Source organism: Hylobates moloch, unplaced genomic scaffold (genome assembly GCF_009828535.3).
Source record: "Hylobates moloch isolate HMO894 unplaced genomic scaffold, HMol_V3 SCAFFOLD_7, whole genome shotgun sequence".
Lineage (NCBI taxonomy): Eukaryota > Metazoa > Chordata > Mammalia > Primates > Hylobatidae > Hylobates > Hylobates moloch.
Window position 1 is genome coordinate 133516773 of NW_026652282.1, and position 121476 is coordinate 133638248.

General features: G+C 43.0%; 2 protein-coding genes and 1 pseudogene across 3 annotated transcripts; 1 reads left to right on the forward strand and 2 right to left on the reverse strand.

Moving 5' to 3' along the window:
- Nucleotides 1–5674: 5674 nt before the first annotated feature.
- Nucleotides 5675–75422, forward strand: GAB3 (GRB2 associated binding protein 3). 2 transcript variants are annotated; one of them, XM_032757845.2, is made up of 10 exons: nt 5675–5746; nt 39692–39995; nt 42572–42791; nt 43297–43769; nt 51557–51612; nt 52090–52309; nt 54368–54449; nt 55531–55633; nt 72372–72485; nt 74357–75422. In XM_032757845.2, exons 1-10 carry the CDS (start codon nt 5675–5677, stop codon nt 74471–74473), a joined length of 1761 nt encoding a protein of 586 aa, XP_032613736.1. In that variant the 3' UTR covers nt 74474–75422. The 2 variants fall into 2 exon arrangements, with proteins under 2 accessions (XP_032613736.1, XP_032613737.1); XM_032757846.2 differs by having other exon boundaries at nt 42575–42791.
- Nucleotides 75423–107095: 31673 nt separating this feature from the next.
- On the reverse strand, nt 107096–110673 carry CTAG2 (cancer/testis antigen 2). The gene is made up of 3 exons (XM_032756480.2): nt 108368–110673; nt 107612–107746; nt 107096–107382 (listed from the first exon to the last, which is right to left on the reverse strand). Exons 1-3 carry the CDS (start codon nt 108634–108636, stop codon nt 107244–107246), a joined length of 543 nt encoding a protein of 180 aa, XP_032612371.1. The 5' UTR covers nt 108637–110673; the 3' UTR covers nt 107096–107243.
- Nucleotides 110674–110860: 187 nt separating this feature from the next.
- LOC116811445 (cyclic AMP-dependent transcription factor ATF-4-like) lies at nt 110861–112883 on the reverse strand (annotated as a pseudogene).
- Nucleotides 112884–121476: the final 8593 nt, after the last annotated feature.

Sequence of the window (121476 nt, forward strand, 5' to 3'; positions counted from 1 at the left end):
TTTTTTTTTTTTTTTTTTTTTTTTTTTTTTTTGCCATTTAGATGAGTAGGTAGTGGTGGTTTTAATATGCATTTCTCTAATAGCTAATGATGCTGAACCTCTTTCTATGGGCTTATTTGATACCTGTATATCCTCTTCAGTGAAATATCTCTTCCTATCTTTTGTTTATTTTCTATTTGGATTTTTTTTTACTGTTTTATTTTCTATTTGGATTTTTTTTTACTGTTTATTTTTGGTAATTCTTTATATATTCTTGATATGAGTCCTTTGTTAGATACATGATTTGTAAATATTTTCTCCCAGTCTGTAGCTTGTCTTTTTATACTTTTTTTTTTTTTTTTTTTTTTGAGACAGAGTTCCAGTTTTGTTGCCCAGGCTTGAGTGCAGTGGCATGATCTGGGCTCACTGCAACCTCTGTCTCCCAGGTTCAAGCAATTCTCTTGCCTCAGCCTCCCAAGTAGCTGGGATTACAAGGGCCCACCACCACGCCCAGCTAATTTTTGTAATTTTAGTAGAGGCGAGTTTTCACCGTGTTGGCCAAGCTGGTCTCGAACTCCTGACCTAAGGTGATTCACCCGCCTCGGTCTCCCAAAGTGCTGGGATTACAGGTGTGAGCCACCACGCCTGGCTGTCTTTTTATACTTCTTAACAAGGTATTTTGTAGAGCACAAGTTTTAATTTTGATGAAGTTCAATTTATCACTTTTTTCTTTTTCTTTTTCTTTTTTTTTTTTTTTTTTTGAGGTGAGGTCTTGCTCTGTCACTCATGGCTGCCTCAATCTCCTGGGCTGAAGCCATCTTCCCGCATCAATCTCCTGAGTAGCTGGGACTACAGGTGTGCACCACCACATCTGGCTAATTTTTTAAAAAAATATTGGTGTAGAGACACCGTTTACCTTTGTTGCTCAGGCTGGTCTCAGACTGTTGGGCTCAAGTGATCTTCCTGTTTCGGCCTCCCAAAGTGCTGGGATTACAGGCATAAGCCACTGCACTTGGCATCAAGTTTTTCTTTTATGGATTGTATTTTTGGTGCCATGTCTAAGAACTTATCACCAGGTCGTAGGTCCCAAAGATTTTCTCCTATTTTATCTTCTAAAAGTTTTGTAGTTTTACATTTTATATTTAAATCTAGGATCCATTTGGAGTTCATTTTTGTATAAGGTGTGAGGATTGGGTTGAGGTTTTTTGTTTGGTTTCGGCCTATGGACGTCCAGTTGCTACAGTTTGTTGAAAAGACTATCCTTCCTCCATCGAATTGCTTTTGCACCTTTGTCAAAAACCAGTTGGATGAATTTATGTGAGCCTATCTCCAAGCTCTCTATTCCATACCACTTATCTATATGTCTATCCTTTCACCAATACAAAAAGTTTTGATTACTGTAGCTTTATAATAAGCCTTGAAATCGTATAAAGAGATTTATGTGTTGACCTTGTATCCTGCAACCTTGCAAAACTCACTTATTAGTTTTGGGAGTTGTTTCTGCATATTCCTTGAGATTTTCTATGGAGACAATTATGTTCTGCAAATCGAGACATTTTCTTCCCAATTTTTATGCCATTTGTTTCTTTTTCTTATCTTATTGTACTGAACTAGGACTTTTAGTACTATGCTGAATACAAGTGGTGAGAGTGGATATCCTTGCCTTGTTCCCAGTCTTAGGGGGAAAGTGTCCAGGTTTTCACCAGTAAGTATGATGTTACCTGTAGGTCTTCTGCAGATGTTCTTTAATATATCGAGGAAATTCCCCCATTTTCTGAGAGTTTTCTGAGAGTTTTTGTCATGAATTCTGTCAAATGCTCATTCTGCATCAACTGATAAATCATGTGATTTTTCTTCTTTTGTCTGTTAATGTACTGTATTGCATTAATTGGTTTTCAAATATTGAACAAGACTTGCATCTCTGAGACGCATGGTATATAATTATTTTTATGTATTTGTGGATTCTATTTGCCAGTATTTTTCTAAGGGTTTTTGTGTCTATATTCATGAGGCATATTGGCATGTAGCCTTCTTTTTTTAACTTTTTCTGGTTTTGGAAGTATCAGAGTAATACTGGCTTTATAACATGAATTGAGAAGTGTTTGATTTGGACTTATGACAACAATTTTGTGCAATCCCTTATTTATTTATTTATTTATTTATTTATTTATTTATTTATTTATTTAGAGATGAGGTCTTCCTATGTTGCTCAGGCTGGTCTCAAACTCCTGAGCTCAAGGGATCCTCCTGCCTCATCCTCCCACAGGGCTGGGATTACAGGTGTGAATCACCATACCTGACCAATTTTGGGCAGTTTTAAATACAACAATAATGGATACGATGAAAGACTATCACTGATAATAATAAAGTCAAATTTCATATTCTAGATGAAAATTTGATGATTTTAACTTGTAGAGAAGTCGTTTATGGATGCCTATACAGGAAAAAGAGTGTTCTCCTATCTGAACTTGTGCCATGGCACTCCAGGCCTTTAATTCACATACTTCTTAGATTTATTAAATCAGGAGGTGGGTGGGAGGTGGGAGATATAGGAAGGTGCAGTCCTTTCCCTCATTATTGGCTTTCACGCACATGTGAAGCTGTTTCCCATGCCTGCCTATGATCCAGAGTTTTCTTTTCAAATTTTCTTTTCATAGCAAATAAGTTAGATGCATAGTCACTTTGACTCATCATGATGAAATTGAGATAGAAACTCTTCTGTCATAGTAGGCATTTATTTTCACAAGTTTGTAGTTATAAGATTTACAGAAGTTAATGAACTGTGAAACAAAGTCTATTTTAAATAAAAAATAAATGGGGAAGCCACAAAGGGAATCCAGGTGCCAAGAATCACTTGCTATTCAACTTCTCTCCTCTCCCCAGGCTAGAGTGCAGAGAAGCTAAGATGAGTTTCCATGAAAGGAACAATTTCGATTTCTCTGGCAGGGAGAACAGTGTACCCTAAAAGATACAGGAATAATTAACTCATATCACATCTTTATTTAGCCCATCTGGCTAGTTTGGAGATTAATAGTGGGTAATTGTAGAATTAATCAGGTTGTGATGTGAACTGAAGCTGCTATTCCAGATGATGCTGTTTTCCTACAGCAAATCAATAAAGCCCCCTGGCACCTGGGATACAGATATTCATCTGCCAAATGTTATTTTTTCCCATTCAGCAGAGAACACTAGAAGCAGCTTACTTTCATCTGGTGGGAACAGAAATACAACCTTAGGACTATATCTATTCTCTGGCTCACTGTCATAATCCACGTTGAATGGAGCTTGATTGCTGTGAATGTTGTGCTGGTTTATTACACTGATGACATATGTACTGGACCTGATGATCAAGAGGTAGCGAATACTCTAGATGCTTTATTAAGATACAAGTACACCACAGGGCGGGAGATAAGCCCCGTGAAAACTCAAGAGCCTGAACCTCAGCAAAGTTTTTAGATGGTCTGGACCATGCTGGGTATTCAACATGTTGTTGTACCTCTTACCACCTACCACTCAGAAAGAGGCACAGCATTTGGTGTGGATGTTTGAATTTTGTAGGCAACATATGCTACATTTAACTGTGCCGCACCAATGCACTCAGCAAGTAATCTGTAGGGTTGCACGTTTTCAGGGAGAGATCCAGGGCAAGAAAAGGCTCTGTGACAGGTCCAGGCCGCTTGACCCTTATGACCATGGAGATTCAACAGGTACAGAACTTTTGACACATTGGGAGGCTACATGGAGCCTCTGGCAAGTCCCAGTAGGAGAAACACACAGCAAACCCCTAGAGTTTTGAAGTAAACCATGCCCTCTACCACAAAAGAAGTATTTTCCATTTGACCAACAGCTTCCAGCTTGCCCCTGGGCTGTGGCAAAGTCTGAATGCTTGACCATGGGGCCCCAAAGAACCATGTAACTTCAGCTGCCCCTGATAAGTTTGGTGCTATTTCGTCCTCTATTGGAAGTGGAATATTTGAGACCAGACTCAAGCAGGTCTGAAAGGTACAGGAAAGTTGCTTGAGCAGGTGGCTCACATCTCTGTGGCCCCTGCTGCTGCATGATCACCATTCCCTGGACTCACACCCAGAATGTCGTAGGGAGTTCCTCATGACCAGGTCTATTGGTCAAGGTTTCAAAAGGAAGCAAATAGTAGACTCAAGGGGTTGAAATGAGGAAAGTATAATTAAGGGTTTTTTTTTTTTTTTTAACAGAGATGTAAGCAAGACTTAGAGAATTAGCAATGCATAGTGGGGCTCTTAGGGACTGGCAACAGTTGATATGGCCACAGCCACTGCTAAGTGCTCAAACTGCCCACAGGCAGAGACAAACAATGAACCCCTAATAGCATTGCATTCCCTGGGGGAACCAGACAGCCACCTGGACTGCCATCTGGAAGGGGCAGCAATTTTTTCTCACTCGAGCAGGTATTAATTTTGTACATGGATTCGCTTTTTTAAAATTCACATTTCTGCTGGCACTCCCGCCCATTGACTTACTGAGCCCATTATTCACACTGACATTATCTCACACAAGAAAATCATTATAAGCCAGTGTGCCCGTGCTGATGGACTCCACTAGTGTTACCATGTTAGCTCATCACCCTGAAGCACCTGGCCTGATAGGATGGTAGGTTGGTCATTCTGTTGAAGATGCTAGTAAACGTCACACAGATGATACCCACAAAAAGCAGAGAGTGGTGCTTAAGTGGATGGGCTCTTGACACAGCTCTGGCTGCCTATGGATGATTTTCTAGTTGTGTGGCTCTCGACAAGTGACACTGTCATCCTGTTTTTCGTTTTAGTAACCTGCAAAATTGAGATAATAGTAAGAGCCCTTTGACAGGGTGTTTGTGTGGATTCAATGAGATAACGCCTGTAAAGTGCTTAGCACAATCGCTGGCATGGTGTTAGCTTGGCAGTAAGGAAGGTCACAAGTGTTAGGTGCTCATGATTGTTATTTTTATTTAGCGTGGTCAGCACACTAGTTGGCACAGTCAACTTTAGATCCATCTTTTAAAACCTTCCAGTCAAAGAGATTGCAAACAGCACTACCTTTTGAGTTTGGGTCATTTGGGTTCATTAAGGCATTTAGACCGTTTAGCCGGCAAAGCTTATCACTGAATACAACGATCTTTGGGGGAGGGACGTAGAAAACACAGTACTCTGCAAACAATCAAGTGGAATAGGGAAGTCCAAGAGGAGTCTTGGCTTTTGTTTCTCCGTGCACTATGCACATGGCAGATGCGGGTGGTACTTGGGTTTCGGCTCCAGGGTCCCTGAGGCCCAGGGACCAGCCCGTTTGGCGTGGCTGATTGGGGATGGGGCATGAGGGCAACAGATTCCAGGCTGTACTCCCATTAGGTCGAAGGGCTCCTTCCGAGCGCTTTCTCGTGACCCTGGGTGAGAGTGGCAGGCGCCCTGCTGCGTAGGCTCCCCCGGGCACAGCCGCTGGCGGCGCTGCAGTTGCTCGAAGGGGCTTCCCAGGCTTCGCTGCTTGCTTTTCCCGCCGTCTTAGGTTGCGGGCGGCGTCGGTTCCCTCCCCGGGGGGCGCAGCGGCCGGAGGCGGGGGTCGCAGCGGCCGCTCGGGGCGGCGCTGGGCGGGCGGGCGCTGGGCCCGCCCCGCCGGCATCCTTGGCCCGACTTCCTTCTGCCGCGGGCGGCTGGCCCAGCTGGAGGAAGCGGCGGTGGCGGCCACGATGAGTGCGGGCGACGCAGTGTGCACCGGCTGGCTCGTTAAGTCGCCCCCCGAGAGGAAGCTACAGCGCTACGTGAGTAGGGGCGCCGCCACCCGCCCGGCCTTCGCGTCCCGGGGCACCCGCCCGCCGGGCGGCCGCGCGGTGGCCGCGGGGAGCCGCTGGGCTCTGGGCGCGCCAGGCGCAGCGGCTCCCAGCGCCCGGGACTGCGGGCGAGGCCGATGGACGGAAAGCGAAATCGCACGTCGAGCCAGCTTCGCCGCTGTGCTAGGCAGCGGGCCGGAGACCAGGTGGCGCCTGCCCGCGGGGCTCAGGGACTCCACACCGCCGCTGACTCTAGCCGAGGGAGGCGGGTTGGGGCTGAAACCTCAGGCGCCAGTCTCCGTGCAGGAGCGGCCAGGGAGACATCTCGAAAGCGTGCCCCCTTCTTTGGCTGGGGGTGGCTCTGAGACCCATTGCCCCGCGAAGGAGACGCGGCAGGGGATAGTGAGACTGACAGCAGGAGGGGAATTGCCTGCATTCCCCCTGGACCGTAAGGAGTAAGGAGTGCTGCTCTTGTAGCTGTCATCGGACACTGCTGTCTGGAACCCTACACAGTGTAACTCGTTTCTCATCGTGTAACTCGTTTCAGCTTCTTCTTAATGCTGACACCGCGCTTTTATAGTGCCAGCTGGACAATTGACTTTTACTAGTATGAAATTAGGAATACTTGGAAGAGCGTGTATCTTCCTACATATTCCATTACCGTTTTAAGATGTACTATCGACACCTCAAACGTTCATTATCTCTATCAGCGTCCTCACGATAAGATCTTTAAAAACATTCTGCTTAAAGACCTGATTGCTACTCAGTGTTTTTCAGCCATTAGGAAGAACCACTTCAGTCCCCAGGGAGTTGCATATAAATAGATATTAGGACTTCTTGCTTTTTTTAGGCTGGGAGTAGCTGGATGGGTTCATCTTGTTCTTAATTCCTAATTTATCTGCAATTTCACTGCACGGTGGTAGGAACAAACTCGCACGTGTCTGCGCTCATCCAAAGCAGCCCACCCCAAATGTGGTTCAGCCTTGTGCTCTTGTCTATACGATGCTCTCAAACTGCTGTCCTCTTTTGGCCAAATTTCACAACTGTTTTTGTTCCCACATAGATGAGGCACATATTGTGTGGAAGTTCAAGAGGTGGGATTATATAAAGACTTTAATAATGTATGAATACTTCCAGAATGTGTGGCAGGAGATTTTCCTGAACACAGAGTTGCTCAAGCCCCCTTTCCCCATTCACCCCGGGCTAGACAGCGTTTGTTTCTCTCTTAGGGGTCTTTGAAAAGATTTTTGTTGTTTGTTCTGCAGAACAGAACTTTAGAGGAACGTTGTTCTATTTAGCATGTGAATATCAGGAGTGCATAAATACTGAGATTTCTGTAAGTGCCAGTGTGTCCCTACATCATTTGCTTTTGAGTCCAGGAGTCCATAAGCACAGGGTCCAATATCTCTTGGCCTCTGCATTATCCAGCTGCTTCCTTAACTGTGAAGCTACTCAGAGGAGGCAAGAGAAGAAAACCTGCTCCCATCACCTGTGGTGCTTGCAGTGTTGACTCAGGATGGGTTTCCTTGTTGTCCTTTGGAATGACAGACATTTTAAAGGTTCACTATACAGTTTCAGTAGATGATACAGAAAGATGCCCCTGGAGGGCAAAGATTATAGAATATTTCATTTCCCAGTCTTTTTTTGTATCTTAAGCAGACTGGCTTAGGGAAGTTTATTAGTATTTCATCAACTTTGGGAAGGCATGAGTGTGTGTGCCTATTATCACATGTGGTTCATTCCTTTAGGGAATGTGGCAAGAGTGGACACTGCGCAGCTTAGAGTTATGTGGGGCGTGTGATGATGGGGCAGTGACTAGACTTAAGACACAAGAGTACCTAGGTGTCATCTTACCAACACTCCAAGACATAAACCTTGATGTTTGAGAACTCTCTCTAAGAAAGATCATAGATAGTCAATGCTTTTTTTGCTGGCAGGCATCTGTCCCTGGAACACAGCACAGAAAGAATTCTTTTTCCTCTCATAGCTAAATTCTGCAGGAATCCTTTTGACCACTAGATGGTGATCATGTGTCACTTCGACGGGGCCTGGACAGGGCTGTTACAGCTGCTTAAATTCAATTCCTGTCACTCCCTCCCGTTAACGGAGCGCTAACTCCGAACTAGGCCCTGTGTTACAGGCTGGGAAGACAGAAAAAAAAAGACTTGATTCCAATTTATAGTTTAACATTTATAATAATAACATAGCAAAACTAGTTATTGGCACAACCAGGACAGTAACTCAGTTATTCGTGCCGCCAGGCCAGCAAGCAGCACTCCATCAATGTTTGCTGTTACAAATGGAAGCTCAGGCAGTTTTTAGGCAAACCTTTCAGTCCAAAGTAGGCTTGTACTTCATCCACTTGAATCCATCAGTGAAGACAATCAGAAAGTTATTTTTTATCATTGGTCTTTTAAAAGATAGTTATTTTCATTTGTATTTTTTGTTTCACAAGAAATATATTGTTATGTTAATAAATAGAATGAAAAGTGAAGACCCCCTTTAAATTTCCCCTACCCCCCTACCTTCCCTTTGCTCCCCTCCTTATTCCACTCCCCAACCCAGGCGTAACAACTGTGAGCAGTTTAGTGAGTACCATTCTACAAAATTTTTCAGAAAATATATAATTTTCTTTTTGCACAACTGGGATTGTCCTGCAATTTGCTTTGTTCACAAAAATTCTGGACATCTTTCCAGGTTAGTACATATAGATTTACTTCATTCTTTAAAGCATTGTCAAATATTCATTGTGATACATATAATATAACAATTTCTCTATTGGTGAACATTTGGCTTGCATCTATTTTTATCAATTTTAAAGAATCCTATAAGAACAGTGATAATAAAGCTATAATAGTTCACTTTTATTGAATGTTTATATGTGCCAGGCACTACACTAAGAACTTGTATTAACTCATTTAGTTTTCAAAACAATGCCAAGAGCCAGGCACTGTTTTTGTCCCTGGATATAGGTTCTCTGGATATAGGTTCTTTGTTGCATATTTAATTTGCAAATATTTTCTAGCAGCCCATAGTTTTTGTCTTTTCATTCTCTTTTGAAGAACTAAAATTTAAAAATTTTAATGAAATTCCCAATACAATTTTTCTTTTATGAATCATGGATTTAATGTCAAATCTAACAACTCTTCATCTAGCCTAAGATCCTGAAGATTTTCTTCTGTTTTTTCTGTAAGTTTTTTTTTTTCTTTTTGAGACAAGGTCTCACTTTGTCACCCAGGCTGGAGTGCAGTGGCATGGTCATGGCTCACTGCAGCCTTGACCTCTTGGGCTCAAGTGATCCTCCCACCTCAGTCTGCTGAGTAGCTGGCACTATAGCTGCTCCCCACCGTGCACTGCTAATTGTTGTATTTTTTGTAGAGAGGACAGGATTTCTCCATGTTGCCCACAGGCTGGTCTCCAACTCTTGGCCTCAAGTGATCCTTCCACCTTGGCCTTCTAAAGTGCTGGGATTACAGGCGTGAGCCAATGCACCTGGCCTCTGAAAGTTTTATATTTTTACGTTTTATATTTAGATCTATGATCCATTTTGAGTAAATTTTATAAAAGCTGTGAGGTTTGTATCATGGTTTCTTTTCTTGCATACCGATTTCATTTGTTCCAGTACTATTTATTGAGTAGACTGCCTTTATTCCCTTGATTTACTTTTGAAACATCATCAAAAATCAATTTACCTGAAGGGCACAGTGGCTCACGCCTATAATCCCAGCACTTTGGGAGGCTGAGGCTGGAGGATCACCTGAGGTCAGGAGTTCAAGACCAGCCTGGCCAACATGGTGAAACTCTGTCTTTACTAAAAATTTAAAAAAAAATTAGCCAGGCGTGGTGGTGGGCGCCTGTAATCCCAGCTACTTCGGAGGCTGAGGCAGGAGAATTGCTTGAAACCCGGAGGTGGAGGTTGCAGTGAGCTGAGATCACACCATTGCACTCCAGCCTGGACGACAAGAGCAAAACTATCTCAAAAAAAAAAATCCATTTACCATATCCATGTAGATCTATTTCTGGATTCTCTAGTCTGTTCCATTGATCTATTTGTTCTATGCCAATAACATGCTGTTTAATGACGAATGACTGTAGCTTTACAATAATTCTTGAAATCAGGTTATTTTAGCCCTCAAACTTTTTCTTTCTCAGAGTTGTTTTGGCTATTTTAGGTCCTTTGTTTTTCTATAACAATTTTAGAATTGGTTTGTCAATTGATTTCACCGACCTCATATCCCATAGCCTTGCTAAACTCACTTATTAGTTCTAATAGCCTTGTCTGTAGTTGCAACCCGCAATACCATAAATGTTGCATAGAAATGACGAGAGCAGACATCCTTGACTTTTTCTTGATTTTAGAGGGAAAGCATTCCATTTTTCACCTTTTAAGTATGTTAGCTGTAGGCTTTTTGTAGGCACCTTTTACCAAATTGAGGAAGTTCCCCCATATTGCTAGTTTGCTGAGGCTTCTTCTCATGAGTTGGATTTTGTTGCGTTTCCTGCATCTATAAAAATGATGATATGTTTTTTACTTTTTAGTCTGTTACTATGGTGAATTACGCTGCTTGATTTTGAATGTTGAACCAACCTCGAACTTCTGGGATAAACTTCAGTTCGTTGTAACATATTATTCTTTTCATGTATTTCTGGATTTGCTTTGCTGATAGTTTGGCTGAAGATATTTCTGTCTCTGTCCATGAGGGATATTGGTCTGCAGTTTTCCTTTTTTATACTATCTTTGGTTTTGATATTAGCATAATGCTGGCATCATAAAATGAAATCAGAAGTTCTCCCTCCTCTTGTATTTTCTGAAAGATGTTATGTAGAATTGGTATTCCTTCTTCCTTAAATGTTTGGTAGAACTCACCATTGAAAACATCTGGGCCTATACTTTTCTTTTTGGGAAGGCTATCAACTACAAATTTTCTTTCTTTCTTTTCTTTTCTTTTTTTTTTTTTTTTTTGAGATGGAGTTTCATTCTTGTCACCCAGGCTGAAGTGCAGTGGCACGATCTTGGCTCACTGCAGCCTCCACCTCCTGGGTTCAAGAGATTCTCCAGCTTCAGCCTCCTGGGTAGCTGGGATTACAGGTGCCCGCCACCATGCCTGGCTAATTTTTTTATTTTTAGTAGAGACAGGGTTTTGCCATGTTGGCCAGGCTGGTCTCGAACTCCTGACCTCAGGTGATCCACCTGCCTCAGCCTCCCAAAGTGCTGGGATTACAGGTGTGAGCCACTGGGCCCGGCCAAATTTTATTTCTTTAATAGATATAGGGCTATTTGGGTTATCCATATCTTCTTGAATGAGTGTAGTTAGTGTCTTTCAAGGCTTTTCTCTATTTTGTCTAAGTTCTTGAATTTGTTGGCAGAAAGTTGCTCATTATGTTCCCTTATTATCCTTTAAATGCCTGTATGATTTGTAGTGATGCCTCAGTTTTCATTTATTACATTAGTTTTTAGGAACCATCCTTTGGTTTCATTTATTTTCTCTACTTTCTCCCTGCTTTCAATTTCATTAATTTATGCTCTTATCTTTATTATTTTCCTCCTTTTGATTGCATTGGGTTTAATTTAATCACTTCTTTATCTAGTTCCTTAGGGAGGAAACTTAAATTACTGATTTGAGACCTTTCTTATTTTCTAATATAAGCACTTAATGCTACAATCTTCCTTTTTTTTTTTTTTTTTTTGAGACAGAGTATCACTCTGTCGCCAGGCTGGAGTGGAGTGGCATGATCTCGGCTCACCGCAAGCTCCGCCTCCTGGGTCCACGCCATTCTCCTGCCTCAGCCTCCCGAGTAGCTGGGGCTACAGGCATGCACCACCACACCCGGCTAATTTTTGTATTTTTAGTAGAGATGGGGTTTCATCATGTTGTCCAGGATGATCTCGATCTCTTGACCTCGTGATCCGCCTGTCTCGGCCTCCCAAAGTGCTGGGATTACAGGCATGAGCCACCGCACCCAGCCTCTTACCTTGTTTTAATTGGCATATTTAGTTCATTCATATAAAGTATGATCATTGAAACGTTTATATTAAAATACGCCATCTTGCTAGCTGTTTTTCGTTTGTTCTACTTGTTCTTTGTTTCTTTTCTCCTCTGTTTCTGCCTTCTCTTGGGCTAATTGAGCCTTTTTTATTATTCCATTTTATCTCCATTATTAACTTACATTTCATAACTTCATATTTTTGCAGTTGCCCTAGAGTGTAAATTATACATCTTTAATTAGTTGCAGACTTCCTTTAAATAATATCATTATAATATTAGTAGTATAAGGACATTGGAATAGTATATTCCCAATTCCATTCGTATATTCTTTGTGCTGTTGTCATGCATTTTACTTTTACATGTGCTATAAACATATGATACACTACTACTAATTTTGCTTTAGACAACCAGTTATCTTTTCAGTCAATTAAAACAAAGAGAAAAAACTAAACTTTTATTTTTCTTTTATTTATTCCATTTCCATCACTCTTCATTTCTTTATGTAGGTTCAAGTTTCTGTCTGCTGTCATATTCCTTCTGCCTGAAGAACTTCCTTCAGCATTTCATGTAGTTTAGGTCTGCTGGCAATGAATTCTCTGTTTTGTTTGTCTGAGAAGGCCTATTTCTCCCTCATTTTAAAACATATTTTCACTGGGCATAGAATTATGGGTTGACAGTTTAAAAATTTTGTTTCGTTTTGTTTTTCTTTTCAGCACCTTAAAGATGTCACTTTATCAATCAGGAAAACTGTTAGAACACTTAGTTCTTGAGCTAACACATTAAATCTAGAATCTCTGGTAAGCACACACAGATATTAATACGTTTAGCTCGATCCAATATTATATTCTGGCTTAACATCCTGGGAACCCATTTACACAGATTTCAGTGGTTTTTAAAGACAGCTTTATTGAGGTATGTGTGTGTGTGTGTATACATATATATGTACATACACTATAGAATTCACCCATCATAAGTGTACAGTTGGTTGACTTTGAGTAAATTTATACAGTTATGCAACCATCACTGTGGTCTAGTTTTAGACCATTTCTATGCCCATGAAAAATTCCCTCAGCCTATTTGCAGTCACTCCTCACTCCTATCTCTAGCCCCAGGCAGCAACTGACCTGCTTTCTGTCTCTATAGATTTGCCTTTTCTGGAAATTTCATATAAGTGGAATAATAGACTATGTGGTCCTTTTATTTCTGGCTTCTTTCCCTTAGCATTGACCCCACAGCAGCCAGTTTACTTTCTGAAATTCATTTAAAGTAGAAGCTGCAGCCATTGATATGAGATCTTTCTTATTTTCTAACACAGATGGTTCCTGACTTATGATGGTTTGACTTATGACTTTTTTTGCTTTACGATGGTATGAAAGCAACACTGATTAGTAGAAACTATACTTCAAATTTTGAATTTTGATTCAAAATTCTTTATAACTATTATAAAATAGGCTTTGTGTGAGATGATTTTGCCCAACTGTAGGCTAATGTAAGTATTCTGAGCACATGTAAGGTAGGCTAGGCTAAGCTATGAAGTTCGGTAGGTTAGGTGTATTAAACGCATTTTTGACTTAGGGTATATTCAACTTATGATGGGTTTCTTGGGATGTAACTCCACTGTAAGTTGAGGATCAACTGTGTAGACATTTAGTGCTACAAATTTCCCCCTTGGCACTGCTTTAATAGCATTCCACAAATTCTGGTGATATGTTGTATTTTTGGTTCTATTCACTTCAAGATATCTTCTAATTTCCCTTGTAGTTTTTTTCTGTGACCTACAGGTTATTTAGAAATGTATTGTGTAATTTCCAAATATTTGGGAATTACCTGGATGTCTGTTTTTTACTTCTAATTTCAATTTGTGCTTGGTTGAACCTATGGTTTATGGAACCCACGAGATGTGGTTTGGCTCTGTGTCTCCACCCAAATCTCACCTTGAATTGTAATCCCCATAATCCCCACATGTCAAGGGCAGCACCAAGTAGAGGTAATTGATAATCAGATTATGGGGGCGGTTTCCCCCATGCTTCTCATGCTATTGGGTGAATCTCACAAGATCTGATGGTTTTATAAGGGTCTGGCATTTCCCCTGCTTGCACTCACTTCATCCTGCTGCCCTGTGAAGAGGGTACCTGTTTCTCCTTTGCCTTCTGCCATGATTGTACATTTCCTGAGGCCTCCCCAGCAACGTGGAACTGTGAGTCAGTTAAACCTTTTCCTTTTTTCTTTTTCTTTTTCTTTTCTTTTTTTTTTTTTTTTTTTTTGAGACGGAGTCTCACTCTGTCACCCAGGCTAGAGTGCAGTGACGTGACCTCGGCTCACAGCAACCTCCACCTCCCGGGTTCAAACAATTCTCCTGCCTCAGCCTCCTGAGTAGCTGGGATTACAGGCGCCCACCACCACGCCCGGCTGATTTTTGTATTTTTAGCAGAGATGGGGTTTCACCATGTTGGCTAGGCTGGTCTTGAACTCCTGACCTAGTGATCCACCCACCTGGGCCTCCCAAAATGCTGGGATTACAGGTGTGAGCCACCACGCCCAGCCCAACCTTTTTCCTTTATAAATTACCCAGTCTTGGGTATGTCTTCATGGCAGTGTGAGAATGGACTAATACACCACATATATTAGTCTGTTTTCACACTGCTAATACTGACATACCAGAGACTGGGCAATTTACAAAAGAAAGAGGTTTAATGGGCTCAAAGTTCCACGTGGCAGTGGAGGCTTCACAATCATGGTGGAAGGTGAAAGGCACGTCTCACATGGCAGCAGACAAGAGAAAGAACTTGTGCAGGGGAACTCCCCTTTATAAAACCATCAGATCTTGTGAGACTTATTTGCTATCATGAAAATAGCATGGGAAAGACCCACCTCCATGATTCAATTATCTCCCACTGGTCCCTCCCACAACATGTGGGAATTATAGGAGCTACAATTCAAGATGAGGTTTGCATGGAGACACAGCCAAACCATATCTCCGTGGATGCATTCTCTAGTACGTAGAGGCCAGGGATGCTGCTAAATATTCTGCAATGCACAGGACAGTCCTCCACCACCATGAATTTGGCCCAAATGGGTCCAAGTGGTGCCAAGAGGGAGAAATTCTGTTCCAGATTGAACAGTGAATTCCTTCAGCTTAAATGAGAATTCTGTTGATAGATATCCACTTTAATTCTTTCCTGTTATGGTGAAGAGGAAGGCCAGGGACCTGGGTTGGCTATACAGGTGGCTTGTTTTCTGGGTCGTGGGCTACCTCAGCAACTGGAAGTCTCTGTACTTAGGATCACCACTAAGGGAGGGATCTCCTCCATGAGTCCTGTATACCATGGGAAGGGATTGTCATCCCTCTTTGGAAGTCAGATCACTTGGGTGCCTTGTGACCTCCACTCTCTGATGGGCTCAAGAAAATGAAGATTTTGTGTTTTGTCCAGCTTTTCTCATCATAGTGGGAAGGATGTTCTTTGGATCTTTTTACATTCCTAGAAGTGGAGACCCCTTATATTTCTTTTCTGAGACAAGTTTCTTGATTTTCTTTTCAGATATATTCCATGCATATACAAGCACATATACTTCCCCATTTTTTGCACAAATGGTAGCACACTATACTCACTATTTTGTAATCTCCTTTCTTAGTAATGTATTTTGGAGATTGGTCCATATCAGTCCATAACAGCTTCATAATATTTCACTATGTGGAGATACTATGATAGAACTTCTCTTGTTTCCAGTCTCATGCTGCTGTAAACAATACTGTGGTGAATAGCTTTGTACATTGGTCTTTGTGGTTATGTGCAATTATGCTTGTAAAAAAAACTCTTAGAAGTTGAATTGCTGAGTCGAAGCGCATGTAAACGTATAATGCCAATTTTTACTCTCAGCAACAGAGTATGAAAGTGCTTGTCCTCCTGCACCCACTCAAATATAGTGTACTGTTAAATGTTTTTATCTTTGAAAAATCAATAGATGATAAATGGCATCTTGTTTTAATTAAATTTCTTTGTGAGTGAGTTTGAACATCTCTTCAAGTATAAAAGCCATTTATATTTCTGTTTCTAGAAAATTATCTTAAATGTAACCTAAATCTTAAATTCTTCGTTGGGTCTGTTTTGGGGCAGTTTTGTTGATCTTCCTGTCAATTCTTCTACTTTTGCCTTAGTTTTAAAAATTGCTATCAAATAGGTAATGCAGTCTTGTTTCAAAAATTAAAAAATATATTTTAAATGTTTGATGAAAACTTCTTCCACCTCTGTCTTCATCCACCCTATTTACCCTTACCCCCAAATAACCATTTTTTAATTTTTTTCTTTAATATTTTCAGTATTTCTTTATATGAACACAAGGAAATACATATACAGCTTCTTATTCCTCCTTTTCTTACACAAAAGATACACAATGTTCTGTACATTAGTCTGTTCATTTAAAAATTTATCCTAGAATTGTCTCCATGTCAGTGGCCAGAGTTCATCTTTTTTCTTTTATTGATACCATATATATATATATATATACACTTTTTTTTTTAAGACAGAATTTCACTTTTGTTGCCCAGGTTGGAGTGCAATGGCACGATCTCGGCTCACCACAACCTCCACCTCCCAGGTTCAAGCAATTCTCCTGCCTCAGCCTCCCGAGTAGCTGGGATTACAGGCATGCGCCACCATGCCTGGCTAATTTTGTATTTTTGGTAGAGACAGGGTTTCTCCATGTTGGTCAGGCTGGTTTCAAACTCCTGACCTCAGGTGATCCGTCTGCCTCAGCCTCCCAAAGTGCTGGAATTACAGGTGTGAGTCACTGTGCCTGGCCATATTTTATATATTTATGGTTTACATATGTTTGCTACATGCATAGAGTGTATAATGATCAAGTCATGCTGTTTGGAGTATTCATCACCTTAAGTATTTTTCATTTCTATGTGTTGGTATCCATTCAAGTCCTCTTTTGTAGTTACTTTGAAATATGCAGTACCTTGTTGCTAAGTATAGTCACCCTACTCTGCTATTAAGTATTAAAACTTCTTCCTTCTATGTAACTTTACATTTGTACCCATTAACCAACCTCTTCATTCACCCCCCACCCTTCCCAGTCTGTGGTATCTATTGTTCTATTCTCTGTTTCCATAGCATCAAGTTTTGTAGTCCCCATATATGATTGAGACCATGTGAAATTTGTCTTTCTGTGCCTGGCTCATTTCACTTAATATAATAACCTCCAGTTCCATCCGTGTTGCTGTGAATGACAGGATTTCATTCTTTTTTATGGCTGAATTGTATTCCATTGTGTGTATATACCACATTTTCTTTTTCCATTCATCCATTAATGGACACTTAGGTTGATTCTGAAGCTTGGCTATTGTGAATAGTGCTGCAATACACATGGATGACATGAGTATACTTTAAGTGTGGTGTAAATATGTAAAAACAGCTTCTGTTAATGAGTTTCAGGGCATGGTACTGAGAAGCTTTGTTTTTTTAAAATCATGTATCTTTAATAAAAACTTTAATTTTTGACACTGGGCTCCCACTCCCCCCTCCCCCAAAACCTTATCTTTCAGGTAACTAGATGATGATTTAATTAGGCAGATAAAAAATACTGTTGTGGGATCTGCAGAAGCAATCTTGAGGTTAAACTGTCAGGAAAGACGATCAGAATCTGTACCTTCATTGTAAGGGAGACCGGAAAAGAAAGGATCCGTCATTTCTTGCTTCTATAACTGGAGTTGGTCTCTTCTCTCCCAGTAACTTATAAGGTTGGGAATTCCCCAAATATAGAAAAAGGTGCAGATGCTGGGTGGCCAAAACAACTGACAATGTTACTCCAGATTGCCACTTAGATTCTGGAAGTCAGGTTGATTGGGATGGTATTTGAAGATGTCCTTTGAAAAAAAATCTTTCCTAGGCAAGGCGACTTATTCCAGGGTATTAATGTGAATGCAGCAGAAGGGAAAATATGAGAATATTTTAGATAAATAATCAATGGGAAATGTTGATTGCTTAATTATAAGGTATGTGAGAGAGGGCGTAATTAAAGATTTTGAACTTGACAGGAGTAGGGATGAGAGGAAGGGTGATTAGCCAAGATGAATTACAGCAACTCCAATGCTGGCCACATTTTTGCCAGCCATTTGTTATCTGGACACTTCCAATGATAGGGAACCGGTTACATAATATGCTGCCCACATAATCGTGTGATAGTTCTGATTGCAAGAAATTGGTCTTGGTGTTACCTCCTTAGAATATACGGAACACCTCTAATTCTTTTTCAATTTGAGAGCCCTGCAAATATCCAATCTAAATGTTGCCAGTTTACTCAGTCATTCCTTAGGATAGAACAGAGTTCTGAGTTCCCTCACTGTCCTGTATATTTCCTCTGAACTGGCACCAGAACTAAATAAACTCCTCCAGGACCATCATTGCTCATCTGGACATCGTGCTTCTGAGAAAGCAGCTGAAGATTCCATTAGCTTTGTTCTGGCAGCCACGCCACACCGTTGACTCACACTGAGCTTCCTGTCAAACGGACTTAGTTTTCCTCTGTGTTTCAGCTAAGCTGTCTTTTCTCCAGTCTGGTCTTGTGCTATTGGTGTTTTGCTTAAGCCCAGGAACAGGACCTACATTATTACTGTTGAATTTCATTTTTTATTTATTTATTTTTGTAATTGATTCTTTTTTATTTTTTTGAAACAAGATCTCATTCTGTTGCCCAGGCTGGAGTGCAGTGGTGAAATCTCAGCTCACTGCAACCTCCACCTCCCAGGTTCAAGCAGTTCTCCTGCCTCAGCCTCCTGAAAAGCTGGGATTACAGGCGCCTGCCACCATGCCCGGCTAATTTTTGTATTTTTAGCAGAGACAGGGCTTCACCATGTTGCCCAGGCTCGAACTCCTGACCTCAGGTCATCCTCCTGCCTCGGCCTCCCAAAGTGCTGGGATTACACTGCGCCTGGCCTGTAATTGATTTTTTACGCCACATCTTTTTGGACACTGACTGTGTCATACAAACACTGTGAGCAGGAGCATAGGAGAAAAGACCCAGTTTGGGGGCAAGTCAGTGAGACTGGTACATTCAGGCTGGCACATACCGAGTTTGAAGTAACCATGGGTAAATTTGTCTAGAGCCGAGGGGAGGTACCCGGGCTCCAGATGGAGTTTTGGTGGTTACTGGGGTATAGGAAGTCGTTAAAGTTATGGGGGTGGATGAGATTATCCAAGGAGGGTGTGATGAGTAAGAAGGAAAAGGACCTAGGGCAGAATTTTGGGAGATGCCGCAGTTAGAGAGTAGGAGGAAAAGTGTCAGCCAAACTGAGAAGAGATCAGAGGAGAGACCATTAGAGGCGATGGATAACCCTCAATACCTTGCAGTGGTAATGCCAGTCACCCGTCTTTCCTCCCAGGGCTCTGACTGATAGGGCACAGAGAAGGAATGGACAAGGGGCACAAGATAAGGAAGATGGATGCAAAACAGCTGTTTTATCACTGAAAAAGCTGAATTGGAGAAAGCTACTTGGGCCTGAAGTCTAAGTGGGGCTTCCGAGTCTTTCTGGTGAAGCGGATTCCCAATATTAATGGTTTAGGAAGAAATGGGTAGCAAGGACAGCAAGAAGTGTGGCAGTGGAAGAGAAAGGAGATGAGATGGTAGTTAAAAGTGAAAGAAACAAATGGGAGGAAAGTATTTATTCATTTGCAGTGTCAACCAGAAAACCAGTGACCCAGGCTACCAGACCCAGGCCTAATAAAGAAAGAAATACAACCAAGTGATGAGATGCACTCAAAGTCAACAATTTTCCGAAGGGCTAACTACATCTTAGGGCCTGAGGTGTGTGTTTTAGATGAGTTCTGCCAATAGGTATTTGTGAGACTGAAGATAAAGTGCACAGGTTAGAAGTCTTAATAGGAAAAACCCCTGGACGGGTTCCTCCACAGGCCAAATGCTTTGGGACAAGCTCTCTAAATGGCAGAGAGGTCACTCAGGTCCAACCCTGGCTTATTCTCCCTGCCCTTGCATTTGATGAGTACCTGAAACCTTTATCATGAATCGGATACAAGACTTTCAGGAGAATAACCACTCTTAGCACCAAAATACGTACACACCACAGAAAAGCAGAAAGAAAACTTCAAGTCTAGCATTTTACTCTTTGTAAATTGGAAGATGGCAGTATGTGGATCCACTTGGCTCTAGATGATAACAGTCAGCACTCAAATATGTTGTTATTTTCTGAGAGAATAATATAATGAGCCCTTCCTAGGTGGTATTATTGTACTTCCATTAGGAGGAAAATCGTATCTGGTTGTCTCCCTTTTTGTGATTGTAGCAGCCACTGATGCTTAATGCTTAAATTGATTAATTCATTAAGGATTACAAATGGTGAGATTCTATTTCTCATTCGCTCCCAATCAAGTGTTTACTCCACCACTCCATCAAAACTGCTCTTGTCAAGGTTGACCAATGTCCTGCGTCATGGGGTTGTTGTGAGGATGAAGTGAGTTATATGTAATGCACTTCATAAGTAGCCAATAAAGGTGACCAATTCATATTGTATTACTAGTACTGCTAGTACTAGTACCACAGAAAAATACTGGAGGATGTGCTCCTCTCCCCCCACTTTGGGGGGCTTTCACTTCCAACAGCGGCAGCTCCTGTTTGAGAGATTGCTATCGGCCTACTAGAGACCATTTTGCTTGCATGTTACAGAGCTGAAGGTGTCTGGGAATGGCATACCCCACTCCTTAATCAGGGGAGGGGATGGACAATGTACAGCCTCTGAAGCAGGAACACGCCTGCAGCCCAGGGAGTAAGGAATGGAGCAGATGAGGTCAGAGTGGTGATGCTTTAGCCTTTGGCTTTTCATCTGGGTAAGGGAGGAAGACACCAGAGGGTTCTGAGAACAGAACTGACGTGGTTTGATGTGAATTGTAACAGGATCACTCTGGCAGCTGCCTGCAAGCTGTAGGGGCCAGGGCAGAAGCAGGGAGACCAGGTTGGGGGCTAGTGCAGTGATACAGGTGAGATGTGTGGAGAGGGGTATCTTCTAAAGGTAGAACCGGCAAGATTTTCTGATGGGTTGGTTATTCTATGCAAGAGAAAGAAAGGGGTCAGGAATTCCAGTGTCTTGGCCTGAGCACCTGGAAGGATCGAGTTGCCATGTACTGAGATGTGAAAGCGTGTGGAAGGAACAGGTTTAGTTAGGGAGACCTCAGCTACCCCCATGGGCTCCATTCTGGAAAGATGTCTTGTGAACAGTCTGCATTTAATTGTTTTGAAAATTTGCTTTTGGAATTATAGACTTTACTCTTCATTTCACTCCGACTTGTAAATGGGATGAAAGGAATGGAACTCAAATAATCATAGCACATGAGAGTGCCGAGATTGCCGAAATATAAGCGTAGACTGGGGTGGACGGGCTTATGTGTGTGGTTTGCTTATTCATACCATAATTTATTCAACCTTTTGATAGATGTTTAGTTTCTTTCTGATTTTTAGTCATTATGAAAAATGACATTAAGATACATTGCACATGTTTGAACATTTTTGCCAGGCTTATATACAAAGATGTGTCATTTAAAATTAGATATGGATATACAGTTTGGGGCCATTTCTGTTTCTTTTCCTGTGAAATATTGATTCATATATTTTGCCCATGTTTTTCTATTGGGTTGTTCATATTTATCTTAAGGTCTCATAGAAGCTCTTTTTGTGCTTTGTTTATTAGATACACATTTATGTGTAATTCAACATAAAAGATTAAAAGAAAACATAGGAAAATATTTTGATAATCTTGGAGTGGAGAAGGGCTTCCAGATCGCATAATAGGAGGTGAGCCCCCACTTCAGTCAGGCTGGATGTGCTCAAAGCATGCTGGGAAGCCTTGGCTGGGGTGGCTCCAGATCTGCTGTCTCTGTAGCTAAGGGCAAGCGTTAGAGTGGAAACAGCGATCAAAGTCAGTTTCCTTCCCTTGCAAAGCAGCCCCTCTGTTTACTTGTCTGTCTCCCTCCCTGAGCGCCTCGCTCAGCGCTGTCTCCCCAGGGCCTGCATCAAAGTCGGGGTTCCTTCCCTCGTGGGTTGTGCCCAGTGCCTGAAAACACAGTGTCTTCCTGCCAAGTAGAGCCTTGTAAGAACGTCCCACTGACCTGCAAAGTGTGTGGGCGAAAACCTTCCCATCCTCCCTCTTAGGCCCTGGACTTCCCTCTGTTACAACATTAGCATTCTGCACAGTGATTATTTGTTTGACTTACTCATATTTGTAGCCTTTCACTGGAGACTTTCTATCCAAGTAATTCAGCCTATTTTGCCTTCTTTGCACATAAGAACGTCACCATGCTCTAGACCAAGCTAAAAGGCAACAGCAGCAAAGTGACAGCTAGGCCCCCAAAGCTGCTTTTCTGTCCCCTCCTTTTCTTTAGTTATTTCACCACTAAGTCATGACTTCCTGTCGGAGGCTTCCAGTTCTGGCAGTATTTGGTTCCTATTTCACAAGAAGCCACTCTGTTACATTGTGGCTTTTAGTGCTAACAAGAAATCAGTGGTTTAGGGTCTTTGGCCAGGAGAACAGTGTAATTAGAAGTTAAACTGAGGTTTAAACAGTAATTTAACCCCACCCAAATTTTCACACCAAATGAGAATTCTAACATTGCCTTGCCAAAAAAAGGGCACACTCTTCGAAGTGTTAGCCCCTAAAATGTTAGACCGATCAACATTGTAAGTAAATATAAGAGATGAAAATTATTGTCAGATAATTACCTCCAGGACAGATAACTGACTCGGAAAGTCTTTAGATTTCAGATCGCCTGAGCTTTAAAGAACATATAACTCTCACGCTCTTGAAACTAGGCACAGAAAAAGATGCAAACGTCTTTGGTTCATTGTATGAGGTTAGTATGACCCTGATACCAAATTAGGTAAGGAGCTTACGGTACAAAAAAGAAAATTATAGATCAATCTCACTTAACACAGATATGAGAGACGAATTCCAGATGTGTTGTATTTAAATGTAAAGAAAACGAAATAATATAATTTCTAGAAGGGAAAATGTTATTGAATCTCAATCTGATCTTGAGGTTGGGAAAACCTTTCTAAACATGACAGCAGAGGAAAAACTATAAAGGAGGAGACAAGGATTTTTGCTACATGAAAACAAAACATATCTCTTTGCTCATTTATTTATTCAGTCAGTTCTCCAACAAATAATCTAGTGAGTGTCTCCTATATGCTGAACACTATTTTAGGTACCTCAAAAACAGTACCAACTTATAAGGCAAATGACAAAGTGTGAAAGTTTTTCACATCATACGAGGCAAGCAAAGAGTTCATATTCTTCACCTTTATGAGTAATCCTGATCAATGATTAGAAAAAGATCAGCATCACAGTTGGAAAATGGGCAACATACATGAACAGCAGTTCACAGACAGTTCACAGCAGTTCACAAAGGGACATGACACACAAAAAATAACATACATTGAATTGCAAATGAGACTGGTTGGTGTTGTTGTATCCAAGTGTGCCTATTGACATATTCTGGACCAATGCTCACTGATTCATTCAGCAAACATTTTCTGAACCCTAACTTGCACATGTGTTGTTGGGAGGAAAGAAAAGGCATTTGGGTCAACAGTGAAGAGGCCAAGAGTTTGTCTGGAGCTGTAAACAATAGAGGGTTCTTCCTTCTAGCAGATGTGCTTTGAGCCAAGCAAGTAATGAAACCAAGTTGAAATTGAGAGTGTTCTTTTCCTCTCCAAGTACCTGGGGATAAGTCAGCAGGCAGATGCCCTCTGGGGTCTTAACTTCTCCCACGCTGACACAGGAGCTTAAGTAAACACTGGTGCCCTGTGGTCTCTGATGGAGCAGCTTCTATTGGCTCAAGGTTATGTGCCGGCCAGGGGCTCGGACGTGGTTTTGGCAACTTCCTCCAGCCAGAGGAGTACGTAGAACTGATGAACCACCCTGAAAAAGTTCATTTGGGGCTGTAGCTGACTGCTGGATTTCCCACTGGCCCTGGGGTGCTGGGACCCCTTCTAGAACGGCTCACTCCTTCCCCTGTCATCTCTTTTCTTCCCTCTCACCCTTAGACTCACACACAACACTTAGGTGTTTCAAGCATTTCTACTTTTTAGGAATTCATATATGGTCAGAAAGCCTTCCCAGCTGCCAGTATTACGTAAGTGTCCACCTCTATTTTTTCAGTACTGTCAGTTTCTTTATTTCAATGTAAATGTTTAATCCAGGAAGAATTTATTTTTATTATATATAGAATGAGATAGCGATTCATTAATTAATTCAACAAGATTTACTGAGTCCCTGTTAGGCGCCAGGCACTGTTGGGACATTTGAGAAAGACTTTCTTCAGTATTAAACGTCAGATTATATTATGTCCAATAACACAAGATACAAGGTTTTCTGAATGCTTTCCAAATTCATGTATTTTAGGAAAAAAAAAATAGGAGGACCTCTTGCTAGACTATGAGCTCATTTTTACAAAATGATGTTGTATTTTTCTCCTCTCCTAGAGTTTTTAACCTGAATACACACTCTTCCACAATCCCAGTCATTCAGCTCATGCTTTTCTTCATGTAGAATGAGGTTCCTCTTTGACTCCTCACCCACTGCCCACTCTGCTGATGTGCTAAGCTCTTTGACCTACATAGCTCTAGTCAGCGGATAACAGCTTCTCGACATCACACGTAGTCTGTGATTAGGAACCAGACCGAAGCAGACAGTCTGATTTCATGGCCACCTCTGCTACATATTCGCTCTTGCCCGACTGCAACTTGCTCGACCTCTCTGTGCCTCAGAATGCCCTCAAAAGAGTGTTAATTCACATGGGGTCTATGTGAGTGTCAAATGATTTAATTTAATTTAAAGCATTTAGAATAATTCCTGGGATATACATGTTAGCTATTAATATTGCTACTGCATATTTTGAGGGATCTGCATTACTTCATGTTTGTCTGTGACTCTGGTACTGATATCTTCTCATTGTTAATGGACTCCTTAGAGAAAATCCCTGTGCACTCAGCTTGGGCCATGGGGAATGTCCCTAGGGAATGCCCGTGGGTGTGAGGGTAACATTTTTCATTACTTTTCTTGTGGGAAAAGATACATAACATAATATTGACCATTTTAACCATGTGTAAGGGGACAGTTCAGTGGCATTAACTACTGTACCTTCATAATGTTGTGTAACCATCACCACTAATTATACCTAACACTTTGGAGTTATTCTTAAGATTTTGCAAGTACCTCTGCTTAGAAGAGCCTCCCCTCAACCACAATGGTCTCACACAACTGGTGAGTTCAGCTGCGCCGTCACTTCCTCTATGTTGCACCTTCCTTGATTCTCCATCCAGACTTGATTTCCTCCACTGCACTTACTGTATCACAGAACTTACCAGAGTTTAAAATAACTTTATTCCTGAGTTGGTTTTGGCCCATTGTTTCAACCCGCAATTTTGCATCCTGACCCTGACCTAACATATTAGTGACCCTCCCAGGTTTGTAAACACTTGCAAATTTGATTAGCTGGTCTTAATGACCTCAAAGATTCTGCCGCACAAGAAATAATGAGAAACTAGCCAGGATATTCAGTGGCACTTTGGTTGACAATACATGAGGAAGGTCAAGTCCATGTCATGTAGTGTGGCTGTACTTGAACACAGCCCTCTTGGCATGCTTATCTTTGCTGAACATTTCTCCTCAGGATTCTTCCTTCCAAGGCCCGCCATACTGTAGAGATGCAGGACTTTTCTGCTTCTGTTGACAAGCTATGGAAGCAGATCCTGTGGGCCAGGCCATCTTCAGGACAATCACAGGAAGTTATTCCACGCCTTGGACAAGTCCCAACTCTATCTGGCAGGGAGCAGAAGGTTACAGGCCATCAGGCTGAAAGGTCACCAGCAATCCCAGGGCTAGTGGCATTGAGCCAGGATAGAGAGGAGAAGTGTGTAACCTGCTCCTGGAAACTCCCAACCTTTGTGGCCCCTCTTGAGTCAAGCTCAGCAGAAAATAGAAAATTAACCAGATTTCTGTTTCTTTAATGATGCTTACCTTTTGCAACACATAAACACCCCCAGCCTCGTGAGTGCGTTCAAGGTGTAGCTACTGGGCAGAGAACGGGAGATCAGCTTAGAGGAGCAGGTCTTGGGAAGTTACCAGAAATCTCTAAGTTGTTACCAAATGCTTTATTTCATTTCATGTTCTGGGACCACATCCAAGATTCCTGGGGGCCTTGCAAGTGGCAGTCAGTAATTGAGTTGTTAAATTTTCTAAACAGTAACTAGAATCTACTAAGTATATGTCAATAGCAACACAAGAACAAGAAAAACACGGCAGGGGAAAGTTGTCCTTAGTCAGAGGAACAGGGGTGAGGAAGGGTGTCAAAGGAAATGAAAAGTCAGTAAATCAGACAAGAGCAAGTCTTATTCCTCTTTCCTTCTTTTCCTCTGTGTCTTCTGGACTCCAAAGAATGTTTGCACATGAAGGGACAGAAATATCCAACTTTGCAATACAGAGCTAAATCAGAGGAAATAACTTTGACAGTTCCATGTGATAGAACAGTGCCCAAAGTGCTCTAGCACATGACTGTTTTCCTCCAGATACCCCCACAGCAAACTGCAGAGTGTGGCAGGAGCAACCAGCTTGAAAACTTGCCTGGTAAAGTTCTAAGCTATCTTGAAGGGTCATCAACCAACTTGAATGGGCACATACCCTCTCCTTACTGTGGCTCTGTTTTCTCTCTTCTTTAATTTCAAATAATTCGAAACAATGTTGTTGAACACTGAATAGGGGAGCCATGGGTTCAGATTCACTGTTACTCAGTGAGCAAGCCACTTCATCTGTCTGAGTACCAGTTTCTTTTTCTGGAAAATTAGGGTAGTAGCTGCCTTGACCACTGCACGAGATTAGGAATGTCAATTGATAAAAACTTGTAGGAGAAAGAAATGTCATCAGTGAAAGCTCATTTGCCCTTGTTCCATGAGGCCTTGATAGCATGTTACACAATTCTATTATCTGCTAATTGCAAACCAGAACCCTGTGATTCAGTCTGAATCCTTCCCTCTCCCTGGTGGCCCACATGCATTTGGTGACCCAGTCCTGTTAATTCTCCTTGCAACTTGTCTGCTACAGCCACATCTCTAGCTTCATCTTTCGTCACTCCAAACCTCTGGCAGTTACGAACTCATCCAGGTGGCACTCATTAACAGCATTTGGCCCAGTTCTTGGTTCATTGCACCAAGCATCATAGGAGCAGGGCCTGGGTCGTACTCTTCGCTGTTTCCCTTGCACACATCACCGGGCTTGGTTCACAGTAGGCATGGGATAAATGTCTTTTCACAAGAGCATTGAGTCCATTTACATTTAAAGTAATTATGGGTGCCTTTGGATTGAAGTCAAGCATCTTATTGTGCTTTTTATTTGCCCTATCTTTTCTAGGTTTCTTTTTCTGCACTTTTAAAATTTCCTTTGGATTGAGTGTCTTTTTGTAAACTTACTATTTTGAAATCACTAGATTCACAGGAAGTTGTCAAGAAATGTCCAGGAAACCAGTGCACCTTTTCCCCCAGTTCCCTCAGTGTCGCCATCTAGCATAATTCTAGTTCGGTCTCACAACCAGCAAATGACATTGATACCCTCTAAGAGCAGCTGTAGATGTCACCCCTTACACGTGCATGTGTGTGCATGTGTAGCTCTGTGTGATTTCATCACCTGTGTGGAGTCATGTACCCACCACTGAAACCAATACTGAACTGTTCCATCACAAAGATCCCTTGTGTTGCCCCTTTATAGCCATACTTTAGTCAGTCATGCTGTCCACAACAACACATTGAGTATGTATTGTATGCCAAGACTCTTAAAGATGTTGGAGGTACTTTAGGGACCAAGATGGGCAACATCCTTGCCTTCACAGAGCATACAGTTTAGGCCAGCACAGGCTAAGATCCCAGGGAAAGTTGGAGCCAGTTGCTGTTTACTGGGTGTGGCTTGGTTTCCAGGATTTCTGTGTTCTATCTGTAACTCCAACTGCTCCCCAAGTTAGTTCCATTTCCAACGTCTCATCAATTTACATTCAACTTGAAAGCCTTTCACAGTTGGTTCAGGTAGGTTCTTAGCAACATTTTTTTTCTCCTTGTTGCCTTTTAATCTGAGGCATCTCCTATACCTGGTGAATAAGGCCACTGAAAAAGCAGCGCAGAAGGAGACCAACACCTGTAAGCAATCAGAGCAATCAGAATCTGAGCACCAAAATCCTGGCGCTCCAGACGCTCTTGGCCAGGACAGTATGAAGCACGTCCATGGGTCAGGAGGGGAAGAGGCCCACACAATTCCTTTTGGCAGGTTCAGTCAAAAAGTGTCATTGCTGAAATGACAGCAGTATTGAAGGATCAAAACATAGAGCTCCAAATGCAGATAGATATAGCTTCTCCTCCCTCAGCCTGAGTTGGAAAGCCTGGCTCTGAAGGCAGGTTGCTGACCCCTCCTGTGCACATGTGAAGGAAATGATTTCATAGCTTTGGGATTTCACCACTGCAGAGGGGGCAGAGGGCCAATTCTGCTGAAACAAAGGGACAATAATCACTCTCACCAGAAAAGTAGTTTAAATCAGAGGTGTCTCTTTACAGCCTCAGAGACTTTCAGGATGTTTCTCAGTTCATTTCTGTGTCTTTTGACAATGGATACAATCCAGGCGGGCCACTTCAATTTTATTGGAGTAAATTCTGGAGCCAAAGAAGTGAAACTTGCGATAACCCAGCCAGGTTTATTTTACTGTGCAAGTAGAATTGAGTGCAGGAGGAATGTGTCCAAACTTCTAAGCCTTGTTCGTTGTTCAGTTTAATCCTGAGCAACATGCTGCAATATCTGGATAGAGTATTTGCTGGTTTTGAGTTAAAACTCTGGTATGATGCCTTGCCTGACAGCCTAAGTTCCAGCTTGGAGACTGTGTCTATCTGGTTCACTGTTAACATCTCCAGCTTCTAGCATATAAATATGTGATGAGTAAATTCTGGTGATTAGGTTTGCTATAAACTACAGTACTAGTCTTGTTGCTCAAGAGTAGTGTTTTAAACCTAGGTCCATGATATCATGAAATCACATGTGCAATTCATTCGTTCAACAAGTATATACTGAGCAACTATCCTGTGCCAGGCACTACTAGGCCCAGAGGATAAAACAGTGATCAAGACTGACAAAGCCTCTACTGTCCGGGAGCTCACATTCTAGTGGTGGAGGCAGAGAATGACTGTGGTTGGCCACTTCAATATGGATGATCAGAGAGGGTCTCTCTGAGAGATGACAATTAAGTTCAGGTCTCAATGACAGGAAGCAGAGATCTGCATGACAGCCATGCAAAGATCTGTGTGACAGAATATTCCATGAAGAAGGAACAAGTAAGGCAAAGCCCCAAGATGGAGAGGAGATTCTACATGTTCAGGAACAGCAAAAAGACCAGTGTGGAAGAGCAAGAGAGTGGCTGAGATGTGAAGTGGGAGAGACAGGCAGAGCCAGTTCATGTGGGACGTTCCAGGCTATGTGAAAGAGTTTGGGTTTTGGTATTAATATATTGGGAATCCTTTGGAGGGTGCTAACCAAGGGAACAACATGATCTGATTTATGATTTTAAAATGTTATTGACTTCTTTGTTAAGAATGAATTTATGGGGGGACTTGAGAGTGGATGTGGGAAGACAAGAGGCTATTTCAATTACCCAGGTGAGAGACAATGATGACTTGGACTAGAGTGGTTGTGGGGCAGGGGTGGTGCATGGAGAGAAGTGGATTGATTTGGAATGTTTTGAAAGTAGAGTCAACAGAACTCACTAGTGGTTTGGATGTGGAGAGTGGAAGCAAAGATCACTCCAAAGTTTTTGTATTTAGAAAATGGAAGGATGGTGGTACCATTGGGAGGTATTGAGAGGCTGGGAGAGGAGAGGGTTAAGTGGCCATGAAATAAAAGCTGCCATGTTAAGTTTGACAGACCTCTTAGATATGTAAGTGGAGATGTCAGTTAGATGGTTGACTGTTGGGTCTGAAGTTCATGGGAAAGATCCAGATTGGAAACATAATTTTGTAAACCATCATCAAATAGATGGTAGTTAAGGGAAATGAGACTGGATGAAGCCTCTTTTATTTTCATTTGTGGCCGCTTACTTTTATGCATCGTGATCTGCACCTCTGCACCAAGTCAGGCCTGGTGACTTAGGATCTCTGGAGGTGAGGTCCAGGAATGTGCGTTTTTAACAGCTCTCTGGGGGATTCTGGTTATTCCTCTCTTCCCAGGCTCTTCTATCTGTGCTTCAGGTTTGATGATCACTTCTTCAGAGTCTAAGATATTATTATGCCCATCTAGTGTATTTTTTTGTTTCAGATATTGTATTTTTTACCTACACATGTTCCATTTTTTTCTTGTCTGTAACTTCCATTTCTCTCATTATGTTCGTATTTTCCTTTAAATCTCAAATGTTATAATAGCTGTTTTAAAGTTGTCTGCTTATTCTATAATCTCTGTTATTTCTAGGTTTCTTTCTATTGACTGATTTTTCCTTTGGTTGTGAGTCATATTTTTATGCTTCTTTGCATATTTAGTAATTTCTTGGATGTTTTCATTGTAAATATTATATTGTTGAGTGTCTGCTTTTGTCTTTCCTTAGAGTGTTGAATTTTGTTTTGGCCAGCAATTCATTAACTTGCTGATGAACTTGATCATTCCAAGCCTTCTTTTTAAGCTTTCTTAGGGCAAGTCTAGAGCAGCCTGTACTCTAGGGCTAGTTTGGCCTTACTCCTGCTTCTAAGGTGTGGCCTTTCTTTGAGTCTCTACTGAATGTTCCAGGTCTCTCCATTATGGCTGATCAGCACTCAAACATGTCCCAGCCCTGTGTGAGCTCTGGCAGTTGTTTAGATTGGGAGTCTTCAGTAGTTGTGTTAGGATGCACCTCATGGGGTTTCACTCCACACACATGAATGTTAGTATTCAGCCAAAGTCTCATGGGGAAACACCTATGTAGATTTGTAGAGCTCTTTCTCTACATAGCTGTGTTCTCTGTGGTCCTTTGTCCTGCAAATTCTAGCCACCTCAACCACCCAGAATTCCGATCTCTGCTTTCTCAACTCTGTGAGATAGCCATGGTTGAGAAAGTGCTTACAGGATGAAAGCCAGGGTGATCAGGGACTCACCTCTTTTGCTTTCCTTTTTATAGAGGCCATAGCTCTGCACTGACTGCCATCTAATGTCTATTTCATGTATTTATTTGGTCTAGTTTTCTAATTGGTTTTATGGGTAGGGGGCAAGTTCAGTGTCCAGTACACTAATGTGGCTGGAAGTGGAAGTCCTTCCAGGTGATTCAGATGCATAATAAAGGTTGCAGAGTGTATTAGTTTCCCAGGGCTGCTGTAACAAAGTACCACAGACTGGGTGGCTTAGACAAGAGAGGAGCATTATAGTCTCACGGTTCTGGAGGCTGGACATCTGAAATTAAGCTGTCAGTAGATTTGGTTCCTTCTCAAGGCTGTGAGGGAAGGATGTGTTCCAGGCTTCTCTCCTTGAGTTGTAGATGGCCATCTTCTCTCCGTGTCTTTTCACAGTCTTCCTTCTATGCATCTCTGTGTTCCAATTTCCCCTTTTTATGAAGACACCAGTCATATTTGATTATGACCCCACTTTAACTTGCTAAAGACTATTTCCATATAAGTTTATATTCCGGGATACTGGGGGCTTAGGAGTTTAACATATGAATTTGGGGGGGGGGGGGGGCGGTGGCACCTGCCATTGCATAGGACCCACTTCAGCCTTGCAGGTACTCACACCTTTGTTCACTCCATTAAGAAACAAACTTGGAGATGTTTGTTAACTATGTAATCAGCAAGTTGAATTGTTTTAAGATGAGAACAATGTGTAGCTTTTATTCTCAGAAGAATGGGATTAAACTGTTCTCTAACAATTTTATGAAAACTAACAAGCCTGTGACCTAAACACACCTTCCTGGAGGAGACTAGAAATGAGCACAAACACCTTTCCACAAGGTTACAGGATATTGCAGGGTTTTGTTGTTAGAGATGATACTGGTCGGTGGTAATGAGTCAGCTTGGTTGCTGTGGCAGGAAAGGCTGATGGGAAGTGGATCTTTTGATGGTCAGAGCTGGAAAAGCCCTCAGAGCTCATCATTGTATAGTATGGAGACATGGGCTCCAGAAGGGGAGAAGCAGTTTCCCCAAGGCAAGTGATGCCATGAGCCCTGGGGGCCAACAGTAACACTGTCACTTTATTTTTATTTTTATTTTTATTTATTTATTTATTTAAGATGAAGTCTCACTCTGTTGCCCAGGCTAGAGTGCAGTGGCCCAATCTCGGCTGACTGCAACCTCCACATACTGGGTTCAAGCAATTCTGCCTCAGCCTCCTGAGTAGTTGGGATTACAGGTGCGTGCCATCACACCTGGCTAATTTGTGTATTTTTAGTAGAGACAAGGTTTCACCATGTTGGTCAGGCTGGTCTCGAATTCCAGACTTCAAGTGATCCACCCGTCTTGGTCTCCCAAACTGCTGGGATAACAGGCGTGAGCCAGCACACCCAGCCCATATTGTCATTTTATAAGTTACTTTTACATTGATAATGTTTTGCCATTGTTTCTCATTGGTTCACTACAATCATACCATAAGGATGACAGGGCAGGGTTTACTATTTCCATTTACAGATGACAGGACTGAGGTTTGCAGAAGTTGAGTTACTCAAGTATCGTGTGCTCAAAGTCACACAGAAAGTAGAATCAGAATTCAAATTCAGATCTCCTGACTTTCAATTCAGTGCCTCCCCCCTGCCCATTTTTGTACTCCGTTTCTCTAAGTTACTGTTGTGGATACTTGTTTGCATAGTGATTCTGCTTTCTATATCCTCTTGACCCGGGCTCATCTTCACAGTCTATCCTGAACTCTTGACCTCACCCTTTTCCATCTTGGCTTCCCAAGCTGCTCGTGACCTACCCAGCAGAGAAGGCCTGAGGGGAGAAGGTGAAGTCCAGTGCAGCTACTTGAAGCCAGCAAGCCTGCAATTTTATGTTTCCATAAAATGCAAACATCTCAGTAAGAAGAGAGGGCAGCCCTCAGGTCCTAACATCCTCACACCCTCTATTCTGAAGTGTTCACCATCATCTTTTGTACTCTTTACCTCCTGACCCATCTCTGAACTTCTTAGGTTCAGACCCCTCCACTTATCTCTTATTTATACTCTGACTCCCCCTCCTCACATCTGGTAGTTGATGCTGGACATTGAGCATAAACCTCTGCTTTCCTTCCTCATCCTGTGAGCTTACGAACTGCCTGATAAACATAGCTCCCTTTTTCTTTACATGCACAGTGTCTGACACAGAGTGGACACTCGGTAAATATTGATTGAATGAATCCACAAATGTGCCCTGTACAGAGGAATTGTTTTAAGATTTTTTTGTCGTAAAAGAAAACACAAGGCTGGGCACGGTGGTTCACGCGTGTAATCCCAGCACTTTGGGAGGCTGAGGCAGGCAGGTCACCTGAGGTCAGGAGTTTGAGACCAGCCTGATCAACATGGCGAAACCCCATCTCTACTAAAGATACAAAAAATTAGCTGGGCATGGTGGTGCATGCCTGTAATCCCAGCTACTTGGGAGGCTGAGGCAGGAGAATCGCTTGAAGCTGGGAGGTGGAGGTTGCAGTGAGCCGAGATCACGCCACTGCACTCCAGCCTGGGCGACAAGAGCAAAAAACTCTGTCAAAAAGAAAAAAAAGAAAAGAAAACACAAATATTGCAAACCACATAAAACAAATGTATTGAAAAATAGAACTTTGCCACCCACAACAGAAGTCCCTCCATGTGTCCTTCTCAGTCATAACCTCCTTCTTCTCCCCATAAATAACTACCATCCTGACATGTATAGAAATATCTTCTTTGCATTTTTAATGTTTTTATCACTCAAATGAGTATCTGCTAGGCACATTTAAACATTTTGATGTGTCTTTTAAGTATTATTTAATCCATAGATCTCTCCTCTGTCCCTTTATTTTTCTTTTCTTTTTAAAAATAAATTTTACTGTATATAATTTGGAGTTTACAACATGACCTTATAGGATACCAATGGATAGTAAATGGTTACTATAGTGAAGTAAATTAACATATAATCTCACAATTGCATTAGCTGCCGGTTGGATCTCTAGACTTGCTCCTCTTACATATTTGCTACTTTGTATCCTTTGACCTACTTCTTCCCATTTCCTCCCATCTATCCCTGGTAACCAGTTTTATTTTTTTATATTTATAAATATACAACAGTACATTTGCCCTTTTCCCCCCACATGCAAGAGAGATCATTCAGTATTTGTCTTTCTGTGTCTGGCCTGTTTCACTTACCATAATGTCCTCTAGATCCATCTATCTCTTTGCAAATGGCAGGATCTCCTTCCTTTTTAAGGATGAATAATATTTCATAGTGTGACGCAATGCACATGCCACAATATCTTTATCCACTTATCTGTCAACAGATACCTAGAATGTTTCCATATCTTGGCCATTGTAAATTAATGCTGCACTGATCATGGGAGTGCAGATATCTTTATGAGATAGTGATTTCACTTCCTTTGGGTCTATACTCAGAAGAGGGTCTGCTGGGTCAGGGTCTGCTGGGTCATGTGGTAGGTCTAATTTCAACTTCCTTAGGAACCTCCATAGTGTTTTCCATAAGGGTTGTATGAATCTACATTCCCACCAACAGTATACTAGGGTTTCCTTTTCTCCACACCCTCACCAACACTTGTTATCACTTGTCTTTTTGATAATAGCCATTCTGATGAATATGAAGTGATATCTCATTGTGGTTTTCATTTGCATTTCCTTGGTGATTAGCGATGTCGAGCACCTTTTCATATACCTGTTGCTATACTTGAATGTGTCCTCCAAAGTTCGTGTGTTGGAAACTTAATCCCTAATGTAACAGTGTTGGGAGGTGGGAACTTTAAGAGGTGATTAGGTCATGAGGTCAGCCCTCATGAATGGGTTTATGTCAGTGTCAAGGGAGTGGGTTTGTTTTCGAGAGAGTGGGTTTGTTCTAAAAGTGAGTTCAGCTCTCTCTTGCTCTTGCGTGCACTCGCTTGCCCTTCTGCCTTCTGCTGTGGGGTGACACAGCAAGCAGATCCTCACCAGATGCTGAGCAGATGCTGGTGCTATGCCTTTGGACTTCCCAGTCTCCAGAACCATGAGCAAAATAAACTAATATTGTTATAAATTATCCAATCTCCTCAGATATTCTGTTATGGCAAAAGAAAATGGACTAAGATACCTGCTAGACATTTTTATACCTTCATTGGAGAAATGTCTGTTCAGATCCTTCACCCATTTTTTAATTGTTTCTTTTTCCACAATTGAGTTGTAAGAGTTCTTTGTAAATTTTGAATATTAACCCCTTAATGTAGTTTGCAAACATTTTTTCCCAGTATATAGGTTGCCTTTTCATTTTATTGATTGCTTCCTTTCCTGTGCTTTTCTTTTTCTTATAACTTATCCATCGAAGAACCTGGGCTTTTGACCTGTAGGGTTTTCCACAGGCTGGCTTCTGCTGATTGCACCCTCGTATCAGGCTATCAAAGGCACAGAATGTCTGATTGTTTCTTTTCCCAAGTTAGCAGCTGTTGATGCTTAATGGCTATACCTGTTAATTCACTGGGGCTAGCAAAATGGGGATATTCTAATTTTGTCATTTGCTTTTCCATTACTGATCAGAATACATTCATAAAGAGACATTCCCTTCATCTACCCAAGTGGGACAGCTCACACAGAGGAAAGGTTGGATAATGCTTGATTCTTCCCTTTTACTTAAGTAGTTTTCAAGGAAATGAAGTAGTTCCCTTACATCCTCTGAAGATGACAAATTCTTTTTCTAATATCACAATGAACTCATGGATTTAAGTGTATTTGATGGATTTCAAGCTACTATAATTATTATACAATCATGCATCATTCAATGATGGGGATATGTTCTGAGAAATATGTCATTAGGTGATTTAGTCACTTTGCAAACATCACAGGGTGTACTTACACAAACCTAGCTTACTACACACCTAAGCTATATGGTATAGCCTGTTGCTTCTGGGCTGCAAACCTGTACAGTATGGTACTATATTGAATACTGTAGGCAATTATAACACAATGGTAGGTATTTGTGTATCTAAACATAGAAAAGGTACAATAAAAATATGGTATTAAATCTTTTGGGACTCAGATGTCTCGGAGGATTGAAAAAAAAATCTTACAGGACCACCATTGTATATGTGGTTCATTGTTACTATAATGTCATGCAGCATATGACTGTATTTATGAAAGCAAAAATTCTTTCATATATGGCCAGTGGTAGCCTCTTCAGGTTAGCCCCTAAGTCCTTTTGACCTGGCCCTCGTCATTCCTTGTGGCATTGTTTCACTGTAAAAAGCTTCACTTTAGTGCTGGCAGACTGACTGCTTTCAGGGGCTTTGTCACATGTCTTCCATTTTCCAGAAGCCTGTAATCCTGGTGGAACAGAACTATATGTGGCCTCTGGTTTTACCTACTTAGCAAAGAGCTCCAAGAACACCTCATTTCTGTTTTTGCATAATCACAACTCTTACGTAGAGATTTAAAAACCTAAGGGATGACACACTGACGATTTTGCATGATTCAGCATCAAGACTATGCTACATCCTATTTAAGTTACTGTGTGACTGTTCTTTTTCCTTTCCACCCTCATGCCTGCCTTCCAGCCCTGCTGAACTACTTACGCAAAGTTTTGAGCCTTTCCACCTCAATGCCTTTGTGCATGCTGCTTCCTCCTGCCCCACTTTAGCCTTAGCTTAGTCACCACTTCTTCCCGGAAGCCTCCCCAGGCAACTGATCTGAGAGAGATGTCTCTTTTGTTTGTTCCGGTAGCATCTTGGTTTTGCCTTATCGTAGCACTTATCTCACTGATTGCAATTGTCTGTTTATCCATCTGCCTACTCCCTTGTTACCCATGAGACTGTGAATGGCAGGGCATGTGGCTTGCTCACTTCATCTTTCCCAGTATCTGCACAGTGTCCAGCATATTAGTGGGCTATCAACAGGTAATTGTTGAACGAATGGATAAAGCCCAAACTTCCTCATGTCACTCTTCCCATTGCACTCCCACCACTCCTGGTTCATTCTCCTGCTAGACCGCTCACTACGCTGAGTTGAAATCTACCCATATCATAATTCTACCCTTCTCCCTATCCCAGCTAGAGAGTGAGGTCTTTTAGGGACCAGCTCTAATCCCCTTTTCTAGCTTCATTGTCTAGCAGGATGCACAGTGCAGAGTAGGCACTCAAATAAACTCTTGGTGTTACTTCTCTTCCAATATTGTTATTAAAAGATAAGAAATCTATTGTCTCCATAACACTAAGAGCAGTTAATGTGAAACTTGTTCCTGTGCTTAGTTTGACTTCCTCTTTTAGAATCATTTTTGGGAAGTGCAACAAAGTTCCTCTTTACATTTCCCCCACCAAAGTGGCTTTTGGAAAGTTTGGAGCACCCCATGCTCCCTCCCCATGAAAGCTTTCCTCAGCAGGCACACATAGCATTCTCTCATCCCCTGAGCCCCTTCCCTGGACTAGGCCTTATGTTCCTGTTTGCCTCAGTTGATGCCAGAAGCCCAGGTTTCCCATTTTCAAACCCCACAGCAAGACTTGAACTCCCTGTCTTATGTTTAGTGGCTCTACTCCCATCCAGTGCCACGTTTTTGCAACAGGAATTTATTGAATCAATTTTTCTCTCCCTCTTGGGTCACCCCCACGAGCATACAAACATGCTGTTATTTTTCCTGTCTTAAAAACATGGACTTAATCACACCACGTTCTTTGTCTCCTGAGTTTGTCTCCTTGTTTGACTCATGGCCAGACCTCTTCTCAAAGCTTTATACTGTCTGTAAAGGCAGGAGCAAACCAGGGTTCACCTGCCCCAACCTGACGTGGAGTGACTGCCTTCCTTCTGCTTGCTGCCCCTTGCCACAGTCCTGGAAGGGCTTTTTATTCTAAGGCATAATTGGAGGTCAGTGCTTCTCTGGATTCTCTGCCATCTCAGATTCATGTTCTCTGAGCAGGGAGGGAGCTGAGAATACTCCAAGTAGTGTCTTTTCCTTTTTCCCTGGCCTCTTGGTCAAAGCTGGTGGGCTTAAAAAGTATCACACATAAATGAAGCTAGAGATACAAAAGACTTCCTGTTCCAGGGGTCGCTGTACCTCCTGGCAGAACCCCACACTTCCTGCTGTCACACATGCTACCGCATGGGAGAGAAAACCACAGAGCTATAAATCTCCCTGCGGTCAGCCTGTCATCCTTCCCTGTGCTCAATTCCCAACTGGGGCTAATGCCATAGTTCCCTACCGCAGAAAGTAAGGATACGCTATCCACGCAGGCTGGCCTGTCTGGCCCTTCGATGACCAAAGGGCACCTAAATGTAAGAAGACAAGGAACTCAAACATTTCCTTCCCCCTGGCTCCATGAGAGGGCAGGGAGGTTTACAGATCCAGGAGACTCCTTAGGGCTTTGGTCAATTGTAAATACCTCTTTCCCCAGGCCAGAGATCTGCACCCTTTCTTTGTACTGAGCCAAGATGGTACTGTCTACATCAAACATTCTAAGTCAATGGTGAGTGGGAAGCCAAGGAGCCCTAGGTCATTCTCAGTAGTTCTCAGGGCACAAAAAGAGACCTGTCATATCTTGGCACTGGTTTCTGTGGAATATCATTCTCTTTTCTTTTCTGAGCATGGACTGAGCTTTACCTGTTCATCTGACCTCCAGGCTTGGCTCTTTCCAAGATTCCTATCCATTAAGGAAAATTCCTTTTTGTTTTTAGAGTGTTTCAAAACAGGGGCACTGATAGCTTTAGGCCAATCCTGTCATGCCCCACCCCCCACCCCCTCTCCAGCCTTTATAACAAGCAAAACCCACATATTTTCAGATGCTCCCAAGAGGAATTATACCATCTCTGGTTGAGAAACACTGTGACTTAGGGGGTGAATGTCTAAGAGTCTCCATCTTTAAAAAACCCCTTGACCTCAGAGCTTTCCCCCTTTACAGTCAGATGTTTCTGAAGAGCTGGCTACACTTCCTCTCTCTCTCTTTTTTTTTTAACTTCACATCCATTACCGATCCTTCCATCCCAACCTGAGTTCAAATTCATTCCTACAGTTGTTTAGCTATGTGACCTTGGTCACATCACTTAATCTCTCTGAACCTCAATTTTATCAGACATAAGATGGAGATAGTAATAGTTACCCCTCCCATAGTATAGTTTTAGGGATTAAATGGATTACAGTAAAGCACTTAGACAAGGGTCTCTTACGTAGGAAGTATAACTAGCCAAGCTAGTTAATTGTCTGAGAATTCTATTAGTGTTTTAATCATCATTGGGGGTTTTATGGAAGACAATTTGTCACCTTCAGACACTGGCAATCCTCTCTCCTCCTCTCCAATGTGTATGATTTTCCTTCTTGGCCAGTTGTGTAGAACTTAAATAACAATGTTAGAAGATACTGGGGCAGTGGTGAGCATTTGTGATTTTCATCTGATGTATGATATTGGCTCTTGAACTGAGATAGATAGATAATAGTAAGAAAGCTTCCTTCTAGTTCTTTATTGCTAAGATTCTTTTAAAGCTTGAGCATATGTTAAATTTGTACTACATTCCTTTGCTGCATCAATTTCAATGATTGTATAATTCTGGCCTTTCAAACTGTGGGTGTGAATCCCATTACTAGACTCTCCAATCCTGACTCATCCTTAAAATCATCCAATAAAGCGGACTTGAAGATGGGCACTAGTCCTGTAATACAAAGCGTTTCATCATTAGAGTGGCTGATTTGCTTCCTTCCTGCTGTCCTTGTCATGTCATGGGTTCTTGGCATAGCCTGAGAAACAAGAGAAATTGGTCCAGTAACTCCTTATTGAATTGCCTTTCTGCAGGCCTGGCGCAAGCGCTGGTTTGTCCTCCGGCGAGGCCGCATGAGCGGCAACCCCGATGTCTTGGAGTACTACAGGAACAAGCACTCCAGCAAGCCCATCCGGGTGATAGACCTCAGCGAGTGTGCAGTGTGGAAGCATGTGGGCCCCAGCTTTGTTCGGAAGGAATTTCAGAATAATTTCGTGTTCATTGTCAAGACTACTTCCCGTACATTCTACCTGGTGGCCAAAACTGAGCAAGAAATGCAGGTGTGGGTGCACAGCATCAGTCAGGTCTGCAATCTTGGCCACCTGGAGGATGGTGCAGGTAAGAGCGGAGTTGGGGCTCCCATGTGCTAAGGGATATCCCAGGACTGGGGGGTTACTGCAGAAAAACAGTTCAAGATGCCAAGCCTGCCTCCTTGAGGGTGTTTTGGCAGGCTAATTTATATCAGAACTCTTCCTACCAAATACAATACTGGAGATTGCCCTCTTTTACCCAGTCCAAATGTGGGAAGGCAGAGTCCATGCACACACTGAGCATTGCAGGTTACTTTAATGGCTTTAAAACCGCTTCATGTCTTTGCTCTCATTCCGCCACAGTGAAAGTCAAATGTGGATGAAGGTATCTTCCCATGATGCTGACACTCATGACCTTCTAGAAATATCAAATATTGCCATACTTCAAAATATTGTGGAACTCCAGCATTTCTGGTGCCTATTGGGTTGTTCATCACTAAATGGTAGAAAGAGAGAACTTGGCTACTTATCGTAGGCAAGAAAGATTTCCTGATACCTCCAAATGTCTCAAGTTCTCTGCAGAGGAAATTAGTTGTCAGTTTGCTCTGGGCCATTTCTGGGCAGTGGGAGCAATTGACCCATGAAGAGTACCCCAGAGTCCCTCTCTCTCTCTGTCTCTGCCACACGCACACACGCACACACACACAACTCATCCTATGTAATTTTCCAGGTATATTGTAACCTAGGGTTACAATTCACTTCCCTTCATGGATTTTGTTGTTGAGCCCCTGACATTATTGCAACATGTCCTGTTCCTCAAAATATGAGGTTTTGAATCTGGCTTCTTTTAGCCTCTTAGTCTAGTCGACAAAAGTTTGCCCCTAAATCCTGTAATCTATAGTTGCTTCAACATTTTAAGGGTTACTGCATGGTTTCCACCATCTGCCACTGAAATATCCACACTCTAACGCTAGGTGGCAATGGAGAGTCAGAGTTGAATCTCCCTCCAGGACAGGCACAAGAGAGTGCTTCCTGAGAACACATTCCTTTCCGTTTCATGAACCAGGGAAGCATATTAAGTGAGGCTATTCAATAATATTGCTGAGCATTGGCAGCACTCAAATAAAAGGAAATGAAGTGATGGCAAGTTCTTTATCCTTGGTACAATGGACAAAACTTAATTGGAAAAGTAGCATTAAGTAGGTTCTGGCTAGAATCTGACATTATGCAAACCAAGCAGAGCCTCCCTGACCAACTTCTCCAGCCTTGCTGCTGGCTCCTTACCACCCTGTTCTGCACCTTTAGCCCTAACTAGGTAGATCGTCATATACTGTGTTATATGTCTCCTCTGTTTCTTTCCTTATCCGGGAGTTATCCTAAAACATACATACATAATATGCTTCCCAGTAACCCAAGAGCACCAGGAATGAGTAAGGCACCAGGCCAAAACTGGAGAGCTTGCCCCGTCATGAAGTTGGAGGAAGCCAGAAAACTCACCTATGACCCTTTCCATTCTCTGTAGCGCCTCCCCGCCCCCCCCCCCCCCCCCCCCCACCCCCGCTGAGTTTTCAGCACCACGTAAGAGCAGGGTCCTCTTCATCTGAGAATTACACCCAAAGGGCTTTCTTGTGGCTTTTCACAGAGTGTTTGGTTCTGTCTCCAGCAACCATATAGTAGTCAACACATTGTGTGTGTACTCTGGCCAGGAGCTCTGTTGAAATGCTTTTGTATATTAACCCGTCTCATCCCCACAGCAGTTCTATGGCCTATGTGTGATTATTATCTCCACTTTATAGAAAAGGAAACTTGGAGAAGGCAGGCCATGTAGTAATGGCTATGTAGTAGAGCCTGGACTTGAACCCAGGCAGTTCTGGGTCATCCTGACTCAGGAATCTTGGACTATTAACTTGGTTCAAAAGGGAAATAAAAGCAGGCTTTTCATTGGCTGTTTCTGATCTGGAGTTCTCATTGTATTCCTGATTCACATTCATCTTAAGGGCCATGTTCTCAGGTGATGGGGAGAATGTTATGCTCCTTGAGAAAAAGAAATGGGCTTTTCCAGCCACCACAGCACCGTGTTTCTTTCCTTCCTTTTACTTATAACAGTGATGAACAGGATTCTTTATCTATGTGTTATTTGTCTGTCTTCTCTGCTAGAATCTAAACTTCAGTAAGGGCAGGATCTTTGTCTTGGCTGTATTGTGAGGGTTAGTGGCATTCTGGGCGCATGGTAGATGTAATAGTTATTCTATATAGACATATACCTATATAATAAACATGTATGGATATACATATATGCACAAGTACATATATAACTATATGCATGTACTTGTTATGCATATATATATGTTTGTTTGTTGAGTGAAAAAACAATGAGGCAGGGCTGCTGCTGAGGGCCATAAAGAAGCTGTGTGTAGATTAACTGCAGATTTTTAGGCCAAGAATGCTGGGTTTTTTACTCTTAATTGATTCAACACTTTGCTCTTGAAACACTGGCCTTCTTTCCCAGACATTGTTTATAGCTTGGGGAAATGGTCTCCTCCATCAGTACAAACACCAGCTGTGATTTGCATCTTCTGTTTGGCTTCTTCGATGCTGTTGGAGAAATTTTGAGTGTGTGTTATAGCCATTCTTAAACATTAACCTGGGAAATGATTTCTCCAGCAGATTCCATGGAGAGCCTCTCTTACACGCCCTCCTCCCTGCAGCCATCCTCTGCCAGCTCCCTTCTTACCGCCCATGCTGCCAGCTCCTCTTTGCCAACAGATGACCCAAACACTAATGCCGTAGCCACTGAGGAAACCAGAAGTGAGTCAGAGCTTCTCTTCCTTCCAGATTATCTGGTTTTGTCCAACTGCGAGACTGGAAGACTGCACCATACCAGGTATGCTTATGCCCAGGACTGTGACTGAGCTGGGCCTGCTAGCATGCTCTCTAGAGTCACACTGCCTCCTCTTGCAGTCTGTAGCTGAGATGTGTTCAGTGTGCTTCACCAAATTAGTCCATTTAGTGGTAGCATTTTCTAGTGGGTGTGTCTGCTCTCACCTCTCTTCCTGCCAGTGTCAAGGCAGGAACAGATTGCTATGAACCACTGTGAAAGATGAAGCATGTAGTATACTAAACAGAATGAGTCATGCTTTTCAGCATTGTGGTTTTCACTTTTAGCCTTGCATTTTCATGTGTATCTGATGCTTAGAGGATGAAAAAATCAACAAATCATTTTTCTTTTGCCACACCAAGGGGTTGGTGTAACTGAGTGTTGTAGAGGGAATGTGGCTATGCAAGTAGCAAGCAAGGTGGTACTGGGGAGATGGGAATGAGGGCAGCGTTGGTTTTGTGGTGGGTGGATGGCTGCGTTTTAGTCCAACTTACATGCTTTTCTTCCCCAGTCTACCCACCAGATGTGATAGCTGGTCAAACTCAGACCGTTCATTGGAACAGGCTTCATTTGATGATGTTTTTGTTGACTGCCTGCAGTCGCTCCCCTCCAGTCATTTGGTCCACCCGTCATGCCATGGCAGTGGAGCTCAGGAGGTGCCATCCTCGAGGCCTCAGGCTGCCCTGATCTGGAGTAGAGAAATCAATGGGCCACCCAGGGACCACTTGTCTTCTTCACCATTGCTGGAAAGTTCCTTAAGTTCCACCATTCAGGTAGATAAAAATCAAGGTTCCTTACCCTGTGGAGCAAAAGAACTAGACATTATGTCCAATACTCCACCTCCCCGCCCCCCTAAGCCAAGCCATCTGTCTGAACGGCACCAAGAGGAGTGGAGTACACACAGCGGCAGCAAGAAGCCAGAATGCACTCTGGTTCCAAGAAGAATCTCCCTCTCTGGTTTAGACAACATGAGAACCTGGAAAGGTAAGTGTTGGGTCCTAAGATTCAGGTGCCAAGAAAACCCTGGCTCCTCTTCACTCTTTGTGTTCATGTGAGGTCATGCCAATGGACCAAACCGATGGGGCTGGGTTAGAATTACCTTGATGTGTGCAGCTTGGTGAAAAGCCACATCAGTAGTGTGTACTTGTGTACGTATGTGCTTGTCCCTTGCTCAGGCTGGCCTGATCTTCTAATGGGGCTGGATCCTTGGCGGAAGCATATACCCTGAAAGCAGCACTCTTCTGTTCCTGGATCCCCCCGCCCCTCCTTTGAGCCTGACCACCAGGAGAGACATTTAGGTCCCCATAGATGCTGCAATAGGTTGGAACCCTGGTCCCTTGTGATGGGCTTGCCCATGCAAGTCCTTGCCCAAGTGGTAAGCTTCCCACCTGAGTCTGAGCTCCTAGTGGTTTTGGAGTCACTCAGGGACCCACTCGGTACAAAAGTTGATGTCTTTTGTCTCAACTCAGTCCCATTCCCTTCTTTGCCTCTCTCTCACATACATAGAGAGTCCTGAGACCACAGACCATCACTGCCTTCTATTTTTTAGCAATCCCATCAGCCTCATTCATCATCCCACTAGACTTGTTCTTTCCAAATTCTAAGTGGCTGTACAAAGGGCCCTCCCACAGCCCTCTTTTGCCCTTTTCTATAAGGCCATTTATCCTCACGAGGTTATCTTGCAATTCTGCTTGCAATTCCATCTTCCTCCACCTGTTTCTTTCCACCTGGGCCTCTCTGGCCTTCAGAAGCTGTTTGGTGAAAGCCAATTCAAGCCCATTCATTGTGGTTTTTCAGTAACCTCTTCTTTACTGCTTTGCTGGGCCACCTCATCTTTCTGCCATGAGCCAACCAACCTTAGCATTTTGCTCTTCTTTCTTACATCAGTCTGTATGTCTCAGATACACAGACAAACACAAAAACTAGTTGTCTATCTCTGTGTCTTTCTCCTTTCTTCTTCTTCTCTCTCTTTCTTTCTCTCTCCATTGAAATAAATCACCCACACATCACTACTTATTTAGGCCATGTTTTCAAGGAATTATGGAAAGTGGAAGGAGTGCAAATTTATTTTCAAATTGTACGAATCTCTCATTCTGACTGAGAATTAAGTCACTAGTAAAAACCTTCCCTAATGTCCCTAATGATGTTACCATTACGTATGTTGCTTCCTTTTGACAGTCGTTATGAAATAGGTGTATACTGATTACACAAATGATCCGGATATGCTAACATGCGTGAACAGTTGACAAAAGGGGAAAAATGAAAGTGGTTAAGCAGATTTTAGGAAGTGAAATGAATAAAACCAGTAGAATAATAACATATGAAAATGAATTAAAAGTCTTAAATTGAAGAACAAAAACTTGAAATAATTTGAAATTTCAACACAAACATAAAACAGTTAGGTTGTGTTCTTTTACATGAAGGCAAACAAAGGTTAAAACTAAGTAAAATAGAGGTTTTGACCATGAAACAAAGACCAAGACAACAGTGGTGCCTAGAAGCAAAATGGCTCTGATGAAGCAGAGGGAATGCATAAAGTTTATTGTTCTGCCTTTCCCACTGAGATTTGCCTGGAATCTGTGTTGGTACATGGTGGCAAAGTGAGGTCAAGGTTCATTTTTGTCCATCTGGATCTCCATCCGATGACCCTGCAAGGCCGTCCTGTCCCCATGGCTCTCCAGCGCCCCCTCTGCCATAGATGAAGTGCCCATGTACGTGAGGGTCTGAGTCTCCTTTCTGCTTTCTATCCCTTGGAGCCTACTTGTCCAGCTTGCACCAATACCACACTCTCTTAATTACTGTACCATTCTATCTTAATATCCAGTAGGACAAGTCCTCCTGCCTTTAAGAATATAATGGCTATTCTAGGGTCAATTTTACAGTCAGCTGGTCAGGTTCTAGACACACATATATAAATATATTGGGGATTTGAGGAGGATTGCATCAGATCTGTAGATCAGTTTGTGAAGATTTGACATCTTTCAATGTTGAATTTTCCAATCCGTGAATAGGAAATATGCTTCCATTTATATAGGTCTTATTTTTGTATTTTAAAATATTTAATTGACAAATAAAGATTGCATATATTCAAGGTGTGAATGCATATGCATCAGGACATGATGATTTGATATGCATATGCATTATGTACTGATTATTACAATCAAACTAATTAACACATCCATGGCCACCCATGCTGTACATTGGATCCCCCAGACTTGTTCACTTATCACTGAAAGTTTGTACCTTTTGACCAACATATTCTCATTTACCTGCATTCCCCAGTCCCTGACAACCACCATTTTACTATTGCCATGAGTTTGACTTTTTTAGATTCCACATATAAGTGAAATCATGCAGTATTTTTTTTTCTGTGCCCAGCTCATTTCACTGAACATAATCTCATCCTGATTTACCCATGTTGTCACAAATGACAGAATATCATTCCTTTTTAAGGCTAAGTAATATTCCATTCTGAATATATACCACATTTTTTATATCCATTATATCCTTTATCCATTCATCCAGTGACGGACACAAATTGACTACATGTTGTATTAGTCCATTCTCATACTGAGAATGGACTAAAGAACCATCTGAGGCTGGGTGCGGTGGCTCAGACTGTAATCCCAGCACTTTGGGAGGCGGGAGTGGGCGGATCACAAGGTCAGAGGTTCAAGACCAGCCTGGCCAATATGGTAGAACCCCATCTCTACTAAAAATACAAAAATTACCCAGTGTGGTGGTGGGCGCCTGTGGTCCCAGCTACTCGGGAGGCTGAGGCAGGAGAATCGCTTGAACCTGGGAGGCAGAGTTTGCAGTGAGCCGAGATCACACCACTGCACTCCAGTCTGGGTGACAGAGCAAGACTTCGTCTCAAAAAAAAAAAAAAAGAACTGCCTGAGACTGGGTAATTTGGGTAATTTATAAAGAAAAGAGATTTAATTGACTCACTCACATTTCCACAGGCTGTACAGGAAGCATGGCTAGGGAGGCCTCAGGAAACTTACAATCATGGAGGAAGACAAAGAGGAAGGAAGCATGTCTTACATGGCTGGAGCAGGAGGAAGAGAGCGAAGGGGGAGGTGCTACACACTTTTAAACAAACAACCAGATCTTGTGAGAGCTCTATCACAAGACAGCACTAGCGGGATGGTGCTAAACCATTAGAAACCACCCCCATGATCCAATCACCTCCCACCAGGCCCTACTTCCAACATTGGGAATTACAGTTCAACATGAGATTTGTGGGGGACACAGGGCCAAACCATATCACATGTTGTAGCTATTGTGAATAGTGCTGCAATAAACACGGGAGGGCAAATATCTCTTTGACATGCTGATTTCATTTCTTTTGGATATGTACCCAGAAGAGAGATTGCTGGATCATAAGGTAGTTATATTTTTAGTTTTCTGAGGAACCTCCATACTGTTTTCCATAATGGCTATACCAATTTACATTCCCACCAACAGTGTACAAGGGTTCTCTTCTCTACACGCTGCCCAACACTTGTATTTCTTGTCTTTTTTGATATTAGCCATCCTCACAGGTGTGGCCTGATACCTTGTGTGGTTCTGATTTGCATTTCCCTGATGGTTAATGATGTCGAGCATTTTTTCGTATACCTGTTGTCCATTTGAGAAATGTCTATTAGGATCTTTGCCCATTTTAAAATTAGGTTATTTAGTTTTTTTGCTACTCAGTTATGTGAGTTCCTTATATATTTTTACTGTTAACCCCTTTTATATGATTTGCAAATATTTTCTCTCATTCTCTAGGTTACCTTTTCATTTTGTTGATTGTTTCCTTTGCTGAGCAGACACTTGTTAGTTTGATGTAGCTCAGCTTGTTTATTTTTGCTATTTTTGCCTGTGCATTTGGAATCATATCCAAAATATCATTGTCAATACCAATGTCAGTGAGCTTTCCCCCTATATTTTCTTCTAGGGGCTAAACGGTTTTAGATTTTAGATTGAAGTCTATAATCCATTTCAAGTTAATTTTTTGTATCTGATATAAGAAAAGGGCCCAACTTCATTCTTTTGCATGTGGATATCCAGTTTTCCCAACACCATTTATTGAAGAGACTCTCCTTTCTCCATTGTGTATTCTTTGCACTCTTGTCAAAGCGTAGTTGACCATGTACATGTGGGTGTATTTCTGGCCTCTCTATTCTGTTCTTTTGGTTTATGTATCTGTTTTTATGCCAGTACAATGAAGGTTTTATTTAATTTGTGTATATAATGTTTTATAGTTTTTAGTGTAGAAATTTTACATATCTCTTATTAATGCATTTCCATGTATTTGCTATTTTTTATGTTACTGTCAATGGTATTTTAATAGCTGTTTTTTGCTGTTGTATGAAAACTTAAATTGAGTTTTGGATTTTGATTTTATATCCAGCTTTTTAAAACTATGGATTATTTTGTCTTTCCTTTGCATATAATTATATTGCCTGCAAATAATAATAGTTTTGTTTTTTCTTTAACAACCCTTGTATTTTTCATTACTTTTTCTTTTTTTTTTTTGAGACGGAGTCTCGCTCCATCGCCCAGGCTGGAGTGCAGTGGCGCAATCTCGGCTCACTGCAAGCTCTGCCTCCCGGGTTCACGCCATTCTCCCGCCTCAGCCTCTCCGAGTAGCTGGGACTACAGGCGCCCGCCACCACGCCCGGCTAATTTTTTGTATTTTTAGTAGAGATGGGGTTTCACCGTGGTCTCGATCTCCTGACCTCAGGATCCACCCGCCTCGGCCTCCCATAGTGCTGGGATTACAAGCGTGAGCCACCGCGCCCGGCCTTCATTACTTTTTCTTATGTCACTGCATGGGATAAGAAGTCCAGGACGTTACTGAATAGTCATGGTGACAATACGGATCCTTGTATCATTCCTGATCTCAGATAGAAAGCTTCTAATATTTCACCATTACAATGTGGTTTGCTGTGGAATATTGTAGATATCATTCATTAGATTAAAGTCATTCACATATTTTCTACTTTGCTAACTGTTATTTTCTAAAGTCATGAATAGATGTATTTCTTTTATTTTTAATTGACAAATAATTGTATACATTTATGGGATGCAATATGATGTTTTGATATACATCTATATCGTGGAATGATTAAAATCAAGCTAATTAACAAACATTACATAATATAATTATCATTTTTTGTGGTTGAAACACTTTATAATCATTATTTTTATCATGTTAATGTCAAGAAATTCACTGGATAATTTTTTTAGTGCTAAACTAACCTTGGCATTTCTGGAATAAACCCAACTTTATCATGATGCCTATCCTTTTTATAAATTATTAGATTTGTTTTGCTCATATTTTGTTTAGAAATTCAAAAAAATCTGTGTTCATGAGGGAGATTGTCCTGTAACTTTCTTTTATCATGACGTCTTTGGTTTTTATGCTGACGTCATAAAATATGGATTTATTTCTGGGTTCTCTATTCTGTTCCATTGGTCTATGTGTCTGTTTTCATACCAATATCATGCTGTTTGGGTTATTGTAATTTTGTATATTTTGAATTGAGGTAGTTTGATGCCTCCAGCTTTGTTCTTTCTAAATTTTTTTTGGCTTATATCCAAAAGACAGGCAATAACAAATGCTTGTGAGGATGTGGAGAAAAAGGAACCTTTGTACACTGTTGGCAGGAATGTAAATTAGGATAGCTTTGGCTATTCTGGGTCTTTTATGGTTCCATACAAATTTTAGGATTTTTTTTCTATTTCTGTGAAGACTATAATAGGTATTTTGGTAGGGATTGCATTGAATCTGTAGATTGCTTTGGGTAGTATGGACATTCTAATAATGTTGATTCTTCCAGTACATGAACATGAAATATTTTTCTATTTTTTGGTGTACTCTTCAATTTCCTTCAATATTGTCTCATAGTTTTCATTATAGAGGTCTTTCACCTCTTTGGTTAATTCCTAGGTATTTAAGTTTACGTGTGGCTATTGTATATGGGATTACTTTTTAATTTCTTTTTCAGATTGTTCACTGTTGGCATATAGAAATGCTACTGATTTTTCTATGTTGATTTTGTGGCCTGCAACTTTACTGAATTTGTGTATTAGTTCTAATAGTTTTCTTGTGTAATCTTTAGTTTTTCCCAATATAAGGCAGAGGAGCCTCACTCCATAGCTACCACCACCCCAGGCCATGGGGAGTACTGTCTGCCCATGTTCCCTTAAGGCCCAAGGGCACTTCAGGAAGCTTGCCATGAATGCTGTCATATAAGAGAAAAAGTGCCTTCCTTTACTCTGATCCCATCTGCATTCTATCTGTCACAAATCTCTTGAAGTATCTGGCACGTGGATTATACCTATGTCTTTGATTCAGAGTTTTCTCTATATTTATGTTCTTTGATGACTTCAAAAGGGTCTGGTAGTGGAAAGGGAGTTAAGGGCTTGTGCTCACACATGCAAGTCCCACAATAAGATATTATTCCATAATAGTTTCTAAGAATTATTAAGTACTTTCTGTGTTCTAGGCAGTGTTCTACATCCTTTCCAGAAGTCCTATGAAATAGGTTCTATTATTGGCTTCACTTTATAAATAGGAAACTGAGACATAGAGAGGGTAAGTAACTTGTCTAGTGCCACACAGCTAATACATGGTGGTGTAGGGATTTTTAACTAGACAGTCTGACTTCAGAGTAGTTTTTAACCAGTACTTGTACATCTTTAAACATATGTAAGCATAGATATATACATATATACATACACATATATGTATATATAATATATATGCTTAATTCCATCAGTCTCTGTCACATCTTTTCTGAGCTGGGAGTTGTCCTTGCATTTTAAGATGTTGTCGAATTTTAAGTTTATTTCTTAGAGGCCTCCTGACTTTTCACACCTCCAAGCTCTTGAGGGCTGAGGGCTGAGGGCCGCTTTGCTCTGGCCACCACGTGCTGGGAGCACTTGCTGGACTTCTCTGCACCACTCAACACTGTTGGCCATTCTTTCCTTCCTGGGGCTTTCATGGCACCATACCCCCCAAGTTTCCTTATTAATCTATGGTTGCTCTTTCTCAAGATACTTCACTGACTTATCTCTTAGTTCTTTGAATCTTAGGATTCTCTAGAGTTTTGTACTTTTCTCAACACTTGCAACCTAGATAGTTTCATCTACTCTTGTGGTTTTGACTGCCGTCTCTAAGCTGCTAAATTCTCTCAAATTATATCTCATTTGAGTCCAGGCCCAGATATCTTGCTGCCTTCTGAACATCTTCTCTTTAAATTCAACAATTATTCTAAATTTTAATATCACACTGTTTCTTGCATCCATCTAATGAGTTTCTAATCCTGGATAACTCCAAATGTCCTTTCTCTCCATGCCTCTACCTGAGTAGCTTTTCTGGTCACAGACCTCAATTGGGCCCTTAATGCTGCTCCACAAGGCAATCGTTTCTCTGTTCACCCTGTTCTCCTGCTCATTACAAGGAATATTTCAAACCTCTCTCCTCTCCTCAAACCTCCAGTTCTGCCTCCAGCTCAGAATATTTATGTAATAAATGCAACAAGCATTTGTTAATTACTTGCTATATCTCCTCCTAATTCATAGAGAGAACTCAAACCATCGGCTAGAAACTTCTTCAAAATCTGGTCTGATTTTTCATCTGTTGGGGAAATGTGTTCTGACTGCCCAGCTAGACTCTAATAGCAACTGTTGTGTTATGCTTCTCTGCCTCTCTGGACTCTAGTTTCAGTGGATATTGTTCTGCATTTCTCACCACCTTGGCTTATTTCTTGCAGCTGACGTAGAAAGCCAATCCTTAAGACACCGAGACAAGCGGCTTAGTTTAAATTTGGTAAGTTCAACACTCAGGTTCTTTTAAGCATCAATTTTACCAAAAATAGCTTGATCTATGTATATTCCCTTGAAATCTTTAAGATTCAGCACTCTGAGTCTCTGAGACTCTTCCAGTCTCCCCTGAAGACTTGAACTACAGGACTTGGTGGTCTATAAGGGCCTTATTGGTTCTAATGGTTCAGACACTTGCTCAACTTGGTATAGCTACTTAAGGCATCACTTTATACTTAAAGCATTTGCATAAATTCATAACCCTCTGTCTTCCACTGTCAGATCTTGGAGAGTTATCGCCTATACTAAAATGATAAGTCCAAAGGCAGAACTTGAGCTAGAGGCTTGTCTGACTTTGCTGAGGAAGTTCAGAGTTATACTTGGATAATTTGGAACTGAAACCACATGTACAGCTTTGGCCGCCCTCTGATAGCAGTTTCCATGACTGGTCTGTGGTTCCCAATCGGTATCTATTCTTTTGCAGCCATGCAGATTCTCCCCAATGTACCCCACAGCTTCAGCCAGTATCGAAGACAGCTACGTGCCCATGAGCCCGCAGGCTGGTGCCTCTGGTCTTGGACCCCACTGCAGCCCTGATGACTACATTCCAATGAACTCAGGAAGCATCTCAAGCCCGTTGCCTGAGCTACCTGCAAACCTGGAACCTCCCCCAGTGAATAGAGATCTCAAGCCTCAGAGGAAACGTAAGCACTTGACCAGGCCTGCTGTACAGGGGTAGGGGAGCAAGGTTCCAGTGGTTGCATAGAAAAGGTTTCTGTAAAGGAAGACCTAGAGAAACCACCCCAGAGGGCCAGAAAGTATAAGGTCAGGAAAGAAGTGGCTGGGATGGAACAGGAAGGGCTGGGGCACCTTGCTGCCCCAGATTGTCATGATAACAGGATTCGGGGGACTTACAGGCACTGTGGCCTTGCGAATACAGCTGACAAAGCCAAGTTCATTCCAGAGGGCTCGTCTTTGGCTTTTCCCTAACAAAGGCCCAGGAATAAGTGATGGTGGATTAGAATGGAACCCCACCTGGCATCTCCTCATTAGATAGCACTTGAATATAATCATAGTGCCAGCCTCTGTAAGGCAGTCAGGAATAGCCTTTGACACCAATTCCTGAAGGTCAGACCCAGTCACATGCAGTTTATCACTCATCGTTCTGTGCATGCCCGTCAGCAGAGGTATTCAGGGGTAGAAGAGGATTTTGGCAATGAGCAGGCTGACTCCTCTGTGCACGGGATGCCTTGCAGCTTCTGTCTTACTCCCAGGTAGCTTCTCTGGTCTGCTAAGCAGCATGGACAGACAGGGAGATAGATAGGAAAAGAGGGAAAGAGGAAGAGCAGGTCAGAGTGACTTATTAACTTCATTCTTGCTCATCTTCCCCTTCCCAGTTGGCTGTGTGATTACAAGGAAGCATTGGTAGAATGACTGATCTCTTGTCCATTCCAACTTCTCTTTGCCCTTTAGAAAGCAAAAAAAGTCACTTCAGGTGGCTGTGCCCAAAGCTGCCAACTAAGACCCCTACTTATGCCTGGTCTACTCCAGGCATATTCCCTTAAATTTCAGTCAAACTACATTTATACATTTACGATGCGTGTGCTGCGTATGTATTGCTGTGGTGGGCACTGGGTGGGATACAAAGATGAGGAAGCAAGGAGGGTTCTTCAGTCTGAGGGGGAGGAAGATATGTAAAATCCACCTGGACCACGAAATAGAATTATGAAATCAGTGCTAAATAGGAGAACAGACCCTGTCTTATGAGGTTCAGAGGGAATAGCCATTAATTCTGGTCAGAAACAATTAAACAACAACAGAACTTTCTGTCATGTTGGAAATAATGGCTACTGAACCCCTGAAATTTGGCTAATGTGACTGAGGAACTACATCTTAAATTGTATTTAATTTTAATAAATTTACATATATGTGTAAATGGGCACGTGTGGCTAGTTGTCACGACAATGGACAGTGCAGCTCTGCAGGACCTTGTGATAGGCAACAGAAGATGTCTGACAGACTCAGGGTTGGAGATTTAATGAGTGGATGCAAAGGTAGATACCTGTGCCAGGACTAACTCAGGAAGATGGGCCACTGAGGTGGAATAAGGGTTGGGGCAGATACCAAGTGCTTCTCTAGGTGCCTAGGCTACTGCAGTGAACAAACCAGATATACCCCTATTCTCCTGGAGCACAGTTTAGGCCCAGATAAATCATAGATGAGTGTATTATCACAAACCGGGGCTGTGCTGTGAAGGGTAAGTACAAGAACTTGAGAGCCCAGGCTGTGGGGCCTGATCTTGTCTGGAGGCAAAGAGATGGGAAAGAATGTTCTAGGCAGAAGGATCATCAGGTGGACAATGGATTGTAGGTGGGGAAGACTAGGACGTGGGTGATCATCTCTGCCTGTGATAAGAAAGGTAACATTTCCACTTCAGACACATCAGGTGTGAGGTAATAGGTATTGCAATTCCACAAGGTCAGGGACTTTCATCTGCTTTGTTCATCCTGTGCCTTCGACACCCAGAAGCACGCGTGATATACAGAGACTTCTTAATAATGCCTTGCCACGTCGTTACCTCCAGCAGGTAATGTGACCATTTGCTCAGTATTTGTCTTTACTCCCAGTGAGGCAGGGACCCTCATCATCAGTGCTGCCTGTTAGTAAATGTGGATTTGGTGTGCTGGGAAAGTGAAATGTCATAGTTTTACAGCCTTTAGATTCTGGCCTTGACCTCCTGGATGTTGCACACTGTCTTGTAGCACGGCCACCTCCTCTGGACCTGAGAAACCTCTCCACCATCCGGGAACATGCATCTCTTACCAGGACCCGCACTGTGCCTTGGTAAGACTGACTGCTCAAAAGAGCCTCATCCAGCACAAACACCCCGGTGTGTGTTAGGCCTCTGATTAAATGTAGTTGAAGCCCACTTGATCTAGTTTAAGCCAAAGGAGGGGTGAGGTTTATTATCGAGAGCAAGAGCTGTTTTATAGATCACAAAGGAAGGAATATGTCTGGGTCTCCCAGGATCCTGGAATCAGGAACTAGTGTGCTGTTGGGAACCCAAGGAATCTGCTCACTTCTGCTTCACTCTTCACATCTGTGCATTCCTTTGTCTTTGCAGTATTCTTTTCTATTGCACAATCCTCATGGTCAGAGATAGCTGTACCGTACCCCCCGAGCTTGTTTACACCTACAACTCCAGTACCAGCAGATGGGCTTTTTCAATGCCAATTCCGATTTCCTGGGGAGAGAGAATTGTGTTCCCCAGTCTCAGTGGAACTGGCTATGGCCCAAGCCCAACTTTGTGAATGGGGTAGGACAAGGGAGTTCCCAGGTTCACAGGCTGGGTAGACAGACTTCAAAATATAATTGCACCCTTTCATCTCACGTTTTAGAAGTTGATTTTTAGTCCTGAGCTTGGCTCAGGAGTTTCTCGGTTCACTCTAAATGCCACAAAACACAATTGCATCGTAAAGCAGAATTCTGCAGTGAGCTGTATTTCCAGCCAAGACAGTGACTCAGCTCATGCCTCTGACTCAGTCCTATCAGAGGAATGGCCATACTTCCTCACTTTTCCTTACATTGAATAGAAACAAGAGGGCCCCAAAGGAGTTTTTTTGTTTGTTTGTTTTGTTTTGTTTTTGCTAAATGATATGATGCCCTCGTCCGTTTAGAAAGCTCATGAGCTGTGTCACATAGAGGGCCTGAGAAAAAGCAGCCTTTGTGAATTGGGAGCCATTTGCCCCAAAGTGGAGCAGAAACCGTTGGGCATTTTCTGCCTCTTCAGGAATTGCTTTGGCCGGAAGGAAGTTGTGTCTGGAAGAGGAGGGCTGAAACCCCATGAGGGCCATGTTAGTTCCTGGCCGGCTTTCAGAGCAGCTGTAAGACATTGCTTTGACCTCATCTATATTTTTATTCCTAGCAGTCGAACCAGCTTTCTCTCTCCAGAAAGAAATGGTATTAATTCTGCAAGATTTTTTGCTAATCCTGTTTCCAGAGAAGACGAAGAAAGCTACATCGAAATGGTAATCATATTTTTCACACTCTTCTTATCCTTCACCCCAATCTATATTCTTATGAGCTCATTATAAAGGAAACACATCCTTCAGTAAGCCCTGTGCAACTTTAAAACAACCACTTGATCGTAAAACCAGGCCACAAGCTTTTCTAGACTTGGAACAAATCAATTTGAAGTTGGCTTTCTTTCCTGCAACATTCAACTCCTCATACCATTTTGAGATTGCAGTATTTCAAGATAGCTCAGGGCTGAGGCTTGCTTAATTTGAAAATGGAAATGTCAGCAATTCTTTTCACCAAGGCTGTGATGTCCTGTTTGACCCCAAAAGGTTTGTAGTTCTCTGGATGTCCAGAGTTTAAATTGTAAAAACTCAACATATTACATGTTCCCTTCCACCAGAACACCTGGTGGCCCTGTCCTGACTACTTCTGAACCTTTCTGGAGGATGAATCAGAGTCCCATTGGGAAAGGTACAGTGCCCTGGACTGTGAGTGTATCTTAACCTCTGGAAGACTCCTATTATGGGTCTCTCTATAGACCTGAGTGGATGGAGACTTGATTAACCATTCGCAGTTAAAGAGTCCTGATGTTTCCCTTCTAGCCTGTTGTTCCTTCTAATCTCTTCATCTTGGATGCTATTGAGAACGTGGGCTTTTTGAAGATGGAGAGGGACTTTTAGCACCTCTGGCAATTAGCAGACACTTTAGCCATGACAGTGCCTGTTCTGCAATTCAGAAATGTAGGGAACTCAAGAGAGAGCTTCTGTTTGAACTACGAAATTTTGAAAAGAGATCTTAGAAGGACAATGTTCAAGGCTCTGTGACAATATACTCTTGAGAAGACAATTCTGCCTTCCTATATGCAAGGATAATCAGCAACTGAAAATCTAAAAATAGTGATCTCCAGTTAAGCTATAATTAAATGCTTCATTTTACCTTCTTATTTTATTCAAATCGTGCTGTAAGTGCACTTAACCATATGCAGATGCAAAGTGACTCATATACAAATCTGTTATGGTCTTCCCAATATTTCTCACACTTAGTAATGGCCCTTGGGAAATTTCTAGAAGAAAACACTCTTATAAAACGATGCTTAACAGCTGCGCTCTGTCTCCAGAGAACAGAAAAAGGAAGTGAATCTAAAACCCAATGGAAGCAAGTGCAGAGTCATTCCAGATACCAACAGTTCATTTCTGATCTTTGATGTTGTGAGAAAGATCAGTGTTGGCTGGGCGTGGTGGCTCACGCCTGTAATCCCAGCACTTTGGGAGGCCGAGGCGGGCGGATCATGAGGTCAGGAGATCGAGACCATCCTGGCTAACACAGTGAAACCCCGTCTCTACTAAAAATACAAAATACAAAAAAATTAGCCGGGCGTGGTGGCAGGCACCTGTAGTCCCAGCTACTTGGGAGGCTGAGGCAGGAGAATGGCGTGAACCCAGGAGGCGGAGCTTGCAGTGAGTAGAGATCGCACCACTGCACTCCAGCCTGGGCGACAGAGCCAGACTCTGTCTCAAAAAAAAAAAAACAAGAGAAAGATCAGTGTTTCATTAACAACAAAGTTAAAAATCATTTGTTTGCCTAGGTTTATAATCACTGATCAATGACTGTCTCTGTGTATTAGTAGGCAACATGACACAGCAGATTAAGAACTCAGAACACTGGCTGATAGTAGCTATGATCTGGGAACTGTCATATAAAAATGTTTAAAGGCTATCCCATCTTGTTCAATTGTGTTTTTTTAAACTTTAGTAATAAGACAGTTTCATATGACTTTGATTTACATTATTTCACTTGTGCCACATAACAGCCCAATATGGTAGTCAAACCCAGTATGATTTGACGTTGATTTTGCACATAAGTATATATGTTAATTTTTTTTTTTCTCTTTAAGGGCAAGTTCTGATCTGAATGTAGTGATTAAGGCCAGGGGCTGAAACACGGTTTTGCTTTACTGAAATACAAGTTTTGCCATATATCCTTCTTTAAATGTTTGTGAAATTATAGAAAATTTAGAAGAATAAACATAATTTTATTATATGGGATTTCTTCTCTATCACTTTTTCAAGCCCTTTGGTTTCAACAGTTTTGTAAGGCTTTTATAGTAGAATTCTAGACTCTTAAATCTCACATTAATTTTTTTATTATGGTATTACAATACTTTTAAGTTTTTAGAACATTTTTACATCATACAGTGAAATTGACTTTCTCTTGGTGTGCAGTTCTACGAGTTTGAACATATATAGAGATTTGTGTAACCACCACCATAATCAGAATACACAACAGTTCCGAAATCCCTCATGCTACCTCTTTAGAGCCACATCCTCTCTTCACCTGTAACCCCAGCAACCATTGATCTGTTCTTCATGACTATAGTATTGTCCTTTCAAGAATGCCACAAAAATAGAATCATACGGTACCTTTTAAAACTGGCTTCTTTCACTCAGAATGGTTTTTTTGAAATTCATCCATTGTTACATGTATTAATAGCTCTTTCCGTTTTATTGCTGAGCAGTGTTCAAGCATATGGATGTGTCATATCTTGTTTGTCCCCTCACCCATGGAATGACATTTGGATTTTTTTCAAGTTTTTAGACAATTAGAACTGTTAGATACTTTTTTTTACAGTTTTCGAAAAATATTTTTCTTGTAGTAAAGCTCTACTTTCTGTCTCTATGAACTTACCTATTCTAGGTACCTCATATTAAGTGGGGTCATACAATATTTGTCCTTTTGTGTTTGTCTTCTTTCATTTCGTCTAGTGTTTTCAAGATTCATCCATATTGTAGGATACAACAGAATTTCATCTCTTTTTAAGGCTGAGTAATATTTAACTGTATAGACCACATTTTGTTCATCCATTCATCTGCTAATGGGCATTTAGGGTTGTTCCTACCATTGTCTATTATGAATAATGCTGCTATACACATTGGCATACAAGTGTATGCTTGACTTCCTGCTTTCAATTTGTTTGTATATATATATATGTAGAAGTGGAATTTCTGGATCATATGGTAATTCTATGCTTAACTTTTTAAGGAACCACCAAACTTGTTTTCCACAGTGACTGCACCATTTTACGTTACTGCCAGTAATGCACAAGGGTTCCAATTTCTCCACATCCTCACTAACACTTTTTATTTATCTTTTTTTTGGACACAGAATCTCGCTCTGTTAACCAGGCTGGAGTGCAGTGGCACAAGCTGGGCTCACTGCAACCTCCGCCTCCCAGGTTCAAGCAATCCTCCTGCCTCAGTCTCCCGAGTAGCTGGAATTACAGGCGTGTACCACCATGCTCAGCTAATTTTTGCATTTTTAGTAGAGATGGGGTTTCACCATGTTGGCAAGGCTGGTCTCAAACTCCTGACCTCATGTGATCTGCCTGCCTTGGACTCCCAAAGTTCTGGGATTACCGGCGTGAGCCATCACGCCTGACCTATTTATCATTTTTTATAATCAGTATCCTAATGGGTGTGAATTGGTATCTCATTTGTGGTTTTCATTTGCATTTCCCTAATGATTAATGAACATCTTTTTATGTACTTATTGGCCATTTATATATCTTCTTTGGAGAACTGTCTATTCAAGTCCTTTGCATGTTTTTAAGTTAGGTTGTTTCTTTTTTTGTTGTTGAGTTATAGGAATTTTTAAAATATATTCTGGATGTTAACCCCTTATCAGATACATGATTTCCAAATATTTTCTCTCATTCTGTGGGTTGTCTTCTCACTCTCTTGATAGTGTCCTTTGATGCACAGAAGTTTTTTCTTTTGATGAAGTCAAAATTTTCTTTCCTTTTATTGCCTCACTTTTGGCATCATATCCATGAAATCATTGCCAAATCCAATGTTATGAAGATTCTCTCCTATGTTTTCTTCTGAAAGTTTTATAGTTTTAGCTCTTATGTTTAGATCTTTGATCTTTTTTGAGTTAATTTTTGTATGTGGTATAAAGTTAGCGTCCAACGTCATTCTTTTGCTTGTGGACATTCAGTTTTCCCAGCACCATTTGTTGGGAAGTCTAGACTATCCTTTCCATGTCGAATGGACCTGGCACTCTCATTGAAAATCTCGTTGAAAATCAATATATGCAAGGGTTTATTTCTTGGTCTATATGTCTGTCCTTATGCCAGTACCACACTGTTTTGTAGTAGCTTTGTAGTAAGTTTTGAAATCAGAAAGTATGAATCTTCCAACTTTGTTCTTCTTTTTTATGATTGATTTGTCATTTAAGGGTCACTTAATGTTACATGTGAACTTTAAGGACAGAGTTTTTTATTTCTGCAAAAAAAGACCATTGGAATTCTGATGGGGAATGCTTTGAATCTGCAAACTGTTTTGCATAATATTATCATATTAACAGTATTAAGTCTTCCAATTCATGAACACAGGTGTCTTTTCATTTACTTATGTCTCCTTTACCTTCTTTCTTATAGTTTTCAATGTATAAGTCTTTGCCTCCTTGGTTAAATTTATTCCTAAGTATTTTGTTCTTTTTGATGATATTGTAAACGAAAATTTTTTTTTAATTTCCTTTTGTGATTGTTCACTATTAGTGTATAGAAATGCAACTGGTTTTCGGGTATTGATATTATATCCTGCAACTTTGCTGAATTTGTTCATTTTAATTTATTATTAGTTTTTGTGTTTTTTTAGGGTTATCGATATATAAGGTTATATTTTTATATAATTTTTAGGGTTTATATAATTTTTAGGGTTATCTATATATAAGGTTATATTATCAGCAAATAGAGATTACTTTACATCTCCCTTTCCAGTTTGGATGTCTTTTCTTTCTTTTTCTTGCCTAATTGCTTTGGCTAGAACTCCCAATGCTTTGTTGAATAGAAGTAGCAAAAGTGGGCATGCTTGCCTTGTTTCTGATCTTAGTGGTATTTGACAGGTTTCTACGTGGATAGACGTCTTCATTTCTCTAGATCAGTGGTTCTCAGACAGTGGTGATTTTGACCCTCAAGGGATATTTGGCAATGTCTTGAAACATTTTTGGTTGCCACAACTTGGAGTGGAGTAGGTAGTGCTAATGACATCTAATGGAAAAAAATCAGGGGGGCTGCTATACATCCTACAGTGCACAGGACAGCCCTCACAACAAAGAACTATCCAGCCCCAAATGTCATTAGTGCCACAGCTGAGAAATCCAGCTCCAGGATAAATACCTAGAAGTGGTGTTGCTGGGCCATCAAATGTATGTTTAACTGAGTCATCAATTGTTTATTTAACTTTGTAAGATATTGCTAAAATGTTTTCCATAATGGCTGTACCATTTTGTACTCCCACCAGCAACTTATGAGAGTTCCAGTTGCTCCACCTCCTTTGCCAGCATAGTTGGTATTACCAGATTTTTATTTCTTTATATTTTTTTAATTTTCTTTTTTTTATTATACTTTAAGTTTTAGGGTACATGTGCACAACGTGCAGGTTTGTTACATATGTATACATGTGCCATGTTGGTGTGCTGCACCCATTAACTTGTCATTTACATTAGATATATCTCCTAATGCTGTCCCTCCCCCGTCCACCCACCACACAACAGGTCCCGGTGTGTGATGTTCCCCTTCCTGTGTCCAAGTGTTCTCATTGTTCAGTTCCCACCTATGAGGGAGAACATGCAGTGTTTGGTTTTTTGTCCTTGCGATAGTTTGCTCAGAGTGATGGTTTCCAGCTTCATCCATGTCCCTACAAAGGACATGAACTCATCCTTTTTTATGGCTGCATAGTATTCCATGGTGTGTATGTGCCATATTTTCTTAATCCAGTCTATCAGTGTTGGACATTTGGGTTGGTTCCAAGTCTTTGCTATTGTGAATAGTGCCACAGTAAACATACATGTGCGTGTGTCTTTATAGCAGCATGATTTATAATCCTTTGGGTATATACCCAGTACTGGGATGGCTGGGTCAAATGGTATTTCCAGTTCTAGATCGCTGAGGAATTGCCACACTGACTTCCACAATGGTTGAACTAGTTTACGGTCCCACCAACAGTGGAAAAGTGTTCCTATTTCTCCACATCCTCTCCAGTACCTGTTATTTCCTGATTTTTTAATGATCGCCGTTCTAACTGGTGTGAGATGGTATCTGATTGTGGTTTTGATTTGCATTTCTCTGATGACCAGTGATGATGAGCATTTTTTCATGTGTCTGTTGGCTGCATAAATGTCTTCTTTTGAGAAGTGTCTGTTCATATCCTTCACCCAGTTTTTGATGGGGTTGTTTGATTTTTTCTTGTAAATTTGTTTGAGTTCTTTGTAGATTCTGGATATTAGCCCTTTGTCAGATGAGTAGATTGCAAAACTTTTCTCCCATTCTGTAGGTTGCCTGTTCACTCTGATGGTAGTTTCTTTTGCTGTGCAGAAGCTCTTTAGTTTAATTAGATCCCATTTGTCAATTTTGGCTTTTGTTGCCATTGCTTTTGGTGTTTTAGACATGAAGTTCTTGCCCATGCCTATGCCCTGAATGGTATTGCCTAGGTTTTCTTCTAGGGTTTTTACGGTTTTAGATCTAACATTTAAGTCTTTAATCCATCTTGAATTAATTTTTGTATAAGGTGTAAGGAAGGGATCCAGTTTCAGCTTTCTACATATGGCTAGCCAGTTTTCCCAGCACCATTTATTAAATAGGGAATCCTTTCCCCATTGCTTGTTTTTGTCAGATTTGTCAAAGATCAGATAATTGTAGATGTGTGGCATTATTTCTGAGGGCTCTGTTCTGTTCCATTGGTCTATATCTCTGTTTTGGTACCAGTACCATGCTGTTTTGGTTACTGTAGCCTTGTAGTATAGTTTGAGGTCAGGTAGCGTGATGCCTCCAGCTTTGTTCTTTTGGCTTAGGATTGACTTGGCAATGTGGGCTCTTTTTTGGTTCCATATGAACTTTAAAGTAGTTTTTTCCAATTCTGTGAAGAAAGTCATTGGTAGCTTGATGGGGATGGCATTGAATCTATAAATTACCTTGGGCAGTATGGCCATTTTCATATTGATTCTTCCTATCCTTGAGCGTGGAATATTCTTCCATTTGTTTGTATCCTCTTTTATTTCGTTGAGCAGTGGTTTGTAGTTCTCCTTGAAGAGGTCCTTCACATCCCTTGTAAGTTGGATTCCTAGGTATTTTATTCTCTTTGAAGCAATTGTGAATGGGAGTTCACTCATGATTTGGCTCTCTGTTTGCCTGTTACTGGTGTATAAAAATGCTTGTGATTTTTGCACATTGATTTTGTATCCTGAGACTTTGCTGAAGTTGCTTATCAGCTTAAGGAGATTTTGGGCTGAGATGATGGTGTTTTCTAGATATACAATCATGTCATCTGCAAACAGGGACAATTTGACTTCCTCTTTTCCTAATTGAATACCCTTTATTTCTTTCTCTTGCCTGATTGTCCTGGCCAGAACTTCCAACACTATGTTGAATAGGAGTGGTGAGAGAGGGCATCCCTGTCTTGTGCCAGTTTTCAAATGGAGTGCTTCCAGTTTTTGCCCATTCAGTATGATATTGGCTGTGGGTTTGTCATAGATAGCTCTTATTATTTTGAGATACGTCCCATCAATACCTAATTTATTGAGAGTTTTTAGCATGAAGAGCTGTTGAATTTTGTCAAAGGCCTTTTCTGCATCTATTGAGATAATCATGTGGTTTTTGTCGTTGGTTCTGTTTATATGCTGGATTACGTTTATTGATTTGTGTGTGTTGAACCAGCCTTGCATCCCAGGGATGAAGCCCACTTGATCATGGTGGATAAGCTTTTTGATGTGTTGCTGGATTCGGTTTGCCAGTATTTTATTGAGGATTTTTGCATCGATGTTCATCGGGGATATTGGTCTAAAATTCTCTTTTTTTGTTGTGTCTCTGCCAGGCTTTGGTATCAGGATGATGCTGGCCTCATAAAATGAGTTAGGGAGGATTCCCTCTTTTTCTATTAATTGGAATAGTTTCAAAAGGAATGGTACCAGCTCCTCCTTGTACCTCTGGTATTACCAGATTTTTAAATTTTCTACCTTCTAATGGATGTATATTGATATCTCAGTGTGGCTCTAACATGTACTTTCCTAATGGTAAATTATGTTGGACATATTTTGGTGGAGTATCTGTTCAATCTTTTTGCCAATTTTTAAATCAGGTTGTTTGTTTTCTTCCATTGAGTTTTGAGAGTTCTTTATATATTCTGTGTACAAGTCCTCCAAAGGGGCCAGGCATGGTGGCTCACGCCTGTAATCCCAGCACTTTGGGAGGCTGAGGCGGGAGGATCATCTGAGGGCAGGAGTTCGAGAGCAGCCTGGCCAACATGGTGAAACCCTGTCTCTACCAAAAATACAAAAATTAGCTGGGCGTGGTAGCACGTGCCTGTAGTCCTAGCTACTCGGGAGGCAGAGGCAGGAGAATCACTTGAACCCGGGAGGCAGAGGTTGCAGTGAGCCAAGATCATGCCACTGCACTCCATCCTGGGTGACAGAGTAAGACTCTGTCTCAAAAAAAAAACAAAAACAAAACAAAAAAAACCCAAGTCCTCCAATGGATATATAGTTTGCAAATATTTTCTCCATATCTGGAGCTTGTCTTTCCATTCTCTTCTGTCTTTTGCAGAGCAAACATTTAAAAATTTAATTAAGTCCAATTTATTGCTTTTGTTTCCTTAATGGATTGTTATGTCTAAGGACTCTGCCTAACCTTCGTTCATTAGAATTTTCTCCTTTATTACCTTCTAAAAGGATCACGAGGTCAGGAGATCGAGACCATCCTGGGTAACATGGTGAAACCCCGTCTCTACTAAAAATACAAAAAATTAGCCGGGCGTGTTGGCGGGCGCCTGTAGTCCCAGCTACTCGGGAGGCTGAGGCAGGAGAATGGCGTGAACCCGGGAGGCGGAGCTTGCAGTGAGCCGAGATCACGCCACTGCACTCCAGCCTGGGGGACAGAGAAAGACTCCGTCTCGAAAGAAAAAAAAAAAAGAATTATGGTTTTACATTTAGGTCTATGATCCATTTTAAGTTAATTTTTGTATGAGATGTGAGGTGAAGTCGAAGCTGACATTTTGCATATGGATGTCCAAATGTTTCAGTACCATTTATGGAAAATATGATCCTTTCTTCACTGAATTTTCTTTGCACCTCTGTAATAAATCAGTTGGGCATATTTGTGTAGATTTTCTATTCTGTTCCATTGTCTGTTTCTTTGCCTATGCCATACAGTCTTGATTATTGTAGCTTTGGAGTAAATTTTAAAATCAAGAAGTGTATTTTCTGTAACTTCATTCTTGTTTTTAAAACTTGTTTTTGTTATTCTGCTTCCTTTGCCTTTCCATGTATAATTAGAATCAGATGTTCATCTACAAAAATATCCTGCTAAGACTTTTTTTTTTTTTTTTTGAGACAGAGTCTTGCTCTGTCACCCAGGCTGGAGTGCAGTGGCGCCATCTCGGCTCACTGCAAGCTCCGCCCCCCGGATTCACGCCATTCTCCTGCCTCAGCCTCCCGAGTAGCTGGAACTACAGGTGCCCGCCACCATGCCCAGCTAATTTTTTGTATTTTTTTTAGTAGAGATGGGGTTTCACTGTGTTAGCCAGGATGGTCTCCATCTCCTGACCCTGTGATCCGCCCGCCTCAGCCTCCCAAAGTGCTGGGATTACAGGCGTGAGCCACCACGCCCTGCCTAACACTTTTTTTTTTTTATTGGAATTGCATTAAATCTATACATACATTTGAGAATTGAGTCTTTACTATTCTGAATCTTCCAATTACTGAGCACAGTATATCTCTCCATGTATTCAGACTGGTGTTTTGTTTTGTTTTGTTTTGTTTTGTTTTGTTTTGTTTTGTTTTGTTTTTTGAGACAGAGTCTTGCTCTGTCACCCAGGTTGGAGTGCAGTGGCACAATGTCGACTCACTGCAACCTCCGCCTCTCGGGTTCAAGTGATTGTCATGTCTTAGCCACCCGAGTAGCTGGGATTACAGGCACACGCCACCAAGCCTGGCTAACTTTTTTGTATTTTTAGTAGAGACAGGGATTCACCATGTTGGCCAGGCTGGTCTCGAACCCCTGACCTCAAGTGATCTGTCTGCCTCAGCCTCCCAAAGTGCTGGGATTACAGGCATGAGCCATCGTGCCTGGCTCATTTATTCAGATTTTCTTTGATTTTTTTCGCCTCATAATTTTGTAATTTTTACATAGATCTTATGCGTGTCCTATTAGATTTATATCTAAGTATTTCATTTTTGGAGCTATTATAAATGGTATTTTTAAAATTTCAGCTTCCAGTGACCCATTGGTGGTATATAGAAATATGATTGGCTGAGTTCAGTGGCTCACACCTGTAATCTCAGGACTTTGCGGAGGCTGATGTGGGAGAATGGCTTGAGCCCAAGAGTCCAAGACCAGCCTGGGCAACAAAGCGAGACCCTGTCTCTACAAAAATGTTATTAAAAATTAACCATGCATAGTAGCTGTGCCTATAGTCCCAGCTAATCAGGAGGCTGAGACTGGAAGATCCCTTGAGCCCAAGAGTTTGAGGTTGCTTAATTAACTTATTAATTATAGGAGGTTTTTATTTTCTTCAGATTTCTTGGGATTTTTTTTTTTTTGGTAGAGTCAGGGTCTTACTATGTTGCCCAGGCTGGTCTTGAACTTCTGAGCTCAAACCATCCTCCCACCTCAGCCTCCTAAAATGCTGGGATTATAGGCATGAGCCACTGTGCCAGGCTTTAAGCCAGTCTTGTATTCTCTAGATAAACCCCATTTGGTCATGGTGTATTATTTCCTTGTATATATTGCTGCATTTCATCTGCTAATATTTGGTTGAGGATTTTCATGTCTGTGTTCCTAATGGGTGTTGATCTTTAGGTTTTTGTAGTGTCTTTGTGCGGTTTTGGTATTAAGGTCGTGCCGGGCTCCTCAGGAAGGGTTCTCTCCTCTTCTAGTTTCTGGAACAGATCCTGTAGAATTAGTTTTGTTTATTCTTTAAATTTTTGGTATAATTCACCAGTGAAACCCTCTGGGTGAATTCAATTTCTTTAATACAGGATCATTATCTGTTTGATCTCAGGTGAATTATGGTTATTTCCCAGGAGTTTTCTAGTTTTACCTTCACATTTGGATTATACCACCTTGAATTAACTTGTGTGTGCTGTGAGATAGGGGTCAAGACTCATTTTTCCCCATATGTTTATCTAATTGGTTGGCACCATTTATGTAAAATGACTATCATTTACTGACTATTCAGCAGTGCCATCTTTGCCATAAATCAAATATCCATATATGTACGAGTTTTTTTATGGACTCTTAATTCTATTCTGTTGGTTTCCCTGTCTATCTTTGAACAATGCAAACTGCCTTAGTTGCTGTAGCTTTATAAGACTCAATATCAAGGAAAGTAAGTCCTCCTGCTTTGTTTACCTTCCTCTAGGTTTTTTTCGTTTTTTTTCTTTGACTTTTCTACTCCCGTAAAAATTTTAGAAACAATTTTTTAATTTCTACCAAAAAAGGAAAAAAAATATTGTTCTCGGCAGGAAGGGTGGTCAAAATTACTTTATTCAACATTACTGGAGGTGAAACTACATTTATTCTATTTTTAAAATTTGATGGAACACCTTGGTAGGCAAGATAGCATGAAAAACACCTCTTATTATAAATACGATACATTTTTAAATCTAAAACTCAGCTGACAAGAAGGGAAGGGAAAAGAAATCTCTGGGGCCAAAAATATTGAGAAACGGCAACCCCCCAAATTAATAAGAATTACAAATAATAGAATCAAATATGGAAGTAGGCAGTTTTTGGAAACACTGGATTTTGAATATAAAATAAGTAGTTTTACTATATTTAAAGAAATAAATGAGAAATTGAAAGTTGGATTAAGTAATGAGATACTATTAAAAATGGCCAAGTAGATTGTAAAAGACCATTTACAATTTGTAGAAATAAAAACAAGAATGAAATTAGAAACTCAATGGATGAGATAAACAGACTAAGCACAAAGAGTGATTTAGTGAGCTGGAAGATAATTTATGAATAAGTTACTAATAAATCAGAACAAGGAGTTTAAAACATGGAGAATATGAAAGAAATTTGGGACATGGAAGATAGAATAAGAAGGTCAAATATTTGTATAGTCAGAGTTGTTGAAGGAGATTATAGAAAAATAGGAGAGAAGCGATATGTCAAGGGATAATGCTAGAGGTACCATTCCTCCACAAGCCCAAAGACTGACAAGCAGGTTAGTAGAATAAAATGTTAGTGGAGTATACATGGTGAGTATATTTTCTTTAATTTGGCTGATAGCTGGAAAAATTTTATAATAATAAGTTTAGAAAAACCCTACAAAAGTGAAATGAATAAAGGCAAAAACAGAAACTAACAAAATAAACAACAAAATCAGAGAGGATCAATACAGCTGTAATAGGCTCTTTAAAAAGACTAAAATTTAACAAAACTAATACAAAAGATATTAATACAAATAAGTAATATTAAGAACGAAAAACAGATAATAATCACAAATACATGACAGATTACCTAAGAGAATTTTGTGAACAACTCTGTACCAATAAATTTGAAAACTTTTGTGATAGGCAAATTCTCTGGATTAAAAAAAAATCAGAAATTGACTCAAGTAGAATTAGAAAACCTGAATGTTTATGTACCTATTAAAGACACTGAATCAGTAGGAAAATTTGTACTACAAAGGATCATAAGGCCCAAAAAACTTTACAGATAGTTTCTACCAAAAAGAAGAGATAAGTGCAATCTTATATAAACACCTACCAGGAATGGGAGAAGAGAATATTACCCACCTTACTTTATGAGGCTAAAATAATTTGATAAAACAAATAGCAATTACATAAGTAGAAAGCTGTAGGCTAATGTTACTGGTGGATGCAGATTTTAAAATCCCAAAGAAGAATATGTCTAACCAAATACTCGTACACAAATGTTCATAGAAGCATTTTTTCATAATAGCCAGAAAGGGAAAACAACTCAAATGATCATCGACTGATGAATGTGTGAATAAAATGTAGTATAGTATATAATAAAATGTAGTATAATATTCCATTGTATTATGCAGCCATCAAAAGAAAGAAAGTGCTGACACATGAACCTCAGATGGAAGATTGACCACAAGCTTCCAATTTCTCTCCATCCCCAAACACCCTCTAAAATAACAGTAAAGAAATCTGTTAAAGGCATAAACCCACAACGATATGAAGAATTGGAGAAGAAAATAGCAGTAACATATTGGAAACTGGAATGCAGATAGATATGTAGTAAATGACTTACAAGACCCCTCCCCCCCACAAAAAATTAAATCTTAAATGTGGTGGAAGGAAGGCAAGAAGCAACTTGACTTATACTGCAGACTACCCAAAGAGTTCAGGAATTGTCCACAGTAGGGAGTTCTGAAGTAGGGTTGAAGGAAGCAGTAATGGTCAAAGGCATCAGGTAAATTCCAAGATCCCTTCCCTCACTCCATGGAGGTGAAACACTGTGACTTTCCATCCCCCATCTCATAGAAAAGTTGAAGTTCAGTCTCTCTGGAGAGAGTAAAACAAAAGGTCTCTGCACTGGGGGATACTAGACATATTTGACCACGAATACTATACTAACAACAAGGTGATTAAGTAAATAGGCATAATGGATATGAGAACCATTCTCAAGCCCTTTTCCAGAAGATTGACAACCAGACCTTTACAATTAAGTTTGGAGATTAGAAAATATTTCTCTGGGCTATTTGAGCAGCCCAAGTGGCAAAATGTAGTTCCTAATATTGGGGGTTACTCAAGATAACCACCCAATGGGATCACCCTGCAGAAAACTCCAGAGTTGACAAACACCATCCATGTACACAAAGCTTCACGTTAGCTTTTTGGTCTTTCACTCACAAGTATAAGCAATAGTCAGTGATTTCATGTGACATTTCAGGAGAACTCTAGCATGAAAGATTGAAATCAAAACAGATTGGATGAAATAAGAACTATGCCAGAAGGAAAAGCCTTTTTGTTTATTTATTATTTATTATTTTATTTTTTTGTGACATGGAGTCTCACTCTCTCACCCAGGCTGGAATGCAGTGGTGCGATCTCAGCTCACTGCAACCTCTGCCTCCCGGGTTCAAGCGATTCTCCTGCCTCAGCCTCCCAAGTAGCTGGGACTACAGGCATGCGCCACCATGCCTGGCTGATTTTTGTATTTTTAGCAGAGACAGAGTTTCACCATGTTGGCCAGGCTGGTCTTGAACTCCTGACCTCAAGTGATCCGCTTGCCTCGGCCTCCCAAAGTGCTGGGATTAAAGGCGTGAGCCACTGCGCCCGGCTAGGAAAAGCCTTTTTAAAACTCTATTATTACCAATATTCTCAGAGAGATGAGCTATTACAACCATAAAACCAGGAATATCTATTAAGTCAACCAAGCACATTAACAGATTAAAGGAGAAAAATGATATATTATCTTACTAGATGCAGAAAAAGCATTTGATAGAACTCAACATCTATTAATGAAAAAATCTATTAGTAAACAAGGAATAGAGGAATTTTCTTTAACCTCATAACAAATGAAAAATGAATCTTATAGAACCTATAGTAGATATCATACTCATCTCCTAAAGAAACAAAATGAATACGAATTGGAAAGGAAGGAAGAAGACAAAGAGTGATTATTCATAGATGAAGCGATAACTCAAAATAATCTGCTTATATGAGTGATAACTCGAAATAATCTACTTAGAAATAATTAGAATTACTAAGTTAGTAAAATAAATAATTACAATTAATAAAAGATATCAGGATTGATGGATATAAAATCAATATACACAATCCAGTTCGATGTCTAGATAATGGTAACAAACAGAAAAAAAGAATTTAAACAAAACTTACCATTTACAGTAACAACAAACTCTAGGTATTTAGGGATAAATCTAACAAAAAATATTGTGGAAAAAATTATTAAAACTTATTGAAAGACATTAAGGAGAATGAAATAAGTGGAAAGTAGACCATGTTCCTGAATAGGAAGACTCAAATACTAAAGACATTATCTTACCAATTCCCTAACAGAGATTTTTGAGGAACTTTGAAGCTGATTCTAAAAGGGTCAAGATCATGCAAGACATTCTGGGGGAAACTAGGTTATCCACGTTGAGTAAAAACAACAACAAAAATGGAATGAATTTTATTTCTATTGCACCACCATATACAATATTAAAATCCGTTCAAGTGAGATTATTGCTTAAACGTGAAGCAAATTATTGCAAAACTTTATAATTTCAGGAAAAATATAGAGAAATAAATTATGACCTCAGCATAGGGAAGGATTCCTTAAACGTACTGTAAGCCATACAGGAAAAGATCAACATATTACATTAAAAGTATTTCTTAGTCAAAGGAAATACCATAAAAAGAAATGAAAAGACAAGAAGCTAGACTGTGATGAGCTGTCTGCAACATACATGATAGCAAATGATTACTCTCCAGGGCAGAGGAAAAAGTACTAAGGGTAAGTAAGAAAAATATACAAATAATTCAATACAAAAATTAACCAGAAACAAGGCAAAAAAAAAAAAAAAACAAAAAACAAAACAAACCCAAACAGGCAATTCACAGAGGAGAAATAAACAAATGACCTTTCAACATATGAACAGGTGCTCATACTAATAAATAATCAGGGGAATGGAAAATCAAACCACAGTAAGATACCATTTTACCTGTCTCAGGTAGGAAAAATGTTAAAAAGTCTGACAATACCAAGTGTTGGCCAGGATGGGAAGCAATAGAAGTTCTTATACACTCCTGGTACACGTGTAGATTGGTTCACTCTGGAAAATAGTTTGGTGATATTTAGTTAAGTTGAAGATGCTCATATCCTATAACCCAGTGATTCTATTCCCAAGTAAATGCCCTAGAATTTCTCCCACAGGTGCATGAATGTCCATGGCAGCATTGCTTACAATAGCCCCCAAACTGGGAGCAACCCAAATATCCTTTGATGGCAGAATGATTAAACAAGTCATGCAATGGAATATCTGACCCAGTGCAAATGAGTGAAATAGGGCTAATGCTTAGACACAAGTGAATGTGGAGTACCTAATATTGAACACAAAACTGAAGCCACCCAAAATGCATACAATGTGATTCTGTTGATATGACATTCAAAAACAGGCAAAATGAAATAGTCTGTTATTTAAGGATACTTGCATACTCATAAAACTATATTTAAAAGTAAAAGGAGTGGTAAGCACAAAATTCAAGATAGTGCTTTACCTCTTGGGAGGAGAAGGAAAGATGGTAGAGGGGAAACAGCTTCAAAGATATGGATTGGTAGCATTTCACTTCTGAAGCTGGACCCTGATTTTCATCTGTGTTATAACTGTTTGTATTGTGCAAACTACATTTAAGTGCATTTGGGATGCCTTCACGAGAACTTTAATAAGTATAGTTGATCTTGTCAGGGTTTAATCTCTGAAGTATCACAGGCCTGTCAGATTCATGAAGCAAATTCCTTTTTGAGTGAATTTTGGCAAACTGTTCCCATGGTGAATAATGGTATCGTTTCATCGTGAAGGCCACATTGGCTATATTCTGTTTGAAATTACAGTTCTCACTCAGATCTGCAGGCTGATTGACTCAGGTGTCATCAGACTATTCTGTTACGATCTGACGGCAGCTGCTTGGGTGAAGCCACAACTTGCCCTCCTTCCCTTGAGCAACCCAGATAGACATCATTAACCCGACTCCTGTGATGTTGGTTCCTAGGAGGAGCACCGAACAGCCAGTTCCCTGAGCAGTGGTGCTCTTATGTGGACAAAGAAATTCAGCCTAGATTACTTGGCCCTGGACTTCAATTCAGCATCACCAACTCCCATGCAGGTAGGAAGGGCTTTGCGTCTAAGAATTCCCGGGTGATTCCATTTCTGCCTAGACTTTTCTGATTATCAAACCAAGCACATTCTCCTTAGAAAGTGTTAAAAATGCAGACATGTATAATGAAGAATATTAAAATCAGCCCTCATCCCGCCTCCCAGAGAGAATGAAATCTTGGTGTATTTCCTTCGAGGGTGTGTTCTTTGTGTGTACATGTATAAATAAATGTGATATTCACACTTCAAAATTTGGACCAAAAAGTTTATAGAAAAATATCTCGAACAGAAATGAGGGTGGGGTAGAGGACCCTCCAGGTGTAAGAACATCCTGTTTAGGGAACGAGTAATAGCCTAGTTTGGTTAGACTTGAGGGAGCAATGGAAAGAACTGTAAGTTGGAAGTGGAACCCCTCAGTAAGGGGCCTTGAAGGCTAAGTTGGGCAGCTACCCCTTTGGGTAGAATTCTCATCTGAAAAATAGGAATCAGAAATGACAACACTTATGTCAGGGGCTATTGTGAGGATTAATTGAGTTAATATATGTAAGTTATCATATCTGTGAACTAGTATCACCCACTGTACAGCGTAAGGAATGACTGCATGGGAAACAATGGAGGACTTTCCTGCTCTTCTGCTGAGGTAACTCCTACTTGTTTTCTACTTTTAATATCGTTCCAAAAACCTGATATGAGACTGGAGAAAAGCTGGTAAGAAGGGTGGGAGCAATAAGTATAAAAGGAGCATTAGTCAGTTTTGGTAGACTGTGCACTCAAAACAACCCCGAAATCTCATCTGCTTTCAACACAAAGGCTCTTTTATTGCAGGCCAGAGCCTTTGTGTTCCAGGTCATCTCCAGTCCAGGGCCGAGGCAAGAGAAGCAGCCCCCGTCTGAAGTGTGCTGGCCTCCTGGCAGGGGAAAAAGAGAGATTGCAGAATCACAGAATACCTCTTTCTCCTTAGGATTGGAACATGTCACTTCCTTTTTGTTATAATTGTTTTGTTTTATCGAGACAAGATCTCACTCTGTCACTCAGGCTGGAGTGCAGTGGCATGGTCATAGCTCACTGAGTGACAGAGTGAGATCTCCTGGGCTCAAGGTATCCTCCCATCTCAGCCTCCCAAGTAGCTGGTACTACAGTTGCACACCATCACCCACAGCTGTTTTTTATTTTTTAATAAAAAATGATCTTGATCTCCTGGGCTCAGGTGATCCTCCTGCCTTGGCCTCTGTATTAGTCCATTCTCACACTGCTATGAAGGAATACCTGAGACTGGGTAATTTATAAAGGAAAGAGGTTTAATTGACTCACAGTTCAGCGTGGCTGGGGAAGCCTCAAGAAACTTACAATCATGGTGGAAGGGGTAGCAAACACGTCCTTTTTCACATGGTGGCAGGAAAGAGAAGTGCAGAGTGAAGTGGCGAAAGCCCCTTATAAAACCATCAGATCTCTTGAGAACTTACTATCATGAGAACAGCATGAGGGTAACTATCCCCATGATTCAATTACCTCCCACAAGGTCCTTCCCAGGGCACATGGGGATTATGGGAACTACAATTCAAGATGCGATTTGAGTAGGGGCACAGCCAAACCACATTCCAGCCTCTCAAAGTGCTGGGATTACAGGCACGTGCCACCATGCCAGGCCATGTCACTTCCACTTATATTATATTGGTCAAAGCAAGTCAAGTGGCTAGAGCAAAGTTGAGGGAAGCAGAAGCACCTGCGTGCACACACAGAAGCACACATACAAAGTATAAAGCTTCCACACAGAGGAAAAGGCAACAAATATTTAACAATGTAATTTAATACAAAAGGGTAAACATTTTTCTGACATTTTAAGTTAGATGTAATAAAAACCTTTTTGTTCTCCTCCTTCAGAAACTTCTCCTTTCAGAAGAACAAAGAGTAGACTATGTCCAAGTGGATGAGCAGAAGACACAGGCTCTCCAGAGCACAAAACAGGAGTGGACAGATGAAAGGCAATCCAAAGTATGAGAGGTGCGGGCTTGCGCCATGTGTGAAACAGGGAAGCTTGGGGCTCAGTTTGAGTTTTTTCTTTTTTTTTTTTTTTGTCCACTAAAAACACATTGATGGTCAACACAGGTCAAAATCAAGAGGGAATGTGTAGTTTTCAAGGTCTTGGCCAGAACCTTTAGGAAAGAAGACCTGTTTATACATTGAAGGAAGAAAAGAAGGAAGCAATTGCCTTCCAGAGGGGGCTCTGAGAGAATCTAGCCTCCCCTCTGTCCTATTGGAGCAAAGATTGGAGTGAGTGTTGCCACCAACAGGATTTTATCGTTTGACTCCAATACCTGAAATTCTGACCTCTCTCCTGTGCTTCAATGAGAATGATAAATTATCCTAGCAAAGGGGCCTCTGGAGACCATCTTGTTCCAGCCTCTGAAGACAGTTGAGGAGATCAAGCCCAGCGATGGTGGCGTCATTTCAATACCCAAAGAAAGACAAGTGACAGGGGCAATGGATCTCAGGCTCTGAGATAAGTACATCAGATGACACTGGTGGCTCTAAGGATATTGCAATTAAGCAGCTACCTGTAGCCAGGTATTCTGCTGCTCTTGGCCTTTCCCCACGCATCGTCTCATGTCTTCTCTGAAAGACCTTGGAAGATAGGCCTGGAAGAGACTGTTGATGCCACTTTGAAGAAAAGAACACTGAGAACTAGAGGAGGGAACGCTTTGCCCAACATTACTCACAAAGCCAAGACCCAGAGTCCGGCTTAGAGAATAGAGTTGTCCAGGCTGCCAATTGCAAGCTCATTCCTCTACCTCATACTTCCTCTGAGGATTTTGACAAAATGGATTAATTGGGTGAGCCTTGGAGACATGTGGGAAACACCTGCAGACATAAAATGAGTAATCATCCTGTCTCCCTTTCAATAGGGATCTGAACAGGTGTTTTGATACTTGAAAGGTGTGCATGTCAAGTGAGGGTTTCTTTCTGTGATGTTCAACTGGAACTCTCTCATCAGTAGTTACAATTAGAAATACCTACTGATGGTCGGTCTGAAGGCCATTCTCATGGTCACCTATGCAGTGTGTTTCCCTGTGAGCTGGCTAATGCTAGCAGAGGAATTTTTACTGCCTTGGGGAAAGCATAGGTTGTCCCTGGTTATCCTATGATGGGCCCAAGCTTTGGAGTGATAGAGAAAAATGACCAGGAAAAAACCTATGAATTCCATTCTTAGGTTTCCCAGCCAATTGCTCCCTTCTGCTTGAGAAGTGACTAGGTACTGAGAGTACAAACACTCCCACTTTATAATGAGGGCGTCATGTCACCCCTTCCTTTACAGGTCTTGGGGTCCAGGAGACCCAGAATGAAGGTGTCAGTTGGGCATGAAGTGTTATTTAATGTCCGTTCTTGATCCTTCTGAGCACCTACAGCTGGAAACTAAGCAGATACTGGTCCTGCATTCTGACTGAGATTGTGTCTTCTTTATGAGGATAGATCAAATTGGCAGTCAGGCCCATGATAGTCAGTGCAGTTGGTGCAGTTGTAGACTTTGCTACAGGATTTCAGGGTTTCCAGTCACCCCACAGGTAAGTAAATGCCAAAGCCTTCTTTTTTCAGACCGTACAAGAAGCCATTTTGATTTCCAAAAAAGCAGGTTCTGGTGACATTATTTTCTTCCTTGGACAAAGTGGGGGAAATTTTCTAAGTATTTTAACTGAGTTCGGGGTCCTTAGTGAGCCTGGACAGAGCAAGGAGAGGGCTCCCCACTCCCTAAGCCCCACAGTCAGCTCTGCATCACCACACACAGCCTTCTTCCGCATGTGACTTGCAAAGAGTCTCAGGCAAGAAACCAGGGCTTCAAACTGCCAGTTCCCATGGAGGGTAGTTCCCTCATGTGTGGAGCACTTGTGTTAGGATCACGGATTATCTGACATAGGCTGGTGCAGAAAAAAATTGTAGGCCCAAGTGTCAAGAACCACGCCAGATTGGAGATAGAAAAGAATAGCTGAAATTATGTCAGTAGTGAAATGTCACTCAATTGACTCACCGAAAAAAGAAAAGAAATCTGTTTCGGCCGGGTGCAGTGGCTCACGCCTGTAATCCCAGCACTTTGGGAGGCCGAGGCGGGCGGATTACGAGGTCAGGAGATCGAGACCATCCTGGCTAACACGGTGAAACCCTGTCTCTACTAAAAAATAGAAAAAATTAGCCAGGCGTGGTGGCGGGTGCCTGTAGTTCCAGCTACTCGGGAGGCTGAGGCAGGAGAATGGCGTGAACCCGGGGGGCAGAGCTTGCAGTGAGCCGAGATCGCGCCACTGCACTCCAACCTGGGTGACAGCGAGACTCTGTCTCAAAAAAAAAAAAAAAGAAATCTGTTTCTACAAAACATTTCCCGAAACATATTTATAGCAGGAAGAAATACACACATAGGTAGTGTGACCTGTTTGGATGTGATTACTTAAAAATGGAATGCTCTGAATAGGCACTCTCTACATTAAAGGTATGGAAGGCGATAGGGGTCAGAATTTTAAAAATTTAATTTTGAAAAAGGTGACTCACCCCTCATTTCCAGAGTGTATGCAATTATGTCCTGCTTTGATAAAACTGCTAGAGGATGGCTATGCAAAAGCATAACAATTCAAGGAAACAAAGTACAGGTAGTTTTTGAGCTGACAGCAGCAAAGGCACCATAAGTCAAGATAATTGGTTTTGGTGGAGATGATCGATGTGTGTGTGTGTTTCTGACCAAGGGCCTGATGTTTGTTACAGAAATGATCCCAGAGACCTACAAGATGTGGGAATCAGCATAACAGGGCAATGCAGCAATTAACCCCACATTGTTTTCTGTGGTTCCTTTTTGTTTGATTTTCTTCTGTCTCATCTCGTTAGAAAATTCCTCCCAGTCAGGGGTCATCCAGTGCAGGACGGGGGACCCAAGGGTCTCAAGCCTGCAAGTCCAGAAGGTGACACACCCAGGAGCACTGGGAGTTAAGCTTTCCTTGGGGAGGGAAGAGCCTTGATGTCCAGCACACATCAGGAAGAGCCTGGCTATAAACGCACGAAGCTACCTACCCACTGTAGAGTCCACTTCACAGGATCAGCCGAATTATGACCTTTAAAAGTTCCGAGTTGAAACTGAAGGCTCTCCTCAGACCTGGCTTTGTCCTCAGTCCCGGCTTTTTCCTCAGTCCCTGTTCATACCATCTCTGCACCCACAATCACACTGATTTTTCAAATTCATTTTGTTTTTGCTGTTTCATTTCTGGCATTAATAAAGTCTTATAAGGAGAAATCGTGACTTAAGTTCTTTTTTATTTAAGTGATGACGTCCAATATAAATAAGGAACATGTTTTGAAAGCGGAATATTTGAAAATGGACTTCATAACCACTTTTACGTTGAAGTACAACAAACTTAACCTGACTCACGTGCATGTTATTTCACTGCAAACAGTTGAGCAGGTGTCTGTAATCAGTACTGCTTCGGCTCAGCCAAACCATATCTTGTCATTTTCTTTATTTCTTCGTTGGAAACTCGCTTTGATAATTGACACTAAAATCAACTGCTCTCCCTGACACCATAACATGACCTTCACGATTACTTGCATGAGAAGGCAACTGCCCTACTACGCCTGCCTGTCCCCAGCAGGCGTCTCTTTTGCCACCACCTCCCTTTTCTCCATAGCTGAGTCTCCCAGGTGCCCTGGGTGCTGGGTCAGTGGCATCTCGAGGCTGTGAAACAAGGAAGGGACAAACAAAGTGGGGGGGGAGGGTGGGCTCAGGTTTGGGGGAAACAGGCCAAAGGCATAGAGAGAACAGGCCTGGGGGATCCTGGGGCCTAGAGAAAGGACAAAAAGCCACAGTAAATCCCTCACCCCTGGTGAAGTGTGAGGCCAATCATGAACACTTTTTCCCTACACACACACTCTAGACCAAGTCTCCGACCCACAAAACAGCAGGTTGGCCCATAAGGCCACCTGAGAGACTCAGACCCTCACATACATGGACACTTCATCTATAACAGAGTGGGCGCTGGAGAGCCTCAGGGACTGGACGGCTGTGCAGGGTGATCAGGTGGACAAAATGATCCAGATGGACAAAAATGAACCTTGACCCCACTCTGCCGCCACACATAAACACAGATTCCAAGCGGACCTCAGTGGGAAAGGCGGAACAATAAACTCTATGTGTTCCCTCTGCTTTAGAGGAGCCGTTTTGCTTCTAAGCACTGTTGTTTGGTCTTTGTTTCATGGTCAAAAACCTCTATTTTACTTAGTTTTAACCTTTGTTTGCCTTTATGTAAAAGAACAAAACCTAATTGTTTTATATTTGTGTTTGTTTGAAATTTCAACTTTTTGTTCTTCAATTTGAGGCTTTTAATTCATTTTCATACTCTATGGTGATAGAAGTCAGAATAATGGTTACCTCTATTGGGGAGATTATTATTGATCATAAAAGGTCATAGGAGAACTTTCTGGAATGATGGATATATGCATATGTAAATATTTATCAATCTGTAAATTTAATATTTGTACATTTTGCTGCATGTAAACTATACCTCAACAAACCAGTTAGCATGGAGGGGGAAAAAAAGACTCCAGGGGCATTAGAAAGTTAATGTAAGAAACACAACTGTAAGAAGTATTAGAAAAAGCTACAGAAAAACTTGTATTATCTTGGTTGTGGAAGACCTTTAGCAGCAAGGCACAAAAGACAAAAGCAAGAAAAGAAATATTTATTCCATTGACAATTCCATTCAGTTTAACAAATATTTAATGATCACCTGCTACATAAGAGGTATTCTTATTGGTGCTGGGTATATAAGAGCGAGTGAAACAAAGATGTCTTTCCTTAAGCTCATATTCTGGCAGGATGTGGTGGGCAGTGTTGGTGCCCTGCCCAAGTCCTCTGGCACCCCTTTCTCTGATTCGATGTGCTCTTCCTTCTGAAGCCTACACCCCTGGAGCTCCTTCTCAGAGGATAGCCCCTCAGCTCCTGGAGCTGCTTTACCTGCATGAGCAGAGAGCTGGAAATGGCTTGGAATTCGCTCTCCCTACCCTGTGGAATCTTTCCTCCCTCTGGGATTGCACCCTTGCTTGGATTCTTCCACTTCTTTGTCCCGCTTCCCCCACTAGGGGTTCTCAGCCTTTGGCGGACCCAATTTTCATACATTGCCTTCTTGAAAAATGGTCGCAACAATATTTTCTGTCTTGCTTGCTCTTTCAGCATCTAGCCACTCCCCATTAAGAGATGGAGTCTAGCCGGGCGCGGTGGCTCACGCCTGTAATCCCAGCACTTTGGGAGGCCGAGGCGGACGGATCACGAGGTCAGGAGATCGAGACCATCCTGGCTAACATGGTGAAACCCCGTCTCTACTAAAAATACAAAAGATTAGCCGGGCAAGGTGGCAGGTGCTTGTAGTCCCAGCTACGCGGGAGGCTGAGGCAGGAGAATGGTGTGAACCCGGGGGGCGGAGCCTGCAGTGAGCCGAGATCGCGCCACTGCACTCCAGCCTGGGTGACAGAGCGAGACTCCGTCTCAAAAAAAAAAAAAAAAAAAGAGATGGAGTCTATGTCCCATCCGGTAGAACTTGGGTAGTGGTGCCTTGGCCAATGGCAGAGGGGACTTTGACTTCTGAGGCCAGGTCATACAAGATGATACATCTTCCACCTGGTTCTCTCTCTCTCTCTCTCTCTCTCTCTCTCTCTCCCCCTCTCTCTCTCTCTCTCTCTTTCTCTGTCTCTCTCTCTCTCTCTCTCTCTCTATATATATATACACATATATATATACACATATATATACACATATATATACACACATATATACATATATACATACATATACACACATATATACATATATATACACATATATACACATATATATACACACACATATATATACACATATATACACATATATATATACATATATATATACACACACACACATATATATATATATATATATATACACACACACACACACACACATCCTTGGGATCCAGCCATTGTGCTGTGAGGAAGCACAGGCCACATGGAAAGGAACCAAGTTGCTTGGCCCTCAGACTCTTCTGAGTGTCACCAGCTGGCAGCCAGCACAAAATTGCCCCCTCCCTGTGTAAGACATCTTGGAAGCAGATTCCTCCAGCCTTCGGTTTAGCCACCCTAGCTGCTGCCACATGGAGCAGACATGAGCCTTACTCCCGGTGGCTGCCCAAACTGGTTTGTTACGTCCCAACACTTACTAGACCACCAACCGAAGACAGAGGTGAGACAGGAAATACAAAACAAATTTGTACATTATACTGTATTTTAGAAGGTGGCAAGTAGTATGGGCTAAAAGAAAACGGCAGTGAATTGGTTGCACATTGGTCTGTGAGGGGGGCAGTTGCATGATGAAGTAGAGTGAGATGAAAATTGAGAAGATTTAAAGGAGATAAAGGAGCCAGCCACTAGCTAGATTTGAGAGAGCACCAAAGGCAGAGAGAGCAGAGTGTGCAAAAGCCCTCATTCAGCAGAAACCCTGGAATGTTGAAGGCACAGCTGCAACACCAGGGTGGCTGGTAAGGAGTTTGCAAGAGAGAGTATAGCAGAGAAGGTGGAGAGGTAATGGATGATTCACAGATTACAGTGTAAGGCCTTACTGGCCCTTATAAGGATTTTAGCTTATCTTCTGAGTGACAAGGAAGTCAGTGAAGGGAATTGAGTAGGGGAGACATGTGATTGGACTTAATGACGTGAAAGGATCACTGTAGATAATACACTATAAGAAGGTTAAGATTAGAATAGGGAGACCAGGTAGGAGGTTATTACACTCAGATAGGCAAGAGGTGGTTGTAGCTCAGACCAGAGTGGCAGCAGTGGAAGTGGTGCGATGTGGTTGGATGTTGGATAGCTTAGACAGAATGACAGAATTTGCAGAGGGATTGGATGTGGGTGATGAGAGGAAGAGAGGAGTCAAGGATGACTCCAGGGTTTTTCACCTAAGCAACTGGATGGGGGCATTTTCTTGGATTTCCAAGCAGATCATTATTTTTAGTATATGCAAAAGCTATAGAGTCCAATAGTTGGGTTCATTTCCTGGGGACTCATGACATTGTGCAACCTCCCTATGCCTCAGTTTGAGTGCGTGTGTGTGTGTGTGAGAGAGAGAGCCCACTCACATGCACATGCCCCTTGAGGTTTTCCAACTGCAAAATGAGGGTTGTAACAGCCCCTAATATACCTAGAGATTATTGAGTCATGGTTGTTGTTAGATGACATAAAAGAGGTGATACATCTATAACAAGATCTGACCCACTAAATATTACCACTTGTTATTTTTAATGGAAGTTAGATATTATTTTAAATGCTTTGCATGTTACAGCTGATGAAATCCTCACTATGTGGCAGATATTATCAAGGTCAGCTTTATTGACAGGTGAATTTAAGGATCTGCTGACAGATGGTATAATGGATGTGTGGCCAAGAGAAAAGTCTAAGAATTCAGCATATTATTTTTGATCTGAGCAACTGTCATTAATCACTGTGTAGAAGAGTTGGAAGTGGGGAAAGATTAGAGGTTCAGTTCTGGAGTGTGAATTTTCTCTCTCAAGCAATTGCAGATGTCAGGATAGGCAATTGGATCTATGAGTGTGGAGTGTGTCTTGGAGTCTAGAGACATAAATTATATATACACACACACCCCCATGTGCACATTTAACATAATATCTAACTTCCATTATAAATAACGAGTGGTAATATTTAGTGGGTCAGAGCCTGTGTATAATTTATGTCTCAACATGAGTCAATACGCACACATACACACACACAATTTATCCATGGGATTAGACCAGGATATCAAGAGAATGACTGTGGAAGTGAAGATGCCCTCCTCAGCTCCGATGTAATTGCCTTTAAAAACAAACAGGTGGGCCGGGCGCGGTGGCTCACGCTTGTAATCCCAGCACTTTCGGAGGCCGAGGCGGGCGGATCACAAGGTCAGGAGATCGAGACCATGGTGAAACCCCGTCTCTACTAAAAAATACAAAAAAATTAGCCGGGCGTGGTGGCGGGCGCCTGTAGTCCCAGCTACTCGGAGAGGCTGAGGCAGGAGAATGGCGTGAACCCGGGAGGCGGAGCTTGCAGTGAGCCGAGATTGCGCCACTGCACTCCAGCCTGGGCGACAGAGTGAGACTCCGTCTCAAAAACAAAAACAAAAACAAAAACAAAAAACAGGTGAAACAATTCCCTGTAGTTCCCATCTGTCCCTCTGTCAAGACACATACACACATACACATACTCACATTGCAACCCACTACATGGATTTCATTCCCTTTCGCCTCCCAGGTGTCTCCATCAACAGTTTGAGAAGCCCTACCCTAGCTAATAGAGACGCAAATAGCAGACTCAATAAATTTATGGCCAGATGTTTTCTCTTAGGTGTCACAGATACAGTGGACTCTGCAGCAGGACCATGAACTGCTTTATCTGTGTTTCAGAGGACAAAGCCCAAAAGTTCTCAATTCCATGAGAGCAGCAAAGCCTCACACACTCTGTCCACTGACTGCAAGTGTGCCCAATAGATATAAAGTGTCCAGAGGAAAATGGTTAACACACATCTCAGTGAATATCGATTTCCTTTACTGAGAGAATGATTCGTGTCTTCAAATAATACAAATTAAATTCCTACTAAAAATGCTTTTCTGTCCTAGTAGACAAATTAGACATTTTGCCTGTAGGAATGGTGACCTCGCCACCATTGATTATTTGGGTATGTGTTCTACACGTTTTTACTAATGTTAAACGCATTTGGTAGATTAAACTCCAGCATTACCTCATATTGCATAATAATTTAGCGTTCATATTCATTTTGTCCTTGCCCTGCGTTCTTCTCATGTACCAAAAGTAAGACAAATGGGTGGGGGATGGGGCAGTAGGCCAGCAGTACTAGAGCAAGAGAACTATGATGCCTTTTGTTCCTATCGACCAGGGTGATGCTTGATGAAATGGCTTTTTACCAGTTCACATGTTCCTTCTATAGCACCTTCTGCTTAGAACTGAGGCCTCGAAACTGAGCACGGCAACCATCTCAGTACCAATATTATAACTCCCAGTTGTGTCCTTTGCCCTCTGTCGCTGTCCAGGCATCGAGCTTGCATCACCCCCTGTGAAACAATTTGACACGGGCCTTGAAGAATGACTGGGCTTTGAATTCCAAGCCGGATGATTTTTGTAAGCCAGAAAATGGTTTCTGAAAGATGTGGTTTGTTTAGGAAACAGCGAGTAGACCATTTGGTTAGACTTGAGGAATCTTAACAGGCAACAGTCTGAAACACAGCCAGCATATCCCTATGGGTATTCCAGGACTTTCCAGGGGCCACACAGGCACGGATATTCCCTTCCAGGCTGTCGAGTTGCAACTGTAGTTTTTGATAAATTTGAGCTGACTTAGGATGACCTGGCAACTCATGACTTCTCTTTTTCCACCTCTCTCACGCTCACCTTTTTCTGGCGAGAGAAAGAAAGGGGTAACTTTCATCCATTCACTAGGAGGCATTGCTGGAGACATAAATCCTGTAAGGCATGGGGAGGGTTGGCTGAACAAGAGGTGAGTGAGAATGCATTAAGTCCCCAGACGGGAAAGTAGCGGGGGTTAGGCAAGAACCGTTGAAGGGAGTCAACAAGGCAGCAGAAGAGGAAGCCCCAGGCCACGGTTCCCCCTCAGAGACGCTGACTTAACAACCATTTGCATCTGTTAGAACTCCAGGAATCAGCTCAGAGCTTGCAGCACACAGGCCAGTGAGAGCCAAGAAGAGCTGCACAGAAGCAGGTAGGAGAGTTCCTTGCATTTTGCCTGCCTATCTCCTCTGCCTCCCCAGCGCCACGTGGTGGAATCCGGAGAAAAACTCCCGACTCGAGGCTTACCCTTCGGGAATGAAAAAGAAGAGTAGAACTTGCATCCCACAGTCAGCCCAGGGGCTGGCCAGTTGCTGCCTCACCTGCCTGGGTGGGAGCTCTGCCTCGTGCACAGCAGCTCCAGAGAGCCTGCAGTACCGCAGGTAAACGCCAGGCGGAGCAAGACAGCTGGGCTCCTGAGAAGAATCGGGGCTGATCTCTGGGAAATCACACACGCAAGACCAGAGAAGGGCCCTGGTGCCCTCTTGGTGGGAATCTCAAATCCTGTAGCTGCTATGGAAAACAGCATGGAGGGTCCTCAGTGAGTTAAAAATAGAACTGCCCTAGGATCCAGCAATTCCACTGCTGGATATGGTCCCAGAAGAACGGAAAGCAGGGTCTCGAAGTGGTATTCAACATCCCAGTTCACTGCAGCATTATTCACAATAGCCAAGAGGTGGAAGCGACCCAAGTGCCCATCAGCAGATGAATGCATAAACCAAGTGTGGTCCATCCACACCATGAAATATTATTTGGACTTAAGGGAATCCTGTCACGTGCTACAACATGGATGAATCTTGAGTACATTACGCAAACTAAAGTGAACCAGTCACAGCTAGGCAAATACTGTATGATTCTTCTTACGTGAGGTCCCTAGAGTAGTCAGATTCACAGAGACAGAAAGTAGAAGGGTGATTACCAGAGGCTGGGAGTAGGCTGCAATAGGAGGTTGTTTAATGTGCATAGAGTTTCTGTTTGGAGAATGTTCTGGAGATCTTTTGCACAACAATGTGATTATAGGGATCTTCTACAACTTTGGGACACATACTAAGAATGTATTTATATGAATATAACCCAAAGAAAGCTTAACGCTATTTTGTATTTGACAATATTTCTTATATGGCTTCAATAGACCAAATATGTCTCTTTTGGACTTTAGAGTATCTCATATCCAAAAGGGTTGACCAGGTCAAAAAAGGATTTAATTTAGAATTTTACTTTAGAATGTTTGTTACATATCAAAGATTTAACCACTTGATATTACAAAATAGAATCTCGGATTACTATATGTCATTTATTTAGACAAAATGATAACTCGAAAATTTTAAAAAGGCAAAAGTCTTTACTTGTTGGTAGAGGAAAGACTTGGCTTTCTAAACAAGACCCAATAAAGGTAGCATGAGGCCAACTAAATCTGTCTTTTCTTTCCTCTTTTTTCTGTCATTTATTCAAAAGGAAAACAAAAATCTTTCATTATCTTTTAATAGTACATGAAAATCTTGTTCAACACAGAAGCCAAATTTCACCTTTGAATTAGTGTACCATCTATTAATGTTAAACACATTTTTTTTTTTTTTAGACAGGGTCTCACTCTGTCACCTAGGCTGGAGTGCAATGACGTGATCATGGTTCACTGCAGCCTCAACTTCCCAGGCTCAGGTGATCCTCCCACGTCAACCTCCTGAGTAACTAGGAATACAGGTGCTGGCCACCAAGCCCAGCTAATTAAAAAAAAAAAAAAATTTTGTAGAGATGGGGTTTTGCCATGTTACGCAGCCTGTTGTTGAACTCCTGGGCTAAGGCAATCCGCCCACCTTGGCCTCCCAATGTGCTGGGATTACAGGCATAAGCCACCAGGACTGGCCTTTAACCCAATTCTTAATAAAACCTTATAAACAAATCTATCCAATCTCAATTCGTTTGACCATAAGGTAAGATTTCCATAAAGTTTTATAACCCTTTACAATTTTTGTTAAAGAAAAGATGAATGCTGTAAGAAAACCAGATAATTTGGCTCAGATTCCGGCCCTGCATCAATGTGCTTTTATTTTGATATTTAATTTATACGAAAACTAAATAATCCCCTTCAAATTTCAGCCAGCTTGCTCACACCTGTAGAACTTCCTTTACAAGATCAATCTTTCACAAATCTTTTACAACATGTTTAAACTTTCAGTATTGTCTTATTCTTCCTGCTTAGGACAATGCTTCAAAACCTTTGAACTAGCCAAAATTGCCTTCCCTTGAACAAAAACTATATATCCATGCCTTCTTATAACCTTTTGTCAGAAACACATTCCACTTTCCTTATCCGCTTTGCATGTAAAACTGTTTCTTCAGTAGTCTCAATTATATATATTACAGTGTTAATTCTCAGCAACTTTTATTTTTGGTAAAACCTGGTAAGTAAGCAATTGCAACCATGTATCTGCTTGCAGAGCCCAGGACCAGGACAAACAGGGCTTTAGACAATGTCAGGGAAGTCAAACAATTATTAAAACTCATAGAAGCAAGTTATAACCTTAAAGCATCTAGCAAACAGTATCTGACCTGCCTAAATTAGACCGAATGTCTAAATTTTGAAGATGTTTTTATTTTATTAGTTTTTATTTACTTTACCAATAATCTTTAAGCAGTCTTTATTTCTCAAAGATTATTGGAGTCGGATGATCTAAAGGCATTAAAGTTTCTACTTTTCTGACAATATGATTGATTTAACACTTATTATATCTTAAGCCAATTAATTAGAGCTCTTTTATAAATTTTGGTAGCAAAACTGATAGAAGCAAGTTATAACCTTAAAGCAATTGTCTAAGTCTTTTGTCAATTCTTTAACTCAATTGTTTATCATTTTGCTTGAGTTTTAGGAGTTTGTTGTATATTACGAGCTGAGTTTTAGGAGTGTGTTGTATACTAAGGATACTAAACCCTTATCAGATATATGATTGGCAAATATTTTCTCACTTTCTTCAGCTTGTCTTTTCACTTTTGTGTTGAGGCTTAATATTACCATGCTGACCCGGCATCCATTTCGTTGTCTTGACATGAGTCCCCAGATGAGACACAATGCCCTTGGTTAATAGCCTAAGCCCAGTTCCCAACCGCTGCCCTTCGATTCCACTTTCCTTCCCCTAAAAGCCATCTCACCAGTACACACACATGCACCCAGCTGCCTGACCAAATGTAAAGTTAGATTAGATCCATGTGGTGGGAGCCCCTTTTTGAGGGCATTTGCTTCAAATGCTCCAATGTTCTCACCCCCTACTGTGATGCTCTGACCACCTCCCTGGACCCAACTAAAGACAAGTGCCCCAGGTCCACATGTTGAATGACCTCCGTGTAGCCTCCATAACCTGTGAGTAATAGAAGTTCTTTGTTTCCGTCTTCTGGCTCTTCTAATCACTGAAGGAGTACTCTCCATTTTCAAGGAACTAAATTAAAATAACTTTCTTGATAATGTTCTTGAAGGCACAAAAGTTTTTCACTCTGATGAAGTCCAGTTTAACTATCTTTTCTCTGGCTGCATGTACTTTTGGTTTCATATCTAAGAAGCTATTGCCAAATCCAAGGTCATGTAGATTCACCCTGTGGTTTCTTTGAAGAGTTTTATGGTTTTAGCTCTTACATTTAGGTTGCTGATCGATTTTGCGCTAATTTTTACTTACTGTGTTACATGGGGGTTCAACATCATTCTTTTGCATGAGTAATTCCACTTGTTCCAGCACTGTTTGTTGAAGAGACTGCTGGATTGGCACTCTCGTCAAAAATTATTTAACCAGGGATCACATCAAGTTAAAAAGCTGCTGCACAGCAAAGGAAACAATCCACAAAGTGAAGAGACAACCCACAGAATGGGACAAAGTATTTGCAAACTACCCGTCTGATAAGGGATTAATGACCAGAATACATAAGGAACTCAAACAATGCTGTAGGGGAAAAAAGTTTAATAATTCAAGTAAAAAAGAGGCCAAAGAAGCAAAGGAACAGGAAGGGTATAGGGACGGTTGCAGGGGGGATGGGGCAACCAGAGACAGGATGGAGATTTAAGGATCCCTGTGATTCCCGAGATGACTCTGAGAGCATCAGCTGGGGAACCGGATGAAAATTCACAGCAGATGTGCATTGTTTGGAAGGAGGCGAGGAGCCAGAAACGGCCACTCGATCTGTTCTTTGGTGCCTGACACACGGTCTGCTCCCTAAGAGGGACATCCTCATCCCCTTATTTAAAAAAAATTTTTTAAAGTATAATAATAATAAAATTTTTTTTTAAAGTGAAAGAACTCAAAAAAACTATTGTTTTTGAGACAGCATCTCCTCTGTTGCTCAGGCTGGACTGCAAGCACGGCGTACATTGCCTGGCTAACGTTTTCTGTTTTTAGCAGAGACGAGGTATCACCATGTTGTCCAGGCTGGTCTCAAACTTCTGGGCTCAAGCAGTTCTCCCGCCTTGGCCTCCCAAAATGCCAGGATTACAGGTATGAGCCACCTCAGGGAGCCAGCATTTCTTTCTTAAATGTTTGATTCATTAACCAATAGAGCATCCAGCCTGGAGTTTTCTATGTGGCAAGGTTTTTAATTATGAATTTATATGGGTAATTGATATAAAACTCCTTTTTTTCTTGTGTCAGTTTTAGTAATATGTGTCTTTCAATGAAATTATACATTTCATCTAAGTCATTGAATTTATAGTCACAGAGCTGTTAATAGCATTCTTTTTTTTTTTTTTTTTTTGAGACAGAGTCTCACTGTGTCACCCAGGCTGGAGTGCAGTGGCGCCATCTCGGCTCACTGCAAGCTCCACCTCCCAGGTTCATGCCATTCTCCTGCCTCAGCCTCCTGAGTAGCTGGGACTACAGGCTCCCGCCACCACGCCCGGCTAATTTTTTTGTATTTTTGGTAGAGATGGGGTTTCACCGTGTTAGCCAGGATGGTCTCGATCTCCTGACCTCGTGATCCGCCCGCCTCGGCCTCCCAAAGTGCTGGGATTACAGGCATGAGCCATTGCACCCGGCCAATAGCATTCTTTACTAGCCTTTGACTTGTTCCACTGATGTCTGCTTTGTGATTTATTAGGTCCTCCTTCTGCTTGTCTGGGGCTAACTTTCTCTTTTCCTCTAGGGTCTTAAGAGGAAAAGCTGAGATGATTGGGCCAGGAGGGAATGGGGACGGGGAGTGGGGCACCTGGAGTCCACAGTCCAGACCACTGTCGGGAGGGGCCGCACCCTAGCCGTGGAGAGGAGGAGGAGAAAGTGCTGTCGCTGGAGGGGCATTTGGGGCTGAGGAGAAGCCAGTGGGTTTGTACAGGTGCTGTTGGGGAGGACGGAGGGGTGAGGTGTGTGGGAGGGAAGAGCCCAGCTGGAAGTGGGGGCTTTGCACGGGAAGAGCTGCTCCCCTGTACAGAGCCCAGCTCCAGGGGATCCCTTCTCCCCCAGAGTCTCACTCTCTGGACCGAGATGCCTCTTGGCGACAGAAACTGGAAGATCATCAGCCTCGTGCCCAGCGAAAGCTACGGGTGGTGGAATCGGTGAGGAGGGGGCTTCTCAGTCTTGAGCCATCCTCCTGTCCTGGGGAGTGGCTGGCTCAAGCCTGGGTCCCCGGGCTGAGCCCTGAATTGGGTGTCGCGGGGCAGGTCACCCTGGCCAGGATGTCTCCAGCACACCTGGGTCCTGAAAGGAGAGGGAGTGGCAGACAGTACCAGGCAGAAGGCAGGGGAGGCAGGATGTGGTATTAAAGAGGCTGGCCAGAAAAGCCTCTCTGAGAGGGTGACAATTGTGTGCAATGCTGTATTTAAAATGTATTTCTTGGGTAGAAATTGGGATCATGGCAGATGGTAGGCGGGACTAGATTGCAGCTCTGAATAGACCCTCCTCTCCTGAACACACCCCCCACCCCACCACTGGAGAAACTTCAAGTTAGAGAGCCCAGCCGAGTGAAATACAGGGATAGAGGAAGTAGCAGAAAGCAGGCAAGGTGAGAGCCGATGGCTGGAGTGCGTGCTGGATGGGATGGGTCAAGCGATAGGGAGGGGAGCCGGGTGATGCTGAAGGGGGCAGGGTGGGGAAGACCTTGGAAGGGCACACAGGAGTCAGCTTGGGGTGCCACAGAGGAAAGTGGGGAATCAAGGTAGCTGGGTGGGGTTGCTGCAGAACCTGGGCCAGCGTGTGAGGAGACAGCCTGAGGGGATGAGACGGGCACCGGCCGAGTCCTAGGAGATGGCTCCTTAACCGGGTCCCCACCAGCCGCATCAGGATGCCTTTCTCATCGCCCATGGAATACACAGAATAAAATGGGATGGAGGACATTTATTAATGATAAAGGGTTCAATTCACGAAGAAGACACAATAAATATGTGTGTACTGAATATAACAGAGCTTCAAAATACATGAAGTTAAAGTCATAGAAAAAAAGGAGGAATACATAAACCCACAGAGGTGAATATTTTCACACTCCTCTTTTAGTAACTGATAGAACAATATTTTAGAAAATCAGATATAGAAAAGCAAATTAGACTGTGCACAGTAGCTCATGCCTGTAATCCCAGTACTTTGGGAGGCTGAGGTGGAAGAATTGCTTCAGGCCAGGAGTTTGAGGCCAGCTGGGAAACATAGTGAGACCCTGTTTCTACAAAAATAAAAATACAACAAATTAGCCTGGCATGGGGCACACACCTGTAATCCTAGCTACTTGGGAGGATGAGGCAGGAGGATAACTTGAGCCCAGGAGTTTGAGAATACAGTGAGCTATGATCATGCCACTGCACTGTAGCCTGGGTATTAGAATGAGCCCATCTTTAAAAAAATGAAAAGAAAACAAGAAACAAGAATAAATTATAGTCTAAATATAGGAATGATCTCAGCCATGTAGAAGAATAGGAGTTCTCCAGCTTTACTCTCCCAAACAGAAATCCAACCAGTAACTATCAAAAGGCAAGACTACCATTGTGAGCACCACAGAACTCAGAAGTGAATGTGAGACACCCCTTTGAACTACAGAATCTAGAAAGCCCACAATCAGATGGTAAGAAGAACAATTCTTTCTGACCTTGCTGCCCTTCCTCCAGGCTGGCACAGTACCGCACACATAATTTTTCTGAGCTCATAGTTTCTACTGTGGGAGCAGTGAGTTGGAGGCTGACATTTGTCTTCCCCACCATTCTGAACCCCTTTCAGGAGGCTCAGTCTTGCCACATACTTCAGGGAACACTGGGAGTGCCAGCAGGGCTGGACACCTGGGGTAAGTTGGAGATGGAGGATAGGGGTGGAGCTTACAGTGACAAGGGAACAGATTTTGGTGGTTGCTCTGCATTCTAGCCAATGGAGGCACCATGCTGGAGAAACTAGCCAACGGAATCAAACTTTAGGAAATACAATACAGATTCCAAACAATAGTACCACATGGCCTGGGAAGACAACAGCAACCTTGCCTAATCAGAGTTGATTGCAGAGCCCAGCCAGCAGCCCCAACTGACAGTGGACTCCAGCCAGTGGTCTCACTGGACCATGGTGCAGAGGCAGCACTACCATTCAACCTCAGAGCACAGGAAGCAACTCAAGAACATGACACCAAAGACTGTTTGTATATGGTTGCAACCAGCTGGCCCATTCAAAATCTCAGGTTAGACTAAATAGTAAAAGTCTATTACCACCAAAGAATACCTGCAAAGAATGAAAGAGGTGGCTAGGTCCTCAAATGCACGGGCATCAATGTAAAAAACACAAAGATTATAAAAAAATCTGAAAAATACAACACACGAGAAGAAACTAATAAAGCTTCAGTAATGGACCCATTAGAGAAGGAGAGCTATGAAATAACTGACAAATAATTCAGAATAATCCTCTTAAAGAAGTTCAGAGAACTACAAAAATACAAATAGATAATTAAATAAAATAAAAAACAATTCATGAACAAAATGAGAAATTTGACAAAGAAATGGAAACAAACAATCAGCAACAACAACAACAACAAATCAAATAGAAATCCTAAAGATGAAGAATACAATCACTTGTGGAGCTTGGTGGCTCATGTCTGTAATCCCAGCACTTTGAGATGCCAAAACAGGTGGATCAATTGAGCTCAACAGTTTGAGATCAGCCTGAGCTACATGGTGAAACCCTGTCTCTACAAAAATTGCAAAAAATAGGCTGCTGTGGTGTCTCAAGACTGTGGTCCCAGCTACTTGGGAGGCTGAGGTGGGAGAATTGCTTGAGCCCAGGAGGTGGAGGTTGCAGTGACCAAGATTCCACTACTGCACTCCAGCCTGGTTGATAGAGAGATACTCTGTCTCAAAAAAAAATTGTAGAATACAATAATTGAACCCTAAAACATCAATAGAAGGCCTCAACATCAGAATAGACCAAGAAGAAGAAGAAGAAGAAGCAGTGAGCTCAATGACAGGACATTTGAAATCATCCAATCAAAGGAGCAAAAAAAAAAGGATCATAAAAAGGAATGAAAAAAGCTTAAGGAATTTATGAGATAGCATCAAAAGGGCAAGTGTTTGGGTCATCAGAATTCAAGCAGGACTGAGAAAAACAACTAGGTAGAAAGCTTATTTAAAGAAATAATAGCAGAAAATTTCCCAAACTGGAGAAAAATATAAATATTCAGGTACTGGAAGGTCAAAGGACACCACTCAGATTGAATCAAATAAGACTACCCCATGACATATTAGAATTAAATTGCCAAATAACAAAAACAAAAAGAGAATTCTGAAAGCAACAAGAGGAAGGAAGCAAATAACACATAAGGGAGTTTCAATATGTCTAGTAGCTGACTTTTCAGTAGAAACCTTACAGGCCAAGAGGGAGTGAGATAGTATATTCAAAGTGCTGAAGGAAGAAAAGAACTACCTACTAAGAACACTATACCCAGAAAATCAAGACAGTAGAGACTTTCTCAGAAAAACAAAAGCAGAGACAATTCATAATCAATAGACCTATCTTACAGGAAATGCTAAAGGGAGTTCTTCAAGCTGAAAGAAAAGGATGCTAATGAATATGATAACATCTGAATTTATAAAAGTCACTGATAAAAGTGAGTACACAGTTCAATTTACAATATTACAGTAATGATGGTGTATACGTTGCTTACATCTTTAGCATGAAGGTTAAAAGACAAAACTATTAAGAATAATGACAATGGGACTCCATTCCAAGATGGCCTAACAGGAAGAGCTCCGGTCTGCAGCTCCCAGTGTGATCGATGCAGAAGAAGAGTGATTTCGGCATTTCCAACTGAGGTACCTCGTTCATCTCATTGGGACTGGTTGGACAGTGGGTGCAGTCCACGGAGGGTGAGCCAAAGCGGGCAGGGCATCACCTTACCCAGGAAGTGCAATGGGTCAGGGGATTTCCCTTTCCTAGACAAGGGAAGCCGTGACAGACTGGACCTGGAAAAACAGGACACTACTGCCCAAATACTGCACTTTTCCCATGGTCTTAGCAACCAGCAGACCAGGAGATTCTCTCCTGTGCCTGGCTCGGTGGGTCCCATGCCCACAGAGCCTTGCTCACTGCTAGCGCAGCAGTCTGAGATCCACCTGCGAGGCAGCAGCCTGGTGGGGGGAGGGGCGTCTGCCATTGCTGAGGCTTGAGTAGGTAAACAAAGCAGCCAGGAAGCTCGAACTGGGCGGAGCCCACCACAGCTCAGCAAGGCCTACTGCCTCTGTAGACTCCACCTCTGTGGGCAGGGCATAGCTGAACAAAAGGCAGGAGAAACTTCTGCAGACTTAAACGTCCCTGTCTGACAGCTCTGAAGAGAGCAGTGGTTCTCCCAGCACAGCATTTGAGCTCTGAGAACTGACAGACTACCTCCTCAAGTGGGTCCCTGAACCCTGTGTAGCCTACCTGGGAGACACCTCCCAGTAGGGACTGACAGACACCTCATACAGATGGGTGCCCCTCTGGGACAAAGCTTCCAGAGGAAGGATCAGGCAGCAATATTTGCTGTTCTGCAGCCTCCACTGGTGATACCCAGGCAAACAGGGTATGGAGTGGAACTGCAGCAAACTCCAACAGACCAGCAGCTGAGGGACTTGACTGTTAGAAGGAAAACTAACAAACAAAGGAATTGGATCAACATCAACAAAAAGGACATCTACACCAAAACCCCCTCTGTAGGTCACCAACATCAAAGAGCAAAGGCAGATAAAACCACAAAGATGGGGAGAAACCAGAGCAGAAAAGCTAAAAATTCTAAAAACTAGAGTGCCTCTTCTCCTGCAAAGGATCGCAGCTCCTCGCCAGCAATGGAAAAAAGCTGGACGGAGAATGACTTTGACAAGTTGAGAGAAGTAGGCTTCAGAAGGTCAGTAATAACAAACTTCTCTGAGCTAAAGGAGCATGTTCTAACCCATTGCAAGGAAGCTAAAAACCTTGAAAAAGAGATTAGATGAATGGCTAACTAGAATAAACAGTGTAGAGAAGAGCTTAAACGACCTGATGGACCTGAAAACCATGGCACGAAAACTTCGTGATGCATGCACAAGTTTCAATAGCCGATTCCATCAAGTTGAAGAAAGGATATCAGTGATTGAAGATCAAATTAATGAAATAAAGCAAGAAGACAAGTTTAGAGAAAAAAGAGTAAAAAGAAAAGAACAAAACCTCCAAGAAATATGGGACTATGTGAAAAGACCAAGTCTAGGCTTGATTGGTGGACCAGAAAGTGACGAGGAGAATGGAACCAAGTTGGAAAACACTCTTCAAGATATTATCCAGGAGAACTTCCCCAACCTAGCAAGGCAGGCCAACATTCAGATTCAGGAAATACAGAGAACACCACGATGATACTCCTCGAGAAAAGCAAGCCCAAGACACATAATTGTCAGATTCACCAAGGTTGAAATGAAGGAAAAAATATTAAGGGCAGCCAGAGAGAAAGGTCAGGTTACCCACAAAGGGAAGCCCATCAGACTAACAGCGGATCTCTGAGCAGAAACCTTACAAGCCAGAAGAGAGTGGGGGCCAATATTCAACATTCTTAAAGAAAAGAATTTTCAACCCACAGTATCGTATCCAGCCAAACTAAGCTTCATAAGTGAAGGAGAAATAAAATCCTTTACAGACAAGCAAATGCTGAGAGATTTTGTCACCACCAGGCCTGCCCTACAAGAACTCCTGAAGGAAGCTCTAAACACGATAAGGAAAAACTGGAACCAGCCACTGCAAAAACATGCCAAATTGTAAAGACCATTGATGCTATGAAGAAACTGCATCAATTAACGGGCAAAATAACCAGCTAACATCATAATGACAGGATCAAATTCACATATAACAATATTAACCTTAAATGTAAATGGGCTAAATGACCCAATTAAAAGACACAGACTGGCACATTGGATAAAGAGTCAAGACCCATCAGTGTGCTGTATTCAGGAGACCCATCTCATGTGCAGACACACATAGACACAAAATAAAGGGATGGAGGAAGTTCTACCAAGCAAATGGAAAGCAAAAAAAAAGCAGGGGTTGCAATCCTAGTCTCTGATAAAACAGACTTTAAACCAACAAAGATCAAAAGAGACAAAGAAGGCCATTACATAATGGTAAAGAGATCAATTTAACCAAAAGAGCTAACTATCCTAAATATATACGCACCCAACACAGGAGCACCCAGATTCATAAAACAAGTCCTTAGAGACCTACAAAGAGACTTAGACTCCCACACAATAATAATGGAAGACTTTAACACCACACTGTCAATATTAGACACATAAGAAAGAAGGTTAACAAGGATATCCAGGACTTGAACTCAGCTTTGCACCAAGAGGACCTAATAGACATCTACATAACTCTGCACTCCAAATCAACAGAAGTAAAGCACTCCTCAGCAAATGTAAAAGAACAGAAATCTTAACAAACTGTCTCTCAGACCACAGTGCAATCAAATTAGAACTCAGGATTAAGAAACTCATTAAAAACCACAAAACTACATGGAAACTGAACAAACTGCTTCTGAATGCCTACTGGGTAAATAACGAAATGAAGGCAGAAATAAAGATGCTCTTTGAAACCAATGAGAACAAAGACACAATATACCAGAATCTCTGGGACACATTTAAAGCAGTGTGTAGAGGGAAATTTATAGCACTAAATGCCCCCAAGGGAAAGCAGGAAAGATCTAAAATCAACACCCTAACATCAAAATTAAAAGAACTAGAGAAGCAAGAGCAAAGAAATTCAAAAGCTAGCAGAAGGCAATAAATAACTAAGATCAAAGCAGAAGTGAAGGAGATAGAGACACAAAAAACCCTTCAAAAAATCAATGAATCCAGGAGCTGGATTTTTGAAAAGATCAACAAAATTGATAGACTTCTAGCAAGACGAATAAAGAAGAAAAGGGAAAAGAATCAAATAGGCCAGGCACGGTGGCTCAGGCCTGTAATCTCAGCACTTTGGGAGGCTGAGACGGGCAGATCACGAGGTCAGGAGATCGAGACCATCCTGGCTAACATGGTGAAACCCTGTCTCTACTAAAAATATATATGAAAAAAAAAAGTAGCCAGGCATGGTGGCAGGCACCTGTAGTCACAGCAACTCGGGAGGCTGAGGCAGGAGAATGGCATGAACCCAGGAGGCGGAGCTTGCAGTGAGCTGAGATCGCACCACTGCACTCCAGCCTGAGTGACAGAGTGAGACTCCGTCTCAAAAAAAAAGAAAGAAAAGAATCAAATAGATGCAATAAAAAATGATAAAGGGGATATCACCACCGATCCCACAGAAATACAATCTACCATCAGAGGATACTATAAATACCTCTGTGCAAATAGACTAGAAAATCCTGGACACACACACCCTCCCAAGACTAAACCAGGAAGAAGTTGAATCTCTGAATAGACCAATAACAGGCTCTGAAATTGAGGCAATAATTAATAGCCTACCAACCATAAAGAGTCCAGGACCAGACGGATTCACAGCCGAATTCTACCAGAGGTACAAAAAGGAGCTAGTACCATTCTTTCTGAAACTATTCCAATCAATAGAAAAAGAGGGAATCCTCCCTAACTCATTTTATGAGGCCAGCATCATCCTGATACCAAAGCCTGGCAGAGACACAACAAAAAAAGAGAACTTTAGACCAATATCCCCGATGAACATCGATGTGAAAATCCTCAATAAAATACTGGCAAACCGAATCCAGCAGCACATCCAAAAGCTTATCCACCATGATCAAGTTGGCTTCATCCCTGGGATGCAAGGCTGGTTCAACATACACAAATCAATAAATGTAATCCATCACATAAACAGAACCAACGACAAAAACCACATGACTATTTCAATAGATGAAGAAAAGGCCTTTGACAAAATTCAACAGCTCTTCATGCTAAAAACTCTCAATAAACTAGGTATTGATGGAACATATCTCAAAATAACAAGAGCTATTTGTGACAAACCCACAGCCAATATCATACTGAATGGGCAAAAACTGGAAGCATTCCCTTTGAAAACCAGCACATGACAAGGATGCCCTCTCTTACCACTCCTATTCAACATAGTGTTGGAAGTTCTGGCCAGGGCAATCAAGCAAGAGAAAGAAATAAAGGGTATTCAATTAGGAAAAGAGGAAGTCAAATTGTCCCTGTTTGCAGATGACATGATTGTATATTTAGAAAACCCCATCATCTCAGTCCAAAATCTCCTTAAGCTGATAAGCAACTTCAGCAAAGTCTCAGGATACAAAATCAATGTGCAAAAATCACAAGCATTCCTATACATCAATAGCAGACAAACGGAGAGCCAAATCATGAGTGAACTCCCATTCACAATTGCTACAAAGAGAATAAAATACCTAGGAATCCAACTTACAAGAGATGTGAAGGACCTCTTCAAGAGAACTACAAACCACTGCTCAACAAAATAAAAGAAGACACAAACAAATGGAAGAACATTCCATGCTCATAGATAGGAAGAATCAGTATCGTGAAAATGGCCATACTGCCCAAGGTAATTTATAGATTCAATGCCATCCCCATCAAGCTACCAATGACTTTCTTCACAGAATTGGAAAAAACTACTTTAAAGTTCATATGGAACCAAAAAAGAGCCCGCATTGCCAAGACAATCCTAAGCAAAAAGAACAAAGCTGGAGGCATCACGCTACCTGACTTCAAACTATACTACAAGACTACAGTAACCAGAACAGCATGGTACTGGTACCAAAACAGAGATATAGACCAATGGAACAGAACAGAGGCCTCAGAAATAATACCACACATCTACAACCATCTGATCTTGGACAAACCTGACAAAAACAAGAAATTAGGATTCCCTATTTAATAAATGGTGCTGGGAAAACTGGCTAGCCATATGTAGAAAGCTGAAACTGGATCCCTTCCTTACACCTTATACAAAAATTAACTCAAGATGGATTAAAGACTTAAATGTTAGACCTAAAACCAAAAAATCTCTAGAAGAAATCCTAGGCAATACCATTCAGGACATAGGCACGGGCAAGGACTTCATGACTAAAATACCAAAAGCAATAGCAACAAAAGCCAAAATAGACAAATGGGATCTAATTAAACTAAAGACCTTCTGCACAGCAAAAGAAACAACCGTCAGCGTGAAGAGGCAACCTACAGAATGGGAGAAAATGTTTGCAATCTACCCATCTGACAAAGGGCTAATATCCAAAATCTACAAAGAACTTAAAAATATTTACAACAAACAACCCCATCAAAAAGTGAGCAAAGGATATGAACAGACATTTCTGAAAAGAAGACATCTATGCAGCCAACAGACACATGAAAAAATGCTCATCATCACCGGTCATCAGAGAAATGCAAATCAAAACCACAATGAGATACCATCTCATGTCAGTTAGAATGGCGATCATTAAAGTGTCAGGAAATGACAGATGCTGGAGAGGATGTGGAGAAATAGGAACTCTTTTACACTGTTGGTGGGAGTGTAAATTAGTTCAACCATTGTGGAAGACAGTGTGGCGATTCCTCAAGGATCTAGAGCTAGAAATACCATTTGACCCAGCCATCCCATTACTGGGTATATACCCAAAGGATTATAAATCATGCTGCTATCAAGACACATGCACACATACGTTTATTGCGGCACTATTCACAATAGCAAAGACTTGGAACCAACCCAAATGTCCATCAGTGATAGACTGGATTAAGAAAATGTGGTACATATACACCATGGAATACTATGCAGCCATAAAAACGGATGAGTTCTTGTCCTTTGCAGGGACATGGATGAAGCTGGAAACCATCATTCTCAGCAAACTGTCACAAGGATAGAAAACGAAATATCACATGTTCTCACTCATAGGTGGGAATTGAACAATGAGAACACTTGGACACAGGATGGGGAACATCACACACCGGGGCCTGTTGTGGGTTGGGGGGCTGGGGGAGGGATAGCATTAGGAGAAATACCTGAGGCAAATGACTAGTTAATGGGTGCAGCAAACCAACAAGTCACATGTATACCTATGTAACAAACCTGCACGTTGTGCACGTGTACCCTAGAACTTAAAGTATAATAATTAAAAAAGAATAATGACAATGGTTTATTTTAAAATATGCAATATGAAAAGTTGTAAATTGTGACATGAAAAACTCAAAATGTGGGCCAGATGCAGTGGCTGCCACCTGTAATCCCAGAATTTTGTGCTGAAGTGGAAGGATTGCTTGAGCCCAAGAGTTCAAGACCACACTGGGCATCATGGGGATACCTTGTCTGTAATAAAAAGAAAAAAATATTACCTGGGCATGGTGGCTTGTGCTTGTAATCCCAGCCTCTGGAGAGGTTGAGGCAGGAGGATCACTTGATCCCTGTTGGTCTAGGCTACAGTGAGCTGTGATCATGCCACCTCACTATAACCAGGTCAACAGTGAGTTCCTGTCTCAAAAAAATGTGTGTGGAGGGAGTGAAGTAAATGTGCAGAGGTTTTTATTTTTGTGATCTAAGTTGTTACCAGCTTAAAATAACCTGTTATAACTTTAAGATGTTTCCTTTAAGCCTCATGGTAACCACAAAGCAAAAAGCTATAACAGATAAACAAAAAATAAAAAACAAGGAACCAAAACATAGTACGAGAGTGATCGGTTAACCACAAAGAAAATCAGTAGGAGAGGAAAAAAGGGAGAATCGACAAAGCAACTAGAAAACAATTAACAAAGGCCAGGCGCGGTGGCTCATGCCTGTAATCCCAGCACTTTGGGAGGCTGAGGCAGGCGGATCACGAAGTGAGGAGATCGAGACCATCCTGGTTAACATGGTGAAACCCCGTCTCTACTAAAAATACAAAAAATTAGCTGGGCGTGGTGGTGGGCGCCTGTAGTCCCAGCTACTCGGGAGGCTGAGGCAGGAGAATGGCCTGGACCTGGGAGGTGGAGCTGGCAGTGAGCCGAGATCATCCCGCTGCACTCCAGCCTGGGCGACAGAGTGAGACTCTGTCTCAAAAAAAAAAGAAAAAGAAAAAAAAAATGAGACGGTGGATGCACATAATTGTCTTCCTGAGAAAAAACCTCCATATTCTCAAAATTCCCCACACCAAGGAACTCAGCCCGTGGCTCGGGGTCAGGCCAAGGACTGAGAGGGTGCCACAGACACTAGGATGCCACAGGAAGCCAGATGAGAACGGCCCAAGCTGGGCTCAGGGCACGCGTTTTGAGAAACGACCCTCAAGAGGCTTCGGAAGACGTTTGATGTGGAAGTTGAAGAACGGGGTGCAAGTGGAGAAATGCAGCGGGGAATTGCCTTGCTCACCCTGTTTTTACGGCTTTACCCATAGCTCCTGAGTGGGTGGGGGCGAGCAGAAGCACAGGCACATTTAGTGGGAAGTGAGGGAATGGAACACTGGTTGCTCAAGCCTGTTATTTGTATGTGGAGTGCAGGATCTAGAAACATGGCAAGGGGAGCAAAAATAGGACTTTTCCAACACTGCCAAAGCCCTGCCGATCTCGTCTTCCAGCACACGGGAGTGGCCATGAATGGTCCTTTTCTTATAGGGGCTCCAGTCCTATAGGACCAGGGGCCTGCCCCTGTGACCTCATTCAACCTCAGTGACCTCCTTAGAGGCCCTGTCTCCAAATCCATGCACATTGAAGGTGAGGGCTTCCACATATGAATTTTGGGGAAACACAACTCAGCCCATAACACACTCTAAGCAGAACATGTTCAATCTTTTAAATCTTTCCCCATGATATGCAATATCATATCTCTATACTGTATTTACACATATTTACACTCAGGAAGAATAAATTCAAGAGATCTGTTTTATAGCATGGTGACTATAGTTAATGATGATACATTTTATTCCTGAAAAATGCTGAGAGTGGATGTAAGTGTTCTCACCTCAAAATGACAACTATGTGAGGTAACGCATTTCTTAATAAGTTAGATTTAACCATTTCACAATGTATATATACTTCAAATCTTCAATGCTTCAGGACACTGGTCTGGGAAAAGATTTTATAAATAATATCACAAAAGCACAAGCAACAAAAGCAAAAATGGACAAATGGGATTGCACCAAACTAAAACGCTTCTGCAAAGCAAAGGAAGCAATCAACAGAGTGAAAAGACAGCCAACAGAATGGGAGAAAATATTTTCAAAGTATTCACCTGTCAAGGGATTAATATTCAGAATATGCAAGGAACTTATGATTCTCAAAGGCAAAAATACCAAAACAACCTGGTTTAAAAATGGGCAAATGGGCCAGGCGCAGTGACTCCTGCCAGTAATCCCAGCACTTTGGGAGGCCGAGGTGGGTGGATCACTGGAGGTCAAGAGTTCCAGACCAGCCTAGCCAACATGGTGAAACCCCGTCTCTACTAAAAAACAAAAATTAGCTGGGCTTGGTGACAGGTGCTTGTAATCCCAGCTACTCTGGAGGCTGAGGCAGGAGAATCACTAGAACCTGGGAGGCGGAGGTTGCACTGAGTTGAGATCGCACCACTGCACTCCAGCCTGGGTGACAGAGCGACACTCCCCCTCAAAAAAAAAAAAAGTTAATAAAAAGAAAAAATAGAAATGGGCAAATGATCTGAACAGGCATTTCTCAAAAAGAGACATACATATGGCCAAGAAATAAATGAAAACCTGGCTACCATCAAAAATCAGCAGGGAAATGACAATTAAACCACAATAAGGTATCACCCCACCCCAGTTAGGATGACCAATATCAAGAAGACTAGAGATAACAAATGCTGAGAAAGACGCAAAGGAAAGGGAACTCTTACATACTGTTCATGGGAATGTAAAGTAGTACAGCCACTATGGAGAATGGTATGGAGGTTCCTCAAAACTCTAAACATAGAACGACCCTACGGTCCAGCAATCCCACTACTGGGAATTTATCCAAAGAAAAGGAAATCAGTGTATTGAAGAGACACCTGCACCCCTATGTTTATTGCAGCATTATTCACAATAGCCAAGGGTTGGAGCCAACACAAGGGTCCAACCACAGGTGAATGGATAAAGAATATGTGGTGTATATACACAATGTAATACTATTGGCGGTAAAAGGAATGAAATCCTGTCATTTGTGACAATATGGATGGAACTGAAGGTCATTTTGTTAAGTGAAATAAGCCAGGAACAGAAAGTTAAACTCTGCATGTTCTCGTTCATATGCGGAAGCTAAAAAGAGTTGGTCTTACGGAAGTAAAACAGAGGACACTAGAGGCTGGGATGGGGAGGGGAAGGGAGGGACATGGAGAGATTTGTTAAAGGATACAACATTATAGCTAGATAAGAGGAATAAATTCTAGTGTTCTATACCATTGCAGAATGGCTATAGTTAACAATAATGTATTATATAGTTTCAAGTAACTAGAATGAGGATATTGAATATTCCCAACACAGAAATGATAAATGTGTGAGATGACGGATATGCTAATTACATTGATCTGTTCACTGTACATTCTATGTATCAAAACTTCACTATGTACTTAATAAATATGTAGAACTGTTATGTGTCAATTAAAGAAATAAAAGCTGTAAAAATCCATCTTATGTATATGGTAAATACATACAATTTTACATGCCAATTTTAAAAACAAATAAATTTGAGACATCTAAATATCTAATAGGAAAGAAATAATAAAGATAAGAGCAGAAATTTAAAACTGTAAAATGAACAAACAAAGAGAAAAATCCATGAACCTGAATGCTTTTTAAAATACCAATAAAACTGAAAAAAGAATAACCAGGAAATATTAGGAACAGTATTTGGAAATAAATTTGCCAATTTCGATGAAATGGACAAATTCCTTGAATGACTCAGATCACCAAAACTTGCTCAAGAGAAGTAGAAAACCTGAATAGCCTTCAATCTATGAAAGACATTTTGTATCCTAGGCTCACATCCGTAATCCCAGTACTTTGGGAGGCCAAGGTGGGAGGATTGCTTGAGGCCAGGAGTTCAAGGCTACAGTGAGTATAATCCCTCATAGCCTGGACAACAAAGTGAGCTCTTGTCTTTAAAAAAAAAAAAAGTTATTTTATTGTTTTTCCTCTGACTCTGTAGATAGAACAATTTCACGGGAGGGAAAACAAATGAGCAATACAGGAAAGTATAGAGAAGAATGTAACTGTCACCCACAGCCACATGAGAGGACTGTCAGGATCCTGGTGGCCCTGCTGCCTGCACATGCCTCTGCACATGCAGTCACACACACACACACACACGCTCATATGGAGAGTGCATAGCACACATGTATGCTGCATGACCCAGACACATTTATCATTGTCACGTCCCCAACCTGAGTCTCATTTTGACAGCCATGTATCTCCCCACAGTTTTCCCCCATGCCATGTGCTAATGCTAGAAAATGAGGTGGGAGGATCATGAGGTGGGAATGGCCTCGCCCATTCCCCCTCCTCACCTGCCTTGCCACTCCGGCGCCCGTGTGGGTGTGAATTGGGGGCATCTTTCAAGACCGGGCAGAAGGAGAACCTGCTGTCTGTCTGCTCTCCACCTCAGGGAGCCCTCCTACCCTCTTGCTTTTCCTCCTGGGCCCTTGAGGTCACTTGAGGGAGGAGAGGGAAAGCCTAACACACTGGAGACACAGCTTCGGGAAGGCAGACACTGACCAGAGCCAAACAAAGGAGGCCGCTCTGGGAAGCTCAGGCAGTGAGGCCCCAGAAAACAGATGAGCATCATGGGCAGAGCGGGGTCAGATCCCCTGTGAATTCAATACTTCAGCCAAACGGGGTTTACATCCTAGGGCAGGAGGGGAAGAGGCAGCTCCAGTTAAGGAAGGGCTGCCCTCTGGAGACAGGCCCCGGGTCACTCCGGGGGTCCCCCTGCAGCGCCTGTAGTGTTGCTCCCAGATTCAGTGGGCCAGCAGGTCCCTACCTGACAGTTACTGTGCTCCTGGATCTTCATCTTTGCTCCCTGGGCTTCTGCTTTTGTGCCCGTGATGTTGGCTGCAGGGGCCGGTGGCTCAGCGCCTGGTCAAAGTTGTCTGGATGCAGTTACAGCTGCAATGCAGCTGGACTTCCGAGCCAGCCCGGCTGGGGTCCTGGCCCTGGGGCACGGTGACCTCTCCGGGTGCTGCTTCCCCTGGGGCACGGTGACCTTGCTGGGGCGGGCACATGCTGGACTCGTGGCCAGGTCTGCCTGGGCCTCCCCATTTCACCAGGAGTCAAACTCCTCTAACCACGTGTGACGACCACTCTGCATGTTTGAGACAACAGAAGTTAAGCGGACTCTTCAGACTTGACTTGGAATTCTGGAATATGAGGGCTAGAGGGAAGCATCAGGGACCTCTTCACCTGAGGCTGGGGTGTGTTCTGCCACAGCCTTGACCCATGCTCCCACCAGCTGTGACAGAGCCCTCAAGGGCTGGAGTGCTCACTGGCTCCCAAGCAATCCCGCTGGCATGACAGGAAGGTCCTCTGACATTGCTGCTCGTCTTTCAGTTTTCCTTTGCACACCTCGGGCTGAAACAGAGCGAGTTCACTGAGTCCCTGCGTTCCAGGAAGCTCCCCAGGTCTCAGCATCCTCTCTCAACTTCCATCCATCCCTGGCCTTGACAGAGACCCAGGCCTCTCCTAGCACGCCACCGATCCAGAGAAGGAAGCGGCTCACACCCTCCGGGGCAGGCATGCGGAGGTGGCATTCGCCTGGCTTCCTGCTGGGACTTCCTCACAGCGTGCCCACGTCTCTTGGAAAAACTCCGCTGCTCTGAGACGGAACTGGCTTTGGCACGGCCTGGATGTGCCAACCCCCCTCGCCTTCCTCAGTTGTGCAGTGATTTGTTCAGCCTTTCCGCAGCTGGTGGACATTTACATTCTAAAAACTATGTATGTGGTGGTGTCATTAAGATGCTGGTGGATTCTACCTCACTTGCAAATCCAGGAGTTTCTCAGATGGATTCCTCAAGGTGGGTGGAAGGGTATGCACATCTTTCCCTTAATAGAAAATGCCAAATGCATGTCCAGATAGATGTTACTACCACTCCTGCTGACAGCGTATGAGTCCTCGTTTCCAACTACGGCCTTGCCAGGCATTGGAGATTATTGACTAATACTATTAATCTTACATTAAAATCTGCTATGTTCCCACTGAGCGAATTCTAAAACAAAACTCGAAGGGATCAAGTTGTTTCCAAGCAACTTAAGAGCATCCCAGGCCGGGCGCGGTGGCTCACGCTTGTAATCCCAGCACTTTGGGAGGCCGAGGCGGGCGGATCACGAGGTCAGGAGATCGAGACCACAGTGAAACCCTGTCTCTACTAAAAATACAAAAAATTAGCCGGGCGTGGTGGCGGGCGCCTGTAGTCCCAGCTACTCGGAGAGGCTGAGGCAGGAGAATGGCGTGAGCCCGGGAGGCGGAGCTTGCAGTGAGCCGAGATTGCGCCACTGCACTCCAGCCTGGGCAACAGAGCGAGACTCCGTCTCCCAAAAAAAAAAAAAAAAAAAAAAAAAGAGCATCCCAGAACACAGCTCAAGCATATGTCTGTTTTGCTTTGTCAAACAGCCCCTTTCCAACCTAGCTCTGCCCAAGATGGTGCCAGCGTGACCTCCCCACAGACAAGGCACCTCAGCAAGTCACGTAGACCCTGCAGCTGCCTGCTCCCTCCCCTGCCTACTATTTATGCCAAGTCCCCCTTTAAAAGGCCCTGCTTTCTGCCCCCAGTGGGAAGCAGTGCCCTTAAAGGCAGGAGCCTGTACGTCTTCCCCTAAACCAAGCATGGCAGAAAGTCCGTTTCTTTACAGCAAACCTTGCTCTTGTTCATTGGACTCTGTGAGCAGTAAGACAATCTGTGTTTTGTTAACATTACGTGTTTACAAACATTTTACATCGTTCACATTGTTACTATTATTATTACTTTAGAGTCAGGGTCTCGCTCTGTCGCCAACGCTGGAGCTCAGGGATGCATTCATAGCTCACTGCAGCCTCGAGATCCTGGACTCAAGCCACCCTCCCATGTCAGCCTCCTGAGTAACTGGGACTACAGGTGCCTGCCCCCACTCCCTCCACCCCTAATTTTTAAATGATTCTTACAGAATCTTCCTACATTGCCCAGGGTGGCCTCCAACTGCAGGTCTCAAGCCGCCCTCCCACCTGAGCCTCCCAGAACGCTGGGAATACAGGTGCGCGCCACCATGCCCGGCCCGTATCACATGTTTAATGGTGAAATAATGCTGGTTTTATGCATCTATTCAAGTACATGTTTTTAAAGCATTTTTAGACAGCACAAAAGCTCGTATGTTTAATGAAAACAATTTGGGAAAAAATTTAATGCTGACCTGGAAAAACATTATATATGCTACTGTCATGTATTTAACATATAAATGCAAGTGTATTGAGGAAAATATTCTAAAATGTCCACGGTAGTTAATGCTGAACTGCGGGACCCAGTGGCTTTTCATTTTCCCCCATTTCCCAAATTGTCTCCCGTTACCTTGTGCTACTTCAATCTGTGAAGCTCAGAGCCTCCCCTGCAACCCGAGGACAAGGGCATGCAAGTCCCAAGGTGCCTTCGCTCGCTGAAAAGAGACTCAGACACGGAATCGTAGCTCGGTTTTATTTTCTACAGAAACAAACATGTAAGCCGCCCTCCTCCAGCGACAATCAGGCCCCCACAATGAAGTGGCCACTCGTGCAGGGACCATCCCCTAGGGGAGGAGGCATGACCTAGGAAGGGGCGCCAGGCTGGGCTTAGCGCCTCTGTGCTGAGTGAAGCAGAGCCAAAAACACGGGCAGAAAGCACTGCATGACCCACATCAACAGGGAAAGCTGCTGGAGACAGGAGCCGATGGAGAGCTGGAGTTGGCGGTGGTCTGCAGCAGTCAGTCGGCTAAACGCGAGGGGCGAAGAACATCACGTTAAAGGCGACACCTCTGCACCCATCTCCCCAGGCTCCCTCGGGTGGCGGTGGGCCTGGTGCACCAGGTCTCTGTTCTGAGACCTTGTGTTTGGGTGTTCCCAGGTCTCTAGCTTTCTGCCTCTCTGGGGAGGCGGATCCCAGCCCTCAACCCACCACCCTCATCCGCCCAGCGCCTTCCCTGTCCTGGTCCCGAACTGACATAAACAGTAGGTTGCCGGACACGGTGAAGTCCTTCAGAACCGCCTCTGGTCGGGGAAGCGGTGCGGCATCCAGGGACAGGATCCTGCGGACCAGCTCCGCTTCCCTGGGCGACGAGAAAGGCATCGTGATGTGGCTGGTAGGGACCCGGTTAAGGAGCCATATCCTAGGATTTGGTCGGTGCCCACCTCATCCCCCCGACCCAGGCTGTCTCCCCATGCACTGGCCCAGGTCCTGCAGCAACCCCACCCAGCTGTCTTGATTCCCCACTTTCCTCTGTTGCACCTCAAGCTGACTCCTGCGTGCCCTTCCAAGGCCCTCCCCACCATGCTCCCTGCCGCATCAGCTGGGACCTCTCCCCATCGCTTGACACCCCCCCATCCAGCCCACACCCAGCCACCGGCTCCCACCTTGCACGCTTCTCCCCAACCCCTGATCCCTTCAGACACCCAAGAACCCCTGTCTCCTGTCCCCCTGCCCCTCACCCCATCGCCCAGCAACCAACTGCGCACATGGTCCACCTCGCATCCTCTGAGCCACCCCTCGACCTCCAACTCCCAGCCCCCACCCCAACCCCACCCGGCCCCTTACCCCCATCTCCCAAACCCCACCTCCTGCACCTGGCCCTGCCCTCACCCACCTCCTGGCCCTGCCCCCCACCTCTTGACCCTGTTGTCCCCATCTCACGGCCCCCACCCCGCCACCAGAACGTCCTAGAACAGAACAGAACAGAACAGAACAGAACAGAACAGGATACAACTGAAGCACGCGGGTATCCGGCCTCCTGGCCCTGCAGGGGCAGCTTCCATCCTGCGCAGAAGTGGCAGCGCCATTCGGACCCCGCGGGGCGCCTCCTCCCGGCCCCGAGGCCCTTGCTGCTCCTGTGCCCTGGGGATCTCCGCTGCCCGTGGCACCCGCCTCTCCTGGGCCGCCAGCATCGCCCCCTGGGCCACCAGGAACGCCAGGGCCTCCTGGGCCATCAGCATCACCTGCCGCACCCCCTGTGCCCTGGCCTGCGGCCTGCATGGCTCCTGGGCCTCTGTGCGGCGCTGAGAGAGAAAGTCAGGGACCACGAGGACACAGAGGCAGGGAGGCTGCAGGAAGTTCCCCCCGCGGTGTGAGATGGGCAGCCCGGGATCTTCAGGGCGCCTGCGCACAGGGGCCCTACTTCCGGCCCTGGGAGACCCCGGGTGAGCCCCGGAGCACGTGACTGGTTCTCACCAACCCCCCCCCCCCCCTCCCCAAGAGAGCCCGGGCCGGAAGGTGGCCACGATGCCAGCTTGGACCCCTCACCCCTGAGCAGCAGGCTGTCCGCCGGACCCCTGTCCTGGGAGCCCTGCAGGGAGTCAGGCACTGCGGGGCCCAGCCTGTCCCATCCCCCGGGTCTCCCTCACATCCAGGAGCAAGACGGGCCTGGGAACACGGGGCCGGGGCTGTGCGGCCATCGTCCCGGACCCTGCCTGCCCTGTCTGTCCTTGGGGGAGCGCCCAGGACAGACCCCGGGGGCAGGCCTGTAACTGGGCTCAGCAGCCTCCGTCCCTGTCCTGGTCGCCCAGCTGGTGGGGTAGCTGGAATTGCATGTCGGGTGGGAGTGGCCTCCCGCCAGCCAAGGTCTCTCGGGTGCCAGGCCCAGTCAAGGTGGACGGGAGGGCCCAGCGGGACCCGGGGCCGGATCTCAGTCCTGGGTTCAACGGGTTCTGTCCCTGTCCTAGTCGCCCCGCCTGGTGAGGGAGCTGGAGTTGCGTGTGGGGTGGGTTGCGGGTGGCCTCCCACCAGCCAGGGGCTCCCGGGCTCTAGGCCTGGCCCAGGGGGACAGGCGGGACCTGCTGGACCTGAGGCTGGGTTGGGCCTGGCTCCTGGGTTCGGCAGTATCAGTCCCTGCCCTGGTCGCTGTTGCCTGGTGGGGAGCTGGGAGGTCACCCTGTGTCTGCTCAGTGGTGATCTACTTGTGTGTCTGGAAGGGGGTCAAATCCACGGGACAGGTACCTCTAGAGGCATGCAGGGGTGAGGGCAGCACAGCCCTGGGAGCTGGATGTCTGTGCCAGGCACACCTGTGGCAACAGGAGGTGACTAGACAGGACCTAGCCCTGAGGAAGGAGGAGGTACTGAAATCCAAACCACTCTCCCCTACCTTCCAAATCCAGGAATCAGCAGCCTCTGCACTTGGGAAAAGCATATTGGCACTCATGTGGAAACTAAAAAAGTTGATCTTTTGGAGGTAGAGCAGAATGATGGTTACCAGACGCTGGGAAAGGTGGGGAGGGTGGGGAGGTTAATGGGGACAAACATATAGTTGCATAGAAGGATTAAGTTCTAGTGTTTGATAGCACCATAGAGGGACTATAGGTAATTATTTGTTGTATATTTCAAAACCGCTAAAAGATAGGAAATGTTCCCCTAAAAAAGAAATGATAAATGCTTGAGGTGGTGGATATCCTAAATACCCCGACTTGATCGTTACATCGTGTGTGCGTGTGCATGTATCAAAATATCACATGTATCCCATAAATATGTAGAGTTATCATACATCAGTTAAAAATGTTTTTACTTACAGAAAAGAAAAATTCACCCAAGCTCTTGCATGTACCTCCAGTTCATTATTTTCACTGCTGTATTTCATTACATATATTTCATTAAATGGTGAATTTTAAAAACCAGAGAACACAACTTGTTAACACAATTACACCTGGAATAGCTGAAAATCAGACATAACCCAGTTAGCAATTGCCATCCTTCCTGTCGTCCTCTGCTCAGTCTCCCCATTCTCAGACAGGCTAAATTTCTTACCTTCAACAGGTCGGGGAAGGGAGAGTAAAGTGCGTGTGACCCTGTCTTAGGAAGCAGGAAGACAGAGGGAGGGTCTCCGGGTCCCCATTATTTTCCCGGCCTATTATCCCCAGATCAAGTCAAGAAAGGAAGTCCTAACTGATTGAGAGATTCCTGGAGATATTGCCACTGTCCTGGAAGTCTCAGCCAGCCACTGGACTGGAAATCTCCATCAATATTTCAGCTAGAGCAACATCTGCCACTACATGGCATCAAACTCCAGCCGGGAGCAGGACAGATTTGGATGGTCCAGCGGGCTTGCCTCGTTCATTTCATTAACCCCACAGTAACACAATTTCACATTGTATGTGATTGGATTTCTTGGAAACTACCTATTACATTAAGGCAGAGTTTTATAGTCCTCTAATTTATCCATTCTGCTGATGATGGGCAGGCATTTGGATAGTTTCCAGCCCTTGGCTATGAACATACTTGTACAGGTCTCTTGAAGCACATGTCCAAGTTTTTTTTGGAATTGCTGTATCACAGTCAATACATACCTCAAAATTTACTAGATAATGCCATGTTTTCCCAAGTGGTTTGAGCCAATTTTCACTTCCACCATAACGTGTGAGCGTACATACACATGGCTCAACATTCTCATCAATATTGACGGTAGTAGTCCATTCTCACCTTGCTATAAAGAACTACCTGAGACTGAGTAATTTATAAAGAAAAGAGGTTTAATTGACTCACAGTTCTGCAGGCTCTACAGGAAGCATGGCTGGGGAGGCCTCAGGAAAGTTACAATCGTAGCAGAAGGCAAAGAGGAAGGAGTCACATCTTATATGGCCAGAGAAGGAGAAAGAGAAAGTGAAGGGGGAGATGCTACACACTTTTAAATAACCAGATCTTGTGAGAGCTCACTATCATGAGAATAGCAAGGGGGAAATCGACCCCCATGATCCAATCACCTCCCACCAGGCCCCTCCTCCAACACCAGGGATTACAATTCAATATGAGATTTGGGTGGGGACACAAATCCAAATCATATCATTCCACCCCTGCCCCCTCCCAAATCTCACGTACTTCTCACATCATTGCAAAATACAATCATCTCCTCTCAACAGTCCACCAAGTCTTAACCCATTTCAGCATTAACTCAAAAATCCACAGTCCAAAGTCTCATCTGAGACAAGGCAAGTCCCTTCTGCCTATGAGCCTGTAAAATCAAAAACAAGTTAGTTACTTCCAAGATAAAATTGAGGTACAGGCATTGGGTAAATACTCCCTTTCCAAAAGGGGGACATCGGCCAAAACAAAGGGGCTACAGGCTCCATGCAAGTCCAAAACCCAACAGGACAGTCATTAATTCTTTTTTTTTTCACTACAAAATAATCCATTCGAACACACAGCTACAGCGCGAGACTCCTATGTACAAGCACATTGACGCTCCTGACTACCCTCAACTAGAGGACCCTTTTCTTCCCCCTTGCCCTGCAGACCTCTTCTATCGAATCTTCCATGTACTGGATCTCCTCGGCCAGGGAATCCGCCCTCTCTTTCAGAGCCTCGTTCGTCTTTTCCAGCGCTTCACACTCACCAGTGAGGACCTCCTGCTCCACCCTCTTCTTCTGGCGATACCTAGTTCCTGCTGTTTTGTTTTGCTCCATTTTTTTCAGCTTCTTATCCAGTTTCTCACCCTTTACTTGTGCTGCTACCATCTTCTCTCCAGGCGGGTCATAAGGTTTGGCAGGCAGAGCCACAGAGGACACCTGGAGACGGCGGGCTCCTACTCGGAGAGCCCCTGGAGGTAGAGGGAGAGCCCAGATAAGACTCTGGGCTCATACAGATGCCACTATCATTATCTGAGGGGGCGTCTTCCTCCTTAATGCACTGAGGCATCATGGAAATGTAGGCAGTGGAGTCCGGCTTCCTAGCTCCTTCAGAGATGTCCACTTCACTGCCCAGCTCTAGACTAAAGGAATAATCTGGAGTGGAGGACCGGACCCCTGGGGAAAGGGGAAGAGGTTGCAGGAAGGTGAAGGGGGCAACTTGGTCGGGTTAAACTTTCTGGGAGATGGCAAATCGGGTTCACCATCTGGGGGGCTCCTTATTAGTCTCCTGGACTAGGGGAGCAAAGAGATCACACGAGTCATCCGACGTGGCCAGAAGCTCATCTGGCATGGTTTCCGGGTCATCTATACCCAACAGGGCATCAAAGTCAAACTCCTTCAGATCCGTTTTCTCCAACATCCAATCTGTCCCAAAGAAAGCATCCTCCTTGCCATCGTTGGAGGCACTGACCAACCCATCCACAGCCAGCCATTCGGAGGAGTCTGCCTTAGCCTTGTCGCTGGAGAACCCATGAGGTTTGAAGTGCTTGGCCACCTCCAGGTAGTCATCTAAGAGACCTAGGCTTTCTTCAGTCCCCAAATCTGACTGGTCAAAGGGGGACATCAAGCCCCCACCAACACCTCACTGCTCAGGAAGCTCATCTCTCTCATGGTGCAGTGCTTTGCTGGAATCAAGGAATGTGCTTAATTCGAAGGTGTCTTTGTCGGTTACAGCAATGCTGCTGCTGAATGCTGTGAGAAGTGCCATGGCTTAAGCCGCCGGTGGGTGCCACTGCAGAGCTTGGTGCTGCTGCCACCGCTGCAAAGGCCAAGGCTGCCACAGGCACTGCTGCCCCTAAAACACCGTGGTGGCCATGGACCCTGCAGGTGGGGAGGAGGGAAGGCGCGCACATGCGGAGGAAGCTACATCTGTGGGCGGGCAGAGCAGAAAATCGTCATTAATTCTTAAAGCTCCAAAATAATCTCCTTTGACTCCATGTCTTACGTCCAGGCCACACTGATGCAAGGGGTGGGCTCTTAAGGCCTTGGGCAGCTCTGCTCCTGTGGCTCTGCAGGGTACAGCCCCCTCGGCTGCTTTCCTGGGCTGGTATTGAATGTCTGCAGCTTTTCCAGGAGTATAATGCAAGTTGTCAGTGGATCTACGATTCGGGGGTCTGGAGGATGGTGGCCCCCTTCTCACAGCTCCACTAGGCAGTGCCCCAGTGGGGACTCTGTGTGGGGACTCCAATCTCAGATTTCCCTTCTCCACTACCCTAGTAGTGGGTCCCCAGGAGGGCTCTGCCCCTGCAGCAGACTCTGCCTGGACATTCAGGTGTTTCCATACATCCTCTGAATCTAGGCAGAGGTTCCCAAGCCTCAACTTTTGCCCTCTGCATACCCGCAGGCTTAACACCACATGGAAGCCAGCAAGGCTTACAGCTTGCACCCTCCAGAGCAGCAGCCGGAGGCATATCTGGGGCCCTTGTAGCCATGGCTGGAGCTGGAGCAGCTGGGGCGGAGATAGCAGTGTCCCGAGGGTGCGCAGGCCAGCAGGGCTCTGGGCTGGGTCCAAAAAACCATTCTTCCCTCTTCAGCCTCCAGGCCTGTGAATGTCCCTCAAAAAATTAAAAATAGAACTACCATATGATCCAGCTCTCCCACTTCTGGGTATAGCTCTGAAGGAAATGAAATCTATTTCTTCCTGAGTCAGTTTTCATAGTTTGTACATGTCTAGGAATTTGTCCACTTCATCTAGGTTATCTAATTTGTTGGCAAACAATTGTTCACAATCTTCTCATGTAATCCTTTTTGGGGGTAGAAGAATTCAGTAACAATCAACAAAATGAAAAGGCAACCTGCAGAATATTGAGGAATAATATATTGTTCACATCTTATCAATATAATAAAATATGTGCATTTTGTGGGGGCAATAATAAATACTCTCAGTTTTTTCCTCATCAGCTACAACAGGGTTGGAGTCTACAGTGATATCTTCTCAAGTCTCAGCATCTGTGTCACACTCAGGTAGCACCACACAGTCCCGAGTGAGCCCCTAACAGATACTCATCTCCCTTGGGACAGAAGCAGCACATAGACTTCCATCTCTGGTCATTAGGTCCCATGGCCTAGGGACCATGTCTCAAAATTAGCTTCGATGCCATAACATATTTGATCAGAATATAGGTAATGTGATAAGCTGAAATACAAGCATTCCAACTGAACTTCAGGCATAGTGATGGCAAATTGGAAAGAGATGCAAAGAGATTTCAAGGACCTTGGAAATTCACAATGTCATTTAAGAAGAAAACAGACGTCACTCCATTCCAGTAAAGAATCACAGACTCAGCCATGCATGTTGGCTCATGCCTGTAGTCCCAATATTTTGGGAGATCGAGGTGGGAGGATCGCTTGAGCCCAGGAGTTCAAGAATCACAGACTCTTCCAGCTCCCAGTCCAGTGCTCTTAACCACTACGTGCTGCCAGTCATCAATATTCTCCCATATTTCCTTTAATGAAATAAGATCATTAAAGCTTAGGGGGAAACATTTGATAGGAAAAGATTTCACGTATTTTTCTAGGTTTTCATTTCCTCTTTTTGTTGTTGTTTTTTTGGAGACAAGGTCTCACTCTGTCACCCAGGTCAGAGTGCAGTGGTGCAATCACGGCTCACTGCAGCTTCGACTTCCCAAGCTCAATCCATCTTCCCACCTCAGCCTCCCAAGTAGCTGGGACTACAGGTGCACACCTCCACACCCGACTCATTTTTTAAAATTGTGTGTAGAGATGCCGTCTGACTATGTTGCCCAGGCTGGTCTCAAACTCCTGGACACAAGCAGTCCTCCCACCTCAGCTTCCCAAAGTGTAAGGATTACAGGCGTGAGCCACACTGCACCAGGCCGCCTTCATTTCCTCTTTTACATAGACTCCAGTTGAATTTTTAAAAAGTAGTTGGTCGCCCAGAGGCAGAGGCTGTCTTACAGTTTTTCTGTTTCCCAGAGTGCCTTGCTAAATATCCAATTGTTGACTGAATCTTTAAACTCAGAAGTACAAATTTACTGCACTGTAAAGACATAGACTCAACAGGTACAAAATCTTTGGTCTTTCAATCAACATAGGTCATGGAAACATCACTTCATTCCTAAATGCCAACGTAATGAATACAAGAGAATTGGTTTGAAACAAACATTTTGATCAGTGTTCACTTAAATTCCCAGGGGATTCCCACCTTACTCCACTCCCTCAGCTCAGCACACGTAGTATAAGCCACACTAGTCCACATCTGATGTTACAACTTTCTGTCCAATTTCAGAACACCCTCCTTTCACCAATTCATGACCTGCAACCCTTCCACCACCATTTCCGCAAGCAAACTTCAGGTCTTTTTTCAAGGTGAAGTGCCGTAGTTACTGCAGCACTTAAGTATTTTTTAACCATTTAACATGCATAGAATTGTGCTACCATTTTCATTAGGTTCCTATCTTCGTTTTTTTATGTGTCACTGACAAAGGTTTTGAGTATTGTGTCCCTAACCCCATTTTTCCTATAAGTTTTGCGATTTGTACTACACAATGATTTTGAGGTACACGTATGTCATGCTATAATCATAACTCATTGTATCACGGTTTGGGGAAAAACTTAACCAATAACCAATTTATTTTTTCAAAGATAACAGGTGTGCAAGCTTCCAGCAAATCTGCTTAAGCATAAGATCAAATCAGAGAACAGTTGTTTTTCCTCCAACGTCTATCCAGTGGCCAGCTAGCCCTCAAATCAGACACTAGATTTGGAACTGGAAGGACATCATTCACCTTGAAGTAGTGAACAAAAACATGGTTTTCTCAAGAAATAAAAGGGATAAAAGTCATTATAAAAACTGTCTTTTCCACCAGGCATGGTGGCTCATGCCTGTGGTCCCAGCTACTCGGGAGGCTGAGGTGGGAGGATCACTTGAGCCCAGGAGGTCGAGGCTGCAGCGAGCGGTGATCGCACTGCTGCACGCCTGCCAGCCTGGGCGACAGAGCAAGACCCTGACTCTAAAAAAGGGAAATTATCTTTTCCATCCTCAGAGCAAGCATGCAGAATATTATTGTCATCCTATTCATAGATGTGGAAACTAAACCTAAGAGAGGCTGAGTGACTGGCCCAAAGTACCATGGCTGATAGGGGTTGTAATGAACTCAAGTGGTCTTTGTCTAGGATCAGAAATACCACCACTATATGTAATGGTGCTTGTAACTGTGACGTGTTATTTCCAATTGTCTGCAAAACACAAACATGAATAAATGAGATGAGTTGTTGGGGAAAAGTAAGAAAAAGGTGACACTGTTAGGGTTACCTATCTCTCCACGTACCTCCTAACATCAGACCCTGACTGGGGCAGAAAACCCTGGCCTGTACCACGATAAATGCCTCCTGTCCAATAATAGGATGTTCAACAGCTCTTTGGTACCAACGATGAACAAATTTTTTGCAAAAGAATATTATTGCTGCAATTGGCTGGGCATGGTGGCTTACGCCTGTAATCCCAACACTCTGGGAGGCCGAGCTGGGCAGATCGCTTGAGCCCAAGAGTTTGAGAGCAGCCTGGGCAACATGGCTGTACCCACTCTTTACAAAAAATTGTAAAATTTGCCAGGCATGGTGGCGCACGCCTGTGGTCCCAGCTACTCTGGAGGCTGAGGTGGGAAGATGGCATTGAGCCCAGGAAGTCAAGGCTGCAATAAGCCATGTTCATGCCACTGCACTCCAGCTTGGGTGACAAAGTGAGACCTGGTCTCTCTCTATATATCTGTCTATCTCTATCTCTATATCTATATCTATATCTATCGTCTATGTCTATATCTATAGCTTAGCTATATCTGCAACAGTGAATAGAAACCCCTTTAGCAAAGTGTTCCCAAACTCTTGCTTCTAATTCTTGACCAACTCAGAAGTAAAGGAGGAGAATGAAGTGAAGGAAGTCATACGTTTCCGTGCTCTCATGCATATTTTTATTTCTGTAAGGTCAGTAGTAATGTGCCTACTTTCATTTCTGATTTTAGTCCTCTCTCTCTCTCTGTCTTAGTCCAGCTAAATGTGTCTCCGTTGTTCTTTAAGCACTTCCTTATTTTTCTGGGACAACATTCTCTGCCCTAGCCCTGGAATCAGTCATTTCTCTAGTGAGCTCTGTTCTTTTTAATCAAGACTGTTGTTTAGAAATCGAGACCCAGGCGCTAAGTCAACTCATTGCTATTGAGATGTTCCCAGGCCTTCTAAGTGATGGAGCTGAGACATACTCATACGCACAGCCCTATTTTACGGCTATGTTTATTTCTATAACTATCTGTATATTGAAAGCCATCAGTGTATCAGGCCACTCTTGACCGCTATAAAGAAATACCTGAGACTAGGTAATTGATACAGAAAAGAGGTTTAATGGGCTCTTGGTTCTGCAGGCTCTGCCGGACGCACAGTGCTGGCATCTGCCCAGCTTCTAGAGAGGCCTCGGGAAGCTTCCACTTGTGTATCTCATGGCGAAAGCAGGAGCAAGCAAGAGAGAGAGAGAGTCTGTGTGTGGAGCGGGGGGGGATGCCACCCACTTTAAAATGACAAGATCTCTCGAGAACTCACTATCACGAAGACAGCACCAAGCCATTCATGAGGGATCCACCCCCATGACCCCAACACCCTCTACCAGGCCCCATCTCCAGCCCTGGAGATTACAAGTTAAAGTGAGATGTGGGTGGGGACAAACATCCAAACTAGATCAATGAGTTCACACCAACAACTCCAAATCGAATCCACATTCAAGCCTTCTCCCTTTTCATATCTGCAACTCCTTTTCCAAAGGGTGAGAAAGCCAGGTCCCTACATCATTCACATATTTACTGCAAAGCCAATCAATCATCTGAGCCCATCAGGTCACCACCCAACTTGGCACACGTTCCTCTCTTGGACCCCTGACCCCTCCCTAAGACACGGTCACCCTCGCAGACTCCCTTCCTTACTCCACAAAACTTCCTTGTGCAGGCCACTGCTGCGCTCAGCGGAGGATCATGTTTCATTCACACTGGTCCCCAGCTGCCCTCCACACTTTCCTTGAGTGGGCTCCCAATCCCAGGGGCTTTTGGAGGAAGAGAGGCAGGAAGGAAGACCAGCAGAGCAGCCAGCAGGAAGGGCCATTATTCCTTCTGATGCTCCATTCGTAGCCAATGGCAACTCAAACTGGTTGGCCGCGTGTCCTCCTGACAAACGCTGTGGTCATGTCTCAGATTTACCTCCAGAGGGAGCACTTCAGTCCACAGTCTCTGGCACCGTCTCTACTCACTGCAACCTCCACCTCCCGGGTTCAAGTGATTCTCCTGCCTCAGCCTCCCAAGTAGCTGGAAGTACAGGTGCCTGCCACCACGCCCGGCTCATTTTTGTATTTTCAGTAGAGACGGGGTTTCACCATATTGGCCAGGCTGGTCTAGAACTCCTGATGGCATTAGCATCGCTTTGAAGGCTTTTCAGGGGACAGAGAAAGCAAATAGGTATTTTTTAGAAAGAGAAAAATAAATTGAGTTCATCACGCCTGTAATCCCAGGACTTTGGCAGGCCAAGGTGGGAGGATGGCTTGAGCCCAGGAGTTTGAGAGCAGCCTGGACAACACAGCGAAACCCCATCTCCACGAAAAAATTAAAAATTAGCCGGGCGTGATGGCACGCGCCTGTAGTCCCAGCTATTTGGCAGGCTGAGGCGGGAGGATCGCTTGAGCCCGGGAGGTTGAGGCTGCAATGAGCTGTGATCGTGCCACTACAATCCAGCCTGGGTGACAGAGTGAGACCCTGTCTCAAATAAATAAACAAATAAATAAATAAAAAGTTAGGCAGCTTTTACTTTTTGGATATATATATATATATTCCCTATTCCCTGCGGATATTCTCAAGCCTTTTTTTTTTAAGTTTTTAAAGTTCAGTTGTTCTGTCATCTGTGTGGTGCTCCAGCATCTGTTTTGAGTCTGGCTCTGTCGCCCAGGCTGGAGTGCAATGGCACCATCTCGGCTCACTGCAACCTCCACCTCCCGGGTTCAAGTGATTCTCCTGCCTCAGCCTCCCAAGTAGCTGGAAGTACAGGTGCCTGCCACCACGCCCGGCTCATTTTTGTATTTTTAGTAGAGACGGGGTTTCACCATATTGGCCAGGCTGGTCTAGAACTCCTGACCTTGTGATCTGCCCACCTCGGCCTCCCAAAGTGCTGGGATTACAGGTGTGAGCCACTGCACCCAGCCTCTAGCATCTGAACTCTTAGTCTCATGGTCTCTTTCCTGCCCCGGGTGTGCTTAGTTTTTATGCACTGCTCAGTGTCATTAAGAACTTTTTTTTTCCACAGTGCTCCTAAAGTTCTTATATTAATACATCGCTCTTTTTATTTTAAGAGCTCAGGTGCACATGTGCAGGTTTGTTATATGGGTAAGCGTGTGTCATGGGGGTTTGTTGTACAGATTATTTCATCACCCAGGTATGAAGCCTGGTACCCATGAGCTATTTTTCCTCATACTCTCCCTCCTCCAAACCTCCGCCCTGCAAAAGGCCCCAGTGTATTTCATTCCCCTCTATGTATCCGTGTGTTCTCATCATTTAGCTCCCACTTATAAGTGAGAACATGTGGTATTTGGTTGTCTGTTCCTGTGTTAGTTTGCTAAGGATAATGGCCTCCAGCTCCATCCATCTCCTGCAAAGGACATGCTCTCGCTCAGGAACTTTTGTGGAGACTGCATTTCAACCCCAGGCTCCCACGAATCCACACATCCATTGGGGAAACCGTTGTGGGTTGAATTGTGTCCCCCAAAAAGGTATGTTCAAGTCCTAACACCTGGGTGCCCGGGAATGTGACCTGATTTGGAAATAGGGTCTTTGCCAACGTAATCAAGTTAAGGTCATACTAGATTGGGGTGGGCGCTAAGCAAATGTGACTAGTGTCCTCATAAGAGAGAGAGGCAGACACACTGGGAAGATGATCCCACGAAGAAGGAGGCAGAGATTGAAGCGGTGTCTCGCCAAGGATTGCCAGAAACCACCTGGAGCTACGAGCGAGGCGTGGAACAGATACTCCCACAGACCTCCAGCAGGAACCAATCCTGCTGACAGCTGGATTCCAGACTTGTAGCTTCCAGAACCACGGGTGAATCCATTTCTGTTGTTTTCGGCCACCCAGTTTGTGGCCATTTCTTATGGCAGCCCTAGAAAAGTAACATGGGTACTGTCGGCCCAGGACCACCTCGGACCAAATTTAGGACTCGAGGGCCACTGAACGGCCCCACCAGGAAAACCTAGACTGCACGTCCGCACAGAACCTGGCCCTTGGCCACAACTTTGCCCATGAGTGTTTTCCTTTTCCTTTCATCTCCTGCTTCCCCGCAGTGTGCAGAGCTGGGGTGGGGTTTCCTTAATGTAGCGGGGGCTGCTATGCAGCTCCCCACACTTCACAAAGGCCTCCAGAACCAAAACCCAAGTTTGCCCAGGTCGGCCAGCATCCTCGGGGAATAAGCAGCTTCAGTGGCGTACTTCTTCTTGGATTCCCACTTCCTCTCAGGTTTTGCCCTCTTGTTGGTTCTCAGCTGTTTTGAACAGTCTCAAACTGTTTCATCTATCATTTGCAGTTATTTTCAGCAGAAATATCTGTCTCAATAATACCACCCAGCATCACCAGAAACAGATGGCAGGTCTTGCAGTGCTTTCGGGGATGGACAGACAGACCACCCTGACCACTGCCCGCTAGGTGCGGGAGAAGACTTATTTCCAGCTATAGCACACATTTGTCGACTTTGGCTCTCCTAGACTGAGAAAGCAAATCCCACCCCTTCCCCTCAGGCCTGCGACACTCGGAACCAACGCGACCAATGGAATCCCTGGATCTCCCCGCTTCCTGTGCCCGCTGAGTTCTGTTCCTCCAAGGGTACAATGATATCCATCAGCTGCCTGCCCCCTGCTGACAGACTTTCTGTTTGAGGGTTTGCCTCTCAATGACTACAGAGAAAGCAACCTGGGTCTCTGAGGAAAGGACAGAGTAGGGTCACTGTGCTTCACAACACAAAGTCAGTCGCCCATTCTCCCTGCCAGTTCTCAAGCCTATAATCCCAGCATTTGGGGAGGTCAAGGTGGGAGGATCACTTGATTTCCAGGAGTTCGAGTCCAGCCTGGGCAACACAGTGAGACCCTGTCTCTACTGTTAAAAAACGTAAGGAAGGAAGGAAGGAGGGAGAGAGGGAGGGAGGGAGGGATAAGGAAGAAGGAAGGAAGGAAGG

Bases quoted from the DNA above. Each gene is read 5' to 3' on its own strand.
- GAB3 (XM_032757845.2), top strand. From the start codon at position 5,675: ATGAGTGCGGGCGACGCAGTGTGCACCGGCTGGCTCGTTAAGTCGCCC. The intron at 52,310-54,367 runs GTAAGCACTTGA...ACTGTCTTGTAG, and splicing joins TCTCAAGCCTCAGAGGAAAC to CACGGCCACCTCCTCTGGAC. The intron at 55,634-72,371 runs GTAATCATATTT...GTTGGTTCCTAG, and splicing joins AAGAAAGCTACATCGAAATG to GAGGAGCACCGAACAGCCAG.
- CTAG2 (XM_032756480.2), bottom strand. From the start codon at position 108,636: ATGCAGGCCGCAGGCCAGGGCACAGGGGGTGCGGCAGGTGATGCTGAT. The intron at 107,747-108,367 runs GTATCCTGTTCT...GGTCCCTACCAG, and splicing joins GATACCCGCGTGCTTCAGTT to CCACATCACGATGCCTTTCT. The intron at 107,383-107,611 runs GTCAGTTCGGGA...CCTCGCGTTTAG, and splicing joins TCCGGCAACCTACTGTTTAT to CCGACTGACTGCTGCAGACC.